A 124,222-nucleotide genomic window follows, 5' to 3' on the forward strand; every position below is an offset into this window, starting at 1 on the left:
ATATAGCAAAATTAAAATCGACTTGTTTCCTGCAAGTTCCCATCAAGTTAATAAAAAAAAAGGTCAATGAGGTCATAGAACTATATAAATGGCCCTGCTGATAGTTTTAAAATTAAAAACGCTTTCAAATCTTTAATCTTAAACAAAACACCTATGGCTCAGTTTGTACAACTTCTTCAAAATTAAACTAATGATCCTAAAAGCACAATCAAATTTATTAAAATTAATCACAGCATTCATAAGTAGTTTGATCAAAAGTTTCATAAAAATCATGTAAGTTAGATGTTACATATCATAAAATTAAACTCTCGAAAATAAATGAAAACCAACAAAAGATAGAAAATAACTAATTTAGCAAGAATTCTTTCAGCTAGATTCTATAAGTGGCTTGATAAGAAAAATGTAGGATCTAAAAGTGGCATTCGTAGTATCTAAGGGGCACACTTCGCTTCAAATTGTTGGCATCTTCAACAAACATGTTACTACTGAAAAGATAAGCATATAATGAGTATTTACCCATTAGACTCTGATAATCAATTTATAATACTCTGTATTTCAGATTAGCTTCCAGCGTTATCATTGAAGAAACAAAGTGCTTTATTAAGATTTTTTTTTTGAAGAATCTTTATTAAGCAAAATTTATGGACCTAAATTTTGCCCCAGCCCTAGAAGGCAAAGCACCTCCAATATTTCTTGAGTACATTGCAGAGACGTCTATTTGATATGCAACCAAATTATTAGTAGATTGACAACTTACTTAACTACTCAAATTCACATGTTAAAAAAGAAACATATACTTCATAGTCTATTGAAAATTCGCATGAAGAGATTATACAATGTCTTTAGTGGTCATTTTGTGTCTGAAGCTAACCATCATGTACAAATATTATCAAAGGACAATTCATTTGACTCAATGCTTGAGTTAGTTCAACTTCTATTCCATTAAGTTTTACAACACAACTCAAATCTCCTAGGTTCTTGAAATTCCTTTCCACTTATGTTGTACAATCAACAATAATAAAACAACAATACCACAAATCGAATCTAAGTGAAAAATCCAAAAAAAAAACATAACTTCAGATCGGAATACACAAAAACAAATCAAGGGTTTTTGTTTGTTATCATGAAACAATAGATAAACAAACAAAACAGAAAATTGAGAGAAACCCAATCGAAATTAAAGAAACTAACCTATGTGCTGAGAATAAAAATCGAAACTATGATATAAGAGCAATGAAAAAAATAGTATTTGGGAGAGAAAGAAGGGTTACGACATAACTTCAGACATATGGAGATGGGGATGATTTTGAGTGGCAGATTTGAATTGGAATTTTCTTATCGCTCTCAATCTCATCATTCTCGAAGTAGTTTCAGGTGAGGTTGCCGGAAGTGGAGACGATGAGGGTGAAGAAGAAGAAGAAGAAAAAATGAAATTTGTGTGGAGAGAAGGTGGAATTTTACGTGAACCGTTGAATGTTACCAAAGAGAAATGCAGAGCCATTATTTCCGTATTTTTTGTCTTGATCAACCGCATCACCTGGTTTTGGGGAATTGATTAGAGTAGGAGAATTGTTGTTCCCACATATAGATATTGCAACGGCTTCTTGTCACCCCTATTTGCCTTCCATATTTGTTGACGTTCATTGCACACTTGCTTCACATTTGTCATGCAATGTGGTCTTTGGTTCTTCAAATGTATCAAAATATTTCTTGGAAGCATCTTGCTCTTTGTCAAGTCACGTACAATCTTCTTGTCGTCCTCCTTTAATCTACCGGCAAGAATGTGTCCTTCTAAAGCCGGCTCCATGGGATGGTTGTGAACTCCATTAAGAATGTTCAATCCCCATTCCTTTGTTTGCTTACTTTGATATCCACTAATCATGAATAAGCAACCGCATTTTCTTGACCCCGTTCTCGCATGCTTCGGTTTTTTTTTCCGGAACTATGTGACTTCCACTCCTTTCACACACTAGCCGGAACATTGGATTGATCAAGCTTGATCTTTGTGTGACAATTGTAAATCCCGTCTTATTTGCTTGTCGACGCACCCACTCAAGCAATTCATCTCCATTTTTCGACTTAACGTCGTCTGAAAAAAACTTAGCCGTGTCGACCTCATGGGGTTGAAGTGGGAGTACACCAGAGCCACCAACATACTTTGAAGCTTCAACATTGACGGAAGCTCCATCTATGTTTGTTTTCGCTTCAACATTAGGCGGTTTAACATCTCCGGAATTTTCGACAAAATTTTGTTTTGTCTCTCCCGGAACATCTTTCGCATTATCTACCATTACTATAATTATACAACATATAAATATGAATTAACAACTACATAATGTATAAACATCAATGCCATGATGAATTAAAACAAAAAAAAGAAAAAAAAAAGAAAAGAAATTTTTTTTTAGAAAATTTGGCAGTAGCTACCATTTTTTCGTTGTGAAATTTTTCACTAAGAGTTCCTCGGCACCTAACTACCGAGGTTTTCCTCGGCACTACACTACCGAAGTTTCCCTCGGCACTTAACTGCCGAGGATTCCCATGACAGGGTTCTACGTAACTCACGTAGAAACCCATAAAATAATAAAAAATCAATCGAATAAAATGCACAATACCTGTTTTTTTACGTCAAATGTGTGTTGATACCTCCTATGCTTGATGATTGAATGATTTTGGATCAAGGATTGATGGAAAAAATAATGGATTTTTGGATTGGAATGGAGATGAAAAATGAAGTTGATGAAGAAAATAGAGTGTAGGGGGAGCAGGTGGCTGTTTCATCTGATGAAACATATCCTCGGCAGTTAACTGCCGAGGAAATCCTCGGTAGTAAGCTGCCGTCGGTTTACTCAAAACTTTGGCAGTTAACTGCCGAAGGGCATTTTCGTATTTTACTCGTGTGGCACAACCATACTATACGTGGGAACAACAATTCTCTTAGAGTAGATGCACATAATTTCCCATAAAACACTCATATTCCATACCCTGACTGAGCCCATTCTTAGGAAACTGAAGAAGTAGTTAAAGGGTTTGTTATTTACAATGCAAACCATCAGAAAGATTTGATCAATGGCCAGGAATGTTTTGAGCCAAAACCATTTAGGATTAGGGTTGACACATTTTCTTAACATTGTTATTAGTATTAGAAATAAGTAAGATAAGATAAGATTTCTCTAAAAAAAGTTAGATCATTTTTAATCAAACATGAATTAAATATGCATTTTTAAGAGTAAAAAACATAGAAATTCATATTTAATTTATGTTTTATTAAAAAGATATTTTTTGTTGAGAGAGATTCTTATAATATCATAAACATTCATGCAAAAACTCTTTTTTTTAACAATGTTAAATGAGCCCACTCAAATTGACACTGAGGAAAAATCGAACCTGAGACTTTGAGGATGAGCATGCTCCAAAGAACTCATTCAAAATTTTGAATGATACAGATGAGTTGATTGAAAAACAAAGACCAAAAATAGTGATGAAAAACTTTTACGAAACTAAAAATTGAAGTAAATATTTAAGACGACCAAAACAAAAATTAAAATATTTATAAGTGCCAAAAACATATTTAAACCTAAATATATTGCCTTTTTATTTTATGAAAACAAAAAATTAAGTTTTCATTTTTTTATTAGTTCTGATGCACTTGTAAAACATATTTACCTATATCAAATCACATAATATATTAACTGTTGAGTTTTTAAAATATATTCGCAAATACCTATCGAGTGACTTCTTGGAGCTCATCTGGATGTATTAAGGATTGAGACATTTTCATTCATCGTATTTTTTGAGAAGGAAACTTTGTGCGGACATACTTGTTAAAATAGGTACCGATCATTCAGAGTATTGTGATTGTGCATAAACCATTACCATATCTATCCCAAACCTTATTAGCCGATGGTATATGAGTGTTCTTTATTAGGACGTAGTTTTATCTTTTGTTTTTTTTTCTTCTCTTTGTGTGACAAAAAAACTTTATTGGATGATATATATATATATATTTACAAATACATGGCCGCGAGTGATTTTTAATTGGAGAAGTCATGTGTAATTTTTATTGAGTTATTAAACATTTAAAATTATTTGAAAAGCAATATAAAAAATAAACAATTCATAACTATTGATAGGACTAAGCAATATGAAAAGCAAACTAATCAATGTATACTATTTCAAAATAAAATAAAATAATATTAACATATACAAATTAAATATTTTTACATAAATATAAAAAGAAAGATAAACTTGTACCAAAAAATAAAAATTATTTTATGATTTGGTGAGTTGGATCCATCAAAGGTGCAAATTAAACTAGATTTTCAAGTTAGTGGTTGATGACATTGTTGATAAGATTAAGAACTAGATAGAATTCCACTATATCATGTCTAATTATAGATCAATTCTTAGTCATTCTTTGAGGGTGTCATACTTTAGCAAGCGTGTCTAAATTTCTAGTCGTCATGTTTTTTATTTGATTATGAATTTTTGATCAAGTAGTATAATTGTTAGAATTTACTTTTTAAGATGAATAGAGATAATACCTGAATTTCAAATCCCTAATCTTTACGTATAATAATGCATTGTCGTTGTCAACTTAATTAACCTGAACCATGTTCATGTGACTCATTTGATGTTGTATTACATCTTGACTCTTGTGATGAATGAATTTTATTTTAGGTAACACAATTTTTTTTGGTAGATAGACGAAATGACAAAGCCATTATAAACTCACATACATAAGTGGAAGTACCGAAGTTCGAACCCCGATCATGACATCCGGCTTAACAATTTTGATATTTTGGCAGTCGAGCTAAGATTTCTGGATGGTAACACAAATTTATTTAGGTAACAAAATGAAATAATATAGTTGTTGTGGGTAAAAAATAAAAAAATAATATAATAAAGAAAGATAAACTATTAGGAAAGAAAAAAGATAAATAAATAAACTAAAAACAAAAACACAAGTGATGTACAATTACAAACCCTAGAGGCAAAGCAAAGCAACTTGGTTTGCGTTATTATTCTTTCTTCTTCGCCATTCGCTACTGTGTTTTTATATTCATTTTCACTTTCATCACACAGATTCTCTTCCTTTTCACCGCCGCACAAAGCAATTTTCGTTTTCTCTTTCCTCTTTCGCTGTTACATCGAAAACACGAATCTCGCTTTTTCATTTTCCCGTTTTATACAAATTTCGTGCGAATCGATTCAATTATTCGTGAAAACCCTAATCTGATAAATGGGGAAGAAGAAGCCAGCAATCCGCGACGACGAGAATCCTCCGCCGCAACAAGGCGGTGGCAAATCGAAGAAGAAGGCTCCGGTTATCGATGACGATGAATATTCTATCGGAGTGGAAGTGTCTGAGGATGCGATTCCGGTTGCGGTGGAAGAGAAACCCGTGAAAAAGAAAGGTAAGAAAGGTAATGCTAAATCGAAAAAAGATAATGATGATGATTTTGATGATGCTGTTGTTGTTGATGATGATGATGTGAATGAAATTGTTTTTGCTGGGAAGAAAAAAGGGAAATCGAAAAAAAGTAGTGGTGGAAGTGTGTTTGCTTCTGGATTTGGTGTGCTTGGTGATGAGGAGGATGTTGATAATGATGATGATGAGAAATCGGAGGTAACCGGTGAGGGTGATGACGATGAGGATGAACCTGTTGTTAGTTTTACAGGGAAGAAGAAATCCTCGAAGGGTTCTAAGAAAGGTGGTGGTGGAAGTGTGTTTACGGCTGCGGCTGGTTTTGGTTTGCTTGGGGATGATGAAGATGTTGATAATGATGATGGTGAGGAGAAATCGGATGAGGATGAACCAGTTGTTTTTTCGGGGAAGAAGAAGCCCTCAAAGGGTTGGAAGAAAGGGGCAAGTAGTTTGTTCAGTGCATTAGATGAGAATGATGATGGAGAGGAGGAGAGTAAGAATGAAAAGGTAGAAGATGATGATGATGAACCAATCACTTTCTCAGGTAAGAAAAAGAAGTCATCAAAGGGTTCGAAGAAGGCGGGTGTTTCATTGAGTAAAGCTATTCCGGAGGAGGATAGTGTTTCTGTATCTGAGTCTGCTAAAGGTGGTGATTATGAGAAAGATGAGGATGATGTTTCTTTTGCATTTACCGGTAAAAAGAAGTCTTCTAAAAAGAAAAGTGGTAGTGCTGCTGCCAAAGTGAGTGATGAAATTGAGTTCGGGAGTGAAAGTGTGAATGTTGTTGAGGCTGAGAAGCCTAGTGTTGACAATGGTAATATAAGTAAGAGTGAAGAGGTCGTTGGAACTTCCAAGAATAAGAAAAAGAATAAGAAGAAGAGTGGGAGGACTAAAGAAGAGGAGGATGATTTAGATAAGCTTCTCGCAGAGCTTGGCGAAGCCCCTGCTACAGCACAACCTGCTGCAGCTCCTCCTCAGCAAGATGATAAAGTTCAGCCGGTTCCTGTAGTAGGTTCTGCCCCTGGTGCTTCAGGAGAAAAGGAGGGAGAAGATGAGACTGTAGAGTCAGCTGCCACAAAAAAGAAGAAAAAGAAGAAGGAAAAAGAAAAGGAGAAGAAGGCAGCGGCAGCAGCAGCTGGAAGTGCACCGGTAGTTGAAGCTGTAGAAGAGAAAGCTGAGGCAATTGAACCGAAGAAAAATGATTCGAAGACCAAAGCGGCTGACAAGAAAGTGCCAAAGCATGTTAGGGAGATGCAAGAACTACTGGCTAGAAGAAAAGAGGCTGAAGAAAAAAAGAAAAAGGAAGAGGAAGAGAAGCAAAGGAAAGAAGAAGAGGAGCGACGAAGGATAGAGGAACTTGAGAGACAGGCAGAAGAGGCTAAACGTAGAAAGAAGGAAAAAGAAAAGGAGAAACTCCTGAAAAAGAAGCAGGAAGGTAAATTGTTAACTGGTAAGCAGAAAGAAGAAGCCCGGCGTTTGGAGGCAATGAGGAGGCAGATTCTCAATAGCACAGGGGGTGTGACTCTTCCTGGCGCGGACACCGGTGGACCATCTAAAAAACCTATTTATCAGACAAAGAAAGGGAAATCAACGAATCGAAATCATAACGGTGCCGCTGCTGTCAAGACAGAGGAAAATGTTGAAGCAACGGAAACTACTGCTGATCTAGATACAGAGGAACTGGAAAAGGTTGAAGAAGTGGAGTCGGTGCAGATGGAGGACAAAGTTGAACTTCCTGAAGTTGTTGAAGAAGTAGTGGATGAAGATGATGATGTTGAGGATGAATGGGACGCAAAAAGCTGGGATGATGTCAATCTGAATGATAGGGGTGCATTTGCTGATGAAGAAGTTGACTCCGAGCCTGAACCAATTGTCAAAAAAGAGATTAAAAATGGCATACCTTCTAAAAATGCTGGTGAGTTTTGCATTTTATTGGCAGTTTTTACTTTTTCCTGACATTTATGCTTGAAACTTTTGTAATTGTTGAAAACATGTTTGATACCATATCACTCTTGGGTCCTATTGCTTCTTGCTTTTTCCGTACCTCACCAGCATAGGAAATATATGAGCCTACTCTAGTGTTAGAATCTTAGAAATATAAATTGATGCTACTTTGGAATATTTTATGGTCAAGACCTTAGTTTTAGAATTTTTTTTCTGCTGGCAGGTGATCAAACTTTTGGGCATATTAATGTTGTAACCTAATAACGTCACCTGCTGAAGTAAACTAGTATATTATTGTGAGATACTATTTCTTCCTTTGACTGCAGCAATTGGTTTCAAACCTGGAACTATGACAGTATAATAAAATTTTCCTGGTCTATATTTGCCAACACTCTGTATTTCTATTTCTTCCTTTGCTTCAGATAAGCATAGGATGTTTTTGTACTTTCATTTACGGTAGACCACCTTGTATTAGATCTCCCTGTATCTTGTGGGCGTGGCCAAACTTTTGTCTGTGTCAAGTGGCTTAATAATGTTTGATTGACCTGCGGAGCCAACCCCCTTCTCCAGTTGGATGGGGCATGATATTTGGCATATACTTCTGTTTACCCTGTAAAATTTAATACTTCAATTTAACTACTTTTCTGCTCATTTATATTTTGCTTTGCTTTTTCTTCTACAGCAGGTGCTACAAATAAACCTGTTACAAAGCCTGCAGCTGAAGAAACTGAAGATAGAAAACAGGCTAAAGTTGTGGTTGAGGATAAAAAGAAAAAGCACGATCCACAACTGTCAGCCGTGCCTTCTAAGCCGAGTGAAGGGAACCTTCGGTCGCCAATTTGCTGCATCATGGGTCATGTGGACACTGGCAAAACCAAGCTTCTGGATTGCATTCGAGGTACCAATGTTCAAGAAGGTGAGGCTGGTGGTATCACCCAACAGATTGGTGCAACGTACTTTCCTGCTGAGAACATACGTGAAAGAACCAAGGAACTGAAAGCTGATGCAACACTGAAAGTTCCCGGTCTACTGGTTATTGATACCCCAGGACACGAGTCATTCAATAACTTGAGGTCTCGGGGTTCAGGTCTATGTGATATTGCAATTTTGGTTGTGGACATTATGCATGGCTTAGAGCCACAAACTATAGAGTCACTCAATCTATTAAAAATGAGGAACACTGAATTCATCGTTGCATTGAATAAGGTGAGCATACTCTCATGAGCTACTACTTCCAATATATGTTTTTTACAGGTTGTTCAACTCTGTCACTGTTCTTGCAACATTGCAGGTTGACAGGCTTTATGGCTGGAAAACATGTCGCAATGCTCCAATTCGTAAAGCAATGACGCAGCAGTCTAAGGATGTTCAAAATGAGTTCAATATGAGGGTCACTCAGGTAGTAAAGTTTTTTGTTTTGTTTTTGAAGTTGTGGTAGATTGTTTGTTAATGTTCACCATGCTAATTTTTCTTGTTTCACTTCTAGATCGTTACCCAGTTCAAGGAACAAGGGCTAAATACTGAATTGTATTACAAAAACAAAGAAATGGGCGAAACATTCAGCATTGTGCCTACAAGTGCAATAAGGTAACTGTGTAGCCTTGTAGCCATAATACCTCTTTTGTGTAGCATTGTATTACAAAAGGGATTTTGTTCCCCTCCATTTTACCCCTACCAACCACCATGTTGATGTTCCAGATGGGAGATTTTGTTTTCCTGCATCCAAGACTCAAACCCACAGCCTTTTAGTCACATGACAACAGCCCGGACAGCTGTTGAGGCGATGCCATATGTAATCTTTTGTAGTGCCAATGCTAGGATGTTGAATTGTATTTACTGTAGTAGCTTTAAATAGTGTTGATGATAATATAGGAAATAACTTACAATATTCCCTACATTTTTTAAGATGCCTACATTTTACATCAATTATTTTGTTGGTTACAGGCAAGTATTTTATTTTCTTGCATCTGCTTTAGCATTTTCACTATCATTAGAAAGAGGTGTTTTTGATTGTTTAACATCTCAGCTTTTTTTGGGATCCCCCAAATTTTGTCCAACCTGTCTGTGCTCTACGTGAAATCATCCAAAGTATGATAATTTGGTAGGAGCAGAGAGGGTGAATACTAAATCTTCGTTTTCGGGCAAAAACCATAACTATAGTATTACATATAATCTGCTGAATACTTTGTCGGTGTTTTTGTATTGATGTTTTAGTATTTAATATTTCAGTGGTGAAGGAATCCCGGATATGTTATTACTATTAGTTCAGTGGACCCAAAAGACCATGACCGAGAAGCTTACATACAGCGAAGAAGTGCAGGTTAGCCATCACTTGATGTTAGTGGTTGAATGCTTGTTGATCGTTTAACAATAGAGACCTAACTGTCTAACTGTTATTTGACTGTGGCTACCAGTGTACCGTTTTGGAAGTCAAGGTTATTGAAGGCCATGGAACTACTATTGATGTTGTTTTAGTTAATGGTGTTCTTCATGAAGGGGATCAAATAGTTGTATCTGGAATGCAGGCAAGCATCTCAGACTATAACCACATGTATTAATACTTGCTTTCTGCTTCTGACCAATAAAGTTTATAATATAGGGTCCAATTGTTACCACAATTCGAGCTTTATTGACACCTCATCCAATGAAGGAACTTCGTGTTAAGGTACCATTATATCTTTTGCATTTGCTTGATTTATTTTAAAGCTGGTTCTGGTAGGAAAAAGACATTTAAAAATTTGAATGGGTCAAATGATAAATAATGTGTTAGAAGCTTGGGAAATGATTATGAGATTCTTAACATGAAGGAACCGAGTTATAGCAAGTATAGTTGTTCATAGCTCATATTGTTATTTAGTCTGAGGGGCCTTTGACGGAGGAGCTGTATTTTGCTATTTAGTATGTCTTCCAGCTAAGTAATGGTTGTCTAATTTCAGGGATCGTATATCCATCACAAAGAAATCAAAGCTGCTATGGGCATCAAGATCACTGCCCAGGTACTTAATGATATTGATCTGACTTTTATGCCAGTTTATATCCAGTTATGTTTTTCTTCCTTTACTGTTTATAAATGTGTAGAGAATCAGATTTTTTATATGATTTCCTTCTATTTCAGGGGCTTGAACATGCTATTGCTGGAGCTAGTTTATATGTGGTAAAGCCTGATGATGATTTGGAATATATTAAAAAAGCAGCTTTGGAAGACGTGGAGTCGGTCTTGAGCAGGATTGACAGGAGTGGTGAGGGCGTTTGTGTCCAGGCATCTACCCTTGGCTCATTGGAAGCATTATTGGAGTTTTTGAAAACTCCAGAAGTGAATATTCCTGTTAGTGCTATAAACATAGGCCCGGTACATAAGAAGGATGTGATGAAGGCCAGTGTGATGCTTGAAAAGAAACGAGAATATGCTACTATATTGGCATTTGATGTCAAAGTCACCCCTGAAGCTAGGGATCTTGCAGAGGAATTGGGTGTGAAGATTTTTATAGCCGATATCATTTATCATCTATTTGATCAATTTAAGGCTTACATGGACAACATTAAGGAGGAGAAAAAGAAAGAATCTGCGGATGAGGCAGTCTTCCCATGTGTTCTGAAGATCTTACCAAATTGTGTCTTCAACAAGAAGGATCCAATTGTTTTGGGAGTTGATATCCTTGAAGGCATTTTAAAGGTAATTCTTTTTAATTCAGACGAACTTTTTTCAATGTGGATGCAATGTTTGTATTGATAGCAGTTTTCTCTGCATAAGATTGTATTGCTTGCCTTGGGATAAATTCATTAGTTGTATTTTAGTATTGCACTTGCATCTGTATTTGAAAATGGAATTAGCAATTTTATATTTATGGCCTCTGAATAAGTTTAGGCTGCTGCGGTTAAAATGAGGAGATAGGAATTTTGGAACGAAAATGATTTACACCTTTTGATACAGTAAAAATGTTGAAAGATTGAACTTGTGCAACAAAATTTGTTTTGTTTTCTTCACACTTGCTATGTAAATTTGTAACTTGTTGTGTTCAATGCACAATTTGTTTGGTTTCTTTTAGCTTGCTCCTGATATTGTCTACTTCACAGATTGGAACTCCAATTTGTATCCCTTCCCAAGAGTTCATTGATATTGGTCGCATTGCCTCCATTGAGAATAACCATAAACCGGTTGATTATGCGAAGAAAGGGCAGAAAGTAGCCATTAAGGTATGTGCTTGAATTAAAGTTGAATTTTACATAATGAACTTGTCTGAACTCACAGTTATTTTCCCCATTAAACGAAGTTTGAGATATGGATTTAAAACGACCTTTTATTTGTACTATGATTGAGCGATGTTGAAAAGGTAAAGATGATTAATGTCTGATTTAAGTTATGTGTAGCAATAGTTTATTATATAAACATATTGTTTACACCGGTGGAAAAGTGACATCCATTTTTACTGATTTACATGTGGTCTATCTTTAGACTTGGTTATTGAGAAAGAAATAAAAATGTATAGAGGTGAATAAGTTAAGTATTAATGTTCTGTTCAACTTTGTTTGCAGATTGTTGGCAGCAATTCTGAAGAACAGCAGAAAATGTTCGGGAGGCATTTTGAGATTGATGATGAACTTGTAAGCCATATTTCACGGAGATCTATTGATATTCTCAAAACTAATTATCGGGTAAGTCATCAATAATAATAATAATAAATAAATTTGTCAGTAATGATGTGTTTTTAACTAGAATAATGATAACTCAACACACTTTTTTTGACACAAATGCAACACTGTTCACCATGCTTATACGGTAACAGTATGATGTTTTGGCAATTTTTTTTATTAGAAAAGAACATATTTTTTTTAATATGGATGAGGATTTTCTAAACACAATTTGAGTTGTTGTGTTAACCAATTTCACTACTGCATTAACGAAAAAAATGTACGCTGTTGACCACTTTTGGAATATACATTAACCAGAAAAATGCAAAGCACAACCACTTATTTTACATAGTTTCATTTTTTTTTACAAAAGTACATGGATTCCGAAAGTGGTTAATAATATACATTTTTGTGGTTAATGAAGTCGTGAAATTGGTTGATGACAACTAATTTTTTGTGTTACAAAAATACTCCTCCTTTTCTTAGAAAAAAAATTAAGTAAAAAATTGACTCAAAAGGGTACTGTTCACCATATAAAGTTGTGGTATATGTCAAAAAAAGTATGTCCACTTATCATTACTCATTTAACTATTATTGGGTTTTGTTGGACTGTCTCTTAAAGTTATACCGTTGAATTATTGACATAGGATGATCTGACTATGGAGGAATGGAAGCTGGTGGTTAAATTGAAGACTTTGTTCAAGATACAATAAGACTTGATCTGTATTTTTTTCAAGATACAACGAGAGTATTCATTTCTGATAAACAAGGTTTTCAGTGAAATGTTTGGTAATGCCGGACTTCAAGGGATTTTTGTGAGCATGCGGTTGGGTTCACCTTGTAGATGCAATGATGCGGATAGAAGGCGTTTTGTAGTGGCAGAGTGGCTTGTACAAGAAACTTCTATGCTCCTGCAGCTTGGATCCTCTGGCCAAAAGGGTAACTGTCAAGGACAAAAGGTCCAAATTTTGTGATTTACTATACACATCTGTGGTATACATGGAAGCAAATAAGAATTTAATTTTCCATTGTTGGATGAGAGAAAGCAAATATTCACGGGAGTATTTATCATGTTAACAGACAAAATTGTTGACTTTGTCGTGTACAAATTTTCCATTTGTATACGACAGTGTTCCATGCCATGCATTTTGGTTTTGGAAACGGGCATGGATATGTATACTTGTTTGGATATGCATGTGTATTTTAAATATTGCAGCATATATTTTTCACATGGAGATCTACAACGCTCGTCTGTAGTGAGAGCTGGATCTTTACGCCTTTGAACAGAAATCTTCCAATGATGACATTTCTGTCCTGATAGTTTGAATTCACTAAAAATAATTTAGGGAAAGCTTGACTTTGGTCTTCGATCAATCATTTTGGTTTACATGGATTGACAATAAGAATGATCGAATAATTTAGGGAAATCTAGTGAGCAATAAGATATAAACATCGCAAATATGTTCCAGAATTATAAACAAAAATAAGCCGAAAATATAGTGCAGTAAAACATTCATTAACATAAAAATCGTTTAAAGGAAATGTTGTATATGCAAGTAAACGAGAGAGGCACCTTGGAACCTAATTAGGTAGATAAAGAATGTTTAGAAAGATGCGTTGAAGGATTATTGTCATAAAAAATGTTAATGAATAATTAATTATACGACAATTGATAACTTCTGATTTTTTTTACCATTGAATATTAGCTTTTGGAAATTTATCTCGTCAAACAAGAACCTTGGTAATTAGATAAGATACATGGTATGTTGAGGCATGACAACAAAATCCATACCCGTGATTACCTGTTTGAATCAAATTCAATTTGACTGGTTTTCTCCGATTTCAAAACACGGGTATGGGACGGGTAACAGGTGTATGGGTATCCACCGTGAATCCATATCCAAACTCGTCCTAAATGTCGAAAATTACGTTGATATGCCATATTATTTTGTTTGACAATTGTCGTGTTATAAAAACTATCATTGATATTTAAAGGAGCAACTAAATCAATAGGTCTAACAAATGTTAAAGTGATCATATTGTTCGATAATACATTACAATATTTTTCTAGGGGTTGCAAATAAACTTACATTTTTTGTAGGGTGGGAGTGAAGAGGCTTGTAAAATTGATCGGGTCTATTGAGACAAAGTGTGTTTACCTAAAGAGATGGGAGGTTTAGTTGTGATGAATTTTAAAAGCATTTTAATTTTAATTTTAAGAGAAATGATATTTGAACATCCATTTGGTGACAACTTTCTCTCTCATACTCACATTATTTTTTACTTTATCTCTCTATTGCTATAGATTCCGTGTCAATGCTACTTTTTCTTTGTAAATTATGGTTATCAAATAAGTTGTCATCAAATTGGTTGTTCAAATAACACAACTCTAATTTTAATTTAACACTTTTAAGGAAGTGGTGTTGTATCTTAAGGAGGGGGAAGGATGGACTTTGTCACATATATATGGTGACAAAAATGGTGCAATGGTTGGAGTGGGTGTTGTATCTTAAGAAGTGTGTTTACCTAAAGAGGGTAGTGTAAGCATTACAATAAGCAACTAGTTGGTTGTTTAAATTAGCGTAGTGTTGGATATAAATGTGACCATGAAGGATATGGTGTTAGGAAGTAGGGTTAAAAAAAGGTGTTCGAGTTGGAGAAGAAATTTGAGTGAGAGAAGTTGGTGGATGAGTGTAAGATTATAATATTAACTAATATGTCTACGTAGGATAATGTGGAAGATTTTTGAATTTGAGATATTGATTCCGATTGTATGTTTTCGCTTAAAGAAACTTATAACTTGATATCAGGTTTTCATTTTTTTTATTTCCATATGTATAAAGTCATTTAAAATAAGTTGGTTTCTTTGAAGATATCATTGTTTGCTTGGAGATTATTGCATAACCGTCTTCCAACTAAAGATAATTTAATTTAAAAAAGAAAGCAAATTATATCATCGAGTTCACATGTGGATGAATATATTTTTCAAGTTTATTTATATTTAGGAAAAATTACACCCACCCCCTTTAGTTTTAAAACTTACACTAACCTCCCTTAAGTAATTTTCAAATAGACAAATACCTCCCTTTTCTATTAACACCGTTAACCTTTTTTGGTTTAGAAATTTTTGATCAATTTAATGGTGATTCTTGAATTACTAGGGAGATGAAAAAAAATGGCAAAAGCACCGTAAACGAAGTTGATAACCATTTCATTGTGGTAATCAACCAAATTCATCATTGATAAAAAACTAAAAGCACTGGTAATGCAATCAAACACAACCCGGTATCAACATTATTTGTAGCAATTAGAAAGAAAGCGTACAGTAGCAAATGTTGAAACATCAGTAAATATCTATGTTGTAGTCTAAGCTTCAAAGTCTTTATAAATTTACTCAAAAGGAAGCCAAACATCGACACAATTTTCATTGCAAATCAAAGTTATGCACAAAAGTAACTCAACACAATTCAACAATTCCCATACTAAAAGTAACTAAACACAATTCAAGTAACTAATGACACAAAAACAGATTTTTACTCGTATTTGGTTCAACAACTTTCACTAGGGAGTTTTTTTTTTTTATCCAATTACTTGTATTTGGATTTAGTTGATGATATTAGTTGATTCATCATCAATGGTAAATATGGAGATTTTTTTTTTTTTTTTTTACTGGAAAATTACCTCAAAAAATAAAGTTAATGGCGTTAATGGAAAAGGGAGGTGATTGTATATTTGATGAGAACTTAAGGGAGGTTGGTATTTGTTTTAAAACTAGAGGGGGTGTCAATGTCATTTTAGTAAACTTTAGGGGAGGTGAGTGCAATTTGCCCTTGTATTTATTCATTAAAAAAAGTTTATTTATATTTATTGCTAGCATATTTTATTTTATAAAACTAATTAAAATGCAAAATAACTAGATATACTTTAATAAAGAAACGATTAATTCAATTGATGTTTTGAAAGATGTGTTATAAGACGGGGCACAAAAACTTATCCTATATTTAGAGGCAAAAGTTGCATTGAAGAACACATATATTTTAGTTTAACAAAAGAGACAAATGAACTCCATCAAATGATAAATTGTTCATAAGAATGTAAGTTTGATTTTTGGGTGGAACAATTTTTTGTAAGACTTTACTTACCATTCGACCGCACCCTGGATTAACAAATCCATCAATTTTTTTTTTTTTTTTTATCTTTATGAAATTTTCAAAACTAGATTTTAATTTCCCAAAAAAAATCATTTTTTTTTCAATAGGAAATATTTTTTTTTTGAAGAAGAAAATAGGAAATATAAATTTGTGTTTTGATCAAAATATATTTAACAAACTCTTACCATTATTTTACTATTATTTTTAATACACCAGAGTGGTTCAGTTCACAATCGATACTATTTTCATTTCTAAATGTACAAAATCGTTGAATAAATTATAAGAATTAAGAAAGTTGATATAATATTAAATTTGTTGAAATATATAATTTTTTAATTTATTTTCCCTATCATTATACTTATTGTTAGTTATATAAAAGATGTAAAATAATCAAAATTATTATCGTAAAATATAACTAATAATTAGAAATATAATGTGTGTCCTATAAAAAAAATAACAAGTAAATATGTCATGAAGATTTATATTTGGAGATGAAGTCGTACAAAAGTTACACCTTTTTCTTAATAATAAAAAAGGTATACACAAACTTTTGACCATATATATTTGCATGAATGTAAAAGGTTTTGACAACATCACTTCCATTTATATATATGTATTATTATACAAAGCCAACTTTCTTCTATATAACTCTTACCTCAATTCTTCCAAAAAGATGAGGAGAGCTTAGTAAGAGAAGTGAGATAATTAAATCTCATTAATTAGTTCACTTAATTAACATAATATAATTAAAAATCTAAAGCCCACTTGACCCAATCAACTTGGTTAGTCCAAAAGTTATGGCCATAGCAATCCAACCTCCAAGCAAGACCCTCAAACAAGACCTTAAAACTGGAGCCTTACCCAACACTGCACCCAACCAACCAAACACAACCAAAGCAAAACTAACTGCTCCCAAAACAACACCTACCCTTACCTTATAATCTTTAATGAAAGATGCTGCAAGTAGTGGCACCATTGCACCAATTGAAAATGCTAAAGCTGAAGCTGCTGCTGCTTGTAAAGGATTTGGCAAACTTTCTTTCTCTTCAATATTATTACCTCTTTCAATATTGTCTCTTTTTAATTGAGCAATTTCAATGTCAAGTTGTGAATAAACAGATACAAACTCACCTATTGCCATGCTACATGCACCAGCTACAAGTCCAGCAAAACCTGACAAGATCATGGCTTTTATGTCTTGTTTCACTGCTCCTACACCCATCATTAGTGATGCTGTTGAAACTAATCCATCATTAGCTCCTAAAACTGCGGCACGTAGCCATTGTGATCTTTTTGAGTAATCAAATTCATCGCTTTCGATCTCTAGTGTTGCATTTTGTTGGTCATGGTGGTCATTGTTTTGATGTACAAATTTTGTTTGGTTAAGGGATGAATTATTTGATGCCATGAAAAATAATAATATGATAAAGATAATTGAAGAGGAAGGTTATAAGAAAATAAGAGAAAGATGGAATGGAAAGGAGAGAGTAGTGTGGAAGACACACGCTAATGAAGAAGGTATTTATGGATGAAAAATTGTGTATTTGTTGAGGGAATGGTGGGACAAGGCCACTAATTAAAAGACAAATTCTATATTCACCAAATTCATACGGAATGTGTATATGTTTGTTTTAATAAAGTAAATTAACTTTGCCCTCATTTATTAAAGAGCTCATGAAAAGTTAGGAATGATTGAGGAAGTGTGTGCTCCAATATGGTGACATTACAAGTTAAAGGATAAATGGTCAAATAATGTAAACCTCTTTTTGTGTATAAAATAATATATATATATATTAGCCACAATATAGCAAACAAGACTAATAATGTGGCAGAAAATAATGTTCATGGAAATGTAAAATCGATGCTTTTGTTCACGAAAAGATCGTGCATGATCTCTTTCACAAAGTAATTCCAAGAAGCAATATTAAAACTATGGGAAATGATAATGAGAGGAATCGAAAACAAAGGTAAAGTAATGAAAATGTGGAAAAATATACTGAAAACCAAAACCATGATATACTTTTATTTTTTGAAGGAACCAAAACCATGATATATGATAAACAGTTTTATCCATAAAAGAAGCAAATTGTCAAAAAGAAAAAGAAAAAAAGATGTACCGACGTTTGAAGGAAGTTAGCACGACTCAGACAAAGGACAAATTAGCGTAAAGATAACGAATAAAAGCACATATTACAATTTTGACCAAACATTATTATTATTATTATTATTATTATTTGTATTTACAAATGTTAGAAATATTAAAAAATCTACACATCTTAAAAAAAAAAATATAACAAATTTTGTTGAGACCAAGGTTTGAACCTAAGAGAAGTCGCATTCGAAGCCATTAACTTAACCAACTACATAAAGTCACAAACATCTACGATTTATTTACCATATTATATATTTATAACTAAATTAAATATTTTGAGGTGCCATGTTATATATTTATAACTAAATTAAATATTTCGAGGCTTTGTTGTTTTAAAATTTTGAGACGTAAAACCCTAACTTGTGCAATTAGATTTTGGGGCCAGCGCCTACTTATAATAATTTGTTTTTAATAAATAGGAAAGAAATCAAGGAAAGTTAATATACCATATGAAGAAAATATATCCCTCTACAATCAAGAGCCAATACGAGCTTTAAAGGAGGGGGCATCAAACATTTTGAAAATTTAAGAAATCTATTTTGGCCAAAAGTTGGTAGATAATTAGCGTATCGATTAAATAATAAACACTTCTCTCTTTCCTATTTCTCTCCTCCAACAAATCGGCCCTAATTTTTTTCTCTTTAGATTTTCTCTTCTAGTTTCTTCATTAAGGGGGTGGTTTTGGGTCAATTTTGACATAAAATCACCTCTCTTCATCTTTTTTATCTTTATTTCAATCTAAATAAGTGATTTTCACGTAGATCTAAGTTTCTTCTTTGTGATTTCGTCATCTAAATGTGGTGATGTGTTGTTCGTAGTCTTGTGCGACGTTGTTTGGTTTCCCGTCTTGTTACGGTGTTCATTTGATTCATATTGAAAGATCAAATATTACATCAAAGATTTAGGCGTCAACATTGAAGATCTGGAGGCATTATGCCGTTATAATTTTATCTCATATTTTTGTAGGCATTAATTATGCCGTTATATGTTATTAACTTGGATGCTGTGAGTTTATTCGCAGATCCATCCTTTACGATTTTAGCTGTGTTGAATAATGTACTCTATCGATTGGAATGAATGAATATCATTTTATTTTTGTAAAAAAAATAAAATTAGTGTATCGAATAATCTCCCGACAAATATTCCGATCTTGAAGTGATAAAGCTTCCCGTAGATCACGAGACTTCATGTATAACCACCTTATAGTCAACTTTTACATGGAGAGAGTTAATAGCTAGGGTGCAAGAAAGACTCAAACAATGAACAAGGCCAAATAACTTAGTCATAATCGAAGTAGAACGACCAAAATTACATGTATAATTCCCACAAATAAAACAATCAATATTTGATGTTCCCTCCAGAAGAGAAAATGCTATAGTTATACCCATTGTCCATATCAAGATTGAGCTTGCAAAAGATTGAATGAGGAGGAGGGAATCAATTCACATTTATCTCCTTTCTAATGTAAGGTCGGTGGTAAAAATAATCATAAATTGTACTGACATACGTCGTGTATCCACAATATATTAACCATGATACCAAACAGAATAGACCATTTTCAAATATTATGCGAAACTCATCTAGATTCTTTTTTCTTTCCATAGATAGATTCTCTCCGGCGAATGTAGTTTTATTCGAAGTGTGTCGGACACTATAGTATTTGATTTACGTGGGTTATATTGACAAGTAGAAGTAAATTAATGCAGCTAGCTAGATTTAAAGAAAAATGGATTGATGAAGAGGAAAGCACTATAGTACTTTTATGATAAAAAAGGAAGAGTAGGGAAATGGAATAGAGTGTACATCCCACGTACGAAGACCACCTTTTAATTTGTGCATTATATATTTCTTCCAATCAAAGACAGAAACCAAGTCTTCAATGGTTTACTCACCAATTGATGACCAACAAGGTCCACAACTCTTTGTCTCGTTAAAGCTTAATATACTAAAGTAAGTCACAAATAACAGTGACATCCATTAACAAATGGCGTGTTGTGCTTGAGTTGAATTCATGTCAAAGACAAAGAGAGATATACATACACAATCACACAAAAACTTAGTAGAGCAAAGATTAATTGTTTTTTGACAATTCACATTAATCCCAGTTGTTAAAATGAGAGTCTTAGGGTTTCGTCTTCGAATAAAATAAGTCTAGGATGTTAACTTACACTTCTAGATTTTAATGGATAAATTAACGGTCTTATAATATACTAGTGCGAAAGACAAAATAAAGATCTTAAAAAGAGAGTAATTTTTTCAAATGCTACTGTACTGTGCATAGAGATAGGGGATGAAGCTAGTTTCCCACCCAAGCAACACTGACAAATATTTGTTGGTAGCATCTTTGGATATGTTTCCAATTACTTAACTTTGTCTGGTGGACCCAAGAGTTGCTATAACGGGTGTGCATTCCACTATGAACAAAATATCCTTCTTCCGACTCATTATTATTATTTTATTTTTAATTATCACATTTGAGTTGTATTTGATTTTGACTGAGGGAGTATGAGTTTTTGCATACACAATAAAATTCTACTTCAAAGTTTGAACAAGAGAGGACGAAGATTGATACCAAAGAACTCAACACCAAAACACATCTATTATCTTTGGTAAGACTATCAATTTAAAGTGTTTTGTTTCCACCATCCACATGATCGGCTTCAGATTATACAATCTGATATGATGTAGGATGTTGGAGGGTGTTTTAATGTGTTTTTACAACTTTCAAATTATATTGTAGGGCGATTGTAAAACTAGTATAGTTGGACAAGAAACTCTCATCAGTTTACGTAAGTTCACAAAATTTGGCTCCGACCCAAATATTTATGGGGTCAAAAATCTTTCAAGACTAAAGATCCCTCACTCATATAAGCTCCGATGTCCAAAAAGGCAACAAAGACGTAAGATCAATCATACCGTCGATCTACCAACAATGGTGTTTGCTCTTCAGAGATCTACTGAATTCAAAATTGTTTTATAACACTTTTAGGGTTGTAACGCTAATATTGATGGGATTATGCGACACTTTTGCATTCAAATTTTCACTTAAATAAATTAAACTCTTATATTAAATACTTTATTTATAATAATGTATAATAACATTTATCAATGTACAAAGTAAAAATCTATGGATCACAATTCACAACAATAATAGACATTAACAATAGTTAACAGTCTATAACATTATTCATAAATTTCAAATAAGATAATAGTACAAATTGATGAGAACATGATTGAGTAAATTATTATTTGATAAAATAATATGTATTACTCAATATGTTCCATTCGATGTAAATCAATTGTGCAATGAACAAATACAATTTTCAGCACCAATTTCATCTGCAAGACATATAGGCTTTCTCAACCCATACTGAAACCAAATTGCTCGTTTTTTAGTAAACTCATCAACAAATGAGTCCAACATTTCAATAGTAACATGTTGCATCACCACCACATGTGCAATATTTCCTTGATATGCTAAACTCCACTTTCGAATAAACTCAATATCCAAAGGCTTCTCAAAAACAACTGTGTTGCTAAATTCATTTAACATTGTACCAATTCCAGCATCACGAAGTTTACGTTGCAAGTAACGTGCATTCATCATGCATTTATGCACTTCATTTTGGAGTCCTATGATACCTCTTTTTTGCAAAGCATACCAAAGAAAGATTGGAGCATGACCACTTCGACTACCACTAATTGTGGTATCCCTAGAACCAATCACTTCAACATCTTTACATAAAGTGTTGATATGTTCTAAACGAGTTAATAAAACACCACAAGGAATTGGACATCCCAGAAACTTATGGCCAGAGATAGTTATACTTCCAATGGGCTTCTTGAAGGTAATGCTTGGAGCCTGTGTTACCACCCAAATAAAATTATAAGAATGAGTTATAATTGAGAAAAAATTGATGGAGTGAATATTTTAAAGGGAGGCAATTGAAATCTTTAATTTACGGCCGTACTTTAACATTATAAGATTAAGTTTCTAATGATGACCAAAATCTCATTGACATAATTTATTTTATTATTTTGAATCGATCATGAGATCTTGAGGAGAAACATACTCTCAAATTTTAAGTTAGTACCACCAAACCAATTCAAATGGATTTTCATTAACATAAAATTATTAATTGGTTTTTCAAAAAAAAAAAATGAATCAATTTAAATTTGTCTTGTTTGAGATTTTTCAAAAGTTTTTTCGTCCAACTCAAACTACATTAATTTAAAAATAACAAGGTAAAGGAACATGCCTGGATCATCCATTTGAAATGATTTTCATACATTTTATTTATGTCTAACTAACGTTCAAGGAAGTAAAAAAGAAATTTTGGACGTTTATAAAGACCATTTACTTAATCAACTTTATTTCTTTTTCATTTGTAATATTCTCACAATTGTCAAACTTTATTTTTTTCAAATAACTGAAAACCCGATAGATAAATAAAGCTAAAATATGGTTTTAGTCCCTGCAAATATGCCTCGTTTTGGTTTTAGTCCCTATAAAAAAAAAATTGTTTTTGGTCCTTGCAAAATGTTTTGTTTTTGAAAATAGTCCCTCAAGGACTATTTTCAAAAACAAAAAATTTTGCTTTTGGTCCCTGCAAAATATTTTATTTTTAAAAAAGGTCCCTGCAAAATTGGTTCAGTTATAATGTGCCACGTATGCAAATCATCACAAAAGTGGGTCAGGGACTATTTTCAAAAACAAAAAATTTTACAGGGACCAAAAACAATTTTTTTTTACAGGGACTAAAACCAAAACGAGGCATATTTGCAGGGACTAAAATCATATTTTAGCCATAAATAAATAAGCGAAATTATGTTATTTTGTCTAGTTTTTTTTTTAAATAAAAAACACTTTTACAAGTGATAAATATTAGAGATGGAGTCCTCGTGAGTTTAGCTCAGTTGATATGGACAATGCATAATATATGCAAGGCCCGGGGTTCAAATCCTGGCCACCACAAAAAAAAAAAAAAATATTCAATTCAATTTAATATAAAGACAAACTTTTTATAGAGATCGTGTCATATGACTGGGTCATTCTTTTCAACATAATTCATTATTATTGTTGAAAAATGATCAAGTGGTTCAATCAGCGACCTAATATCGAGTTGAAAACCAAGTTGGGTTTTAAAATACTAGAACTTTGAGTAAAGAGTAGTGATATATTGACAACCATTTGTGATAACTTTGTTGACAACTTTTATTTTCTCTCTTCTCATTGGTCCAAAATAATAGAGAGAGAAAAAGGAAGAGAGAGAATAAAAATATAATGTGAGTATGAGAGAGAAAGTTGTCAAAAAATTGTAATAAAGTGGTTGTACAAATATCATTTCTCTAGAACTTTTACCATGTAGGTTTTAAACGACTTCATTCTTATAGGAAAAAACCATATTTTTATCTGTATATAAACATCCAAACGACACAAAAAGTGTATTTTTCTGCTGTGTACTTTCAACCTGATTGAAAACATCCCCTCTTTATTTACTTATTTATTTATTTTCAACTTGCTAATTGGCTTAAAATATATTAGAGCAAAATTGTTAGATAACACCAAATATAAAATAAATAAAAAAGTTAGGATAAAATTAGATAAATATTATGTAATGAAAAAACAATGATTTTAGTGAAAAGAAAGTTGATGCAATAATAATATTGACTCACTTGTTTAAGAAGTGGCAGCATCATTCCAAATAAAGCTCCGTCACAATGAATATAGAATCGATCACGAGAAAAACCACTTTCCTCAAGTGTCTGTATTACTATATCAATGTTATCAATAGCTCCTTTCACAGTTGTTCCTAATTAATCATTTGTCCCAAAATAAGAAGAATATTTTTTAGCTTAGCCAATTAAATTAATTGTGTACATGTTCTATTATAATTAACTATTGTGGGTGCATGTGAACGTGTTTTAATTAGTTGTGAAATATTAAAGGATTTGAATACCTATATTTAAATTGATAATAGCTGGCTTGTCCTTGTGGGCAAGAAGTAGAGTCTTCAGATTAGCACAATCAATCTCACCAGTAACCAATGTGCTAACTTTCATGCATTTCATTCTATACATTCTTGCTATCTTGAATATTGAATAATGTGAGTCTTGTGAAGTATATATAATCCCATCTGAAAACTTTTCCCTTCTGTATATGATAAACACAAATTAATACTACATCATATATATTTGTAAGTAATAAATATCAAAATGGTTCTATAAAGTGAAGTGCAACAAAACTTAATTACCCTAATAAAATTCCATGAAAATTGCCTTCAGTTCCACCACTTGTGATGTATCCCCAGTACTCTTCCTTCTTTATTTCCCAAAGTTTAGCAAACCAATCAAGCACACTTACTTCAAAATTAGCTGAATTTACACCATAACTGCTTCCCATAAATGGATCACCAACATTGTTTATGTGAAAATGAAGTAAAGGTGCCAATGCACTATAGTCAAAGCTCTGATTAGTAGGGTAACCTGCTTTGGAAAATATATCAATACGTATACATATACTTTTTACCAAATATAGAAACAGCCGATAAATGTCTGCTTGTTTTCTATTCATGTGTAATTAATCTTTGATATATGAAAATTGAAAAAGATTGAAATTATAAAATAAAAAGCATACCTAAAAGATGAGATATTTCTTGATTTAGGGTCCCTGCATAGTGATTAATAACTTCAGCCAATTTGCCTTGGGACTCCCCAGTGCAATTGGTGATGGCAAGGTTCATATTATGTCCATTATTATTTTCTTCTTGAATTTTACAATCCTTATCTTTTTCTCTTGAGGGCTCCAAGCCATGAACTTGTGGAATATTGAAAGATATCTTCATGTCTTCTTGTACTTGATTCTCCATTGATTCTTCTTTATTCGTGTACTATAATTTCAGAGGGACATCGAAACGGTGGCAAAACAACAAACAGATGAATGAATAGCAACAATTTATTATTTTTAAAAACATAAAGCACTAGTGAAAACGAAGGTGGTTAGTTTTGTAATGTATTCAAAGACAATTGTTTGCCAAATTAAAACTTTGTTGGCTTGTCCCTTCGAGGACATCAGATAAATTTAGAACGATACAAAGAAAACTTTGTTAGCTTATTATGGGATATATGCTCATAAGAGCGAAGTAGATCTTGTAGGGATCGATCTTCTTACATTATTTCATTTTTATCCTCCATCTGTTTCATAATAACAATCACATTTGTAAAAGAAAATTGTCCTAGAAGAGTGACACTTTTCAGATCTTGCTAATGAAGGGAAGTGAATATTATGTGATAAACCGATCAAGTGTTATTTAGGGTTGATGAAAACAAAGAATAATATTAAAGGGAAAAAAAATGCTTACTATTTGTGAATAGGCGCAGTTGGTCGGTCTTTTGCTCTCGGCTTCTTGCTGTGTGTTTTTAAGTTTGCCATCAAAGAACTCCTTTATACTAAATATATGTGAAGTACCGAATAAAATACTCTTTTCATTCATTTTTATAAGCCAAATAATCATTACATTGACATGCTTTTATGTTTATCTAGGATCTTTTCTTGTATTGGATTAGAATATATATTAAAAGGGGCATAAGATATGCCAACAAGGTTACAAGCCTAAGATAGAATGAATATGCCGACTGCCAATACAAGAAAACTGAGACTCCGAACCATACAAAATATTATTGTTACCACCTGAGCCTGAGCCTGCTAAAGTTACCGGTTCAAAATATTATATATACTTTCTCCGTTTCAAAATACACATCGCAGTCAACCATTTCATACATGTTAATGCACAACTTTGATCGTTAATATCTTTAACTATTTAAAGTAAAAAATTATAAAAATTTAATATTTTGTAAATAGTTATCGAAACAAATTGAACAACATCATGCTAACATTTGTATTTATATATTTGTTAAAAAATATGATCAAAGTAAGTCATGTGAATAATACACATTGAAAAAATGCGACATGTATTTTAAAATGGAGGGAGTATCATTTAATTAATTAAAAAATACAATATTTGATTTTTGAATTATATTAAAAAATACAGTATTTGATTTTTATTTTTCAACTTTTTTCTTTTATACGTGTGTCTAAAATAACTATACTTATACTATGTATATAAAGAAATTAAATAACCCCTTTCACCACCTTTGGGTTGACTTTTTCTCTTTTCAAAAACGCTCTTATTTTTCAATACAAAATAACACATGTTAAACAATTTTTTGTATAATAAGACGTTTGTTGGTGTCATTATAAAAAAAGAGTTTAGATTATATATATATATTTTTTTTTTTGACAAAAGATTATATTTTTTTTGTTATATTGTTGATGTCAATGAAATAGATAACCATAGTTAGTTTGGTTTGTTATAACTTATAAGCAACATACATTTATATTTTTAATTTTAAACAAAATCAAAATTTCATAAAAAAGAAAAAACAACATCATTCGTAATTTTCAAACGTTAGCACAATAAAAAGAGGGGAAAGACGGACATGTGAGGGCCCATCTTTTCGCTAGTTGTGCATAAAATAAACCTTATGACAATGCCTTATCAGTCGTAAATATTCATATTTTGTTTTTCTCTCTTTATATTTTTCTGATTTTTTCTCTCTCTTTATATTTTGAGTAAATTACACTCCACTTCCCTCAAAGATGTTTGAATTACACTCTCATCCTCTCTTATGTTAAAATATACACTTTCCTCCCTTGTAAAGTAAAATCTACACTCCCCTTCCCTATAAGATGTTTGTTATAACTTACAACCCTCTCGCTTAATAATTAAATATGCACTACATTTTAATCTATTTTAACATGAATAAATATTTTTATAATATATATTAATTTTGAACCACCATTTAAGAAAAATAAATTCATTTCTTTATAATAAATGTCATTGATAATTAAATTTTAATATTTTGCTATTAAGTTTATAATTTATAGTATAAAATTAACTTTTAAATAATCATACTTTATTGTCTTTAGCAATTTTTCACATATTTTATTTTTATTTTTGGTTGTTTCATATTTTATAATAGGGTTTAAAACTATATGTTAATGAAATTGTGAATAAAAAATAGCGAAAAATATTTATTCAAATTTTTTGTATATTAAAATAGACCCACAATACCGTTTTTTCGAAGTGTGTTAGATTTTTTTTTTTTTTGCTAGATTATTAGAAATTAAAAAAAATATATTGAGGGAGTAAAGTATAGATTTTAACATAAGAAATGAGGGGAATGTAATTCAAGCTTCTCTTACGAGAGATGAGTGAAATATTTTCTAATATATTTTGAATAAGAGGGGATGAGAGTGTATATTTTAACATAAAATAGGAGGGGTGTAATTTAACTTATATTTTTCAGAAAGGTTCTTTTTATATATTATTATTATTATTATTGAGCAAATAATTAAAAAATTAAATTAATACAATTCAATGTTGCAAGAAAAACGTGGTCTTCTTTTGTTGGCTGTCTCAAGTCTTTTATTTAAAAAAAATAAATGTCAATAGGGAGTTTACGTAATACCCGGGTCATTTTAAATCAAAACGTCGTTAACACTTATTTCTTTTACAATACTTTCTTTCTTAAGTATTGAGAGACAATACCTTGTTCACACCTCTTAAAAATTCATTAAGAATATTACTCCTTCCGTCCCTAATTATAAGACCCTTTTGAAATTTTTTTTTGTCCCTTTTTATAAGACCCCTTTGTTATTTCCAACTACATTAATTATTTCTTTACATACATGCCCCTATTTATTATACATCTTTTTCTTCAATCAGCAATAAGTAGCATATGGAAAACATAAACTAACTCTCTATCTTAAGGATAAAATTGTAAAAACAATAGTGATTACAAACAACTTTAATACAAATATCCGCTTTCTTAATTCCCGTGATTTTAGCAAAAGGGTCTTATAATTAGGGACGGAGGGAGTAATTTATATTCCATGAATAATAACCAATTGATGTTGCACTTCCTCCAAGTTGTAAATTCGTACTCAAAAATCATTCCAATAAACTTAGATGTGTGTAGCAAAGGAAAGTAGTAACCAATATTAATGAAACCTCAAGCAACACCAAAAATAACAAACCTAAATCTAACATAGAAATAAAGTGAAAAGCACAAAATCACAAGCAAAAGATAAAGAAAGAGAAACAAACGCACCAAAAAATATTTACCTAGTTCGGTCCAAATTGACCTACTTTTGGGAAGAGATTGATCTCTTCAATCCACTATTAATGAATTATTTACAATAAATTAGCGTTAACAAACTCACAAAGAACAAACCATAATTTTTACATTTTTCTCAATCTCTCCAATGAACAAGACACTCAATAATTTTCACTCATCCAAAGTATTTACAAATATTTTCCAACTTAAGAGAACCCTCACCAAAGACTCTCATCCCTAAAATACTCTTTTCATTCATTTTTATAAGCCAAATAATCATTACATTGACATGCTTTTATGTTTATTTAGGATCTTTTCTTGTATTGGATTAGAATATATTAAAAGGGGCATAAGATATGCCAACAAGGTTACAAGCCTAAGATAGAATGAATATGCCGACTGCCAATACAAGAAAACTGAGACTCCCAACCATACAAAATAGAGAACTTCTATGGTAGACTCACAATTTTGAGTGTACCGGTACTCTTGTTTCACAAAATATATAAATTAAAGATCATTTTAATGAAATAAAAAGGTATTTGTTAATATTTATATTTTAGAAAACATCATTTCATAAAAAAAACCATCATTTCATTGTTTATAAGGATCATATTACAAAATTTACATTTTGTCATAAAAAATAATCAATATTCATTGTTATGAGTAATAAAAATTCTTAAAAATTAAATTTTATTTCGTCGAAACTTTTGGTATATAAAATTTAATTATCTTAGTTGTCAATGATAGAAAATAATTATTTTTCTTCAAAAAAACAACTCATTTATTATTAATTTTACGACTTGGTGTACCGATACATCCAAATTTATCAGGTGTACCATAGAATTTTCCTACAAAATATTATTGTTACCACCTGATCCTGCTAAAGTTACCGGTTCAAAATATTATATATACTTTCTCCGTTTCAAAATACACATCGCAGTCAACCATTTCATACATGTCAATGCACAACTTTGACCGTTAATATCTTTAACTATTTAAAGTAAAAAATTATAAAAATTTAATATTTTGTAAATAGTTATCGAAACAAATTGAACAACATCTTACATGCTAACATTTGTATTTATATATTTGTTAAAAAATATGATCAAAATAAGTCATGTGAATAATACACATTGAAAAAATGCGACATGTATTTTAAAATGGAGGGAGTATCATTTAATTAATTAAAAAATACAATATTTGATTTTTGAATTATATTAAAAAATACAGTATTTGATTTTTATTTTTCAACTTTTTTCTTTTATACGTGTGTCTAAAATAACTATACTTATACTATGTATATAAAGAAATTAAATAACCCCTTTCACCACCTTTGGGTTGACTTTTTCTCTTTTCAAAAACGCTCTCATTTTTCAATACAAAATAACACATGTTAAACAATTTTTTGTATAATAAAGATGTTTGTTGGTGTCATTATAAAAAAAGAGTTTAGATTATATTTTTTTTGTTTTTTTTGACAAAAGATTATATTTTTTTTTGTTATATTGTTGGTGTCAATGAAATAGATAACCATAGTTAGTTTGGTTTGTTATAACTTATAAGCAACAGACATTTATATTTTTAATTTTAAACAAAATCAAAATTTTATAAAAAAGAAAAAACAACATCATTCGTAATTTTCAAACGTTAGCACAATAAAAAGAGCGGAAAGACGGACATGTGAGTGCCTATCTTTTCGCTAGTTGTGCATAAAATAAACCTTATGACAATGCCTTATCAGTCCTAAATATTCATATTTTGTTTTTCTCTCTTTATATTTTTCTGATTTTTTTCTCTCTCTTTATATTTTGAGTAAATTACACTCCACTCCCCACAAAGATGCTTGATTTACACTCTCATCTCCTCTTATGTTAAAATATACACTTTCCTCCCTTGTAAAGTAAAATCTACACTCCCCTTCCCTATAAGATGCTTGAATTACAACCCTCTCCCTTAATAATTAAATATATACTACACTTTAATCTATTTTAACATGAATAAATATTTTTATAATATATACTAATTTTGAACCACCATTTAAGAAAAATAAATTCATTTCTTTATAATTTAAATGTCATTGATAATTAAATTTAAATATTTTGCTATTAAGTTTATAACTTATAGTATAAAATTAACTTTTAAATAATCATACTTTATTGTCTTTAGCAATTTTTCACATATTTTATTTTTATTTTTGGTTGTTTCATATTTTATAATAGGGTTTATAACTATATGTTAATGAAATTGTGAATAAAAAATAGCGAAAAATATGTATTCAAATTTTTTGTATATTAAAATAGACCCACAATACCGTTTTTTCGAAGTGTGTTAGATTTTTTTTTTTTTTGCTAGATTATTAGAAATTAAAAAAAATATATTGAGGGAGTAAAGTGTAGATTTTAACATAAGAAATGAGGGGAATGTAATTCAAGCTTCTCTTAGGGGAGATGAGTGATATGTTTTCTAATATATTTTGAATAAGAGGGGATGAAAGTGTATATTTTAATATAAAATAGAAGGGGGTGTAATTTACTCTTATATTTTTCAGAAAGGTTCTTTTTATATATTATTATTACTATTATTGAGCAAATAATTAAAAAATTAAATTAATACAATTCAATGTTGCAAGAAAAACGTGGTCTTCTTTTGTTGGCTGTCTCAAGTCTTTTATTTAAAAAAAATAAATGTCAATAGGGTGTTTACGTAATACCCGGGTCATTTTAAATCAAAACGTCGTTAAGACTTATTTCTTTTACAATACTTTCGTTCTTAAGTATTGAGAGACAATACCTTGTTCACACCTCTTAAAAATTCATTAAGAATATTACTCCCTCCGTCCCTAATTATAAGACCCTTTTGAGAATTTTTTTTGTCCCTTTTTATAAGATCCCTTTGTTATTTCCAACTACATTAATTATTTCTTTACATACATGCCCCTATTTATTATACATTTTTTTCTTCAATCAGCAATAAGTAGCATATGGAAAACATAAACTAACTCTCTATCTTAAGGATAAAATTGTAAAAACAATAGTGATTACAAACAACTTTAATACAAATATCTGCTTTCTTAATTCCCGTGATTTTAGCAAAAGGGTCTTATAATTAGGGACGGAGGGAGTAATTTATATTCCATGAATAATAACCAATTGATGTTGGACTTCCTCCACGTTGTAAATTCGTACTCAAAAATCATTCCAATAAACTTAGATGTGTGTAGCAAAGAAAAGTAGTAACCAATATTAATGAAACCTCAAGCAACACCAAAAATAACAAACCTAAATCTAACATAGAAATAAAGTGAAAAGCACAAAATCACAAGCAAAAGATAAAGAAAGAGAAACAAACGCACCAAAAAATATTTACCTAGTTCGGTCCAAATTGACCTACTTTTGGGAAGAGATTGATCTCTTCAATCCACTATTAATGAATTATTTACAAAGAGATATAAAAGATTTACAATAAATTAGCGTTAACAAACTCACAAAGAACAAACCATAATTTTTACATTTTTCTCAATCTCTCCAATGAACAAGACACTCAATAATTTTCACTCACCCAAAGTGTTTACAAATGTTTTCCAACTTAAGAGAACCCTCACCAAAGACTCTCATCCCTAAAATTTTCTCCTTTGATTTCCCAAGTCTCTCTTGAAGTCTCACTCAAAACACGAAGAATGAAGCCTTTTATAGTGCTCATATCCCGAGAAATCATTCCTCAATTTCCTAAAATTGTGCCACGATTTTCTCATTCGTACATAACCATATGAGGACTATATGAACCCTATCTGCAAAATCGGGCCACGATTTTACCAAATCGTGTATATTTGAGTTTAACTGAAAATAAAAATAAAAATAAATTGTTTTGGACAAATCAGAGATTAAAGTGAACAGACATTCGAATCAATTAATTTATGTTATTCGATAAATTGCACTTAGTCTCTACGATTATTCTCCTATTTTTACGACAAACTAACAAAATGATTTTGATAAATCTCTTGAGTCAGAATCCTCTTCTAATTAAAGCTACAACACCTTAATTCCTTAGGTGATCTATAACCGTTAAAGATTTTATAAGAACGTTAATTTCTATGTCATAACCAAATAATCATCTATCCCTAGATTGACATGTTAGATTAACCATAATTAATAGATCTAATTCAATAGCCAGTGTCAATATATCATAAATTCTAATTATTCAAATTCACATTAAATAGAGGATTCGTCTAAGACCATCCCCAATGGTTTTTTTCTTTCAACACCATTCAACACCACTTTTTCAATTCCCAACACTCCACATCATTTTCTCTCTCTTATTCAACACTCATTCAACTTTTACCCTCTCCAATGGTTTTTCATTCAACACTCTACCCCACCACTTTTTATTTCTTATTCTTATTTAATTTTTGTTTTTATAATTACATAAAATTATCGATTATAATTAAATTAAAATCATACAATTAACTATTTATTTTTTAGTATTTTTGGAAGATTTTTTTTTTGTAAAATAATACAATTAACTAGAATAATTTTGAGGATTGAAATGGTTGTTATTGGGATCCATTTCACTAAAAATAAGCTTAAAACTTCACTTAGTTTGCTAATAGAAAGATAATAATAAGAAGAAGATAGTGAAAAATTTGGTTTTTTTTTCTATGTCCAAATCAAATGAACCAAGTCTCTATTTATAGAGAAAAAAATATTATGAATTTTGGTAAAAAAAAAAAAAAAAAAATTAATTTCGAGTGAAATAATTGAGTTGAAATTATTTAGATGATAAAAATCCAGACAGCCAATCAGAATCAGCCACGTGTCATCCATTATCCACACACAATCTTCTCTCTCCGCCTCTCCTGACCGTCACTCGCGCCTGTCGGCGCGTGTAGCGCACGCGCCATGCTTGGCCATTTGCATGCAGCCGCGTGTCCCTGTGGCAGGCAATTAAACAATGTTGAACCGGTTCAACACTTCCCTCCTCCATGTCATCTCTCAACACCATTCAACATGTCATTAGAGCTTTCTCAAGTGTTGAATCTCTCATTCAACACAACCATTGGACATGGTCTAAGTATTCTATTCAAAACAACTTTATAAGCACCTAGATTAGATATTAAAACATGAGTAATTTTCGCTGTTATCATTGACCCACATGATCATTCCACACATTTTAAGAAAAATATTTATACAAAAAAGATAATATCAATTTTATTAAAGTACTCTAAAAAAATATTGATGTATTTACGGTTATAAAAAATGCACGATGTAAAATATATTAACTTAGTAATGCAAATATTGTTAATTTTTCTGATTTTTTTTTTTACAGGTGTTAATTTTTTTGATAAATAAGTAATGTTAATTAAAAGGAAGAATTGATAAAATTATTTATTATTATTATTTGAAATTTTGAAAAGACTATTTATTTTGGGACAATTTTTTTTTTAATAAATTGGTCACTTACCATAAGAATAAGGAAATATAACTTTTCCCTTCAAAGAAAGTGTAACTTTTTCCTTTATTAAAATTTTAATCTTATTAACATCCTTTTTTTTTTTGAGAGAATCTTATTAACATCCTAGTAGTAGTTAATTGGGTTATAAGCTAAAAAGTAAACTCTGAGCTCCGATCTCATATATAAGAAGAAGAAAAACCATTTCACATCCTGTAGGAAAAGCTATTAGTCTCATTTCATATTTTGAACATAATAAAGAATCGTAGATAAATTCTCTAATTGTTCTCATGAGTCATGTGAAGTTCTAAGAAAATAAACGAGTTTTTTGAAAAATAAAATTTACATTAATTAAAGGATATTTTATGTACAATAATATTAATGCCAAGGTTGTGAAACTGGGAAACAATGTCAGTATCAATTATATCCAGAGTTCCTTAAAAAAAAAAAAAAATTATATCCAGAGTCAATTTAAACATACTCCATCCGTCCCTATATCTAAGCCCCCATTTAACTTTATTTTTGTTAACCCTCTTTTAAATTATTAGATGCATTTATTATTTTTTTCCTAAACATACCCCTAATTAATACTACTAACTTGTTTTGAAATATGAAAAGTCAAATTTAATACACATACAAACAAAGAACAATGTGGTAATATTAAAACACAAAACAGACACATTAATTACACTAACATTTCTTAAGAAATGTGAAAATGGCAATGAATGGCTACATTAAAGGACGGAGGGAGTATATTGCAAGCAACGACCCAATTTGTAAGGGAAAAAAGACTCAATTTTTGATAAAACTCTAACCTAAGATGTACGTGGATCGGTTTGAATAGTGTTTAGTCAAACTTAAAATTCGGTTTGATGAGATAAATTAAACACTCGTTATATTATTTTGTTGGTTTGAACAAACCCACTGATTTCTAGTTTGAGCATCAATCGTTTTCGTACTAACAATAACCAATCCAAGACCACAAAGCAACCACATATAGCACCTAAAGAATAACACAACCAAAGGGACTAAAATAAAGATCCTTGCAACAAATGGCAAGAGTTTAATAGTAGAGAAAATTAGCAGAAAAACCACTAAGCGTGATTATGTGGAAAATTATGTCGTTAGGATTCTGAATGAAAATGACCTATGTTTAAATACAAACATCCTTAATATATATATATAACATACAATTAAACATAATTTATATAATCACATGGCAAGAAATTTAATTAAAAAAACTGGAAGTCTATTTAAACATAATATATATATCCGAACTCCTTCAATTTATAAGGTATACCGTAGAAGTTCCCTTATTTTATATATATATATATATATATATATATATATATATATATATATATATATATATATATCTCACGTTCTATAATTAATGTTTAAATAGTTCATTACAATTTATCAAATTAAGCTTCATATGTCATGTGTTTAAACTTTTTTTATTAAAAAAAAATGTCATGTGTTTAAATTTTTAAACAAAATAATATAAACATTTATTTGAAAAAAGAAATCCGTGAACACTCTATTAATCTAAAGTTTTATCGAGAATGAAATCCAACATCTATTTATTGAATGACGTGTTTTTTTTAAGAGGCTAAAATAAATTATATTACCATATCAAAAGGTCTCCGTAGCATAAGGTATGCTAGGGAAAAACACCAGAGTCGATATACAAATATTTACAAGGGAAACAAAAAAACAGCGACTAAATATTTACTTTTTTTATATTTAATTATTTTCCAAAACTCAAGGTACTTCCCCAAAAAAAAAAACTAAGGTAATTTTTCAAATAAATGTGTAGTGTAGACTATTTTTTTTTTCTTCTGTAGAGCGTAGACTATTTGCTTTGTTACAAAATTTTAAAGTTAACATTTTTTTTCTTCTATAAACTTCTTCTGGTATAAGTAATCATATTCGAGACGTGTTAGCCATTAAATATAGATATTTATGTCTCGATCAAATTTTAAACATTAATGACTATGTTGTAGGAATCTAACCTATACAAAAGTAAGTTTACCAACCATGTTAAACCATGAATTTCTCTTTGATTAGAAAATGACCAAAATTATTATCCTTTTTAATTTAACACCTACCAGGCTACCACTTCTGTAAGATAGTTTTTTGCTAAGGTAGGTAAAATAGGATATAATAATAATAATAATAAAAAAATAGGCTCACTAGCACAACACATGATTTTTATTTTATTTTATAGCAAAAGACGTAGTATATTTTCCAATCAAACACATGGTTACTATATAATTATTGATTTTGTTATTTTTCTATTTTCTCACATTGAACGAACAAAATTATTACCCATGAGCAAGCCACATTGAACTGACGTATATGTATTAATGATTCTTCAGAAGGGTTGTGGGAACCTTCGTGTATAACACTGATTTAACAGCATTTTTTTTTTATTTTTTTATAATAACGTAAACAAATGCTACTAATTTGTAAGACATACGTATGGGTTCTTGTCAAAAAAAAAAAAAAAAAGACATATGTATGGCCGTATGGGGTTTTTTGTTTTAGGAACATATCAATTTTTGTTTCCGTTAGAACTTTTTTTAGGACCGAAAAAAGATTTATATTAAACCCAAAAAATGTGATGAAGTCTAAGAAATAGTCACCAGTCACCATACCCAAGATATGGTTTGCCTACAACAAAAAATGTCAACCACTTTATCTAAGAATACAATCTTATGTAAACCATTCATGGAGAATTCAATTTTGTACCCAAAAACCAACTCCAATGTATCTTTTAATTGCATCAATCCAGCGAAGTCAATTTTGAGTTAAATATTCTATCATTTCTTGGTTTTCAAATTAGCCACACAACTTATGCCATAAAAAAAATGTAACCCTTTCCCTTTTCTTCCCAAACCTGCAAAAATTTGAAGCATAGTGTCATGAATGTTTGTCCCATATACTAGACCTAAATTTGGTCTTTGGCATTGCCTATTCATGCAGGATTGGCTTCTGTTTGATGCACATGTTCTTATTGATATGATATCTTTGTGATGTCGAACATGACTTGTTTATTATCATATAATTATTATGTTTATAGATCTGTCTATGTTAGAGTAGATTTGTCTATGTTTGTACGTTCAGATATCTCTTCTGACATGTCATCTAATTGAATGATTATGAATGTATATGTTCACCAATGATTATACGTTGATTGTATTTTGTTTGATATGATTGTGTTAGATTATGGGTTCATGCATGTATTTTGCGTGAATTGTGTATTGTTGGATGTTAGTTTAGTCAGGGGCGTCCCTGAGGGGGTGCAAACAGCTCAAACGAGCTGGGCCTCCCTCAAGGATGGGCCTCATTTTTTTTTATATCCAGTATAATGGTGATTTCTTTTTAGGCCCCCTTAATATCTCTTAGGCCCCCTAAGATTATTTCATTCCCTCACAAGGATGTGCCTCTTTTAGGATTATTAGAATTAGTTCCTCTTGATTTTGGTGTTAGGTGGGGGTTCCTCATGTATACGGTAGTCATTTTTACCTCTGGGTGTACCGCATATATACGACACCTTGTATTTATCTTTTAAAAAATATAAATAGAACATTGCTCTTTTAAAAAAATTATGTTTTGATTTTATCACTGGTCTCTTTTCATTTCCAGAGCCGAGCCTCCGAATTCTCAGGGACGGCCCTGAGTTTAGTAATGTTGATAAGTTGTCATGATTTTTGTTGAGTTTAAAATTGTTTCTTGGTACATAAATCAGTTTTGAACTACATAAATCTATTTTCAGGATGTAGAAATCGATTATTAGGATGAACTTTGAGATATTTCTGAAAAAATTGATTACTAGTCTTAGATTATAAGTTATTCCCTATTGTTTGTAGTCTTCTTCGTTTGCCTACCCATAGAGTTATAATTAAACTGTTCCCTTTTAAACATCTCATTCGGCTTCGCTTTATGCATAATGCTTGTTCTTTGACGTCATAAACTGCATGGATGGTTAAAAAAAATTAAAAATTCCCAATTTAATTTTTTTGGGCTATTCAAATCTTTAAGTGAGTCCTTAACACGCTTTGCTCTGATCAAAGTGATTCCATGTTTTTATTCCCTTGAATTTCAGTCTCTAATTTTTATTTCAAAGAAATTAATGAATTAATTAAAGTAAAATTGAACTACATTGAATATTTAATGCAACAATGGTTAAAGTGGTGTTGTTAGTATAGGTTGGATGAAGTGGGAGCTCTTTGAAGGAACTTCTCGACAGAATATAATGGAATTTGGCATCTTTTCACGTTTCAATTTTGCACGCTTGTTAGTGTTTATGTTTTTTTTGGTTCATATGCTTTTTTTTTTCTTTTTGAGTGCTTGTGTTTCCTGGATTTTATTACTACATTAAAGTAAGAGGAACTTAGAAGCTATTGAAGCACGACAATGAAAGAAAAATGGTTCGTAGATATTAAGTGGAGAAGTTATTGGAAAATAAACGGTGTTAAGATACAACGGAGGCGATTGTCAACTTTAATTTTTTTTAGATATGTTAGTGTTTTATTAAAAAACTAGAAGTTGATATATTTATATAGATAAAAAACATATCTATTTAAAAAAAAAAAAACTATTTGTTTTAAATAAATAAGTGCTTTTTAGTTTCCAATGTGATTTTATTTTTCAATTGTATAATAATTTTTTGTGGTGGTCGGTTTATGCATCTCATTTAATAATTATTATCTCACTTTTTATTTATGATGATTAAAATACACCAATAATTAAAAAAATATTGATTAAATCATTATTTTCTCTGGCTTGAGGCCCTCTTTTGTACCCAAAAAAAAAAATCGTTATTTTCTCTTCCATTTGTCTTTTTGTTTTTTTAAGGAAAGATTATTAATAATAATAATAATTGTCTTCGTAACACGACTTGTTCGTAAGACAAAAGTTAACGTTGATGTACCTAGTCTTAATTTGTAACCATGTACATAAACTTTAGTTGAACCAAATACTTTCTCCCTCCTATAACAAGTGAGTCTTTTGTAAAAAAAAATATTGTTTTAAGATAACAAATTTATTTCTCTTTTCAATATAATATTAATAACTTTTTTTCAATTATAACTCTAATTAATATTATTTTCATCACTTGCAATTCAATAGATTCTACTTTGCACACCGTGAAATGAGAAAATGACGCACTTAATCTGGGACGGAGTGATGAGTATCTTTTATAAATACTATGAGAGAGTAATATTTATCCTTGGTATTTGTTACGTTAATTTGTCTTTATTCACGTACGTCCCAACGTGTTATTGAACTCCAAACTTAGATGCTTAGTTCGAATTGCGTAATTTCACTAACCATCAGTCCGAAGTTCCGTTCTTATAAGCATTGCAATGAATCTCATCGGAGTTCCGCCGGATACCTCTGATAGCAATAACACCATCTATTTCGATGAAACATTGGATCACTTGCTTCACCAGGAGTTTAATGATCTCGATTTCGTTGAATTCTCATTACAGCTTCCCTCACCGCCGCCAAACACGGTTGAGATGCCGCCCATTGATTTGATTCCTGCACCGGCAGAGCCACCACAACTTCCGAGCTTGATTGTGGCAGGCGCCGGAGCTAACACCGACGGAAACAGTGGTGGAGGGAATGTGATGACTGTTCGCAGTGATAGAAACGTTGGTGGGCCCTCAACATCATTGTCTTTAAAGAAGAAGGCCATATCACCTGAAATGCTTGCGGAGATTGCAGCCGTCTATCCTAAGAAAGCAAAGAGGTCGATCTACAAAACAATTATTTAATTTAATCTCTCGCAATTTTCTTATGATAGACAAATAAATAAAAATGAAACAAAATAGAAATGTATTTGGATTGTGGGAAACTTTTATTGTGAGATAGAATATTGATGACTAATAGTGATTATATTATTGAGTATTGTAGGATTCTTGCTAATAGGGATGCTGCTAAAAGATCTAAGGAGAAGAGGAGACATTATGAAGAAGAGTTGGTAAAGATGGTGGAGTCCCTTCAGATTCAAGCAGATTACGCAACTGCAGAGCGTGTGATGGCAATGGTATATATGCATTTATTTGTTTAATTAACTAGACAATCATTAATATACGTACCTGATTAAGTATTAGATCTAGAGATAGAAAAAAAATATATACATGCATCACAATATGTAGGGATAAAATGTTTATTTTATTAAGAGAGAGATGTGTATAATATATGATATTGAGATTGCCATCAAGTAATATTTGATAGAGTTAATATAGTGTCTACATGTATGTTTTACAAATCTAGCTAGGTCTCATTAAAAGTGTTGTTATTAATTAATATCTCATGTGTTGTAGAATGAAGCTACTGATTTAGCAGACGGGAACAATAAGATCAAAGAACAGATACTGTCTGCCATTGAAAATCAAGAAAAGAAGAGAGGTATGCTTTCCTTAATCACTAATTCACATTCAATTTAATAAATAAATAGATAAAATGTTCATTCATTATGCCACTTCAAAATCAAGCACCAAATTAAATAGGTGAAATTAAGTAATTCATGGTAAAACTTTAAATTCAATGTATTAATTCCAGATTCTTATCTTTCTGGTTATATAGTAGGTATATATGAATTAATTCCAAGGATATATACCCTTGTGTTTTTACAGCTTTCTTAGAAAAGTTAAAAGAAGAAAGGGATATCCTCAAGATGCAAAATCAAGAACAAACAACTATCATTGATTCTTCTTCTGGTGAACCACCCTCTCAATCCCAGAGTCATCAGGTTCCTCACCAGTCACAACTCTACATACCGCAGTTGCCGCCTCTAAGTCCTGATCCACCATCTCCCATCGTTGGTCCGCCTTTTGATGATCATTTTATCGGCACCGACTTTTCAAACTACAATCCGTTTGACTAGTTTCATAATAGCAATAGTAGTGAATGGTTTTGGGGGAAATCAATTATAACAACTTCACAAATAACATCTATTGTGCATTGACATATACATGTAAGTGTAATGGGGGAAGCTTGTGAAGGAAGTCATTGTGCATTTCATTATGTTATTTTTGAACAATTTGATGCTGCGGGAACGGTATATATTCCAATGTTTCATATTCACTTCATGCATTTCTAGGTTGCAATTGTTAAACTTTATATATAGTTTCTTCTTGAGTACAGCAAAAGAATAGCACAATGAATACTCAAAACCCAAATCTAAGGAGAAAATAAAACACATATACATAGTAACATGTGGAAAATAAGAGCAACAGCTCTAAGAATACAATGAGAAGGATTCGTAAATCATTCACAGAAGAGTTAAATATGCATGCCTTGGACTATAGTCACAAACCATCTTCACATCCTACCCTCGATAAGGTCCGAAGCCAAAGTCTGGAACAAGTTTGAGAGAGTACATTCATTGTGCCTCTCCCACAAATCCACATAAATAGACATACACTTTTTTCTAATTGAGCCAGTTATTGAATGAATGTCATCACTTAAATTTTAGCTAACAATTTCTCGATAAGTTGTGTATGGAACAAGCACAATTTCTAGAACCAACGTCGTTCGCAATGCATGGAGGCTGAAATTGTTCATCTTTATACCAAATGGATTGTTTTTCAGTAAATTCACGGACAAATGAGTCGAGCATTTCAACAGTAACGTGCTTCAACACTACCACATGTGCAGTATTTTTGTTGCTTGCCAAATTCCATCTACGAGTAAAGTGATCATCCAGGGGTCTCTCAAACACAACTATGTTGCTAAATTTGTTTAACATAGCACCAATTCCAGCATCACGTAGTAGATTTAGTAAATAATGTGCTTTCATTATACATTCATGCACCTCATTTTCAAGTCCTATTAAACCCCTTTTTTTGAGAGCATACCAAAGGAAGATGGGAGCATGCCCACAACGGCTACCTGTGATTGTGGCATCCCTTGAAGCAATGATGTCAACATCTCTAGATAGTGCATTCATGTATTTCAAACGAGTTATCAAAACACCACAAGGTGATGGGCATCCCAAAAACTTATGGCCTGAAATTGTTACACTGTCGATGGGTTTCTTGAAGCTAATCCTTGGAGCCTATTCAATCAGCAAAGCAAAATTTTAGATAAAATCTTAATTAGGTAATCATTGAAATATTGAAATTTACAAATATGAAGCCTTGTCGGAGAAAATATTCCATGTATAATTATTATTTTATATGTTAGGGTTAAATAAATTTGTTCGTCAGCAAAATTATCGACTTTTATTTTTTCGTCCTGATAAAAAAAAAAAAAAGTGGCACGTCTGTGTGTGTGTGTGTATATATATATATATATATATATCTTTTTTTTTTCCGTAAACCATTTTTTAAGTCAAACTAGCACACCGGAATTGGCACCAAAGAGATCAAACCTGAGACTTTGAGATGAGCAAACTTCAACATCTCAAGTTAACACCATCAGGCCAACCCAAACAAGTTAAAAATAAAAAAAGTAATGAAAATCTAGATCTAGAAATGATGTTTTGAGCTTAAACTATAAAAAAAAATGTTCATCTTAAAACTTGTTTTAGGCCTCGATATATGTTGGATCGGATCGGACTTTATAGTAATTCTTTAAAAGTAATATTTATGTAAAGAACAGTAACTTACTTGTTTTATAAAAGGCAACATAATTCCAAATAGAGCTCCATCACAGTGAATGTAGAATCGATCACGAGTAAAACCACATTTATTTAGTGTTTGTATTACAAGATCAAGATCATCAATACCTCCTTTCAAAGTTGTCCCTACAACAAAAGTAACCATTTTAACTTGTTTTGTACTTTTTTTTTTTTCTAAAGGAAACTTGTTTTGTACATGTGAATATATAGTTTCCAAATGCAAATTAATTAGCTAATAGGAAATACCTATGTTAAGATTGATGATGGCTGGTTTATCCTTGTGGGCAAGTAGAGAAGCCTCTAGTTGAACACAATCAATTTCACCTGATAACAAAGAGTCAACCTTCACACACTTCATTCGATACATTTTTGCTATTTTCGCTATTGAATAATGTGAATCTTGCGAGGTATATAGAATTCCATCTGGTAATTGTTCTCTTCTGCATAAAAAAAAGTATAAATCAATGCTTATCACTTGACCAATTTTCTTTTTCTTTTCTAAATGTGAAAAAAAAAAATTGTAGGTAGAAAAACTAACCCTGCTAAAATTCCATGAAGATTCCCTTCCGTTCCACCAGTTGTGACGTATCCCCAGTACTCATTCTTCTCTATTTCCCATAACTTAGCAAACCAATCAAGCACGCTAACTTCAAATGCCATTGAATTAAGAGAGAAGCTGCTTCCAAGAAATGGATCTCCAGCATTATTCAAGTGAAATTGAAGCAATGGTGCTAATGCTTCATAGTTGAAGTCTTGATTTGTGGGATAGCCTTCAATATCATTAGATCAAAGTTAGTTTATATATAATTAAAGATGGATGATTTGATCGATAGATGTATAAAAGTGATGGTGAAAGCAACAAATACCGCAATTCCTACTCCCTCCGGTGACAGTTATAAAAAACAATTTTTTAAGTTCATTGAATAACTAATGTATCTTACCTATATATAGATTGGGGTACATTATGTATCTAATGAATCTAAAAATATATTTTCTACTTATAAATGTGATTGGAGCGAGTACTTTTCAAAACTTTCTTTTATTAGTTAAAAGGTGGTCTATTATGGATTTGATACAAGGTTTTTTCTAGATTACCTTTGAAGAATGGTGGGTAATTTACCCACCAACCAATGAAAATGAGCAATTTGTTGGTGGGGTCAAGATAGTTCATAGATACCACTTAAAAATGTGCTTATGTGGCTAATGTGTATTGGTTGGGGTAAATTACCCACCATTCTTCCATGGGTACCCTAGTTGTCACCTTCCTATTTTTAGTAAATTTTAATAAAAAAAAATATTTTACTACAAATTAGTCGTAAAATGTTGTTCATATTGATTTTACTAAGTTATATGCGGATCAAATAAATTAATTTAGTCGGTCTTTTTTTTTTTGAATGGTAAAATATATTATATATAAATAGGGGAATAAATCTCAAGTATTATACCAAAAAGAAAATAAAAATACACCAAAACACCCATTGAAAAATCAACAACAATCGATTTTTCAACACCATCAACAGAGATCAAAAAAGTAGCCGACGAAGGTACGATGCTTCAAACGATCAGATTCGACCACCACTCAAAATCCGATAAGTCGGTCTATAAATGTCAATCAATAAGAGATTGAATTAATTGTCTACAAGGTATTTTTTGGTATAAAATAGTATCTAAAGATAGAAAAATATGAAGCACCAAAAGCCTACCTAAGTTACGCATGTTGTACTTGGTTATAGTCTGAGCATAGTGAGCAATTATTGCATCCAAATTGGCATCTGTTTCACCTATGGACTTCGTGACATCAAGGTTTGTAAGTCCAATAATGTTCTCTTCATCATGTTTCTCTTCTCTTGAGAGTTTGGCATTGACTACAACCGTTGGCAACAATTCTGCATCAGGAATGAAAGTCATTGCCATGTTGTTTCCTTCTTGACTCTCCATTATATCCCTGTAATATGCATGACTAATGAATATTAATATATATGGCCAGAAAAACCGAATTAGCTTACTGCTTTGTTGCTCATATTGAAAATTGAATGATCTGATTAGGGTTCGACTGAAGTCGGACCGATAGCAATTATAAATAGTGTATTTTTATACATTTCTAGCTAGTCATCTATATATGTGGGCATATATGCAGCATCGATCTAGATGTATTTTAAAAGGTTGGTGATTAATAAGGGGAAGTGAATGTGGGAGTAAAATGTTGATGATTGATGAAAACAAATGAAGAATGCTAAAGGGGAAAAATTCTTACTTGTGAATATGTGCAGCAGGTTTGTTTCTAAAAGTTTGTGTCATCCTTTCTTTCTCTCTAGTTAGTTTGTAGTTTGTACGAATGTATATGCTTCTCGTGACTCTCGTGGTGTGTTTAGTTGCTCCTCAAGTCTTCCTTTATATAACAGATAAATATAAAATTTAAATAATGCACTCGAATATATATGGCCACAGAAAAACGTATATTTTCTTTCAAGATACTATAGTAACACTATTAAGGTACACAATCTCAATTCGGAATTTTCAATTGCATGTCTCAAATTGCAGTTTATATTCAAATTGAGTTGGCAGTTTCCATTCAAAGAGTGTAAAACAAATTTTCAGTCGCAGAAAACTCAACCACCTTAGCAACATGTAAGTGGCTGCTATTATGTACACGTGCGAGAAGCTGCTTACGAGTAACATAGTTCTATTTGGAGTTTGGACCCACAAATGTGAGACCTGCATTACTCGTCATGGTATTTATAGTGTGAACAGTATCTTTTTTTTTTTTTTTTTTTTTTTATAAAAAAATAAAAATGAAAAAAACGTTTTTTTAGTAAAGAGGATGATTTTTGTAACACAAAAACTAAATTTTGTTGTTAACCAATTTCACAACTGCATTAACCATATAAAAGTTTTTTTTTGGACGAAGAATGTTGTTAACTCTTTTTTTTTTTTTTTTTACAAAAGAGGGCCTAAGTTCGAAGAAAAACAAAACTAAGAAGCTAGCCGGACACTCCTAGGCATGCATGTTCCGAAAATATCAACAAAAAGTAAACTATGGAGGTCTTTAGGGATGAGACTCCACCACAGAATAACTACAAGAATCCAAAGACAAATTGTAATTAGCAAGTCAGTCAACACTCAACACTTCAATTTCCCTTGCGCAAAGTATGAAGAACTTGGACTTGTCAATCCAAACTCAAAATATTGCGAATACGTCTCACCAAAATGGGAACAATCCCCCAAGATTGCATTTATATGTTACCATATCAATCAAGAGCTTGAATCACTCTCCACAATAAGTTGTGGAATGTAGTCTCTCCAAGCCATCGTCAACCCTAGTTACATGTCCTACATCTCCACATGCAGTGCATCACATGAACCAATCTTTACAAACCCCATCACTGTTGAGCTTAATCCAACTCTCTGGAGATTTTTTCCAACCAATGTAAATAATCTTCTTATGTTGTTAACTCTTTTTATAACATATATTTCATTAACTTTGACTTCTTCATTAAGCAAATATTTTCCTTAAAATGAAGCAAATCTTGCACACAGTGTAAAAATCATCGTATTTGCCATTTATTTAAATTTGTCACTTTTAGAGTTATGTCTGGTCTATTTTATCTTAATTTTAATCTTATCTCAATCTTAATTATATACAAATTTTAATAGTAATCTTATTTTATCTAAATTATATATTATATACAAATTATATGGAGCTCACAAAAATAAATATCAAACAAGTGCCACACCGATTACATGAAATCACATCAAAACAAAAAACAACTATAAAATATTAAAATTTCTTATTTCTAACTATTTGGTAAAATTGCTTTCCCTAAAACAAAACTAATTTGGATAATTAAGCAATACATCTCACACACAATATAATATAAACAATGTATGAGACAGAGGGCCTAAAAGATTTTAATTTATAGTATATTTTTGCAGATGTAAATGAAAAATTGACAAAATAGAATAAAAATGTCTAACATTATAACTTTAAGGATCAAAACTGAATGGTGTTCGATTATCAAAGTGACAAAAATTCTTCGCATTTCAACTAAAAAAGGTTAATTACCTGCATTTAGTTTCAATTTTCTCCAAGGGGAAATTTATAGGAAAAAAAAAAATATGAACTAAAAAAGTTCAACGCAACAACATTTAATTCACTTATTTGGGAGGGAGGGGGTGGATCACACCTTTGCTCTTCCCTGATCCGTCCCTGAATTTGTAACTTATTTACACTTTTGTCACTCTAAAAAAAAATTAATAAATAGATTCTAGCACTAACTCTACATTAGGAGAGTGAGAATATGCAAGATCGGTGTTTAGACGTCTACAGCATAGCCTTAGGCCAGGCCACACTTTTTTATAAATATTTTGGAAGGTCGACGTCCATTTTTTGGTATTTAAATGGGTCTCATGTGTACATATCATTTATTTAATAGTAATATCTAATAAGTACTCAATCGCTCCAATCCAGTATCTCATACAAATCTCTTAAATGAAATACACTAATCAACTATCAATAATTTTATATCATTATATTTCAATTTTTTAATATTAAAAGAGTATGAGTCTCGCTTAAGATTGTGGGTCTTAAGTGATACCCTACGTCATATAAGACCTCAAAAACGTTTCTCCCCAATAGAAATATTTAACAGGTATTGGGTGTTAAATGTTGAAGATCCTTCATTAAAGATGGTCTTACTAGCGTATTTTTCTAATAAGATAATGTGCCAAATAAATAGCATATAATAGGCCTACCAGAAAGCTAATTGAAGATGGTCTTAGTAACGTATTTATCTAATTGATCATGTACCATAAAAATAGTATATTAGGCATACCAGAACGACTTATTTAAATATTACTAAAAAAAAAAAGAACGACTTATTTAAATAAATAAAAATAATATTTTTTTTTATGGAACATTTTTTTATTACTAGTATTACCGTATTAAATTTTGTACTTAAGATTAAATTATAAATTTGTTAACTTTTTCTAATTTAAAATTAGTAGTCTACATTAATGTATTGTATATTTAAATGTATTATTATATATTCGCATGAAATAGACTGGATTTTTAAACAGACTTAAAAGTCATATCAAACTTTCAAAAGGTCTAACTCCTGACACCCACTAGATTTAGACCTTAAAATTTTTTACAAAATAAATTTAAGCCTTGTGAAGTCTAACTCGACTAGGGATGAAAATGAGTCGAGTTGCGTTGAACCTAGTTCAACCCGACTCGACTCGAGTTCATCACAAACTATTTACTTAACCCGAATTCGACTCGATTTAAGTATGCATGCAGTTTGATTCGGCTCAATAGCTCAAATCAAATGGATCAATAGACATGAATTACTTAAACTTTAAATTTAACTATCAATAAAAAAATTAACGTAGTTTTTTTTTTGTCATGAACTAAGGTTTTAAATGAGAACAACTATAGCTCAAAAACCTCTTAATTACTCTAAAAACCACTTAAATTGGGATCAAAACAATTAATTAATTATGAAAGTAATGAATTAATAATACTATAATTCAATTCTGGTATTGGTTCATGCTTCAACTTTTATAGATATTTTTTCGCTATCCTTCTTAACACTTCCTATGTGGGACTTTCTTGTTTGCAAGCTGGAAAAACATAGTAACAGGTAAGTAAAAATGAAAGTATGTAACGTGTGGGAAACTTTTGTTTTCTTATGAATTTTTGCAATAACTTTGTGGGAGGGGGGTTAGTTGGAAGTTGGGACTGCCGGACACAATCAATAAAACAATTTATGGACATTGTCGGCTTTTCAATCATAAAACCAATATTTTCAGTTCAAGGTAATTCGCCAAGTGACATGGCAGCAAGTGAATAGATATAGATTCATAGGACTTGCGAGCATCAACAATTTTTTCCAAGTGTTTAGCTAGAAGAGTTTGAATATTTGAGAATTTGATGATTTGATGATTTGATTGTTTTGAAAAATATGAAATTTATAAAAGAGTCTTGGAGTTATTGGAGTCTTGGTTCACAAAGTTAAAGCTTATGTTCATAAATTATTGTACATAAGCTTTAACTCAATCAACTTACCAAGTGAACCAAGTTAAAGCTTTTGAAAAATACGAAAGCCTTGCATTGAAAAGCCGACAATGTCCATAAATTGTTTTATTGATTGTGTCCGGCAGTCCCAACTTCCAACTAACCCCCCTCCCACAAAGTTATTGCAAAAATTCATAAGAAAACAAAAGTTTCCCACATGTTACATACTTTCATTTTTACTTACCTGTTACTATGTTTTTCCAGCTTGCAAACAAGAAAGTCCCACATAGGAAGTGTTAAGAAGGATAGCGAAAATAAGTAAATTTGTCATTTAGGTCCGATAAACTTGATCAGTTATAATGAGTTTTTACAATGGCGAAACCTTGTTAGTGCATAAGTGGGCCACTACCCATCCTACAAAAAAAAATTAATAAATATTTATTCAAAAATTAATAAAATACTTTCAAAGCCACTTAGAACACAGAGAATTATTTAAATTTTCAAGGTATGCAGTTCTATCTACCTCTCTCTAAGTTTTTGATAGATGATCAATAGAAATTAAGATCAAGAGAAACTGGAGGGAGGGAGGATCCAAATACCTCAATTTTTGGAGAGAGAAACGTAATAAAGGGAGAAGTAATAAAACAACACATGTCACACAGTAAATAGAAGTTTTGTTATGCTCTTGTGAAATTAAGTTTCGCTACATTCAACATTAAAAAAAAAACAAGTCAATAAGTGCCGATAAAATATATGTAAAAAATAGCATGTTTTGGCCCTTTTCAATTGATTTTTTCTCTTTTCAAAATTACCTTCAACTTTCAATACAAATAACAAATAGAGAAGACTAAATTAAAGATTGTTGTTGGTGTCATTAAAAAAATTAAAATTCAGATTATTTTTTTGTTATATTGTTGGTGTCATCGAAATAGATAATCATGGTTAGTTTGATTTGTTATAATTTGAAAACAACAAACATTTATATTTTTAGTTTTAATCAAAATCAAAATTTCATAAAAAAAAAAAAAACACCGTTCTTCTTCAACAAAAAAAACATCGTTCATAATTTTTAAACGTTAGTGCAATAAAAAGAACGGAAAGACGGACACATTATTTATAAATTTCACCAAAATATTGGTACAAATTGATGACAACAGCATTGAGTAAAATATTTAATACAAATATGTACTCCCTCCGGTCCTATTTATAAGAGAATTTTGGGTCAACAAAAGTTGATGTATCTAGTTAAAAATTCAGTCCAAATACATTCACTTTTGTTGACCTAAATTTCTCTTATAAATAGGACCGGAGGTAGTATTATGCAATACATTTTGTCCTATATGTGAATCAAATATGCAGTATACAGGTACAATTTTCAGCACCAATTTTGTCTGCAAGGCACAAAGGCTTTCTCAATCTTGTTTTGATAAACTCATCAACAAAGGAGTCCAACATTTCAACAGTAACGTGCTGCATCACCACCACATGTGCAATATCTCCTTCATAAGCTAGATTCCATTTTCGAATAAACTCACAATCTAAAGGCTTCTCAAAAACAACTGTATTGCTATATTCATTCAACATTGTGCAAATGCCAGCATCGCGAAGTTTCCTTTTTAGGTAACATGCATTCATTATGCACTTATGCACTTCATTCTCAAGCCCTAATAAACCCTTTTTTTGCAAAGCATACCAAATAAAGATTGAAGCATGTCCACTTCGACTACCACTAATTGTGGTATCCCTAGAACCAATCACTTCAACATCTTTACATAAAGTGTTGATATGTTCTAAACGAGTTAATAAAACACCACAAGGAATTGGACATCCCAAAAACTTATGGCCTGAAATGGTTATACTTCCAATGGACTTCTTGAAGGTAATGCTTGGAGCCTATTAGATCACCCAAATAGCTTTATAAGATTAACTTATATCTGAAGAAAAAATGTGTGAGTGTTTAAAAGAGAATTTGAAAATTTTTACTGAATTGCTTTTCAGTAACTCTATTCATCACTCCATGAAAAGAAAGTTGATGCATATGCTATAATAAAAGTTCACTCACCTGTTCAAGAAATGGCAGCATCATTCCGAACAAAGCTCCATCACAATGAATATAGAAACGATCGCGAGGAAAACCTCTTTCCTCCAGTGTTTCAATTACCATATCAATGTTATCAATAGCTCCTTTCATGGTTGATCCTAATTAATCATGTTTATCAGAAGAAGAATTTTTTTTTTTTTTTTTTTTGCTCAAAAAAAAAAAAAAGGATTCCAGTAAATGTGTGTTAAATAGAGTGTGTTAATAATAATAATATGTTAAGGAATGTGTTGTTAATTGAATACCTATATTTAAATTGATGATAGCTGGCTTGTCCTTATGAGCAAGAAGTAGAGTCTTTAGATCAGCACAATCAATCTCACCATTGATCAATGTGCCAACTTTTATGCATTGCATTCTATATATTCTTGCTATCTTGAATATTGAATAATGTGAATCTTGTGAGGTATACAAAATCCCATCTGGAAATTTCTCCCTTCTGTACATATAATTACAAATAACTGAATAAAAAAAAATGAATAATATATGAAATATATACATAAAAATGTTTTGGAAATGAAGTTCAACAAAACTAATGAGATTATAGTCTCGGAAGGTTTAGCTTCACAATTGCACCAAAGAATACTTTAGTTCATGATGATCTTCTCTCTTCAATTATAAGCATCCTTTGATAGATAAAATTTATTTATAAATATTAGCCTTTTTTTAAGTTTCAAAATATCAAAAGTCAATTATAAATACATCTATAAATATATAAAAAGTAATTTAGTACTCCTTACAGTCTTTATTATAAAAAAAAATTTCAAAAATAATTGGATCATATTCATAAGAAAATGTCACAATTTATAAGACTTTTCTACCCCTCATTTCATGATTGTCTTTTCAATATCGGTTGATTTATTGAATGTTTCACACCTTTATATAAATGCATCTTTGTAAAATATTTTAAAAAATTACAACAATTATTGATTGCATTTGTTTTGATTTTTTTTTTATCTTCGGATAATAAGTTTTGATTTTAACTTACCCAATTAAAATCCCATGAAGATTTCCTTCAGTCCCACCAGTTGTGACGTATCCCCAATACTCACCTTTCTTTATCTCCCATAATTTAGCAAACCAATCAAGCACAGAGATTTCAAAATCTGTTGAATTTACACCATAACTACTACCCATAAATGGATCTCCAGCATTGTTTATGTGAAAATGTAGCAAAGGTGCCAATGCGTCGTAATCAAAGTTTTGATTAGTGGGGTACCCTGCTTTAACAAATACCATTAATGTAGATCTTGCAATTACATACATGAGAATAAAGGTCCAACCTTTTTTTCCTTGTAAAAAAAAAAAAAAACAATATTTATGGGTCATACTAACCTATTTTCGATGTTTATAATTAAGTATTAACAATATACATTTTCTTTTGGTAATTAACTTTGAACTAATATAACACTCAAAGGATATCCAACCTTGATAAAAGATGGAATTACATTCTCATTTCCAATGTTTTTTTAAACTACTCTCCTCTCTTATATCAAAATTATATACACCCATCTTTCCACTTATATATTAGAGAAAAATTATAATCTCCTCCATCGAGAGAAGGACACGGAGAAAAAAATATTACGGATCTATTTTAATATAATCAAAATTTAAATATTTTTTTTCTTCATATTTTCAATTTACAATATCATTGACATGTAGTTTTAAACTATATTATAAAATATATAAAAAAAAAAAATACAAAATAAAACTTCTTTTTTTAGGGGAAAATAAACCTAGTTTTTTTGAAATATTGTTAAAGCCGGAAAATATGGCTATTTGAAAACTGAATTTTATACTATAAATCATTAAGTTAATAATAAAATATGCAGATTTAATTATCATTCAAATGGAAATTTCTTCTTAAATGTTAGCTCGAAGTTTGTAAATATTATAAAAATATTTTTCATGTTAAAATGAATTAAAGTGTAATGTATATTTAATTTTTAAGTGAAAGAATTGAAATCCAATCATCTCTTAAAGAAGAGGAGTATGTTTTTACTTTTCAAGAAAAGAGCGTGTATATTATAAAAAACGAGTAGAAATTGAAAAGTGTATATTTAAAAATAAAAAAAAATAAAAAAGATAAAAGAGAGTTATTTTAAGGTACTGAGGAAGAGAGTGTAATTTACACCTAATAAAACAACATAAAAAGTTCTCCAATAAAAAAAAAAAAATCATAAAAAGTATACCCAAAAAATGTGATATTTTTTGATTTAGTGTCCCCTCGTAGTGAGTAATAATTTCATCTAATTTGGCATGTGTCTCCCCATTGCAATTGGTGATGGCAAGGCACATATGTCCATTGTTATTCTCTTGGATGTCTCTCTCCTTATCTTCTTCTCCAGAGTGCTCATTGCTTTTCTTCACTGAATTTTCCATGCTCTCTGTATTTATGTGTAAATTGTACTGGTTAGTGATACCAAAAGAGTGCAAAACTCCAGATGAGTGTATTTTATATGTTTATATTTTTATTAAATTGTTTAGCCTTCTTAACAAGTCATATGCAACATTTTTTCGTTTTGGTTTGATTTGGTGGTGTTGGTCTGAGTCTTTGAAAAATAATCTCATGTTCGATTTCCTTTGATATCAATTTCAATGAACTAGTTTAATTTCTTCAAAAAAGAAATAGCATTCTTTAAATAAATAAATAAAAACAAGTCCCACATAACCATTAAAATACAAAAATGTTAGATTGATTCGAATATTGGAGCTGAATCTCTCCAAGGTATGGGCTTAAAAAAAATTATAATCAAGTAGTACTACTAAGTACTATCCTACTCCAAAGACTGGCCCTGGTTGTCGGGAAAGAAAATGATTGATAATGAATTTAGGATAAAGACCTTTTTTAATTAGGTGATAAAAAGAGAAATTCATGTAGAAGAATTATTTTGGAGATAACTTTTAACATTTGAATTAAGAGTGATGATATTTGTACAACTCTTCGGTACAACTTTTATGATAACTTTAGTTTTCTCTTCTTTGATTGGTCAAAAATAATAGAGAGAGGAAGAGAAAGAATAAGAAGATAATGTGAGTATGAGAGAGAAAATTGTCAAAAAGTTGTTAAAAAATGATTGTACAAATATCATTTCTCTTGAATTAAATGTAATGAATAGATGATATTTGGTGTCAAACTAATTTTACCACCATGATGTCATTTGATCTTATCCCTATATAATGGATGTCCTATAAATAATGTGAAGTGAAATGTAAATGATTTAGACTTTTCAACAATACATCTTTAATTTTTTTGGGAGTCCTTTTTTCCACGTTCAAAATCAATTTAGAAGTAAACCTAAAAAAAAAAAGTTTAATAAAAGTTTTAGCCTCCTAACTTTCTCAAAGTTGTGATTTTGACCCCCTAACAAAAATTACAAAACCGCCCCCTAAGTTTTGCATATGTGGCAGTTTTGGCGCCCAAGATCAATTTTGATTCGGTCTACGCTGACGTGGCACCCTAAGTGAAGTGCCACGTGTTATTTTTTTTACCAAAAATTGACCTTGGGGGGCCAAAACTGCTACAGTTGAAAAATTTGTGGGGCGATTTTATAGTTTTTTTCTTAGGCTGCAAAAACTGCTATTAAACCAAAAAATATTTTTACCCTTCGAAAGTTTACTTTCAAACAAAGATATAGTTTTCTTGCTCTCTTGAACTATACTTTCGGATGCATGCATGTGTTTTTCTTAGGAATATGAAGTGGAAAAAGAAGCTAAGCTCTTTAATTTTATTTTATTTTACTCTTTAAAAAAAAAAAAAAAAAAAAAAATCTCTAAAGTAAGTCCAATCCATTAACACTATTAGATGAGCCAATTCTGAAAAATCCAAGAGTTTATCGGGTGGAACAACTTAACACACCTACACTTCTAAAAACACCACATAATTTCAGAAGTATATTTCTAGACAGAACCTAAACTGTGTTTTGTCTGGAAGTAAGAACAGCACAAAAGTTATAATTTTTTGTAGGTGTGCATCTAAAGGCATTTGGAGGTGAGAAAAGTTCTTCTCACTATGAACATGGTAGGGCCGGGGTGGAGTAAACAGAATGCTGTACAATTAGTGATTGTTTTGTTGTGTGTATATTGTTTTAAAGATTATAAAGAGGAGTGTATATGATAATTGTTGGAACACTTAATCATATTAATATCTAGTGTAGATAGAGGGGAAGAAATGTGCTCCATTAATTAATTACCACTGTTAATGGTGATATATTGTCAAAAAGAAAAATGTTAGTGGTGATATGATAATAAAGGTAGTGAAGATGAAGAATGCTAACCTGCTTGTTAATATGTGCCGGAAGGGTCTTTTCTTTATGATGCAGAATCTTCTTTATTTCTCTCTTGCTAGCTCGGCTATCAACTTCTCGTGGTGTATATAGTTTGTCATCAAATCCTCCTTTATATCTACAGATAGATATTTTTTTCCTCACTCTCATAATATATAGATAATATATTTTAGTGTATTATTTGGAATACGTATTATAATGATTACTTATATCAATTTTCAATACAAATTTATAATTAGATTCATTGGTTCGATTCTCTTCGGTGTCAATTTCAGTGGATTACGTGTATTTTAAAAGATTAATCAAACTTTCAACACCTTATTTGATGGAAATTACAAGAGAATAGAGGTAAAGTTGAGGAAATGTGAAGAATCATGAGATGACAGAGGGCCAAATAAAGGACGTCATACACTTACACAATGATTGTCATTTTTTGGTTGCACTTGTATATATATCAATCCTCTATTATTATTTTTTTGAACGAAATATCAATCCTCTATTAATCATGCAATGATTGATTTTTTTTTAGAAGGAACACCCGAACTAACGTTGATTTACTCTTTTTTCTAGATGAGGTCAAAATAAATGCACCCTCGGATCACTATATATTATAAACAAAAATTTATTTTTTAGGTTTATTTAATAAATGATATATGTGGTCTATATAATAAACTACATATATCATTATTGAATGAATCTAAAAATTAAATTTTTGCTTATAATAATGACCAGATGACAAATATATAATAACGATTTAGCGCGTACTTACTTGGCAAACTTTATTTTGAATTAGGTCATGTCTGGTCCAGATTAGTTTTTGAATTCTACAAAATACCAAGATATGAACTTTTAAAGTATATTGTTAAAAATCCTTAAAGAAAAACGTATATTGTCAAAAAATAAAGTATGCGATAGTTATTTTTAGAATTTTTGACGTATATATAATGAACTTTTAATTCGATGAATGAACTTTGATTTTTGACTACGTATGGTATGTACGTATCATGAAACCATACGATAATTGCATGTTGAAATTTGTAATGTTACAACCGACAGCTTGTTAGTTGTTTTTTTAATATATTTTGACTAATTTCGTTTTATTTAATATTTATACCTTACATTACATGGCATTCAGTGGTTGTCTTAATTTTAATTGTATATATAACACAATTCTTTACGTATGGACCAAAACAATCAAATTGTGAAGACATACATATGTTTTCACAATTTGCATAGGAAGATGAGTTTGTGGGAGAACTTTAGTTATTTCTTCAAAATGTGACTTTGCAGGTTGACAAAGATGATCGATGGTTATGAAATTTGGAATCATTACATACATTTTCTATTCGTAGTGCTTATAATTTCATGACTCTACAACCTCATATTGCTTCTACGGTGGTTGTGTCATCTCTTTGGCATAAAGATGACCCTCTGAAGGTTGTGATGTGCATTTGGCATCTGTTTCGAGATAGGTTGCCTACAAAGGATAATCTTCTTCGTCGTGGAGTTATTGGTAACGATTCCCGAATGTGCGTTGGAGGGTGCGGTTATGTGGAAACTTCTGCTCATTTATTCTTACATTGTAATAATTTTGGGTCCGTTTGGCACCTTATTTATCATTGGTTGGGCACTTCCTCGGTTATCCCTTTTTATGTAGCGGACCATTTCAATCAATTCAGCTATGGCGGGAGTGGTTCTAAGGTGCGGCGTTCCATATTACAGGTTATTTGGTTTGCAACTGTGTGAGAAATTTATAAAGAAATAAATAACAGGTTATTCAATGGCTAAGAATGCTCGATCGTGCAAGTGGTTGATAAGATTAAGCCACTTGCATTCATGTGGTTGAAGGCGAAATTTGCTTCCCTTCCCTTCAATTATCATGGTTGGTGGCTTAGTCCGTTTATCATGTTGGGCATAGACTAATAGTTATTTCTTTTCTTGTTTTTGCTCATTTTCAGTTTTTATCTTGTAAATACTGTCTTGACTCTGTTGTTTCTTCCTTGGTTCACCTTGTGAAATGACATTTTAATTTGATAATATATTTCATTTTAGCCTCTAAAAAAAATACAATTTTTTTTAAGAAACATAGACATTTTTTTATCATGTATAATGATTCGCCACGTCTGCCTGTCGATGTGTGATCATGAATTAGATGCAATAATAGCGAGACTTGATATTCCTTCAACAAAAAAAAAAATTAGTGAGACTTGATATCTTTAAATAATTGTGTCATTGCAGGAGGTGGGGTTGTTTGTGGTAGACTGGTAGTTTTATTGCTCATGGGGACTCTTAGTAACTTGTCTTCTTCCCTAAAAAAAAGTATCTTGTCTTCAATGTGTATAATATTTCTTTTAAGGGAAACAAATTATTCTCGGAGCGTTCCAGATAAACTTTATTTTCTAATACATAAAAGATATAAACTTTCCATAAATATTTATTTATTTCAAACATCTTTAAAGAGTGTCCATGCACTCGATAACAAACCATTTTTTAAAGATTAAAGGCTAAATTGCATATTTGAACCATTAATTTATTTGTTGTTTTTATATTGGTCCTTTAGTTAGTTGTTAATACGTTTTAGTCCTTCATTGTTATTTTCGTCAGTCTAATTGATCATTTACTTTTAACTTTTAACACTAGTGTCTAAGATGGATCAACATTGTAGATGATCCATCAAAGATTTCATTAAGTTTATTAACATTAACCGTTTGATGTTTTTCTTTTAAACACAATTGATATTTTTCTTTTAAACACAATTATTAGATCACACATGCCTACTATATCTAATGGTGCACCCCCACACCTAATCTTTTTAACTTTTCTTCATCTTCTTCTCTTCTCCTCATCTTCATCTTCATCATATTCATCAAACCAAATCCAAAATAAACTCAAAATCATCAAGAGAAACAAGAAATTTAACTTCAACATCATTATCTCATTTTTGCTTCGTCACTTTCAAAAGTAACATCTATACCCGATCTCTCCATACCAATTATTTCAATGGATTTTTCCAAAATCTCCACCATCCATTCAGTTCTAAAATATATACCCGAATAAGAGAGATATTTAGAGAGAGTTTTCATTATTCATCCAACGCAACACATCACAGTCACAAATCCTTATCCAATGGATTTTCCCTCAAATCTTCCATCGGAGAATTTTAAGGTTTCTCATTTTTTCTCAAACCTTCTTCGAATTTCTTCATAATTTTCCATACTTTAATCCAACTTAGAAACTACATTGCCATTTTCTTCATGTTCCTTATTCTTTTTTAGATTTTCTTTTTTGGGAATATTTACTTTTTACATATTGGGATTTTTTTATTCACATTTTATTTTTTCTTTGCATAACCGAATTTTGAACTTTAAGAATGTTTGTAAACCTAATTTATGATAATCATGAGGAAGAAAATAAAAGGAATTGAGATTGATTCATTTACGGATTTCGGTTTCGCTAATTTGGTTTTGGATCAAGGTAGATGTGGATAATTTTGAGTTTGTTTATGGGTTTTATCTGGATTTGATTTGATGAATATGACAAAGGTCCGGAGGAGAAGGGAAGAAGATGAAGAAATGTTAAAAAGATTAGGTGTGTGGGGTGCACCATAAAGTAGTCATGTATGATCTAATGGTTGTATTTAAAAAAAAAAAAAATTAAACAATTAATGTTAATCAAATTAATGAGGTCTTTGGTGGATCCCCTACAATGTTATCCACCTCAAACATTGGTGTAAAAGATAACAGAAAAGGACCAATTGGACTGACATAAGTAATGTTGGACCAAAACGTAACAACAATTAAATAAGTAACCAATATGAAAATAACAAATAAGTTAGGGTAACAAATATGCAATTTAGCCAAAATTAAACTATCAAAATTAGTTTATGACTCTTTAGATAGATCTTAAATAGATTCCCAACTTTATGAATATTTCAAAAAGGTCATTGACTCTTTTAAATTTTATTGATATTAATCCTTTAAAAATATGTCAGTGAATAAATTAATTGTAAGTGAATAAATTTAAGTACCAAATTGAAAATAAGTTGTTAAAATATGGGGTTGAATTGATAGGAAGTGGTTTTTTTTTTTTTTAAGAAGCTATTGATAGGAAGTGGTTAAATATACAAAATCAACTTTCTTCAACCAGAGATGTATGGTCCATCAATACTTCATTGCTTTTGACATTATCATCAAAATTCATCACTTAATTCTAATGTCTAGAACAGCAGATGCGACAAAATTCTACTGTCGCAAAGTTGTTACAACGTGAAAATATAGAAGCTGTTGAAGCTTCATTGGCATACGTTTGGTCACTCTTCAACGCGAAAACGAACACACCATTAGTAGAATCTTCCATGCTAGGCGAGTGGCAAATGAAAGAAAAAGGTATGTAGGGTTTAGAAATGGAAGAAGAAAATTTTTTTAGAAGGTTTGATAGAAGAAAAAGTGATTCAATTAAAATCTGCGATAAAAAATCTCAAAATCTCAAGAATCCAATAAATAAATAGAATAGATCAATGAAGCTTCAAAGAAAATCTTCTTAAAAAAATTTCAGAAAAAAAATAGCGGAATAACTATCTCCAATATCATTTTATTGTTATTGAAGCTATTGACAAGAAAAAAGTAGAGAAAAAGTTGTATTTTTTTTAGCCGGAATTTGAACCCCGAACCTTGTATATATTATGCAAAAAAGTAGAGAAAATTTGTATTTTTTTTTGTGGTGACCAGGATTTGAACCCCGAACCTTGCATATATTATGCATTGTCTATACAAACTGAGCTAAGCTTATGAGGACAAAATTGGATGCAACACTTATATAGTCTATGAAAAAACAAAGGGTTCTGCTAACCAGTGCCCCGGGGGCACTGGATAAGGAACATTAAATAGATATAAATGAATAGATCTTACATGATTTACCTCAATTAAAATAGGAAATAAATCAACTAATTAAAATAAGAAACAGTTATATTTAATGGGTCAAATTTCTTGTCCCACTCCCATTGTATTAATGCCTTCATATTTATTAAAAAAAATTCCAGCAATTTTACTCAAGGAAATTTGTTTTACGTGATTTTCTTTTTAATCATTTTCTGAAAGCCTATGCATATAATTAGTAACATATCCAAATAAATTGAAAATAAATTAACAATTCCAAAGATAAAACATATTAAATTAAAATATTCAAAGATAAAACATATCCAATTAAAATATCAAATACAAAATTTTCAAATGTGTAATTAAATCCTCTTCAAAACAAAATAGGATTCCATGCTTTGTATAGTCAACCTCCTTTTCAAAACTTGTAGAAATTCCACTCCAGATGGTATGCATATTTCTATTAAAAGAACATACAATATAACCAAATAAATTAATTTTAATTAGTAACAAATAAACATAATTATACAAAAATTAGAAATATAGAGAATTTAATAAATAAAATGAATAATAAATGTGTACCTAAACTTTTGGAAGGAGAATTGGATTTAAATTTGGATCGTCACAAATTTTCTTTTTCTTGTTTGCCTTTTTCTTTTCCTTAAGTGGGCATGTGGCAATGTTATGTCCTAAACCTCTGCATAATCCACAAGTGTTCATATTATGTGATAGCTCTTTTCCACCTTTAAGTCGTCGTCGTTTGGGACGACCTTTAGGTTTGGATTTTGGAGGACAATGAACAACATGTTGTGGTTGAGGTTCATTGTTACAATCTAGTACTTGCTCCTCACCAACAACATTAACTTGAGACTCCACATCATTATCATCGTATGATACTTGAAGCAACCACCGTGAAGGCAAGTAGTTAGAAGGGATTTCATGACAATCTTTATGAAGAAAAATACTAAGAATATGACGACATAATATCCCCCAAAATTCAAAGAGCTTGCAACTACATGTAGCTACCTTACCATCCCAAAACACTACATGTTTCCTACTATTAATATCTTTATAAAACCGCACGACAAACACATTACCATTTTCATGATCAATTGAATATTGTGAGGACCTCGCAAACTCCTCTTGAAACTTTTGAAAAGAAAAACGAGTGAGAACACTATGAGCTTGCTCTTGTAAAGGTGACATCAACTTCATATTTGATCCTTTGCACTTCTCTAACATTATATCGTGGTCTTCTTTTTGCTTAATATCATCAATTGCTACATCAACCTAAAATTAATATAAATGAATTAATATGGAGTTTTGTGAATAAACATCAATGAATCATACCTTCCAAACTAACGAGTTCTAATATAATGATCAATACAACATACCTGCTTTGCAAAGTCAGTTAAACTTGTGTGAGAATTGATGAATCTTTTAATGAAAGCATTAATACTCTCCGATCTTCCTGTGGTTGTCATTCCACCAAAGAAATGATCACGAAGATAAGCGAGTGCCCAATCATTTCTGATTTCATACAATCCTTTCACATGTTTATTTGACTGCAAGTTATACTTAGCAACAACTTCTGGCCATTGATGCTCAAATTCTTCACATGTCTCTAACTTATACAACTCATAAAATTCAGAACACCATTTTGCATATTTGTCTCGAAGTAGAGCATTAAACCAAGAACTAAACTTGAAAGTTATGTGCCATATGCAGAAACTATGTTTTGTCGATGGAAACTCTTTTGAGATTGCTTCTTTCATCCATGGATCTTGATCGGTTAGTATAGTCGTTGGTGGCTTCTTCATCAAAGATATAAAAGTCTATAGAGAATTTAAAAGCATTTAGATTATCTATGTTAATTAAAGACGAGAAGCATATGCATACCAGAAAGGGACATATAATCAAATATTTGTTTAATAAAAAAGATATTTGAGAAATAGTTACCTTCATTAGCCAACGAAATGCATACACTGTTTCGTTCCGTAAGAGTGCACATCCAAAAAGTATAGTCTTTCCATGATTATTCATACCCACAAAAATCCCAAATGGCATTTCATAAGAATTGACCTTGTATGTAGTATCAAATACAACAACATCACCGTATTTTTGGTACCAATCAAAACAAGAAGCCGAGGACCAAAAAATATGCTCTAACCTTCTTTCTTCATCAAGTGTATAAGCATATTGAAATTTAGAGGAAGTTTTTTTTGCACCCTCACAATACTTCAAAAGATCCATGACATCACTTCCTTCAGTTTTTTTATTAGCTTTCACATAAAGATTGCGAATGTCCTTTTCAGTATATGGAAGATAACCATGCTTCACATTTTTCTCTAGTTCTATAACCCGCATTATTTGTCTAACCGAAAGCCCACCTTCTTTTAATAAGAAAATGCGTTCACGGTCATCTTCTAAGATAATTCGATAAGCCGGTAAAAAACGCACCTCTGTTTGGGTTAGCAAACCATGGTTGTGTTTGACAATAAACGATGTGACTCGCCACTCAGTTGGAAATATATCATGAGATTTTTGTAATTTGATTCGTAAATGAGCTTTGCATTCACACTTTGAGGATTGTCTATTTCTCTGCTCTTTTGATGGTTCCATTATTTTCAAGGATGCTTTACCTTCACGATGACAAAAAATATCACGTCTGCAAATAACCCCATTCTTTTTTACGAATCTACCTTTTTTAATTGAGAACCCTTGTTGATAAGCATATCTCTTATAAAAGACATAGGCTTCTTCTTCACTAAGAAAAATTTGACCAACAAATGGAACACAATTTGTCTCAGTTCCGTCTTTATCGACTTCTTCATTTGTTGCATTATTCAGACTTAAAACAGAGTTTTCTTTCTCAACATTCTCCACTAAATTATGATCAAGTTGCTCACTAATTATTTCTGAAGAACCATTATCTATAAAAATATCTTCTATTGGATATTCATTCAAATCAAAACTTATTTTATTGTTTGTCTTTGTAGCACTAATACTATCCATTATGTTATTTATCATCTACAAATAAAAACAAAAACATATAAACCAATAACATAAAGACAAGATATAAACACTATAACATATAACATATTAAAACAAGAAGGTAAAAAAAAAAAAAAAAAAACCTTGAATAGTACCTAAAATTTGAAACGTAAAAGACAAGAAGTTTTTTATATTATATATACAAATGCATACCGTAGGATTTCATATATATAAATGAGCATAAAAAATAATAATAATAAAGAGAGTTGGTACCTGCAGAAAGCGGTGTCGTAGGATTTCATAGAAAAAGTGTAAAATGGAAATTTGTTGAAAAGTGGTGACAAAGAATTTACTTACGAAATTCAGAAGAAAAAAGGAGAAGGAAAGTTAAAAGGGCAACGGTAATGAGGCGCCTGTATATTAATGTTGTCATTTAATTAGTATTCAATTCATTCATTCCTACTTTAATTAAGTTGACCAATTTTTAATTTTAATTGAAGTAAATTAAGTGGGGCCCATTGATTTTATTGTTCCTTAACCAGTGCCCCCGGGGCACTGGATAGCATTACCCAAAAACAAATGACTAGTGGGTAACTATTATTTAAAAAAAGAGAAAAGATACACAGACATCCCATAATTCCATCCACCTTCTACCATTGTTCATGTGGCATTAATTTCTTGTCTCATCCACCAAAAAAATTAAAAACAAAAAATAGGACAATCACTTTCTCTCACATATATCTCTCTGTTACACCCTTTTTCTCTGGTTTACCTTCCTCTCTCTCACTCTTCAACCCCTTGTCTCTTTTTCTCTCTTCTCCTTCAATAATTTCTTTTGGTTGCCTATGTTGCCGTCGTTCCCACCTCTGTATGCATTTTGAAAATGTTTTTGTTGGATTTATTTAAAAAGGTTGTTGTCATTGTGTTTTAGAGGAGTGTGAGGCAGAGATAATAGATCCCGAGAAGAGAGAGGGTGAGGATGGCAGCGACGACGGCGACGGTGGCGACGACAGTGGTGGATCTAAGGGTCGGCATGAGGACGACAGTTGTGAGATCTGAGTCTTTGGACGGTGACGACGGTGGTGGTGGTAGGATTTGAGGTTGAAGACGGCGGAGGACGGTGATGGATGTGGCCGCTGGTGGTGGTGAAGATGAATGGGTGGTTGGATAAGTGACAAAGGTTGAAAGAAAACTGAATGCTGAATGAGAGTCACAATTTTTTTGAGAGAGTAAATTTTTTTTTTTGGTTGAGCTGGCTTTTTTTATATTTTATTGTGACAAGTGGGAGGGTGTAAGAGAGGGGTACACCACGTAAGGGTGTTTACCTATCAGCTCTCTAAAAAAACTATTAGAGTGTAAACTCACCGTGAAACATCTTCAACATCCCAATAATATTATTAAAATAAAATTGAAAAAGAGAGTACAATTTAGGGAAACTAGACCAAAATTATATAAAAAAAATAAAAATAACAGTGGGATATATAGTTACCTCGTTAAAAACCTTATCTAAAAATCTCAATGAGATAAAATCAAATGAAGGAAAAAAGAGTGTAACAACAAACAAATAGTAACAAATAAAATCATTATCAAGAAAGATAATAAAGGTGACCTAATCTATTTCTAACCAAACGGTCCTCACTCCCGAATACAAGAACCGGTTATTTTTATGCAATATTACAAGACCAATGACCCTATTAACTGAGTCAATTATTAATGAACATCACATAAATTTTAGCTAATGTGATAAGTTGTGTGCATCAAACAAGCACAATTTTTGGAACCAACATCATTTGCAATGCATAGAGGCTTAAATTGTTCATCTTTTGACCAAATGGATCGTTTTTCAATAAATTCATGAACAAAGGTGTCCAACATTTCAACAGAAACATGTTGTAACACTACCACATGTGCAATATTCCCACTGCATGCCAAATTCCAGCTACGATTGAAGTCATCATCGAGGGGCCTCTCAAATACAACTATGTTGCTGAACTCGTTTAACATAGCACCAATTCCAGCATCACGTAGTAGATTTAGTAAATAATGTGCTTTCATTATACATTCATGCACCTCATTTTCAAGTCCTATTAAACCCCTTTTTTTGAGAGCATACCAAAGGAAGATGGGAGCATGCCCACAACGGCTACCTGTGATTGTGGCATCCCTTGAAGCAATGATGCCAACATCTCTAGATATCGCACTCATGTATTTCAAACGAGTTATCACAACACCGCAAGGAGATGGGCATCCCAAAAACTTGTGACCTGAAATAGTTACACTGCCAATAGGTTTCTTGAAGCTAACCTTTAGAGCCTGTAACATCATCACCAAAACAATATTTTAGATGAAATCAAGTAATCATTCATTTACGGTATATTCTTAAATTAAACACGAAGCCTTGCTTGAGTTAAGAATTCTACATAATCATAGTTTTCAATTAAATTTGAATAAGTTTCATTCAATTAGTTGTGTTAATACTTTTTCCTATATGAAAATGTTTTTCGTGAGTAATGTAAAGGAGGACATTTTTCACCTTAAAAATCGATTTTGTAAGGTTGAATTAAACTGAACCTAATGTTCTAAAAACAACAAATATTTTGTTAAAATAGAAGAATACATTGGTATCATAGAATTTTGTTGGATATAATACCTAACATTCAATACTTTAATGTCATATAATTTTTTATTTATATTTAATTATTTCGAATAAAATTTGCTTATAGGATACCAAAGAATTTTCAAAAATAAAAATAAAAGTTTATGAAAATAATTTAAACTCACTTGTTTTATAAAAGGCAACATAATTCCAAATAGAGCTCCATCACAGTGAATGTAGAATCGATCACGAGTAAAACCACATTTCTTTAGTGTTTGTATTACAAGATCAAGATCATCAATACCTCCTTTCATAGTTGTCCCTGCAATAAAATAAATATGTAAGCCCAAGTTTAGTTTTTGGTGGGATCTAAGCTTAAGTTTATTAAGTTTATTAATTCAAAACTTTATTGAAATGTGCATGCATAAATGGTGCAGTGCGAATATATATAGTTTTCAAAAACATGGATAATACACAAGAGACCTATGTTTAGATTGATGATGGCTGGTTTGTCCTTGTGGGAAAGTAGACTGGCCTCTAGTTGAACACAATCAATTTCACCTGAGAATAAAGAACCAACCTTCACACAATGCATTCTATACATTCTTGCTATTTTGAATATTGAATAATGTGACTCTTGTGAAGTATATAGAATCCCATCTGGAAATTGTTCTCTCCTGTATAGAAATGTATGAATTAATTATGCTTGTGTACTATACATGTTGCATATAATAATTATTTTAGATATATGAACAAGTTGTACGTAGAAAAACTGACCCTACTAAAATTCCATGAAGATTGCCTTCACTTCCACCAGTTGTGACATATCCCCAATACTCACTATTGTCTATGTTCCAAAGATTTGCAAACCAATCAAGCACACTAACTTCAAATGGAGATGAATTCAGAGAGAAACTACTTCCAACAAATGGATCACCCGCATTGTTCAAGTGAAAATGAAATAATGGTGCTAATTTGTCGTAGTTGAAGTCTTGATTAGTGGGGTAGCCTTCAATATCATTTTTTTGACGTTAGTAAGTGAAGAATAGTTTATGCTCATAAAAAAAAAAAAAAAAGTAGGTGAATTGTTTTAGATAGGTATCAAAGAATTTAAACATCCAAGGAAAACAATATACCATACGGATCTAGTGAATAGAATGAAAAATTTAATGAAGAAGAAAATGATTTTTTTTTTTTTTTGTTTAGATAACTTAATAACTAAATATAGAAAAATGAAGCACCAAAACCCTACCTAAGTTACGTAAGTTGTACTTGTTTATAGTCTCCGCATAGCGAGCAATTATTGCATCCAAATTGGCATCTTTTTCGCCCATGCACTCGTTGATAGGAAGGTCCTTACGTCTATTCTCTTCATCAACATTTTCACGTCTCTCTTCTTCTATTGACAGCTTGGCATTGTTAACATTAACCATCGGAAACAACTCTGAATCAGAATTGAAAGCCATTGCCATGGTGCTTTCTCCTAGGTTTTCCATAATTATTATATACTTGTAATTTTGTAGTTAATTAATATATATGAATATGACCAATGTATATACTGTTTATATATAGCAAAAGAAGGTGAGTTAGTTAAATATTTTGTGGATTGGGTGTATTCTTCTATACTTGAATCAATGATGTCCACAATTCATTTTGGTGTACATACGTAGTATTTTCCTATCACACACAAACGTGTTGTGTGCAAGTGTGAGTTATATGTCCCATATCGGATAGAAAAGTAAAGGTTTGAAAACCTTATAAGTAAGAGGACCAATAAACTCATTGCCTTAATGTTTGGGTAACAGTGTGACGTCTTTCTCTCTTGTGGGGGTAGTTCTAACCTCGATGTGACCCTCCTGGCTCCCCTCTGTGCGTCCGGATCCTCTCCATTTCCAATGAAAATGGGGATCCACATTTCCTTACCTTGCGGAACTACATGTGCCGTAAGTGGAAACCAACGGATGAGATCTATTCTTTCTTTAAAACCAATTAAAATTATTAAATAATAAAAGAATTCAATTTATATTAAACAAAATATGTTGCCAAATTTGAGGGGAAAATTGTAGACAAGAACAGATCTGACGGTAACACCAAGGAAAAACCAAGCCATCTCCACAAAGCATTCCACACCTCTGTTTCAATCTGAAATTGAACAATTGAATTTCATTATGCTTAATTACAATACAGGAACAAATTCTTTTATTATAAATGAAATTCTTTTATTATTTAATAATTTTAATTGATTTTAAAGAAAGAATAGATCTCATCCGTTGGTTTCCACTAATGCCACATGTAGTTCCGCAAGGCAAGGAAATGTTGATCCCCATTCTCAGAGGAAATGGAGAGGATCCGAACTCCCCCTCTGTGAGCTAACAAAACGGATATTGGTCATAATGTCTTGCAATATCTTATAGTTTGTTTTGTTGGATGGTGATTGGGCTGAAAAAGAAAACTACCTAAGACCTACCAAATAGAATAATGATGTTCCCACATCTAAGGATGTTAGGAAACACCGCTAAAATACCAAAATAATTTCATCGACAGTTAACTGCCGATGAATTTTAACCGGATGTAATTAACTGCCGAAGAAAATTGGAGTTAAATTTGTTATTTTATGGTGTTTTTTTAGCCTTCACAAGAGTGTAAACAACAATTTTCTACCAAATATTAGAAATCAATGGCAAATATAGAAGTGGCAAAACATGAAGAAAACTTCAATTTAGTTTCTTCAAAACAAAACTTTAACGTTTTAAAGATTGGTCCGAATCAGCAGATTCAATTGTGAATTAGGCAGTTCGTTGATTGAGTTGATCTAAACTTTACTTTAATCTTGTGGAATAAGGTTGAACCGATTGAATTGTGGTTGATTCAATTTTCAACCAGAGTGGATCATGATCCGTATCACTATTTGATTTTTAATGCATCTTTTAAAGATTATTTTAAATTATTAAGAAAATACTAGTACTAGGGAAAATATATTTTATCGTGTTTTTCTTACATCGTCGTTTCAATCTTGCCGGTTAGCTTAATGGACAGTTACGGATTATGGTGGGGAGCCGAATATGGTATCGGTCAAATAGTGAGCCTGCATTTGGGCATCACTCCTCATCTCATGTCAGTGTCTTGAATTTGTAAGGTGAGAAAATATCTAAATTCCGCAACATGCGAACATATCGTAAAATTCTTTTAAAAAAATAAATCTATACAAAATCTTTTTTTTAGTAGTAAAATAACATTGGTTTTACACGTTTACCTATATAAATTTCAGGAAAGATATAGTTTTCTATTAAAAAGTAGCGATATTTTTAAAAATATACTAACTTCAGACTTCAAAGTATATATAAGTTTGAGTTTTTCCCTTAAAAAAAGTTTGAGTTTATACGTAAAGGATTATTGAGAATAATAAAATATAGAAGAAGATTTGATATAAAATATAGAGAGAAATTGGCATGTAGTGCAAGTGCAACACTGTGAAAAAAATAATTTTTTTTATTATTTTAATGGTTAAATTATAACTTTTTTTTAACCAAGTTGTAATTTGACCATTAAAGTAATATATATGTCCAAAAAGAAAGATAAGGGGAATTAGATCAACAACCTTTTCAAAAGTTAATAAATCTGAAATTGGGCATACCTACATGTTCCTAGTATACTCATTTATGATAAGTTAGAAAAATATGTCCATAAAGTTAAATTAAAAAAGGAAAGGGTAAGGTCAAAAGGTCAAAGTTGGCTAATCTATTTGCAGAAACATTCCCTTCTCAAGTAGTAAAAAATGTCTTGTTACTTGTTAGAAGTAAGCAATTAAGTCATTTGTTCCACAAACATGCACTACTTTTATAGACTTGAAAGCAAGAAGGACTAGCTGAGAGTCTGATTTTAGCCGGAGCCTATGGTCAAATTACAACTATCTCAAGTGAGATTCAAATTATGTACAATAAAAAATACAAAGTCAAACTATAATCATTGAATCGACGGGTGCAGTTATCATGCATAAGAAATTGCATAAATTTCAGTCCATTATGCCAAAACCATTTTGCAGTGGAAATGGTTTTTGTGAGTTGGACTCCAAAACTATTTTGCAATGGAAATGGTTTCTGTGAGTTGGACTCCAAAACCATTTTGTTGTGGAAATGGTTTATGTGAGTTGTACTTCAAAATCATTAGATGTACTTAATGGTTTTGAATTTTCTTTTTCATTAAAATTTCAAGAATTGTTGATGAATCAACACCGTTGATTTATCTTGTTCCGATCAATTCGCAACAATTGAATAATTCAAGAAATGAATTGAAGATGTATGAATCTCTCGCCGTCGTGTGAACCTCTAAGAATCCTTCCGGTTGGAGAGTTCTACATATCTCACCGGCGAATTCCGCCGGTTTAACGAATTCTTCGAAGAAACCGCCTTTACCGGAGAATTCAAAATCGAAGGAATCACCAGGAAATGGATGTTTCCGTCCTTCTCCTTGAATAATCAACGGCGGTGACGGTTTCTTGAATATTCCGACGGAGTCCACAACGCCAATTTCCTTCAACGCTAAAACATCTTCTCCGGTGGGAGTATCAATGCACAGAGCTTTAGAATTCGGCAAAAGTGAGCCTTCTCCGATGAGATCCTAGAAAATAGAGGCGTAGTGTTCAACGGAGCGGCGCCAATTCTTGCCGGAGAATGGATCGCCGGAGGTGGAGAGATGAGAGGGGGCGGTGAGGTTTAGATTTTCGGAGAAGAAACAGAAATCGGAGGAGTTGCATGATCTGCCACGGACGGTGACGATGATGGCGAATCAAACAGCGAAGATGAGATCCAACATGATGTTGTTGTCTGATTCTTTGGAGAAGAGATATGCGATCAAATCTGATGGTTGTGAAGTGTTTATGCAGCGTGCATAAGGAAATGACTTATGCATGATAACTTTGCCCTGAGCCAACATCTCTTAGACATTATATTATATTATACTATATTGTTATTTTGACACGGCACGGCAACCTTGTAGTAATACAATGGCCTTGAAGACATATTAAATTAAATATGTTTTTTTAAGAAATTAAATTAAATATTTATTGAATATATGAGTATATATTATATTATATATTGAATACTCATCATTCGGTCTCAAATATATATAAAAAAAAAAATCAAAAAAGTTGATTAGATAGAGTTTGAATTTTGAAAAAGGTGCATCAACTTTTTATAACCAAATATTATTTATATACTAGCGTTTAGACGGAGTCGGTGTCAGTCTGTCCCGTCTTCTTATTACGTTAATGCCTGTGAATTACAAACATTAGTTTTTATGAAATTTTGATTAAACTTATCTTGATTTTGATTTTTTTTTATTTTGATTAAAATTATAGGTATAAATAATATATATATATATATATATATATATATATATATATATATATATATATATATTGCACTTTCATATTTTAAGTGTAAATCAGACTCGGTTTGCATAAAATATGAGAGATAAATGACAAAATAAATCTTATTTAAAACAATTAAAAAAGAGCTATGAAAATTATAGGAGTTTTGTTATATGGCACGAGAGGTTCCGCACACGAATTGCACAACATGTTCATTTACATGTGAACTTCTCTCTTAATGGATGAAAGTTTATAACTTTTTTTCAAAAATAAAAGCCAAACCAACATAAAATAAAATAAATTATTGGTATTAATTAAGAATTTGTTTGAAAAAACACCCAGTAATTTGAAAGATGACTTATATTCAGGTGTAAAAAAAACTTCTTTCCAAAACATGCTTAGCATTAAAAACAAATGGAATACTTTATCATTTAATTCAACGTAACTAATCAATTTCATAAAAAAATGTGTATTTCCTTAATAAAAAAAATCACATAATATGAGACAAAAAGAATGACGTCGTAGTCCCTATTTTCTTTAAAGAGATGGAAATTAAGTTGTTTAAGTGCAGCTTAAACCTTTGAGCAAGCCTTAAAGAACACTTTGTAATACACATTGCTTCAAGGGTGATGCAGTTGCCATTAAAATTCTGGAATATGAGTATGTTGTTAGGATTGACATTTGCAAGAATTTTCTTCTTAGAAGATTGATGTTGAAGAAAGGGGGCACCCTTCCCACTTTGGATGACTTGCACAACAAATGAAACAATCTTAAAAAGGTGCTTGAAAAACGGTCTCTCGCACCTATTGGTAAGAAATTTATATTTTCACTTTTTCGTCTATTGAGGATATACGTAGGGTTCTTGTTGTAGGGCCTTGAAACCTTGCACCAAGAATACTTCATTTGTTTTCGTACACGCCAGATACATGGTTAGAAACACTAATGTTCAATTTTAAATTAGGATTCATGGCATTCCACTTGAATATTGGAGGGGCTTAAAAGAAAATTCCTATTGGAAGGAGTATCAGAATTCTTCTGGTATTAGATGAAGCGAGAAGCGATTAGTAGCGAAGATGATGTTTCGATTTATCTTTCTTAATTGAATTTCAGAATTTTTTTCAAAAATTTAGACGAACATTCACTTTAAAGAAGACCTTTAAATTTAAAGAACATTTTCAAAATATTTATATTTATATCTCTTCAAAAATCAAGCATAGTTTTGACCAAGACTTTTGAGTCTAAGAACTATTTTTTACCATAAGGACAAAATCATGTCATTTGTTTTTTGATTGTGATGTTTCTTATAAGTTATGTTTGGATATTTTATCTTTGCTATGTGTTAGCCGTGCTTTGTCTCAATTTGTATGTTTGATTTCCGATAAGAAATTTGTGAATGACTATCTTCAATTAATATGAATGACTTGCTCTAGTCATCTTGTTTTTGGTAATCATGACAATTTTAAAGATTCTCTTGTTGGTTTGCTGAATCTTTTAGTTTGGTCTTGTATTTTTTTGACACATACTTTGGTTATGTATTAAAACCATTTTTTTTTTTAAAAGGCAAAAATGTATTATATTATCACAAATCAATAAGTCCTCCTCCACAAGGTGTAAGATATGGAACTCACGGAGAAAACGTCAGTTACATTAAAGTATCAACAAAGAGAGAGAGATAATAGAAAATTAAAAAGAAAAATGTTAGATATCAATAATGATTTTATCAAGAAAGATTCAAGAATGACATGGCAGAATAATCACCCTTAGATTTCAGTCTTATTTATTAATCTTTTATAAAAAATAAAAAATAAATACATAACACCCAACACCCCATGATTTCCGGCCAGACTGAGATTTTATTGGCTAACATTAATTTTGGGATAATTTCTTGATAAAATCTAAGAGTTATTATTCTGCCATGTAATTCTTGAATCTTTTTTTATAAAATCTTTCTTGATATACAACATTGCTCAATTAAAAAACAACTAACAAACATAAAAAGGGGTTAAGCCTCTAAAGTTGATATTCAAAGTCAAGCTGAACGTATTTCGACTTCAACCACCAGAAAGAATGAAGTTTTACTAACCAAATAATACAAAAACCCTCGTGTAGTTGTTTGGAAGATCAACCTAACCCTCTAAATTCAACAATATGCTCCCGATCCTTTATTAACCAATGACGAACCTGAAACCAAATACCACAGCTGGCCATAAAACTTACAACGGAAAAATAAATGGTCCCTATCCGCTTGCATGCCATAGAGCCCCGTACAAATTTGATCATTCGTTGTCAGAACCCTTCGGCAAACCATATTGTCTTTTGTGGGCACCCAGTTGAGTAATAAACGTCACACAAAAAGATTGATTTTTAATGGAACCGTCTTTAACCACATAACTGGACTGTTGTCAGGAAACATACCACCATCCACCGCCAAGATGTTGTTATAGGCGTAGCACACCGTATAGTGATGGGAAGGATGTAAATTCCAAACCCATATGTCCTCCCTATCAGCCTGCAAAACAACATAATTTAATAGTTTGACACATTCCCCGACCAACTCCTCCTCCCATACAAACAACATCTTACACCACTGTCACGCTACACCATCCAACCCCCAGCCTAATGAGTGCATGTCAGCCACCGTTACCACTTTGATAAGCGATAAATCATAAAGTCAACTAAATCTATCACTCAAGGGAACTCTGCCTAACTATGGATCCCGTCAAAAGAGAGTATCTGATCCATTATCCTCTACACGGTTAATATTATCATGAAACCAACCACTATCCATCAGACCCCGACCCTCTCTAATCTAGTTAAAATTCCTCCACCACACAGAACCTCCTCCTCCCCCTATAACTCAATCGCCCCCTTTCCTCCCCGTATCTAACACCCAACACCTGATACCATAAACTCTTCCTCTCCTCCAACGCCCTCCAACACCACTTACCAAACAAAGCTATATTAAACTCCCTCAACCTCTGCACCCCTCGACCACCAGTTTCTTTACTCATACAAACAATATCTCAATTAATCCAAGACATTTTCTTATTAAAATCAAAGTTAAGGCGTTCTCCAATATTTTTTGTCAGTGATGCACTCATCAACTGTTTAAATAATTATGCGTGACTACTCTTGAATTTTTTTTTTTGTTGGATTGATAGTGTCATTATGTTTTGGCGTTTTTAGTTTATTTACTATCGTATCATTTGAATCTATTCTTTTGAAATTTATTTTGGTCTACTATTTAAAATTTGTTTTGTGCTTTTGTGGAACATACAAAACATTCACGATATGCCAATAAAATGCCCCATCTAGTCTCAATAACTAATATATTCGATCTTTATATATTAATCATCGAATGAATGTAAATAATTATTTTTTTAGAAAAGATATGTATTATTATATGCAGGAACCGAAATTTAAATGTCAGACACTTCGCTCATTCACCTTAAAAAATGTGAGTTGTAGCAACTAAATTACCTAACAAAACCTCCTATTAAGGAGGAACATTTACCCTCAAAGCAACATTATAATATCCTGCCCCTTAATCTTACAACATACCCATCAAATTGACGAAATTACCCTTGCTTATTTTCCACTCTCAACTTTAAAACCAGAGTCAAAGATCCTCTTTCTCTTTTCCCTTTCTCTCTTTTCTCTGCAATTTTCAACCTTCTTTCTATTTCTTCTTCACCATGCAGCAATCTTGATCTATACCAAAATATCGATATCAATGGATTTACTTGAAGGCGTTGGAGAGAGTTCATCGCCACCTCGTTCCTTCGGCGGCGGTTACACGAACTACGATATCAGAACCGACGTTTATAACCGTTTGGTTGAAACCGGTCACGAACAAGCCGTATCGAATCCGGAGTTTCGTGAACAGCTTGATTCTCACTTCAATCGTTTGCCTCCAAGGTTCTCTTCATCAATTCTATCGTCACTGTTCAATTTCATTTTCTCACTGTTTTTGTTGTTTTGAATTTGAATTGTTTTTGGATTTTACTATTTGAAAATTTGAATGTCGTTCGCGCAATTTTATGTGTTCGATTTATTTAGCTAAGATTTGAGTTGAGTTGAGGAGTAAGAAATTGAAGTGATGAAAATATGGATATTGTTATTATTTTCAGTTATGGACTTGATGTGAATGTTGATAGAGCTGAAGATGTTTTACTTCATAGGAGTCTTCTTGATTTGGCAAGAGATCCTGATAAGCGTCCCGTTTACCATATTCGTTTATTGGAGGTATTGTTGTTACTTTTGTTCCAAATTTTGAATCACTTCTAGAATTAGAAACTTTATGTTTAGTAGTTCATCATGATAATTTAAAAAACGATACACTTTGCGTCACACAATAATTGTCGCATTTGATAATTTCACATAGATTACGGAAAGGAAATGATAAATAAAAGAAAGAGAACGATGATTTTACTGATTTATCCTTATTAACTATTAGTGTTTTCTCATCGGTGTAGAATATAAATGCAAAGATAGTTGTTTGATTCTTACCAAACAAATGAGGTTCTTCTGCTTGCATATATTCACCAAAGGAAATACCTGTGCTAGCCAACTTGCATCCTATGTTGTATCCAATTCTCGTTTCAATGGTGGAATGTAATTCTATCTCTCATTTCCGAGGAATTTTTTAGAAATAGGAACCATCTTCCTAACTTCCGTTTTAAATGATTTCTTAATCATGAGTTTTGTATTTGATTTGTAGTTTTTTACACCGCACTCTTTTTTTTATACCTTTGGGTTTTCCTTGTAAGGTTTTTAATGAGGCGATTGTAGTTTGTTTCTCATGATTGTACCCTTGGCTTTTGGCATAGTCCCCCAAGTTCTATTATTTTCTTTTATTTTAATAAATTTATTAGGGGTGTTACAAATGATAGATGGTGATCTTGGGTGCCAACATAGTTGGATGTCATTTCTGCCATGCAATGCTTTGGCACTATAACTTTTGCTTAAAAAAACTTGAGGGTGTAAATTGTATTAATTAGAGGGTACAATTGGAAAAAAAATTAATACATTGGAAACCTAAGTGACAATCTTTTTGGGACAATTTTTTCCGCAAATATAACAAGTATTATGGGACAAAGGGAGTAATTTTTTTCTCATATTAATGCCTGTACCTATGAAGCGCTGGCACAAATATGGACACTGGAACAACAGTGATACATGGACACTGATAATACTTTGAGAAAGCAAAAGTGATTGAACATAACTTATAACTATATGTATGTGTGATGGACACACATAGATATGTACTGACTTTTCTTCTCCTATATACCATTTTGCTGGGCAGAATATTGCTACTAGGACAGATGGTGAGGATCAAGAAATTGTTAATACTCATACTCGCCCCGAGTCTTCTTCTCATGCAACAAATGGGGGAGTCATAGCATCTAATAAGAGGTATTCAGTGAAATTTGAAGTATAATAATGCATATATACATGCGCACATATTCACAGTAAGGTTTCACAAAACTGTTGACGTAAATATCAGTTTTATCTTTTCATAATCTATAGTTTATGTAATTTCTATCTTTAGGACAAGAGATCTGGCAACCGAGTTTGAGACTTACTCGAAGCTTGAGGATCTAAATTTGGATGTTATGAAGAACTCCAAGGATAAAATTGACAGCTTTTCCCAGAGGTACCAATTGAATAAAATTGTGTCGTGAATTCTTACTTTATCTTTAAACTTTTGAAATGATTATCTTGTTACATTCATCAGAACCCAATATGGCTGCAATTGTTGTTTGTAGAACAGGAATTTAGCTCTATATACTTGTTACAAGTGGAATTAGAAAGTCCAAACTACTAAGAGTTCATGCTAGGTGAGAAAATGAGAGGAAGACCAAAAAAACTGAGAGAAGTGTATTCTTAGAATATGAAAGAGAACTTTCTAAAAAATTTATTTGTTAAATCTTGAAATGATACAGAAGCTGGTCCTCTGTATTTATAAATTTAAGGGTAACAGAAAATAACCAGTTAACTAACCATAATTGTTAGTTAGTTACTTACTGACTCTATTTGAAAGGAAGCTTCTATCACAGAAGCCGAACATCAGCTACTAGAAACAGAAGCTGCGAGAAGCTAATAGTAGCAGCACCTAATTATGTGCTATGCTTATGCAATAGAAGCAACAACGCAATATGGAATAATATGCACCTGAACATTCCCTTTAACTCATGGTCCTTGTGCCGATGAAAAGTAATCAAACACTAAGGCTATCTCTGAGAATTATGAATCTCCGAGTAGATAGAGGTTTGGTTTGTATGTGGACCTGTTGATGGAATGCAATGGACCACTAGACTCTTTTAGAACTCTCTCTCTAAAAAAAATATAGCCAGCTCCATGTATTTAGCTCTAGAATGTAAAATAGGATTGTAAAATAGGGCCTAAAAAAACTCAATAACCAGAGGTTGATCTTCTATCATCTGGGTTAGCAGCCAGTTTGCATCACATATTCATAATAGGCTTTTAGAGGAAGTGGCGGTCTTGGCAAAGCTTTGAGCAGAAGACTGTTGTCATTTGTTGTACCCTTAAGATAGATGAGTATTCTTTTAACTATTTCTACTGTTCCGTTAAGGGTTATAGAGAAATTGACACACTTTTTTTACTGTATAGGAAATTTATGACCTGGTAAATATGGAAATGCCTTTTGCTTGTGGTATGTGAGCTCTAGGCAATAAGTCCTGAATGTACCTTCCTTTTAAAAGGAATAGAGACATCCTTTAAGCGATTCACTTCAATGCCCAGAAAATAGTCTTAAGCACCTAAATGCTTGAGAAAAGTAGATTTAATTATGGAATAAGCTTGTTTAGACCCATGAACAGTGAATGAAGACGAACCACATTTATTGGGCTTGGAACCAATGTTGAATAAAGCAGGACCCAGACTCTCAATGCATGCTCAAGTCCAAGGTAATCAAAATTGGGATTTTACGTATAATTTGCAATGCTGTGAAGGCTGAACCTGATTCGGTGAGTACTGAAATGATTAAAGCTGTTGTGGAATGTAATTGGTGTTAAACCTATGATAGCACATGGATGCATCATGGCCAAATTAATAGCATACTTTGCACTGAATGCTATCACAGCCACCACAACCACCTCTTTCAAATCTACCTCGCCTGCCTCAAAATTACTACTTATGCCATTGATCTGAGTGCTCTGAACATGTTGTGTAGGACTTTATTTGAAACTTGAGAAGAAGAAATTATATTAACCCTTAATTCTAGTGGATGCGTTGATGTTGATAGAAGTTCCATCATTCCATGTATGTCTAACTTTTAAAGGAAGAAAATAACTTTATTTTGGAGGGAGGGGCCAAATGAGAGAAGGAAGCTGTTCTTGTATCAACCCATATACAGATTGATATGAAGTAGACAAGAGGCCCAACAGAAACATCATGTGCATTATAGAAAAATCTATTCGGTTTGGAAAGTTTGTTTTGCTCTGATGTGCTTGTGTATTTTTCAAATAATCTTTTCATTTTGGAGGATATACCAGTATCCCTGTGTTTGTGTTATTTTTATATAACTTAGAGGTTTCATGGATTTATTCATTACAACTGGTAGATATAACCTTATTTCCGTGTTGGAGAAATTGGACCGTTTGACCTTGAGTCTTTAACTCTATGTGATCTATCTATGCTACAAATTGAAGTATTACTTGTGTGTGAAATGTTACCTGCATGATTCAATATCTTTGCTTGTGGAAAATAAAAATGCAGGCATGAACATTCAAGTGTCCCGGTTCATGAAATAATATTTTCCGCTGTTGACAAACCAAAGCTTTTAAGTCAGGTATGATGAAAAAGTTAAACTTGCTTTTTATAATTAAAATTTGCATATTTGTAAGTTAATTTCAAACTCCAAATGTAAATGAGCTAGATTTTTCATCTACACTGCATTCAATCCATGGGTTTATTTTCCGTTGTTTTATTGATTTGTCATGTATGTCGAATTTGTGTAATGGAATAGAAGTTTCCCTCAATATTTGAAGCTATTTGATAACTAGAGATTTTTTTTAGAAGTTTGGAGTATCCTGTCATATAAAGCAAAGATAAAATGAAGCTTATAGACACTTTTTGAAAGCTTATGTGGGATATTATACCAAAGTTTTAATAAATAGACTTTCTGCATCATTGTTTTCTTTATGCATCATTATTTTCTTGATAGTGCACGTGATTTGTTTTCTTGATAGTGACAAGTGATTTGTATTATTGAATATTATTGTTAATTTAACACATCATTATTCCTACATAATGCATAAACATTAGATAGAAAAGATCTTGGGGGTGGATGTTGGGGTTTCCTTTGTGCAAACTTAGCTCTATTTTGTTACTTTAATGAAGTATGAGGTTCTAGTTTGTTAATGCCCTAAAATATAATTGATGAATAGCATGATTTCTTTTGACGGATATTATTTCCTATTGATGGATAATATGATTTCTTTGATGAATATTATTTTCTTTAGCTGTCCGCATTGCTGTCTGATATTGGGCTTAACATCCGTGAAGCACATGTATTTTCCACAACTGATGGATACTCCCTTGATGTTTTTGTGGTGGATGGATGGCCACTAGAGGTATGCTGCTACATGAATTTGATGATACTTGTTTCCCCTTGAAGACCCTCTGCAAAGTTGTATCTTTAAAACCAGTCATTGTTCGTTAATTTAAATTTTACATTGACATTTGTGTTGTTGCATGCATTTGATAACTCTTCAAGTCATTATACAATTTTGAACTTGGTGGTTAAACCGTTCGACTTTGATACTGGCATCTAAGCTTTGTAGATGGATTAGGTGCGAACACGAGTTACTCACTAACGTTCATCTGGATCATAATTACTTAAGGGAAATACTAACAAGTGCCCTTAGGGCACTTGATAATAAGTTTAAAGTGGAAGTTTTATCTTGGAAGTTGTGTATTCAACATATTGAAACATTAAAAAGTAACTTTTTCAACATAAAATTTATCAATTGTTAGCAAGACCCTTACTTAAAAATAATTATTTTATCAGACTTTTTAATCTGGGTTAAAAAGTTAATTGGTTCAAACCAGGGCATAAGCTTGTAGGCTATGAGGGAGCACTGTTATTATATTTCTCCTGTGTCGGTGATCTGTGCTGAGTCCCATTGTTGCTTACTTTGCAATCTTGTGCTCAGGAAACTGATGGTTTGTATGCTGCTATGGAAAAAGCTGTAGCAAGGAGTGAGGTGCATTTTGTCTCCTTGATCTTGATTCTGCAAAATCTTATATCTGTTTTGTTTGAAATGTTGAATTTTACCTCCGTCAAGAATGAATAGATTAATGATTCTTGATGCTCATAGGCTTGTATTTCCTGCAATAAACTTTCAAAAAAGTAACAACTCTACAATTTCCTTGGAAATGGCTTATGAGTATAGGATCCTAGGGGAGGAAAAGTATTTGGGATTTTAAAACTGGATATATAGAAATAGACCACTTACAACAAACTTAACAAATTCTGGAAAGCTTATAGCTTGTTTTTGAAAAATTTAAAAGTAGTATTGCTGTTTCCCACAGCTCATGCTCAATAGGAACCTGTAAAAGCATTGAAAAAGATCTTACACTCTTTCCTGCCACCGAAGCTTATAGGGTGGACACGATTATCAAAAGAAGATGGAGAAACCCTCAAACCAATGCTCATACAAGATGCCAAAATATCTAATACAAAGCGGCCATGTAACCCCACTGTGTAAATAATGGTGTCCGCGGTCAATCTCCAAAAGTAAAACACAAACATAGGGAATAACAGACCTTGTCAAGTGACCTATGATTTTGATACAGATAACTAATATTACTATTGATATCTATGTCCCAAAAAGACTTATGTGGATAATATCTCACCGAGTGGCCTCTTCCTCCGGTCGAGTCATCTTTCGCTTCAATACCAGGAACTGAGACGGATTCGGATGGAGAAGGATTAAATAGTTCATCATGAGCTGTCCGAAACCCGCGAAAACTCAGTCTTTAGGAATGTCACACTGTATTTTACTTAAAAATCATTGTACACAAATCCTCTTCATAAACTTTAGTTGATATATATCTTACCCTTTTCTTAAAATGTATGCCCGTGAGCTTTAGTAAATATTCAGAAAACCCACTCCGTTCATCAGAAATCCACTTCAATTACGGAAAGTGTAATGCTTATATCTGATGTTATACTTCATTTAAATAACAATTAATGCACAGCTTAACTAAAGAATACGATTTTCACCAATGAGTTTACGCAAGCTTGTGGTTTCATTGCTGCTCTGGTTTATGCTGGTTTTAATGAATATAGAGATACATTTTAATTTTCTAATATCTATTGATTATAGTCTATGTTTAATGGTTGAGGAGAATTTTGTATTGTTTAGTAAGTATTTTGCTTTCGCCACATCTAGGGTGTTAAAAATTATGTAAATAAATAGTCATGGTTGATAGTATTAGTATCATGTAAATACAGTTATAGGGTAACATCAATATTTCTATTTTTGTCATAATTTTATAATTCAGTATGCATATGATATAGCTCTGATGTGTAAGACACAATTTCTCTCATTCTCAACATGGTATGAGTCTATCCTAGATTTTGTTATTGAGCCATGACTTCTGTTATCCCAGCCGCATTTTTGTCTACACTTTAGGGCTTTGTTTGCGAGTTTTGAGGGGAAGGGAAGGGAAGGAAGGGAAGGGAGAAAGGAGGGAAAGCCTTCCCCTTGTTTGGGAGTTAAAGAAACCAACAAGGAAAGGAGATGGAGGGCTTATGTGATAATTTTACTATTTTACCATTTTTTCTCTTAAAATCAATACATTGTGTTATATTTTGTAATTTATCTTGTAAATTGTAATTGGATTTTTGAATTATTATGAGTACAAAATTGTCAATTTGTATGTTTAACCCCCCAATACCCCCAATTTGGGGGAACTTTAAAATTGGACAAATGAAGCCCTTCAAAACCCCCCAAAACCTTTCCCTATTTTTTTAAAACTCCCAAACAAGAGTTTACCTCTCCATAAGCCTTTCCTTCCCTTCCCCTCCCCTCCAAAACCCAACTGTAAACAAAGCCTAGATGTCCAACCTTCTGCGTAAGAAGGTATGTTCAGATCCATGTTATGACGTCCACATTAGTCCATACTTCATACCAAGCACGAAGGATTCATTCCTCTTTCCCTGCAAGAGGATGCGTGAACCTTCAAGTCAAGCGCACTATACCACGGCTTTCTTTGATAGGGGGTCAAATGGCATTTCTTGTTTGGGTCGAGCGATTCAAAGTCCTAAGCGTGAGGGGCTGTCTGAGAGTCCTACATCGGCCAGAGATATCGTCCAAGGAGTGTTCATAAGGCTTAGCAGTCGTCACTCAAGAAGGATTTTTTTGTAGTTACGAGTTTTCTGAGAAACAAATGTCGTTGCAAAACCAAGTGCAGTCGCAGAATATTGAGCCATGGCATCAACTAATTGTCAATTCATCTGGCATAAATAGTTACTTTAGGATCTTAGGTTTGGAGATGCTACACAGATGACACTCATCTGTGAATAATTAAGTTGTTTTCTTGTTGCCTCAAATCCAATATTTCATGGCAGGACTAAACATACTGTGATAGATTGTCAATTTGTCATTTTATTAGGGAGAAGAATTAATCTGGAGATATCACTAGCTTTGTTGGTTCAAATGATCAATTGGCAGATGTAATGGATTCTCTTCATCATTTTCTCTTTTCTCAACACTGGAAAATCACTCTATTGAAAAATTAGGACAATCACACATTAGCCGAATTTTAAAGTGATATTTTAAATTTTATCTAATATTTGGGATTCAGTAATACTCTTGCTAAGCATGTAATATTGTAATCAATACTCTTCCTTTCTTTAGGGGTCATGGTCTCATTCTTCAAATTCTCATTCAGCTGTGGAGAAAGCCTTAGCAGCAGAAGGAAAATCTGGAGACTGGGAAATAGACAGGAGGTCATTAAAGATAGGAGAAAAAATAGCATCTGGATCCTGTGGAGATTTGTATGTTGGATTGTTTTGCCATTATTTTTTCTATATTTTAATTTTTTTTTCTTTCTATTCTGCTCTATATCATCATACTTATATTCTTGTGCATCTAATTCGCTTTGTATTTCGGACAGGCATCATGGAGTTTATCTTGGTGAAGATGTTGCTGTTAAGGTTCTGAAATCTGATCAACTGAATGATGCCTTAGAGGATGAGTTTACTCAAGAAATAGCAATTTTGAGGTCAGTATTTTGCTGCTCTTGTTTAAGAATTAAGACAATCCTGCATATTGCATATTTTGTTTTTCTTATAAATTCTTTCTTCCGAAAAATTATTAAATATTTTTATTCTTGTTTGTTGTACCTATAATTTTTTATACTTTTCCTTACCAAAAAAAATATATATATTTTTTTATACTTTTAAGTATGTTCTCTTTTTCTTCAAGGGTAATCCTAAATTCTAAATATTCTAGCATAATATCAAGATATTATAAGATATTTTCTTATATTCTAACAACTACATATTTAAAAAAGGAAAGAGAGAAATGAAATATCAACTCAAGTACCAAGTCTTTAGAAGTGGTTTGGCATGCTACATAACTATCGGTCTTAATTTTTTCAAGGAAGGAAAAACAGGCCTTGCTCTTTTTCTGGTTCACTAGTGACCTGTACATTTTGTCAAGAAAGTACCAAGTCTTGAGAAGTGGTTTGGCATGCTACAAAACTATCAGTCTTAATTTTTTCAAGGAAAAAATAGGCCTTGCTCTTTTTCTGGTTCACAAGTGACTTTTACATTTTGTTAAGTGTGTAGATCATGCCAATAAACTCTGCTTAGTTAGCTGCTTCCTTACAACTGTTCACTTGGTTAATCCTTCAAGGATTGGATGTCAGTCTATATGCTACTAACTCCATCTCACTATAAATGTCTTATTTGCAATATTTCTCTATCTCATTAATTGTCACTTTAGAATAACGATACAACATTTATTAACATTTTCCTAAGAAGTGCGCACTACCTTAAAAAGGTGCATAATATGAAACAGAGGAAGTACTTAGTTTAAATGCTTTTGTTTACATTAATTATAGCCTTGCAAGGATTCTCACTTTTTCCTTTACCTTTCTCTAACCTGGAAATATGTTGACAATTTGACTTTTGTATTTCTGAACGCAGACAGGTAGAACATAAAAATGTTGTCCGTTTCATTGGTGCATGCACAAAGTGTCCACATTTGTGCATAGTAACAGGTATTAGATTTATCCATTTGGTTATGCTAATATATAGATGTACATTATCCAATTTAATGTGTAATTAGTAAGTTTTACCCTTTATTGAGAGATGTCTTGCATAACTAAACACTATTATGACACCCTCCAAGAGGTTCGAAGTTTGAAATTGAACCCTCTTATACACGAAATAGATTTTAAAAAAAAGAACTTATGTCCATACCATTCTTTGTCTTTTTCAATAGTATAATAATAATTGCCAGTAATTGATGAAAAACTTTTGTTGGTAGGGCCGCTTAGGTTACTCTACAACAATAGTTGTAAGGATACTCTAGTTGGAAACCTGAAAAAATGGTATCATTGGGAGACAATAAATTGATATGGTTGAGTCAGAAACTTTGAAATTAAAATGAACACGGGAATTGCCATGGGAGAAGTTCTATGAAACTTATTTGAATTTAAACACCAATGTAAAAATTTGATGAAATATCGTATAAGATGAGTAATCAATCTATCTATTCCTCATTTTATTCACAAATGAGAGTCCCTTGATTAATTGAAATATGAAATAAAAATAAAAGCGTAAAAGCATTATTTGTATTCAAACTATATTTCAAAACTTTGTATATTTTTGCAGAGTATATGACTGGGGGAAGTCTGTATGATTACTTGCACAAAAATCATAATGTCTTGGAGCTATCTCAATTACTCAAGTTTGCAATTGATGTCTGCAAAGGAATGGAGTATTTGCATGGAAACAACATAATTCACAGGGATCTGAAGACAGCCAATTTGCTGATGGATGCTCACAACGTATGAATTTACTGAAAGTTTGAACTGCTGCTGCTGATAAAAAAAATTTTATTTTTTATTTTTTTAAGTTTTCTTATCATGACTGACGTTTATTTTTTTTTTTGAGTAGGTTGTTAAAGTGGCAGATTTTGGAGTTGCCCGGTTCCTAATTCAGGGGGGAGTGATGACTGCAGAAACTGGAACCTATAGATGGATGGCTCCAGAGGTTTGCTAAAAAATTGTTATGCTTTTTCATGTTTTAATATCATGTGGAAGTATTGTGTAATGTAAAGCCAATGGTTCTGGTCCATTACTAGCAACAACTAAACGTTTCTTCTGACGACTAATTGAGTTTGGGATCTAGAATTTTATTTTACATTTTCTTGTTGCACACTTCAACATAAACTGTTAAAGTATATGTAGTATCTTGTGATATCATAGATAATTATGTCAGAGTATTTGTTTTAATTAAGGTTTTACATTGATTTTACATGTGATATATTTGGTTTATTATGGTTTTACATTGGGTATATTACTGTCATTGCCTTTTCTCTCAAGGTCATAAACCACCAGCCTTATGATCAAAAGGCAGATGTCTTCAGTTTTGCAATAGTCCTATGGGAACTAGTGACAGCAAAGGTATAGCCGAAATTAGACTTGTAGTTCTTTATTCTCTTATTTATCTTCCTTTCCAATTCTTTGAACCGATATTCTTTATATATGTATATATTGTGCAAGATTCTTGTAATGATTTTATTTTATTTTTTCCTTTTGGTACTTCAGATACCATACGATACCATGACTCCACTACAAGCTGCTTTGGGTGTGAGACAGGTTTGTTCTTTATTTATTAGTGAGTTTTATGTTTGATGTGTAAAATTGAGAGCTGGCACAAATTGTTGAGGGGATACATTTAATTATAGTTAATGCACAGTATAAACTCCAATTAAAGATGAATTAATTTTTTTTCAAGTTTCACATAATTGTACCCACTATAGATAAATTCACTTGTATACAAAATAATAACAAACATGTGTAACAGATTATGAAAAATTAATGTCAAATATAAGAGCATAAAAATTAACATAAAATATACATGTGATGACTTATTATGCCTAAGGAATTAAAATTAGTCTGTAACCCTATAATTCGGCTTTCTGAAGTGAGCAATTCAATTTAAAGAGTATAAAGTAGGAAGCTCGATTGTTTGTGAAAAAATCAACAATGGTTGATGTTACGTGCACATCCATAATAAATCATGAATTTGTTAAAATACTAGCTATTAATTTTTTTCTCTTTAATGGTTGAGATGTTTTACGTTTTAAAGTGAGAGCTCAATATTTTAGGAGCCATAGTGATGAAACCTTGATAGAGAGAGCCTGATATCTTAATTGGTGAGATGTATTACTTTAATCTCTAATGGTTGAGATGTCTTACTACTTTACCTCTAAACCTGAGGGTATATTGTTTTTTATTAGTATTTTTTTTTCATGAAAAAAATTTAGGGTGAGGGGATGGGTGCCCCCCAGTCCAAGGGAAGACCTTAAGGCTAAAAAAACACTCACAAAGAGATTTACGTTATCTCCCTGCAAGGGGGCTAGTGGGGCTCGAACATGGAACCCTTGGATACAAGATTTGTTTTTATTATATAATATATCAGTGTCCCAAAAAAAAGCAATTGGTGAAGAATTTTGCTACAAACTTAGATCAAGAATCATGTAGGTAGCCGATTAATGATTATCCATCAGATGAGATGAGAGACATCGGATGAGAATAGGAACCACTAAACTTGCATGACAGTGAGTAATCTAGCCCATCAAATGCCATTCACAACAAATTTCACTCAGTGTCCATCAATTGGTCAAGTTCAATAGTTGATAAACTTTTTCACAAGTGGTATATTTAATAATTTATGAATTCAAGAGTATATTATGAATAATTGATTAATGTTATTCCTATGTTATAAATAATTGATGATTAATGTTAATCCACAGAAATATATATTATATAATGATACAACATTGTATCGATGTTACCGTGACTGTGTATAAGTTGCAGTGTTCAACCAGTAGTTTGCACTTTTGTGTCTCTGACCCGGTTGTGATTTTGTACACCCATTCAGGGGCTGCGACCAGAACTTCCAAAGAACGGGCACCCTAAACTATTAGATTTGATGCAAAGATGTTGGGAAGCAATTCCTAGCAGTCGTCCATCCTTCAATGAGATAAGAGTTGAACTTGAAAATCTTTTGCTAGAAGTGGAGGTAAACTATAGTAAATGTTATATTTTAGAAAGAAAAAAAAAAGAGGTTCCATTTCTTGTTATTTAATTTAATTTCGCTGGTTTCTATCAAAAAACAAACTTCCCTAGTCTGATCTTTGTTTTTAACGTGCAAATTGCAGAATTATTCAGAAGTTAATGGGGCTTAACCTTTCAAGGTCAAACTATTACATTCCAGTTATTTTCAGACGGTTGGGGAGGTCTTTCGCTATTCAAATAGCTGTAGAGTTTCTCATGCTCCCTTTTGCACCGAGGGAAAAAGGACTTCACAAAACTGACCAATACAGAGTGAGAAAATGTAAAGAGGCATACTAATGTTATAGTTGACATATAACTTAAATATATATCCCATGAAAAATCACGTCCAACTTAACTGTGTAAAGATATTTTGAAAAGTGGAATTTATTCCATGCTGTTATTGATATGTTCTTTCAAATGACGTGAAGTCAATGAAGTGTATTTTGTGAGTAATTTTTCTGTTGATCAACTAATGTTTCGTATTGTATATATTGCACGAGGCGATGAGCCCGGCTATCCAAGCTAGTTTAGTGCAAAGTGTTGCTGGTACCAATGTTTTCCCTATTATCAACTCAGTGTTATTTATTGTTTGGTTTTACATTCAGTCTTAATATGAATTTTAATCGATAGTGTAAATAAACAATAAATAACCATTGCATAGGTAGTAAAATTCTTTTGAACAAAAGATGCAACGATGAAAAGGCTCTCTTGATGTGCCAATAATAGCATTCTTTCTTCGGCTATCATCAAGTGATATGCCTCATATTGATGAATTTATATTTAATATTTTAATGGTCTTTGTTTTCAAACGCATAACTGATTCATTGTATGCAGACCTGGATTCAATTAGATTCCCTAATCTAGAACTAGGACCTTTACCAGACTTGATGTCCATTTACATTTCAGTAAATAAGAGAAGCCATTGATATTTTTTTGGCTTGGTAAATTATGCATACAATGTATAACAAATGTACAAGTATCACTCAAAATTAAAATCGATATTGTGTTATTTATCTTGTTTTTTTTTTATTGTGGTTAGCATATAATAAAAAATGTTCAAAACTAGTGTTGTTTTATTTTTTCAATAACTATTTTTTCTCTTCCATTAAATTATTACTATACATACTCATTATATTTCATTTTACATTTAAGAAAATGTTGTTTATCCAGACAAGCACCCTCGTGAAACATAGTGAATGAATGCTATTGGTTATTACAATCACCTCCATCCCCCGATTTTCGCTACAACCTGCTTTCAATTTTGACCAACCTTTAAAAACGGGACACGTGTATGTCGGGACACTTCGGGATGAAAGTGCTTGCTACATATAGCAGCGCTCAGGGTAACACTTGGGTGACATTGGCCAATCACAAATGCCACAATGCTTGTGAAAGAGAGAGAAACACAAGCATTGCGGCATTGTGATTGGCCAATGTCACCAATGTCACCCAACTCTATGTCACCCAAATATTTTCCTAATAGGTAATTGGTCTTGATAGAGTACTTTGAATGCATGTAGAGGTACATTTATAAAAATAAAAATGACTAACATCCAATAGTTAATGAGGTAAATGGAATGATCTAGGTGTACACGTAATTAGTCTAGATAGACTATTTTGATAATCCATATAGGATATAGTGTTTGCTATATCAAATGTTTGTGCATAAGACCAACTTAATACTACGCAGAGATAGCTGATTGCATGCATATATACAATAGGGATTGAATAGAATTAGGATGTTGGACCGATCGAGTGAATATATGATCTTATTTTGTTAAAATTAAGCGTACCTTATTGTTATAAAACTGGTTTATAATGTAATGTCTCCTCTTTAAAAACTCTTATCAAGAGTTATAACTATCAAAAGTTGGAGTTGAATTTTTTCTAGTATTTTACTATATGGTTCAAATCCAGAGATATAAGTATGTGGAGCCTATATAAAGAGCATAGGTTATCATAATTCATGCATCTCCCATCTTCCTACTCTTTTACTTCCTCGGTTATAAAATGAGGGTCAATTTAGCAATACAAATTTATTTTAAAATAGATGTCACTTACACTTTTTATGTTGAATTATTATTTTACTTTTATTGCAGCTTTTTTTTTTTGTCAAACTTCTAATTAAAATGTACAGTACTTCTAAAGTATTATACAAATAGTAAATAGAGTTAATTTAGTAAAATTGTGATGTCTATTGACAGCATAATTACATTTTTTTATTTGTGTGTAGAAATCTTAAATGACATTTATTAGAGTTCTACTCCCTTCGTCTCATAATATTAGTCGTTTAAAGTTTTTGCACGATTATTATAGAAATGATTAATTATATTGATTTCAATGATAAAATTAGTAGTATTTACTAAAACACATTTATTAATTGTAGTTAGTGAAGCAGTTAAGTTGGATGAAATTCAATAAATAAAGGTATAATAGTGGAAACAAATAATAAATATTGCATTGTAAAGTGACAATTACTTTGAAGAGAAAAAACAAAATGTTAAAGAGACAATAATTGTGAGACGAATAATTGTCTTCTGCAAGTACCTTTCCTCCAAATAGGTCTACCACCATGACGGTGGTCATGCGTCATTACAGAAAATCAACCACCATAGAGGCATCAACCTCCCGGAGGTTGAATTTGCTTTAAACAAGAACATATATAGATACCGAATTCACGACCAAATTTGTTTTTACTTGACGAGATGAATACTTGCTTGCTTTCGGTCCAGATACATATTGTCCAGAATCATTTCAATCATTTGATTTTATTTGTTATGTGATTTCATTTTTTTCAAAAAAATATTGTTGACTCCTACAAATATGTATTGTGCTTAAAGATCAATAGTTCAACAAAAATAAAAAAAAGTAAACTTTCTTCAAAACAAAAAATAAAGTTAACTTTAAAAGTAAAACAACAAGTCTTGAACCGAAAGTTTGAATGTTGCTAATGCCTTTAACAAGAGATGGATATATATATTTGTAAACACTTTTTGAACTCGAAATCTGTCATAAATTAGGGCATCGTTCCCCCGCTATGAATGTACTAAAAAACGAAGTTAACTTTGTTTAACATTTAACTGATATTGAAGGCATTTATAATCATTTATAATCACGTAAAGCTATTAAAAATATACTGAAAATTTCAGCAGATATCTAGCTTGAATAATTAAACAAAGAAAAACTATAGTACCCTACAAAGATTAGCTTATATTTGATTGAAGAGGGCATAAATAAATTTTCTTATGCAGATTATTATGTTACAGGTAAAACGTTTTTACTACTGATTAACATTGATCAATCCTCGTTAGAGAACTTATTGACATGGGTGGGTTCTTCCATCATTAAATTATTTTTATACGCAAAAGTTAAAGATCAAATCACAAACCACTTGCTTAAAGGTGTGTTTGTGAGTTAGATTTTAGACATAAACGTTTGGAGGGCTATAAATAAGTCTATATTTTAAAAAATATATTGATTTTTAAAAAAAATAAATTCAAGAACAACTTGATACATAAGCATATAATAAGTTTAGCCCCCTAAAAACCAACCGGCAAACACATACAAAACTCAAATCTTTTATCGGTTGGACCAATCCATTTTTAGTTTCTTATACAATTCTTTTTTTTTACTCATTGATGAAATACTAATGGTTACACTTGCATCGAATTTTATTAATTGAAATATTATCCAACCCTTATATTTGTACTTCTTTAATTCTCCTGCATCCATTCAACATTTCATTGTTTTTTCTATCTATCTTATCTTATCATATTATTTATCTATCATATTTATCGCATCACTTTCTCTATTTCTATCTCTCTCTTGATGTATAACGGATAATAGATGTAGAAAATATTTTTCTAATATTTTTCTAAATTGTTTAGAAGTCGTTAATCGAAACAAGTATCTTTCATGATCTTGGTTCATCTATAGGAATAAAAATTTTCTATTATCATATTTTGGTGGTTAAGTCCATTCACCTGTATGTGTTTGATTTTTGCCCTCTTGTATTGGTGGCAGAGTCTAGTTCTTTCATGTTAGAGTGTTACTTTTCCCACCCTATGACTTTCCTCGCGCGCCCTATTTTTTTTCTAAAAATAACCTCGGAGCATTCCGGAATCAACAGAACACAGAACTGAAACAGATTAGCATGTCATTGTGGGTTTTATCATTGTTTTTCAATAAATCATTATACATATGTATAAAAGGCAATTAACTTAAATATTATATCAAAAAATGATTATATATATATATATAGACATACATACATGTATAAAAGGCAATTAACTTAAATATTATATCAAAAAATGATTATATATATATATATATATATATATATATATATATATATATATATATATATATATATATATATCATTATACCAAAAAAGAGTTGAATTTATATCATTACACGTTTAACCTAATGATATACATTTCAACTAAACCAATGATATATATCTCATCTATGGCGCCGAAAGATCAATGGAGCTATCATCAATCTCAGCCTTCACTCCAGGACCAGGACCAACCCTCTCATCGGGATCAAGATTTTCAATAATGTACAATTCTTCATCATCTTCTACAACCGCTTGACCCGCCGCCCGACTTAGCTCATTATAATCTACCATTCGGGTGGCATATCTATTAGGCCAGCTGTCTGCATCCTCTCGATGGTGTCGTCTCCATAGATTGCAAGTGGGAGGAATCGGACAACCATCCTTCAAATCCAATGCCATAAAATGGTTGTCATTCACATATGCCAAACACATCAACGGAGAGATACTTGGCGGCGGCGGTGGACCACATAGAGGGAAATAGGTTGCCGATGGCCCTAACCCAGTGGACAAGACAACAATCGGTTGGTTGAATTTTTGTGCGATGAGGAAACCCATATCCGGCATGGTCATCCATTTATCACGTGGTGCATTCCCAATACCGGCGTAGGATAGAGCGCCTAAGACCTCTTTATACCGCCTATCATTATCAATCATCGTCCGATAGCGTGCATTTTCTACACCGATAAGCTCTTTGTAAAGGTTGTACCAGACTAATGTGTGATCCTCAACAGTCAAGTTATGTAGGACCGCAACTGCTCGAAACCCACAATGGCCATCACCGGGTACATCTGTAACCTTTTCAATAAATTTATGCATCCAAATTAGGATTTGGTCTTTGTGTGGTATATTAACTTTAACCGGTGTTGGCTTGTTCGGGTTTTTTGGAGTTGGCTTAGGAGGAGTAGGTGACATGTTGCTTTTCCATGCACTCTTCCTATTCGTCCCTGTTGATCTTGTCTGTGAACCTTGTGTCCCTTGCTCCATGGCAAAGGGGACCACCTTGTCGATCGAATGCTTTGCTTATCTTTCTTAGGAGCTCCTTTGGTGGTGACCTTATTTGGCGATGGACGCATAGAGGTGGTCTCTAGTAAAACAAATTGCCGGAATCGTTCCTTCAAATGCAACTTCATGTTGTAATCGGCGTCCTTGAACCGAGCCTGCAATATTGTAAGAAAACTGTCATTCTGGTATGTGCATTGATACATTTTGGATTTTAAAATCCGGAACTCACTTACCTAATTCAGAATATTAAATCCAGAACTTCCCGATACACCCTTTGCATGGGCCTTAAATGCGCTTGCATGGGGCGTAAATGCTACATTTCGGATTTTATAATCCGTAAGTCAATAACATTGTCTGGAGTATAAAATCCGGATTGCACCAGTACAGGAAATTAAAACAGAAAATCCTGGGCAGAACCTAAAGTAACACAGTTTTTTTAAAAAATTACCTGAAGAATATCCCATTCTGGCAATAGAGAGATGTCTTCTTTTTTTGGAAGCTTCGGGTCAACCTCGTGCTCGAACCTCAACCTCTTCTAGTGGGTGTGAATTTCATCCAAACGGAGGGCGGTTCCGTTTTTTATCTTCAAACCAATCATACATGCACACAGTAATCCGTAAGTGATCAAACTCAAACAACCACATTTTGATTTATCCGTACCAATTTCAAGTGCTTTATTGTACTCCACTACGAGATGATGTAAAGCTTCCCTTGAAATTCTCCGGATCAAATGAGACCACAACAATTTTCCTTTGAACCTATGTTCAAGCATTATTATGCTCGTCTGAAATGAAGCATGTATTGTGGTATGTTGCAACTCTAGCATGTTATTAACGGATTGCCAGTTTGTACTCAAATTACCCATACTACTACTCAGGTACTTTTTCAACCGAGCGAGTGCAGATTCAACTTTGTTTGTTGTAGTATTCCCCATATGAAGGTTTTTGTCAACCCAAAACCTCACAAACTTCTCCTTAACCAGATCCAAAATTGTCTTTTCAACATATTCCAAAAATTAGGTAAATTTTGCGTATAGAACTTTGAATCGGGTCCAATTATCAATATATGCTTCCTCCGTGTCGGAGTCCACAATATCCGTCCATGCAGCCATCACAGTCTTCACCACCGAAGCAGGCTTAATCGCTTGCCCATTCTTGCCTTTGAGATCCGTCACTTTGCAATCCAATTTACACTTTGCTCTCACATTTTGTTCAATGTGATATAGAGCACAACATATTTGTAGCTTTAGGGAAAACATTTTCCACATCATTGATTAAAGCATTGTCCCGGTCAGTGACAACTACTTTGGGATAGAGATCTTTGGAGTGCAACATCTCACGCCACCTCTCAAGCGCCTAATAAACATTGTCTTGCCTCTCAGACATCATATAGGCAAAATCAATAGAGAATGTTTTCATGGTAGAGTTGTTACCAACAAAATCAAGCAATGGAAGACGATACTTGTTTGTCTTTTATGTTGAATCCAAGACAAGCACCATGGAGAACTTGTTAAACAACTTGATAGAATCTGGATGTGCCCAAAAAACATCACTGACAACCTCAGAATCAAGATACTTCCTACAATGATAAACGTAACCATTATCAACCAAAGACTTCAAGAGATGTTGCATGCCATTCCTTGTATCCCTAATGGACCGCCTATACCTATAAGAAGCATTATAAACGTGTTTGATAGTAGTTGAAGTGGTACGGTTCATCTTCTTTAAGTTGGTAAACATTTGCCTCGGAGGAACGTTTGAATCCACCATCTCTTCAAGGTGAACACGTTCATTTGGGTTTAGATGACCGACGGTTTTATGACCTTTCAGCACATCTGTCATGTCATGGTTGTGTTTGCCATCACCAACTTTGAGGCTCCATTCACCACCAGCCAACAAGTAACCTCTCAGCCGAAACGGACACTCGCGTTTAACCGAACCAACTATCTGGCGCCGACTCTTTCTCTTGTACTCGGTGTATGAACCTCCCCTTTCACATATCAAAGTAACAAATGCGCTTCTTCCATTGCCACTGTTATCGGATTTACCAATAACAATGGAAAAACCAAGCTTCCTAGCTTTCTCTCCAACCCACTTCAACAAATCATTCCGTGTTGCAAACTTGTGTTTAGTGGTAAAATGTTCTCGTTGGTTGATACAAACAGCAACAATTGGAGGTGGTACAACAGGAGGAATAGGAGGAGGAGCATCCTCTGCTTTCGAACCACCTAGAGAAATTTCAAGTTTTTGTGGTGGTGGTGGGGGATTCTCAGATATGGCATTACCGTAATCATGCACATCTTCAAGTAAAATAAGTGGCAACACATTAGGAGGTTGAATCTCATGTGGATCAACATTTGGGGCATCAACCGGAACAACCATATCTGAAAACAATGCAGGCATAGTCAGAAAATGAACACAGTTTTTGTACTGGTGCAGTCCTAATTTCTAACTCCGGAATGCATGAATCTAGTCCAGATTGCATAGTCCGGAAAGGTACAGTACAGATCATATGACGTGATCAAAAGGAAATCGCCTAAAAAACGAATGGGGAAAGGTTTATATACACATTACCTTTGCATTCAACCGAAAATGATGATGTTAACCCCCCTTGATGGCCAGATTGCTGCTCCAAACCATATTTTCGCCCTAAATGGTGTGTTTTTGGAGGTGTTGGGAGTGTTTGTGATAAAGGTGGTCTGCTTCAGCTAGGTTCTAGAGAACTATATATAACCTAGCTGTCCGGATTTTATTTTCCGGAAAAAAAAAAACGACTACTTTTCCCGCTCAATTTAAATGTGCGGAATTTCTATTCCGGAAAGTAACCATTGTGTCCGGATTATGTTTTCCGAATAGCCTTTCACCCTCACCAAGCCCAAGTATCACATGAATCAGGGTAATTTGCTAGCCATTTTGGATTATAGGATCCGATTTTTGTCCGGATTATACAATCCGGACAAAGGGTATTTTGGTCAAAATTACAGGACGCGCGAGAAGGCTGTAGGGTGGGAAAAGAAACACTCTTCATGTTATTTTACATATGAGGCTGGTTGTTGCACCAAGTGGACTTGTAGTTAAAATAGGTGCCCGTTTGATATCAAAGATGAATCATGATGCTGCAACTGTAAGAGTAAAATTTTGGTCGTTTTGTGTTGTAGGGATTGGACATGTTACTATCTAGTTTGTAATGTGGAGACAATGTGTATAATACTTACTCTCTCCTTCTTTTACTTTTTTACGTTTCTCTCTTTCTAGTGGTCTAATAGCAAGGACTATCACAATATTGAACACGTGCATAGAGAGTGCCTCTCACATTTATTGATCAACTAGGACAATGTCAAATGGTTTGATGATTTGTATTCAATGTCGTGTTAGGTTTCCTTATTCATGGCCACCAAAAAAGGGTTTAGGACTTGAGAGGGTGTCGTAGCAATTTTTGGTGGAGAAATTATATTTGTACATCTATTTTGGTACAATTTTTGTACAACTTTCTCACATATGCTCACATTATATTTTTATTCTCTCTCTTTCTTTATCTCTCTCTATTGTTTTTGACCAATAAAAAGAGAGAACAAAACAAAGTTGTCTCAAAGGTTGTACCAAAATGATTGTTAAAATATTACTACTCATATATAAGTGGACGAGAAAGTAGTTTATCATATCCCTCCCAAAATTTACATTCGGTTTTTGTGAGGCACTTTTTTATATAAAAAAAATAAAATAAAAAATAAAAAAATAAAAAATAAAGTATAGGTTAAGTACCATGATGGAGCTTAATATAAATTGTGTATATTTTTCAAACTTTTGTATTTACCATGTCTTGTATTAAGTAACGGCTTAAAAGAGCATCGCATGATTTACGACCCGTAAACATATGTATCTTTTAGTAATACACATTTTACATCCATTAACTCGTGTTAAATAGCAAATCTAATGGTTGCAACTCATTGACAGCTTTGTAATTTTTATCCTCGTGGTAAATAGTATTGCCCTAAGTAAAGAAACAATGGAAAATGTTATTTTTCTAGAAAAATAGTATCAAGAATTTTTCAAGATATAGTTGGCAAGTTTTAATTGTATGATTTATTTTTTTATTTTTTATTTTTCAGCCACATCTCGTTGAATTGTGGCAAATAATGCATTGTGATTGACTGCTCTTTATATTCTTGATGTTATTTTTCTAGAGAGACAAAATTTCTATACTATTTATCATAAATTTAACTTTCAACCGTGTAGTAGAAATATTTTGATTATAATTTGCTTTGTCTATATTTATTTATTTATTGTTTTATGTTGTAAGCACCAATAATTATTGTTGTATTCCATTTTCAAATAAGTCCTTGTAATTTAAAAATATTTATTTCTTTCAAAGTATTTATTTCAATTTTTATGAATAATTTGTTAACTATTTATCAAGTTATACACTATAAAAACTCATGAATTTTGAATTTATAATAATAGTTTGAAAGGCAACATAATCAAATTAATTTTTTGTTACTATTAATCTACTAGTTGCCAACATATATTCAAATAAACACACGTGGAAAATAAGGTGGTTCGAGTACACATAAATTATCCTCAAGAACAAGTCACTAGACTGTAAAAACGATAATAGATATATAAATCTAACACAAGTGAACGGTAATTTGATCAAATAAATATTTAAAAATTATTATAGCGATTCTACTCAACACTTTTACATTTAAAAATACCGATTGAAAAGTCAATTTAAATCTTTTTATTGAAACTTCAATAAAAATATAAGGATTTACAGTAAATAAAAAACGGTCCCTTGTAATTTAAGAGATTTGAAGTTAATCTTTTAAGTTCAAATCTATTATTTTGAAAATAAAAAATGAAAAATTAATTTATTTTTGTCTTATTAAAATGGGTCCTTCTAAATTAAAAATCTATATTGATCCTGGCTGCTGGACACTTGGAAGACCAAACAAATAATGTAAGGGTAGGTGATACACAATAAAAAAAAAAAATTAAAATGAGTTCTTAACACGTATCATGATTGTTTGGTGAAAAGGGTCCCATACATGTTGTAGACTTTGTAGCAGGTTCATTTTCTTAAATCATATCATGTCTTGTTTCCCTTTTCCTTTCAGTTTTCATTGTTTAATTTTTTCAAACAACAAAATTTGACATTAACATTTCATTGAATCAAGAATATTGCATTTAAATCTTTTACGAGTATATTAAGAAATATAATTCAATTATCTATGACGAGTTATAATCTGTAGTATATTATATAAAAGTGAGAGAAACATATATTTTGATGAAGTAGTGTGTCACTTTTATAAGATTGTTCTTAAATCATCTCTAAAAAGATTTAGTTTGCAAGATCTGATTGAATTCGTGTGAAAAAGAAAATTTCACATGTAGACAAATTAAATTTTTTCTTTTTTTGCTTTCGCATTAATTTTCGACCCACCAAAAATGGACGACTAATCTGACTCATGCATAAAGGCATGCGCACTAGTCAAACGTTGTTCTTTCTAAAAATCGGACCGATGTTTTCCAATACGTCTTTGGAATGAGCTCCTTACCATTAAAACTCAAACAACTTATTTAACAAAAGAAGAAAATGATAGTCTAATTAAAGCATAATGTAATTAAAGCATCTAAAGATAATGGAAAAATGTGCATATAAAAATGTGTTAGTAGCAGTAACTTCTTTTTACGTACCTAGGGAATCAAACACAAAAATCCCGTGTCGGCAACAATTTTTTTTTTTTTTAATGTCAGTAAAGTTGTTTGAATATTCAAACTATAAGACAAATTCTCTATAGAATTTTAAATGAATTTAAAAGTAAGTCGGCAAATTGGTCACCAGCATCCAAATTGAAGAATTAAGGAATATATATATATACTATTAATAGTATTACTATATGGGTATAAGCTAAATGCAAGAATTAAGGAATGTATGTATGCATGTATATTCGAGCTAGACAGCTTATCTCAATGTGTAAGTGAGGTCAATTAGAGTAGACAACCAAATCTTGTTTTTTATTTAGTATCATATAGTACTAATTGATTAGTAACATTATTTTAAAAGAAATTGTTTGGTCTACATATAAATCAATATATACTTATTCTATGATGTAGCCACTTTTTTAACTCAATATAATGTAACAACTTGAGCTATATATATCTTACTTTTGCCCCATCTTTCATTAGTATGCCTCACCAGCATCTGAAATCATATGATATAAATTACTCTTGCGTACATGCACCAAAAAGATGCTTCCATGAATTCCTCCATGATTTCTGCAGGTTGATTTGAGCATAAAAAGTGTGAAAGAAACCTAATCTACCTACCCCGGTTTCATATTAAGTGATTTAATATACAGAATTTACGTGTTTGTCTTTCCGCTTTTTTTTTATTGCACTAACGTGTAGATTATCAACGATGTTTTATAAAATTTTGTTTGTAAATTACAAATGATATTATATATATATATATATATATATTAAAGTATAGATAAAGATATCTGTAAACTACAAATTTAACAAACTCAAACCATACTTATCTTTTTTAATGACAACAATAATATAACAAATAAAATAAAAATTCTTATCTTTTTTAATAACACCAACAATATAACAACTAATATATTTTGATCATATTTTCTTTTTTGATAGATAAGCGGTATTAATGTAAAGAAAAATAGTAACATATAATATGTTGGATTTGTAACTAAATATTGTTAAAATGTCAATTTTCTATAACTTTTACTAATAAAAAAACTAAAAAAAATATTAAATATCAAAATTGTGTATTAGCATGTATAAAACAACCAACACTACAAGAAAAACTGCATTTTGCGACTTTTAAAATGGCTGATTGCGACTGTTAGAAGGATCGCAAATGTACAATTGCGACTGTTTTCCAACAGTCGCAGATGTTGGGGTCGCAAGTGTCTTTTGCGACCCTTCATAGAACAGCCGCACCAACCGCCGCAAAAGCCACTGCGACAGTTGCCAACAGTCGCAAATGACGAGATTCACATGGATTTCAAGGGACTTGCAACGGATGCTAACTGTCGCAAATGTCTAATTTAAAATTTATAATTTAATATGCTGCGACTGTTTGAACAGTCGCATATGTATAATTTTTTTTTAAAAAAAGTCACAATCTCAAAATATAATTTAATATGCCCTGATTTAAAAAAATTTCGACACTATTTAATATGAGATGGTGGAAGTAGTTTGGTTTATTTGAGTTCGACACTATTTTTTGTGGTGGTCGGGGTTTGAAATCCGAACCTTGCATATTTTATCTATTGTCCATACCAACTGAGCTAAGCTCTCTTCATACTATGATTTACCTCTTTTCAACATTATTGGTTATCTTTAAAAAAGAAAAAACATTATTGGATAAAGTGTTGTTTGCTTGGAAGAACAAATTTTGGTCTGGGATATCTTAAAATTCTAAAAGAATATCCACACCCAAAAGCTTGATTTGAAAGGCAACTATTTGGCCAATGTTAGGCTCTGTTTGATAAAAATAGCGAATAATTGATAAGCTAGCTTTTAGCTGATAGCTTATAACTGATGACTGATAGCTGATAAGCTAACTGAAGTGTTTGGTAAAAATAGTGGTTCAACTATCTGATAAATGTAAAATGATATAAAGGGTATTCTTAATTCATAATAAAAATTATATCAATTAATATTTAAGTATTAGTAATTTTGTAAACTAATTTTTCTTTAAAAAAAAATACTTTAAATTTATTAATTTAATATATCCTATGTATTATAAATTAAATTAAATTTTATTCCCTAAAATTTTATCCTATATTTATTATCATTTAAGTGTTTCCACTTTATAAAGAACATAACACTTACCTCAAAAAAAAAAAAAAAAAAAGTTAACACTAATAGAGTAATACTAATGAAGTAACACTAACAGAGAATAAAGAAAATAACACTTACCTCAAAAAAATAAAAATAAAAAGTAACACTAATAGAGTAATAGTATTTTGTTCCGTAAAAAAAACGAAGGTATATATTTTTTCAAAACAAAAAAAAAGGTCATATAAAAAAGTTGCAATAAATGGATAGTAGTATTTATTACGTAGCTTATTATAATAAATTGTAATCGAATTTAAATGAAATAATAAGGGTAAAATTGAAAGAAAAAGTGAGAAGTTATAAGCTTAAACGCTACTTGAAATAGCGTCTGAAAAATAGTTTATAAGCTCGTAAAATAAGCTATAAGCTCGTGGTGAAAAGACATTACCAAACAGAGCTTTTTTTGCCAAACAAGCTTATAAGCTATAAGCTATGAGCTCATTTTTGGGTCTTACCAAATAGACCCTAAACCTAATTAATTTTTTTGGTCTTGTTAACGAGTGTCCCCGGGACACTTTTTAAGGATTCCAAAAAAATATATTATTTTATAAAAAAGTTAAATATTCCGATTTCTGATGCAATGATTACACACATTTTCATGATAAATTACCATTTAAAGCTCTTAACTAGTGCCTCGGGGCAGTGGTTAACATTTCCTTTTTTTTTAGTGTATCATACATGTTAGAGTAAATGGTCACTTTGATCCTTGACTTTGCATCTCGTTGTCACAAAGATCTCTAACTCAGGATTAAATATAAAGTAGTTTATGAATATGCACTTCCGTTATCATTTTAGTCTCTGTCTTTAAATAATTTTGTTCATTGATGTTGTGGCAAAGGTTTTATGCTAACAAGGGGTACAATGTGTCACATGAACTAAAATGAAAGTAGAAAATTGTCACTTTGCTCCCTGAACTGAAAATCAATATCCCTGAAAATTAATATCCCTGAACCGGAAATTAATATCCCCAAACTCGTACCAACTAAGTGTTGCTCTTTGTCAAGAACCAAATCATCTTCCTCGATGAAGTTGTTCCGTGGTTGCAGAAGACTCGTTGTTAGGTCCCTATGAATACTTACTATAAGTTAGGTTCTTGACAGCAAACACTTACTGTCACTAAGATCCCTGATAGTAAAACTTATAGACACAAAGTAAGCCTACTATGATCCTAATTTATATCAATTTATCAATTTTATCAATATGAAAAATTGTTTCAAGCTTTTAGATCTGGTTATGAATCACATTTTCCCAAATTTTGTATTTGTATATCTTGAATTCCTTCATAGTTTCTTCTTTTTAATCTCGATGTTAACTTCAAATTATACTATTTCATTTTATAAGAAAGATTATTAGCTTCAAGAATACCAATTCAACCAAACTTCAATTGATTATTTATAAATGGGTTTTGTTAGAAGACACCTTTTATGAAGGTGTCTTTTAGCAAGTTATTCTATTAGCAATTGGTAAAAGACATCAACTAATTTTTATGAGGTGTCTTTTAACAAAGTTATAACTAAAAAGTGAAAATCACACCTTAAGGTGTGAGTTGCTAAAAGACACCTTCATAGATTGCTTCTAGCATAACCCTTTACAAATATTGTCCTAACATATTTATTTGAGCATGTGCATTTTTGCGGTATGATTCCTTAACAGAAACTTAAGCCACTTGATTCGGTATTTGTTTTTATATTAGCTATTATAATAATCACCGATATAACTTCAAACTTGTTGTCACATTTCAGCTCATATTTTGCCTTTGTTGTCACATTTTTAGGTATGGTGTGTGTTCATGGAATAAGGTATAGTCATTGCATAGAAGCATGATAAATTGTTATATGCGTGGAATAACAACCATTGTGTGGAAGCATGAAAAATATTGTGTATCTGTAAGTGTTTACTATTAGGGACTTTAGTGACGGTAAGTGTTTATTGTCAAGGACCTAACTGATAGTAAGTATACACAGTTAGAGATCTAACAACAAGTCTCCCGCAACCATAGAACAACTTCATCGAAGAAGATGACCAAGTTCCTCAAGAACAACACTTTGTTGGAACGAGTTTGGAGATATTGATTTTCGGTTCAAGAACCAAAGTGACAATTTTCTACTTTCACTTTAGTCAGTGTGACACCTCATATACCCTTTGTCAGCATAAGACTTTTGTCACGTCATCTTTTAATAAAATTATTTAACGTCAGAGACTAAAGTGATAATGGAAGTGCACATTCAGGGATTACATCGACCTTTGTGAATGTGAGGTGTAGAGTTAGGGACCAAAGTGACCATTTACTCTACATTTTATTCTAGACTAATTTTAATGTAAAACTTTAAAAAAAAGTTTATGGATTTAATAAAATAGCATTTTTGTGGAGAAAAAAAATTAGGATGAACTTTAATAGAAATGCCGGTAATTTAATTCACCTTTGGACGCTTTCAAGGCCGTATCTGAGACAATGCGAGAAGGGCGACCGTTCTCGACCCTAAAAAGTAAATTTAAAATTTGGGCCCTAAAACATAAAATGAAGGATTCATTAAGTAGAAAAATATTAGAGAATGCTTAAATCATATACATTTTAATCGAAAAATGACATATTAGAAAATTGAATATCATATTTTCTAACGTAATAAAATATAATTTTCAAAAAAATTATTTTCACACTTCAAAAATTCAATTTTTTTATACTAATTAGGTAGGGCCCATATTATAAGTTCGCCCGTAGACCACCAGAAATGGCATTGGACGCTTTATTCTTTGATAGAAAACAAGTTAGCATGTAACATCAAGTAATTCAACTGAAGCTATATTAATAAAATTTGTTAAAATTCGAATCAACCGAGAATGCTTGATCGGCTCGACCATTAACTTGAATAATGTTTATAAGCCTTTATTTACTTTTTAGCGAAGCTTTAGATTATAAGTGTTCATTTACTCTCTGAGTTGAAGATTAATGTATAATAATTGAAAAAGAAGCAAGTAAAAAACAGTTCTTATGACCATATGATATGATAATTTCATACAAATATTGATTATATTAATTTAATAAAAAGTAAATCTTAACTAACTTTACAATTTTAATTTTATTATATGAAGTAAAAGTAACAAAAAAAAAAGATCGTAATCAATGAGTCTCTAACTTGTCTATTTATTTATTCTGCAAACTACTATTTTATTAATAGAAAAGGAAATTAGCCCTACAAAAAACTTGTGAGTTTTTCTACTTGCACCCTAGTTAATCATGGTTGCACCCCAAAATGATAAGATTACCCTTTCATAAAATTTGATTTTCAAAAAGCCTATTCCTTCTTTTTTGGTTACACCCCAAAACCCTTCTTCCAAAACCATAATTCTCTAATCGATCGATTGTGTTCTGCGAAGATTTTCAAAACCATACTTTCTCACGTCCATTCATGATTTCAAAGAAAATTCGAAGCAAATCAGGTTAGCAAGTGTTGTTCTTCAATCGATTGTGTTTTTCTTGTTATGGGTTCTCAGTTCTGATTTTGTGTTTTCCTTGTTTTGCGATTCACAGTTCTGCGATTTTGTAAAAAATCAGTTTGAGTAGGTTCATGTAAACTCAGTTTAAGTAGGTTCATATAAACTCAGTTTAAGTAGGTTCATGTAAACTCAGTTTAAGTAGGTTCATGTTAACTCAGTTTAAGTAGGTTCATGTAAACTCAGTTTAAGTTTACATGAACCTACTTAAACTGAATTTAAGTTAACCTTGCCAATGTAAATTAAAACCGTAATCGTACAGTGCATCATTGCAGTTGAAGGAAAAAAATTGAAACTAGCAAATAGAAGAAGAAATTCACTTACTTATATCCAATTGAGTATGGATGAAAAATATTTTAATTCACTCTTTAATTTTTATGGAGATTGATATTGAACATCAAATTGTTTGATCGATCGCTTTGTGGGGTGAAAGAGGGTGAAACTCACTGACAATGAATAAAATTAGGGTTTTAAAAAAATTTATATAAAAGGGCAATTTTGATATTATAAAAAAAATTTAAGAAAATTTGGGTGTAACCAGAAAAACATGGGATGTAAATAGAAAAACTCAAAACTTATTCGTTTATTTTTTATTTTTTTTATTTAGCTACATTTTAATAATATCCATCATAATTTTGCCAAAAAAGGGACTCATGAAAAGGAAATTTGAGAACAAAAGACAAATCCAAATCTCAACATCCCAAAGTCCACCAACCCCATATGGGTCAAGTGGCAACTTAACAGAAGGATGCGTTAGGTTGTAGGGTCTTTGCCATGTTTCAATAATGTTTGTGATAATATGTGTCCAAAGATGTTAGGAAAATCAGAGAAGCGACAAGATTGCCACAATTTTAATTTCAATAAATGTTTTGCTATCGAGTGTTGGTGTATTTTTTAAATATTTAAAATTAAGAAAAATATATATATTTTTTAAATTAAATACTTTAATTTATAATGTATTGAATATACGATTTAAAAAGAACTTCCTTTTTAAACTTCTTTAAAAAATATTATAGAAATACTCGTTAATATTTACCTTTCAATTTCAATAATAGAAAAAGACATACTAATAATGAGGCCACGAATTCTCACTTGAATTTAAGCTTTTGAGATATGAATTAATTTTACATATGTAGTAATGTATTATAATCATTAAGTTCGATGGCTATCTAGGAGGAAACAACATATTCACTTTATATTTAAAAAAATGATATTTGTACATTTATTTTATAATAATTTTTGTGACAACTTTCTCTCTCATATTCACGTTATATTTTTACTTTATTTCTTTATTGTTTTGGTTTTCGTACCAATACATACATTTCTTTGTAAAAATATGATTGTCACATAGGTTGTAAAAAAAAAATAGATGTTCAAATAACACAACTCTTATATTTAAGCTTTTGAGATAGAGTGAAAATAATATGGAAAATTATCTTTATACATCTATGTTCAATCTACACTATGAAAGAGATCGATAGAAAAAGAATGGTGTAATATGATAAGAGATATAGAGAGAAAATGAGATTAAAATGAGTGTTTGAGAATTATAAGTGTACAAATTTAAGGGATTTCAAGGACTTCAACATACTGTATGTATATACTTGATATTATTGCAATTATTATGGTTGATCAATGTCATCAATATTACCAACCAAAATGTTATCTTAAGTGCTAGCTCTAGTATCATGTTAATAAACTTCCACTACTAGTTCACATACTGTATTTTCCAACATATGGTGACTTGTGGAATTAAATGGACTCGGATGCTATTTTAAATTTATGTCAAATCTAACTCATTTCTTACGAAATTAATTTGAAAGATTAAAGTGATCTTACATGTAAACTCATTTTCAATGAGACTCTACAAAACTAAACATGGAGGTGTCAAACTCAAGTAAGACTTGTAGGTGTGATTATCATTTTGTAGAAATTAATTCCCATGCCAGCTAAAAGTCATTTGAACATCATCTCAGGATATAAATTAATTATGAATGGCCTGCCGATAATGACTTTGATTAATTATAACACTCATAGCGACTTATGTATCAAATCATTCATTCAATTCAATTTAAAAACATGGAGAAAATTATATTCTTTTATGGAACAAAAATAATGTTTATGGAGCTAAGATAGCATTTCACGAGTTTCCCACATTCCCTGTCGGGTTTCTAGCAACCACCCTTTTGATTTGTGACCGCCAAATTTTGAACAACAAGAAGATGAAAATAATTTGGTCAACAAAAAAAAAAGAAATTAATAAAAAGTTTATTTGTAAAAATTAAATTATATAAGCCCGTACACAAATTAAAAAAAAAAAAAATAAAAAAAAAAACAATTCAATGGCTGAGAGAAGGAGAGAATGTTTGACAGATATTTATTTAATTTTTTATGATTATTTTAGTCTCTCAAGATCATCCTATATTGTAAACAAAATCATATAGTCCTATCTTCTCATTTTTATCAAAAAATAAAAAAGTTTAAAACTTTCGATTTGATAAAATCATTTTTGAAGTTCAAAAGTTTTTTATGTAGTAAAATTATATTTTAATTAATAAAACTTTTTTTTTTGAAAGAAATTAATAAAACTTAATTGCTTTATAAAATGTGATATTAAGATTTGAAGAGTTCAATTTTTATTACTTGTTGTGAATTATTTTATATAAAAGTTCCACAATTTTTTTTTTATGAAGAAACCACAATTTTTTTTTTTTTTATAATGAAGATTTCCAACTTTTAATTAAATGAGAAGTTCCAATCCCCATAAGCTTAACTCAGATAGTATAGATAATGTATGTTATATGCAAGGTTCAAGGTTCAAACCACGACCACCAAAAAAAAAAAAAAACAGAGAAGTTCCACGTATCTATTTTACATTATCAGTCCTTAAATAATACTTTGTTTTATTATATAATCTTGGATGGGATTTAGTTTAGTTGAAGTTCAGTATTAATCATAAGCATGCAAGGCGGTTCCCGATAATTTAGAGGTCCAATTGTAATTTTGATAATTTTTGTTTAAAAAGAATTGATAAAAAAAAAATCCATCATCATTTATAATGATAAATAATTAAGTTGTAGTTAAATACATGAGTATATGTTCAAACATGACTTTTACTTACAGACAATCAAACACTTACATATGAGCAATGAATACTTGATGGCAAAATTGTTGTCTTTCAGACTTTCATCTCCGAAAAATGAGATTTATTGACTAATTTTGTCCGTAAGTAAAAGTGTTGTTTTTTATTTTACTCACCCTGAAAATTGTACCCCATCCCTACAAATATTTGAGACCTCTGTAAATTAGAGGTTCGACTTCATAGAGCTCCTTGCTCTTGTCCAAGAACGAGCATGTAAGCATGAAGAGGCATATATGTTTATTTTATCATATATAATTATATATTTATAAAAATAAGTTTGTAAATAGTTGGAGGGTATCGAGTCAATAAAGGTTGAAGTCAATGCTCATTTTATAGACAAAACTATCTCTATAGGTCAAAACAAAATGACCTACAACTTATTTGCATGAGTTATGTTATGTGTTATTTTCCCTCGTTGAGGTCCCTACATTTGATTGACAACTTCCCACTTTATGTCATGATCCGTTGACAAGAACTATAATATGCATCTTTTCTTAAAAACATGCTAACTTACTCACGCTATTTACGATTAGCGACGCTATAAAAAGAAAGTATGAGTTTAACGTCGCATTGTCAAATTCTACCGAGCATTTATACAATACGATGTCTTCCAGACTCACATGTTAGTTAGTTGACTCGAGAAAAATTTGAATAACCTCATTCGACTGCAATAACACTCTCGCTTAATCTTTCACTAATTGAGGAAACTCATCAAACTTTTAATCTCATATAAGCAATTTCGATTAGCAAAGTAATAACTTTGGGATCTTTAATTTGTGCTCTTAAAAAACTATTACATTTTTTATGAAAGATATTAACATTCTTCATAAAAGATATGTTGTTTATTATTCATGAATATTTCGGGTTGGTTCCACATTCTCACTCTAAAAATGTACTCCAAAATTCTACAAATGTACTCCAAAGTTCTACTCTAGTTGGTAAATAACAGAATATAATTTATCACCGACACCGATACCGCTTGCTTCTCTTTCATTCAACATATTCAACATCTTGAGAATTTGACATATATGCATTGATTGAGAAACACAATAATTTATTCAAATGCTCACAGTTAACTGCTGAATTATGGAACCGGTTACAATTAACTACCGAGGAAAACTTCGGCAGTAAACTACCGAGAAAAACTAAAAACTTCGGCAGTTAACTGCCGATGACACCTCAAACATGTTTTTCTTTTGTTGACAAAAACCATAAATTGTCATTAATAATATTTATTGATTTCGAATGTTTCAATCATTATTTTAGTACGTTTCAAACAATTGCAATATTATATTTATGCGTATATATTTTAATAAGAATAACATTAAATCAGTGTAAAAATTAAGCATTTGAATATTGTTTTGCACATTACTTAAATAAAAATAATAATAAAAAAATCGTTAAAATAATTGTGCACAACGATTTTTTTAAAGTATAATATGTTGTTATATTTTCTACATTAAAATAATTCTGCACAAATATTTTTTTTTTATTTAAGTAATTTGCAAAACAATATTCAAATGCTTAATTTTTACGTTTATTAAAATATATTTTGAGTAATGCTCTTTATATTTTTCAAGACAAATATAACAACACCTTTACATTGGCTTGGTAAGAAAACAGAGGTAAGTTATGTCACATCAAAAAATATCCTATACTTGGTGTGTTACTAACCAGACTCACATGTATTTATGTTGGTGGATTAAACTCAATTAAAATAATTCAAATTATTATATGTTTTTAGTAAAATGCCTATGACCCTATATTTAACTTATTAAATCGCAAAACAGCTGTTGTAAAAAGTCTAGAAATACAATAATATAACTTCTCATAATTTATATTACTATATAATTTGTCGTACAACCCCTGCAAACGCAACAGGCTAAAGACTACACATCATCAACATTTGCATGTACTATTGATTGTACATGTCATGGACCATAGCAGAACAGTGCTGCTTTACAACTGTCAAAATATAAAAGCTAAACTCATAATTCATCATTCATAATTCATAATATAATACATAAACAAAAGCAATCCTATCATAGAAACAGAATATAATAAATTAACACTTTTTTGTGAAGACAAAATGCGGAAACTTTGCTTCCATTTTTCTCTTTCGTGTATTATTATTTTATCAAGTGCGCTCTTCTTCCTTTTCCATCGCTTTCTTTATTTTTCAAATATTCTTCATTCATATATAGCCTACAAAAATATAAAACATGCAGTTATTATTATTAGTCAGTCAATGTCACTAATTATATGGTCCCTCACCTAAATCTAAACGAGAAAAATATTTATTATTTATCCGTAAAAAGTTGATGTAGACCATACACCACTTTGCTCATATTACTAGAATAGTCAAATTTTGCCAAAAGCATGTAAACACATTTTGAAGGGTTGAATCATGAATATTGAATACTCACCGGTTCTCTTAAGTCATTTATCTGATTATGGATATTTTTGTTTAAGTTTCCAAATGAAATGATAAATTATTAATAATTAGTTTACTCAATGGCAATATGTGTCAAAAATCATTTGTTATTTTCCAAAATCGTTCACTCATAATTAAATTATTTTATTCTTTACACCATTCCCATTAATCCTTACATGAGACAGAAAAATTAAAGTATATAAGAGTATTTTTGTCAGTAGATAGTTAATGTATAATGTGTCTCATAAATAATTGACAGACAAATATTAAAAAGAAATATTATATTATATTATATTTAATGATGGAGGAATTACACTGCAATACGAAGGTGACGAAATAAATTATGCGATAATAATATTGTAGAGGAGATTAAATAAAAAAGCTTACATGCATAGAGATATGGTAAATCGACCACTATCTAAGAGTGGTAAGGAGGGGGTGGAGATGCATAGATGTAACTGTGAACTGGTGGTGGAGGAGAGTGATAAACTGGGTGTGGAGTGTAGGGAGGATGAACTGGTGGAGAGTGGTAAACTGGTTTTGGAGTGTAAGGAGGGTGAACTGGTGGTGGAGGGGATGAGTATTTGTATGGCTTCTTTGGTGGTGGTGGAGAGTGGTAGTAGGGCTTAGGGCTGACGTGATGCACTGGTGGTGGTGGTGAGGAATACTTGTATTTTGGTGGTGGTGGTGAGTGGTAAACTGGGTGGGGGTGAGGGTAATGGTGGTGGGTTGGTGGTGGTGGAGATGGATACTTGTATGGTTTTTTAGGTGATGGGGGAGGTGAGTGGTGAACTGGGTAGGGGTGGGGGTGTGGGTGTGGATGGGGGTGGGGGTGTGGATAAGGGTGATATGGAGGTGGAGGAGATGAATACTTGTATGGCTTCTTTGGGGGAGGAGGTGAATGGTATACTGGATGGGGGTGTGGGTAAGGTTTTGGGTGGGGGTGGGGATGGGGGTGTGGGTAGTATGGAGGTGGTGGAGAGTGGTAGTAAGGTTTAGGGCTGTAATGATGCACTGGTGGTGGAGGAGAAGAATATTTGTATGGTTTCTTTGGGGGAGGAGGTGAATGGTAAACTGGATGGGGGTGTGGGTAAGGTTTTGGGTGGGGGTGGGGATGGGGGTGTGGATAGTATGGAGGTGGTGGAGAGTGGTAGTAAGGTTTAGGGCTGTAATGATGCACTGGTGGAGGAGGAGAGGAATATTTGTATGGCTTCTTTGGTGGTGGTGGGGAATGGTAGTAAGGTTTAGGGCTTACATGCACTGGTGGTGGAGGAGAAGAATATTTGTATGGTTTCTTTGGGGGTGGTGGAGAATGGTAGTAAGGTTTAGGGTGGACATATGGTGGAGGAGGAGAAGAATACTTGTAAGGTTTCTTTGGTGGTGGTGGTGGTGAACTGTAATGGTAGGGAGGAGGAGGTGAGTAAACCGGTGGGGGTGGAGAGTGGTAGTAGTATGGTTTCTTAGGTGGTGAGTACACTGGTGGTGGTGGTGAAGAGTAATGGTAAGGTGGTTTAACTGGAGGGTACACCTTGGGTGGTGGGGAATGTGGAGGGTACACCTTAGGTGGTGGTGGAGAACTGTAGTGGTAAGGTGGTGAGACTGGTGGATACACCTTAGGTGGTGGTGAATGTGGAGGGTATTTCTTGGGTGGTGGTGGGGAAGAGTAATGGTAAGGTGGTTTAACTGGTGGGTACACCTTGGGTGGTGGTGAATGTGGAGGGTACACCTTAGGAGGTGGTGGTGAAGAGTAGTGGTATGGTGGTGAAACTGGAGGATACACCTTAGGTGGTGGTGAATGAGGAGGATACTTCTTAGGTGGTGGTGGTGAAGAGTAATGGTAAGGTGGTGAAACTGGAGGGTACACCTTAGGTGGTGGTGAATGTGGAGGGTACACCTTAGGTGGTGGTGGTGAAGGGTAGTGGTAAGGTGGGGAAACTGGAGGGTAGACCTTAGAAGGTGGAGGAGGTGAAGAATACAAGTAGCTGTTTGCTGAAATTTGAGATGGTATGGAGAGAGACACTATTATGGCTAATAGAAGAGTCAAAGTGGCAGAGGCCATTGGAGACCTCATTTTTTTTTTTTGTTCTCTTGTTGCCTTAACCTCACTAGATAGTGGGATTTTGATATGCTATAATGTAACCAAGTGATGCCCTTTATATAGATCTTTTATTTACCTACTAGTACTAATCATGTTGGTTGGTAACTTTGTTTTCAACTTGTCAAAATTTTGTTGCCAATAAGGCGTTGCCGTATCTTTTTTTAATTAAAAGTCAATAATATTCAAACACAAGTTTTCATTAAACAAAAACTAACTTACTTTTCTGAATAGGTTGATTTAATTGGAAAAAAGGGAGGATAATTTATACAAAAAGAGAAGTTGTATTCCCTATATTCGGTATCATAAAAAGAAGAGAAACAATTATTAAAGCAAATTTTGGTTATTTTATTTTAATCAATTTTTTAAAATTATTAAAATGGACAGTGTTTAATTAAACCATTTTTTACCTCAATATCCCAAGTGAGCTTTGGAGTGCGTATTTGGATTTGATGTAGGCTGCAAGCTTTTAGCAGGAAATAAAATATCTTGAAATATCTCAAAATAAAACAAAATGGACAGAAATCCGTAAGTGTAGTTCAGTTGATAGCTACCAGAGATAATGTTTATAAGGGTTGGGGTTCAAATCCCAAATTCCCCACACTAGACTATTGAAAAAAAAAAAAAAAAAAAAGACAGAAAATATAAAATGTGTTAAATTGATGTAGATTATTGGAGGTGTTAAAAAATCATCATTGTATTCTAATGCCTAATTTATCTTCTCCACATATCTTTTACTGTTCTTGAAAAATGCATGCATAGAGACCTAACTTCGTGCTATATTCGTCTGTCCCTTGAAGACTTTTCAAAAAGACTCGTACACCAGGGCCCATATGCATGGCATAGCAGCCTCAATTATAGGACGATAATTTTACGTGAAATTTTTATTATTACTTTATACAAATATTTATTTATTTATTAAAATTTTACATATTTACTTTTTTAAAGTATAGACAGAAATTTTTTCATTTAAGTAAAATTAATTTCGATGTTATTAATTCATTTCCTTTCATCCTATCAAATTAATGAATACTATCCTTGTTGGTAGGCAGAGTCTAGAATATTCTAGATTAGTATATACACTTCTAGCTACCTATCACAAATTTTGCATGCATTTAAATGATTTATCATGGCATCGTCTCAGGCTTGGTCCTTTTCAGATAAAGACAAAAGTTATGTCTCTGTTTACTTTTAAGCCAAAGTTTTTTTTTACTCTTGTGTAAAGTAAAGTATATGACTTTTGATATACGGATAGGATTCTGGGTTCAATTGGATATAATTTACCCCGAGGTATATAACTATTTTCTTATATTGTTGTTGCTTTTCTAAAACTATCAATAATGAAAGAGAAATGATATTTGTACAACCATTTTTTATAATTTTTAGATAAAAATTTCTCTTTCATATTCACATTATATTCTTACCCTCTCTCTTCCTTTTTCTCTCTCCTTTGTTTTTAACCAATGAAAAAAGAGAAAAAGAAGGTTGTCAAAAAGGTTGTACCAAATGGTTGTTCAAATATCATTGCTCTAATGGAAAGGTCTTAATATCATCTTTATTTAGTCTCGTTTTGGAAAAGTGATTTAAAATCTGATCCGATCATAACGATTTTTACATAATAACATAGAAACGCATAAAAAAAATATTCGATTTTTTATGATTTTTTTGTTTTTTGATCGATTTGCAGTTTTATTTTGAATCGGCTTGTATTTGAACACCCCTACTTCTTACTCATCCACACAAGGTAACTCGAATCAAGGTTGAGAAGAATAATTATTTGTTGAATCTACCATTTGTGGTGGACTAATCTTTTAAATTTCTCGTAATAGTTCTTTTTACTTTCATTCAGGTATTCCTTATCTGTTTCTGATGTAACTTGATTTTTCTCTTTGCTTCTCTCTAGTATACTTTGTGTAGGGCAAGAAGTAAAGAGGTTTAGTTATGGAAATTCCATATTAGCTTTTTTAAAATAAAAAAAAATAGAACAATTTGTTTCACCATTTAATTTTTATAATTATATTATAAATAGAGAGATTAAAGTAAAGTTGACTAAAAAATTCGAGTAGCTAATAAGCTCGTACTTCCTCTAATTCTTATTATACGAGAAAATTTGTTTTTCAGATTCATTCACTAAATAATGTACCATGTTTCTAATATAAAATAAATACATCATTTATTGAATCTAAAAAATCAACTTTCTTTGATAATTGAGACCCAGGGTAGAACATGGCAAGGGTTGATTATAGAAAAATGCTAAAGAGTGTCTACACTTAAAATGGTAAGAAATTTTGAAAATCTATATAACTATTGCATTAGAAATAAAACTCTTTGACTTTTTAATGAATTTCTAAATTATAAATTATTAAAAAATGTCATAGAGACACTTGTTAGCGATATGATCTGTTATACTCTATAGGTCGCGTCCTTTTTTTTTTTTTTGACAAGTGGGTCGCGTACCTATTCTTAATCAATCAAAAATATGTTGGATAACATATTTAATTCACCGTTGAACAAGAATAATGTTTTTTTATTTATTGTATCAAAGAATAATGTATTTTATTCACCGTACTAATATTATAAAAAAAAATAAAAAAAATCGACCGTCGTTCTTTTAATTTTTCTGTCCTAAAAAAATACTCAGTTTAAACGAGCAAGCATATATTTTCAATATCTAATTTTTTTCTCAATTTATATTCCACTCATATCATATCATATAATATACTTATTTTTGGTCAAAAAAAATATAATATACTTATTTATAACATTAATCACATCGTTGACTTATTTCTTTCTCTTTCAAGATACTGAGGAGATTTTCTTTATAAAAAAAAAAAAAAAAAAATCCATATTGAGGAGATGTATGCATATGTACACAAATCATTAAAAGTGTAATTGAGTTGTGTAAAACACAAAAAACTGCAGAGATGGGAACAAATAAATTAATAGAAACGGCAGCTTAGTTCATGCTCTTACATCAGTAAAAAATTAGGTGGGAGTTATTATTTTTCCACAGATTAGCATATATATACCCCACAGGTCCATATCATTTTTCCCCTTAAAAAAAGTCCATGTTACTTTTGTTTCAATGTATCCAAACTAGGAAAAGTCCGGAAAATTAGATTTTACCTAGGCAACAACACATCACCATTAATTATTTTTTCCATTTTTTTAGTTTTCCATGTTTTAAGATTTTTTATCTTTACTAAAAGAATCAATAAATTCTAATATCTATCTCATTACACCTATTTTTTTGTTACATGAGATAAAAAAGAACAAAGACACAAAAAAATGAAAAGAAAAAAATTATGCCCTAATAAAGTACACATCAACCTTATCCCCGTGAGCTTAACTCAGTTGGTAGGGATATTGCATATTATATGCAAGGGCCGGGGTTCGAACCCCGGACACCCCACTTCTCCACAATTAAATTGTGTGAACTCTAGCCACTAGACTACTTGACCAAAAAAAAGTACACATCAACCGTGTCAAGTAATAAATTAAGCCCTAATAAGAAGAAAAAAAAAACAAAAAATTAAGCCCTAATAAATTCCAATATCTCATCACAACTATTTTTTACGAGGGAAACATGTCTAATGTAGATAAAATATAATTGGTGCAAGTTTGTGAATTTAGATTATGTTTTTTAAGAAGGTAAACTAAATTATCAAAATTGACATAAAAGATAATCAAACATGAGACTCGAAATATACTTTCACAGTTTTTAAAATTTCAATTCAAATTTAGATTATATTCGATTACATCTAGATCACAAAAGTATAAATTGAAAAAATATAAAAAAAAAAAAAAAAAAACTTTCTAAGAGCATTACAACTTTAATGTTAGAGGTGGCCTTTAATTTGTTTAACCGTGTGTAGTTTTTGTTTTGTTTCGTTTTTGTTTGTTTTTCATCCTTTTATTTTGGGTTAGATTTTTCTTCTCCTTGTATTTTTTTTTTCTCATTTATTTTGATATATTTTAAAATTATAAAGAACAACAGCAATAATAATAAATTAATTGCCCTTAAAACATTTTAAAACCGTCACTAGCAAGTTAAGGGAAGTCACCAACCACACAATAATGACCCTTAGGATAGTTTATTGATTTAAGTCATCAGAAGTAAGAAGAAAGAAGAAAGGGAAGGCACCAACCCAAACAATGATATTCGATGATCATGACTAAAAAAGGTTTAACTTTCATATCCAACCCCTGCATATGCATATGCTTGACTTTAATATTGGGATATGATCCAATATTTTGCATCATGCATAAGTTATTTTTTTCATCGTTAGATAAAAAAAATGTCACACCATTGCACCAAAAAAAATCACATTAAATTTAAGGGTTAAATATGTTATTGGTCCCTATAAATATACCAATTTTTCGTTTTAGTCTCTCTAAAATTTTCCTTCAACTTTTAGTCCCTAAAAAATTTTCCATCTTCACTTTTGGTCCTTCTTTTAAAGTAAACTCATATGTAGAATTCATATTTTTGAATCAAATTTTTCAGAAAAATTCATAATATTATAAGAATCTCTCCCAAAAAAATTAGAACTTTTTAACAAAACATGAATTTAATATGAATTTTTATATTATTTATGGTTAAAAATTCATATATAATTTATGTTTACTTAAAAAATTCTAATTTTTTTTTTGAAATGTTTTTACAATATTCTACACATTTGTGTACAATTTCATTAAAAAAAAAATACTAAAATTTACTTTGAAATAGGGACCAAAAGTAGTGACTCAAAATTTTACAGGGACTAAAAGTTGAAGGAAAATTTAAGAGGGACTAAAACGAAAAGTTGCTATATTTATAGGGACCAAAAACATATTTAACCCTAAATTTAATAGTAAAATATATTGATCCGATAATAAAAACTAATTTATGTATGTTGTAAAATTTGTTTCATTTATATACAGTAGGATTGACATATCATTTGCTAGAGTAATGTTTCTTGGACACCTTATATATGTATGGCACACTTATTTTACACTAAAAAATAAAATATTTAATATATAAAAACTGTTTTTTTTTCCTTCGAAATGATAAAAATTGTTTATTTTTTATAATAATATCACTTATGGTGGAAGACGGCCGAAAACATGCCATAACATAGAGCTCCATCGACCATCGAAACTTCACCATCGATCATCGTTGAGTCACTAAAGCTCTTCCACCGACCACCTTGGATCGTTAGAACTCCACACCATCGGCCAGCCACCATCAATATTGAGGTGTCAAACAAGTGTCCCTATATATGAACCGTTTACAAAGGAAGAAACATAACAATGTAAAGGGTTAGAAAATGCTTTGGAAGAGAAGATAACAAAAACAAAACATAGAGGAAGAAAGCAGAGTATCTGAAAGAGATGAGCACATGATCTGCGACGACAACAGAGGAAGAGATGAAGAGCTCGTGTGAGAAGATAAAGAGTTTGAAAAATTTAGGGTGTATATTAAAACAAAAAGTTGAAATATTTATAGAGACTAAAAACATATTTAATCAACAAAAGTTTATAAAGAGTTGCATTGCACCCTTCATCTTACAAACCGATTTTATGTGGTTGAGTTGCACTCAATATAAAAACCTAATATGGTAATCGTTTGGGACCATCTATCATTTATATCCACGCATCAAACTCAATAATGTCAGGTGTGATTTTATATTTTATAAAGAGCGACTTCCATCACCATACATATCAGTTTTGTAAGAATGCCGACTGAACATAAAAACCTAATATCTAGTTACATATTTCATTAAAATAACACATTTTGCACATATCACACATCCATTATTTATCCAAAAAAAAAATCACACATCCATTATACTTTTGCGCTTAAACCATTATATTTTACAACTAAATTATATATTTTATCTGTCTCATTATAAATGTATTATTCGTTTTTTATGTCTCAAAACTTTAAAATATCAATAAACAATTGATTTACTTTTTATTAGCCTAAAAAAAGTAAAATTAATAAGCTTTTGTAATAATGAAATTCTCTTTTATCATTAAAATTAACCCAACTAATTATTTACTTAAAAGTCGCGCCCAAATCAAAACTCTTATACTGGGATATCTTCATCTTTGTTTTGGCCTAAAATTTGGAGCAGCAAATACTTCATTTTATGTTTTATTTAAATGGACATATTGGATAAATTACAGGCCGTGAAATATCATGTCACATACTTTTATTTTCTTACATACACCATATTAGTCATTCAAAGTTCGTATGAATCTGCAAAATCTAGTTTAATTGTCAATGTTGATATTGTTGGACTAGACATAATCATTCGGATTCTAATATGATATCTCATAGTTGTGTTGTATATGAATTTATTTATGTTGATGTTTTTCAATTTGTGTACAAAAAAGAAAATGGAGGAGTTCTTTAGAATAGTAAGATAGGTTTATATATATGAAAGTAGCATGTGATTTTTTTTACTATATAGTACTTTTTTTAACTATACAATACTTGTAAGTTAAGGAATCAATCATGCAAATTAAAATTATAATATGAATATGTAATTTATAATGATTGTGTATAAATCAATTAACAGAGAAAGCAGAAGACTTGTCAAAAAAAAAAAAAAGAGAGAGAAAGCAGAAGATATAATATGAATATGTAAGTTATAATGATCGTATATAAATCAATTAACAGAGTGAAAGCACAAGATATGGACCTAAGATCCTATGGAAAAATAAAATAAAAAAAGAAAAAGAAGAAGAGACGATTTAATTTGATAGCTATACCAGCCCCAAAAGCATAACAAAATATTATATTTTAAAACATAAATTGAGTATCCATTATTACCATTATGCAACACTTTTAGTTTTCCTCATGTCGCCTAGCGGGTAGAAAACTTGGAACATAATTGATTTTTTGTTTTTGAAGGATTGGAACATAATTGATGAGGAGCTACAAGATAACCTTTTCACTAAAAAAATTCAAAAAGAAAAGAGAGAGAGCTCCATTACACGTGAAAAAGAAAAAGTGGATCCGGATATTCGTAAGACAAATAGATTAAAAAATAATTCCTGGCAAAAAATAAAATTTACTCAAAGATAACTATATTTTAAAAAATAATGCTGTGTCAAATAATTGGATTTTGGAATATTATCATATCTTAAATAAAGTTTATAGAACGATTCATCATTGATCATGTTTAAACTCGATTACTTGGTTGAAGATACATTCCTTTAACAGTAGGGTAACAAAAGTATTAAATATGACCCCTAAAAAAACATATATTAAATATCAACCTAGTTACCGACAGAGAAAGAAAGGATTACATGCAACGACGTGCTCATAAAGGATCCAACGGCCACAATTTGATTAGATATTGTTGTCAAAAATGTGACCAAGTAACTACGTGGTACATGCACGTCACAAATGGTAACAAATGCAAAAGTCAAAGTAGATTCACATCAATCAATTCCACAATACGTGTCCTTTGTGTTTGGTTTGTAGTTTTCTGTGAAGGTTCCCAGTTTGAATGAATACTTGCAAACAAAGTCCAAAAATATTGATAGGGAAACCATAGAAAGGTTATCGAAATTGAATTTTAATATGTAATAATACGTACAAATTTGTGTTTTAAGATGTTACAAATGAACGAAGAAACAGAATATGATGCTACCATTCACATGCATCATGTGTTTTTCGTGCTTTTTTCCTTCGCACTATATAACAACATTCCTCAAAATGAATCAACTCGTTTGTTCAAATTTTGAAAAATTCGTGAATGAGACTACGTTGATTCGGATAGCTTGGATTATTGAGGACTGTTATATAAAACGAAAAATGCCTCATGAATTAATCTTTAGAGCCAATCAAATTTGCTTCCGGGCGGAAAACACGGGGGGTGGGATGTTAAGTTGTGTTGATATATTTTTCAACGTCATGTGATATACATCTTTGGGATGATTTCGCTTTCCCTTTCTAGCTATACATATCATTTCCCTTGCTGATAAATTTGAGTAGATTTGTTTCGTTTGGCATTTAGTAATTTTGAGATTATGACAAACATTTTTGAAAGTACAAGTAAAAAAATGCTATTTTTTTTTTCAATACTATCGTAGAAAGATTAAACTTTAGAAGAAATTACACTTGTATTTTTGGATAGTTTTAAATCTTTAAGAAGTTAGAATTTTGTTAAAAAATTTAGCTTGATAACCTTAGAAGTATGGATTCGTGATGACTTTTGTAATATTACTTTTTTTTGTTTTGTTGCAACGTTAGATTTTTGAAGTTTTAACAAAAATAACAATCAAAGTAACATTGTCATTGTGATATCGTCAATTATACACTAATTTGATATTGATCCATCATCTGATATGAAGACGTACATGCATGATGTGTCAAAATAATTTTTATGTCAAAATAGCTTTGGTAGTTTCAAAATCAAGATCATTAGTTAAACTTGAATAATCTCTCCCATCCAAATGTTTTTGGATCTGATTTTGTTGGAACACTCAACCTCAAAGATCATTTAATTTTCGAGGTATTTGTTTGCATGCTAATTTTTAGTGAAAAAGATTGATGGACACCCAATGCATCTCTCTCTCTGGTTGAAAATGTATGACACGTCTATGGAATTGGTGGATGAAATGTTTAAATATCACCATCCTAATTTTTTAGAAGGATTCGAGATTTAATGTTTACAACTGTGTTTGAAAATTTTGGGGTCTTAGGGTGCGTTTGTTTTGCTAAAAAATGAAAGACAAGACAGAACAACTCTAATTGTCCAGTGTTTAATTTGTAAAACTGTTTCAGGTACATGACAACTTGGAGGCAAGGGACAGGACCAAAACTCATATTTTTGTCCCTCACCAAACCACATCACAACTTTTTGTCCCACGTACAAGTTGTCTAAAATAGCAAAATAGTTTTTATTCCTCAAAAATCGTATAAAACAAAAAATTACTCAATGCCATAAAAAATTTGTCATGTGTTGTTCTACCTTGTGTTGTATTGTTCTATCTTCTACTGTTCTGTCTAGTACTTGCTGTTTTGCAAACCAAACACATCCTTAGAGTTTTGACAAGATAAATTAATTACTCAATAAATCTAAAAAAATCAAATATTTTTTATAAATAGGACCGGAAGGAATACTTAATTGTATGCAATGCCTCCCATGTTTTTCGGTAATGACCAAATTCAATTAGCTAAGCACTTTTCGGGATGATTTCTCCCGCGAGCAATAGCATTGCTAAAAAAAATATACATACATAAACTATCAGTTTCATACTATTAATCTTCTGATTTGTTTTAGCCACAATTTTATAATCAAGCATTCTTAACATTTCATTCTTAGTAAATAAAATCTTTAATTTACTAAATCTGTTGATGATCTTAGATAGATTTGGAGAAAATATTAAAAAGTTAAACTATATTTGTATGTAAAGGAGTAAATAATAGTTTTATCAATGTAAAAAAATTAGTAAATACGATTTATTGGGTCAATTAGCTTAATTGCAAGAATCACATCCTTTTTTAGTGTTCCTTTCTTTTGAGATATATCAGGAATTACTTATATATGAATAGAAGGCAAACGAACAATAAGATGCGTCGATAGATCTTTTTGAATGACACATACCTTAAACGCAAAGAAGTGAGAAATCACATACATCGAATAATTCTACAACTATCAATTAAGTTGTGCGCACCATTAATTGATGATTACACTTCAATCAACCTTTGGAAAGTTGTTACAATGTTAATTGATGATTACACTACAATGACACACTTTTAAAAAAATTGTGGTACACGGTTAATTGATGATTCCATTACGAGGAGACTTTTACAAAAGAGGAATGTTAGCAACACTCTCTTTTGAACACTCTCTCTAGCACTCACTCTTTTCTTGAGTGAAATTAATGTATGTCCCACCACTTTATGTGAGTTGTATTTCCAAAGTGTAGGTCCTACATTAATTTTAATAAAAAAATGTTTTACGGAAAATGCTAATCCTTCGAGGGGATGGGATTGAATGAGAATTTTAAAGGGGTAACTTTTGCATATATTTGTTAATTTTTTTAAGTGTCTTATACTTATATTTTGAGTACTGCTATATTGTATGAGATTTATCAACGAAATTCATGGAATGCACACTTGTCCAATTTTTAAGGAATAAAAAGAGGGTTATGAAGTTGTTTAACATAAATCATGGAGTAGTGACCAATTATTCCGATCCATAAGCATTTTCATTATCATTTTACGGATTACATAGGATTGTTAGCTTTGTGAATTTGGAATAAACTGCATTCGTCATTTTTCATTGTGTGTCTCTCTCGTACCATCAAGCATTATCATTTTTTAGATGAGTGTTTTTTTTTTGAAGAAATCCTTACACGATTTTTTAGGGTTAAGGCCTACTGCCTTATGGTTTATAAGGCCATGCTTTGGAAGACCTGGATTCTATAGCTACAGAATTGTTCTGCAGTTGTAGGAATTGTTATGTTATATTTCGAGAAAATCCCATTCTCCAATGATTTAAACACACCCTACTTTGGACCACTTCATTTGTTTTAACAAAAATTGGACCACTTCATTGTATCATCTATCATGATCTCGGTGGAAGGTCTCGTTCTCTCTCTCATATTTATTGTACCACTTTATAAAGAATCCCAGGATTTTCTTAAAAGAATCCATGACATGCTTTATTGGTGTTGACATCTCAAATTTCATTTCATACTATTTTTAAGTAATTTCACCACCGTAATGACTCAATTTTATATATAGACAACCATGTTATGAAAGTTATCAATAATTTTGAAAATTAATATGAAAAATTCCTAGCTTCTACAAACCTCAAAAGTGAAAGATTGAGTTTCAATGGTGTTTGGTTTGCCTTTTAAGAATTGTTTCTATCTTCCATAAGAAACTCTCCTTATAGCTACAATTCATAGCTTTTGGTTTTCATAGAATCAATTCTACGTTAAATTTTATATTTTCATTATTACAACCTATTATTTTCCTATTTTGCCCTTTATCAATTCTCCTTCTGTTTGCTTTGTAATTAACTTGATGAACCAAATTTAATCAGAAAACTTAACGAACCAAATTAGCCTCCGAAAAATATTTATTGTCATGAGTTACCAAATTTTGGATTTTCTTTTACGGTGTCCCCATTCAGATTTAGTGTATTTTTTCCTTTACCTTTCTTTTACGCTATATTTTATCATTTTTAGCAACTAACTTTAATATTATTTAACTTAAATATATTTTATCAAAAAAATGAAATATATGAACAAATATTTTGTAAAAAAATTAGTTTAATGATCGTATTTATTATGTTTTAAATTAATATATAGAAAATTTATTTATATTAAATAATATATCTACATTTAATTGAATTTAGTTATGTCGTAATTATACATTTAAAAATAATTTTGATAAAAATTATCCAAACAACATTCAGTTTGTTTAATCAATTCTACATTATTGTATCCAAATATAAACTAATTCTCTCAAAATTAATTCTGTCATAATCAATTTTATCCAAAGTTTAATCAAACGCAAAGTAACTTTTCCCAGAGCCAGTTTGTTCATGTGTATTTTTCAATAAAGTGATTGATATGGGATTAATAAATAAATAGTAACCATGCACGACGTCATCATAGTCACAATATATATTCAATCAGCATTGTAATGTAAAGGTATAAATCCTATTTTTACGCCATACTATAAATAGCAAAGATGTGACCATACAATGTAAATTTGATTTTAACCAAAATATATTGCATGCACGCAACACTCGATTATTATCATTAATTATGAAAGACAATCATATCCGGTATACTTTGAAGGTGCCATGCACTCCAAATGAAGGAAAAGAAATGAGTATAGGCAATGCTTTAGCACATGGGGACGAGTAAGGGATTTATCTAGATAGATGCTGTCCTTTTTCCTTTCCCTCTCTCATGCATGGCTCTTGAAGTTATGAGTGCAATCATGTGCATGTCATGTACAAACAAAATCACGAATATCATATCAAAAGAGTAACGAAATTTGTATAATATATGATGACAATTTTGTTACTCCTCTGTTCCGCAATAAATGACATATTTGAATATGTGCAATTTTGATCTAACTTATTTTGACCATATTTTTCTACTAATATACAAAGATAAATAATATCATATAAGATGTCGTTAGATTCGTCTCGATGAGTATTTTCAAAATATCAAATTTTCATAATTTTTTCCAATATATTATTCAAGATATTTAAACTCAAAATTACGCATTGATATGCGTAATTGGATCAACTGTGTCACTTATTAAGGGACGGAGGGAGTACAATTTTTTTTATTGATAAAAAACAATAGAAAAAAAAAAAGAGATGATAAGAACATGAGTATGAGAGAAAGAGAGCTGTTCAAAAGTTATTACAAAATGATTGTACAAATATAAGTGTAAAATACTTGGTAATATCGTTTCACCTACGGTGTTAAGTTGGTTATTCAATTCTTACAATGTTCTTGCTAGAGAAAATGCGAGAACACTCTCATTTTAAGACATTTTCTATCACTTATTATTATCTTATATGATAAAACTTATATAAGTTTCATCACTTTACATATGATTTATTTTTAATGTGTGAAACTCATATAAGTTTTACACCAATTATAAAAGAATGAGTGTTAAAGAGAATATTAAAAAAATATTCATAGCATTTATGGTTCTAATAAAGAGTACTCCTAGTATCTTCGCTGGACAC

The 124,222-nt window shown here is 31.4% G+C and overlaps 11 protein-coding genes across 14 annotated transcripts; 3 read left to right on the forward strand and 8 right to left on the reverse strand.

The window, feature by feature from the left end:
* The first annotated feature begins 4,971 nt into the window (after nt 1–4,971).
* Nucleotides 4,972–13,307, forward strand: LOC11422436 (eukaryotic translation initiation factor 5B). 2 transcript variants are annotated; one of them, XM_024786328.2, is made up of 12 exons: nt 4,972–7,343; nt 8,055–8,578; nt 8,664–8,771; nt 8,859–8,959; nt 9,602–9,692; nt 9,787–9,897; nt 9,972–10,037; nt 10,309–10,368; nt 10,488–11,045; nt 11,447–11,566; nt 11,906–12,025; nt 12,649–13,307. In XM_024786328.2, the coding sequence occupies exons 1-12, from the start codon at nt 5,243–5,245 to the stop codon at nt 12,712–12,714; spliced, it is 4,026 nt and encodes a 1,341-aa protein (XP_024642096.1). In that variant the 5' UTR covers nt 4,972–5,242; the 3' UTR covers nt 12,715–13,307. The 2 variants fall into 2 exon arrangements, with proteins under 2 accessions (XP_024642096.1, XP_003592124.2); XM_003592076.4 differs by having other exon boundaries at nt 8,058–8,578.
* Nucleotides 13,308–16,649: 3,342 nt separating this feature from the next.
* LOC11415258 (vacuolar iron transporter homolog 2) lies at nt 16,650–17,636 on the reverse strand. The gene has a single exon (XM_003592077.4). It carries the CDS (start codon nt 17,558–17,560, stop codon nt 16,907–16,909), a length of 654 nt encoding a protein of 217 aa, XP_003592125.1. The 5' UTR covers nt 17,561–17,636; the 3' UTR covers nt 16,650–16,906.
* A 3,806-nt stretch (nt 17,637–21,442) lies between these two features.
* Nucleotides 21,443–25,979, reverse strand: LOC11423014 (serine decarboxylase 1). Of its 2 annotated transcripts, XM_003592078.4 has the most exons (6): nt 25,666–25,979; nt 24,942–25,194; nt 24,559–24,790; nt 24,265–24,458; nt 23,981–24,117; nt 21,443–22,166 (listed from the first exon to the last, which is right to left on the reverse strand). In XM_003592078.4, exons 1-6 carry the CDS (start codon nt 25,816–25,818, stop codon nt 21,600–21,602), a joined length of 1,536 nt encoding a protein of 511 aa, XP_003592126.2. In that variant the 5' UTR covers nt 25,819–25,979; the 3' UTR covers nt 21,443–21,599. The 2 variants fall into 2 exon arrangements, with proteins under 2 accessions (XP_003592126.2, XP_024642103.1); XM_024786335.1 differs by lacking the exon at nt 25,666–25,979 and having other exon boundaries at nt 24,942–25,659.
* Nucleotides 25,980–39,184: 13,205 nt separating this feature from the next.
* LOC11414831 (transcription factor RF2b) lies at nt 39,185–41,029 on the forward strand. Its single transcript, XM_003592079.3, has 4 exons — nt 39,185–39,689; nt 39,854–39,986; nt 40,267–40,351; nt 40,579–41,029. The coding sequence occupies exons 1-4, from the start codon at nt 39,301–39,303 to the stop codon at nt 40,827–40,829; spliced, it is 858 nt and encodes a 285-aa protein (XP_003592127.1). The 5' UTR covers nt 39,185–39,300; the 3' UTR covers nt 40,830–41,029.
* A 97-nt stretch (nt 41,030–41,126) lies between these two features.
* On the reverse strand, nt 41,127–45,180 carry LOC11421022 (serine decarboxylase 1). The gene is made up of 6 exons (XM_003592080.3): nt 44,821–45,180; nt 44,270–44,511; nt 43,105–43,336; nt 42,813–43,006; nt 42,556–42,692; nt 41,127–42,002 (listed from the first exon to the last, which is right to left on the reverse strand). The coding sequence occupies exons 1-6, from the start codon at nt 44,862–44,864 to the stop codon at nt 41,421–41,423; spliced, it is 1,431 nt and encodes a 476-aa protein (XP_003592128.2). The 5' UTR covers nt 44,865–45,180; the 3' UTR covers nt 41,127–41,420.
* Nucleotides 45,181–49,687: 4,507 nt separating this feature from the next.
* On the reverse strand, nt 49,688–55,110 carry LOC11414832 (serine decarboxylase). Its single transcript, XM_003592081.4, has 6 exons — nt 54,958–55,110; nt 52,873–53,067; nt 51,669–51,900; nt 50,926–51,119; nt 50,645–50,781; nt 49,688–50,475 (listed from the first exon to the last, which is right to left on the reverse strand). The coding sequence occupies exons 2-6, from the start codon at nt 53,060–53,062 to the stop codon at nt 49,930–49,932; spliced, it is 1,299 nt and encodes a 432-aa protein (XP_003592129.2). The 5' UTR covers nt 53,063–53,067; nt 54,958–55,110; the 3' UTR covers nt 49,688–49,929.
* Nucleotides 55,111–60,422: 5,312 nt separating this feature from the next.
* Nucleotides 60,423–62,855, reverse strand: LOC112418656 (protein FAR1-RELATED SEQUENCE 11-like). The gene is made up of 3 exons (XM_024775110.1): nt 61,800–62,855; nt 61,235–61,675; nt 60,423–61,130 (listed from the first exon to the last, which is right to left on the reverse strand). The coding sequence occupies exons 1-3, from the start codon at nt 62,853–62,855 to the stop codon at nt 60,423–60,425; spliced, it is 2,205 nt and encodes a 734-aa protein (XP_024630878.1).
* A 1,710-nt stretch (nt 62,856–64,565) lies between these two features.
* LOC25485051 (serine decarboxylase) lies at nt 64,566–66,781 on the reverse strand. Its single transcript, XM_024775111.2, has 5 exons — nt 66,683–66,781; nt 66,208–66,439; nt 65,914–66,107; nt 65,616–65,752; nt 64,566–65,147 (listed from the first exon to the last, which is right to left on the reverse strand). Exons 1-5 carry the CDS (start codon nt 66,762–66,764, stop codon nt 64,566–64,568), a joined length of 1,227 nt encoding a protein of 408 aa, XP_024630879.2. The 5' UTR covers nt 66,765–66,781.
* Nucleotides 66,782–69,669: 2,888 nt separating this feature from the next.
* LOC120579326 (uncharacterized) lies at nt 69,670–70,362 on the reverse strand. Its single transcript, XM_039831282.1, has 2 exons — nt 70,222–70,362; nt 69,670–70,047 (listed from the first exon to the last, which is right to left on the reverse strand). The coding sequence occupies exons 1-2, from the start codon at nt 70,360–70,362 to the stop codon at nt 69,670–69,672; spliced, it is 519 nt and encodes a 172-aa protein (XP_039687216.1).
* A 4,058-nt stretch (nt 70,363–74,420) lies between these two features.
* Nucleotides 74,421–87,680, forward strand: LOC11419727 (serine/threonine-protein kinase STY8). 2 transcript variants are annotated; one of them, XM_024786342.2, is made up of 16 exons: nt 74,422–74,716; nt 74,929–75,043; nt 76,104–76,213; nt 76,350–76,454; nt 78,539–78,611; nt 79,285–79,395; nt 79,978–80,028; nt 82,690–82,829; nt 82,949–83,056; nt 83,985–84,058; nt 84,675–84,850; nt 84,960–85,055; nt 85,388–85,468; nt 85,613–85,663; nt 86,952–87,092; nt 87,232–87,680. In XM_024786342.2, exons 1-16 carry the CDS (start codon nt 74,532–74,534, stop codon nt 87,256–87,258), a joined length of 1,644 nt encoding a protein of 547 aa, XP_024642110.1. In that variant the 5' UTR covers nt 74,422–74,531; the 3' UTR covers nt 87,259–87,680. The 2 variants fall into 2 exon arrangements, with proteins under 2 accessions (XP_013469623.1, XP_024642110.1); XM_013614169.3 differs by lacking the exon at nt 79,978–80,028 and having other exon boundaries at nt 74,421–74,716.
* Nucleotides 87,681–108,776: 21,096 nt separating this feature from the next.
* Nucleotides 108,777–111,538, reverse strand: LOC11428130 (extensin-3). The gene is made up of 2 exons (XM_024775112.2): nt 109,787–111,538; nt 108,777–109,170 (listed from the first exon to the last, which is right to left on the reverse strand). Exon 1 carries the CDS (start codon nt 111,468–111,470, stop codon nt 109,818–109,820), a length of 1,653 nt encoding a protein of 550 aa, XP_024630880.2. The 5' UTR covers nt 111,471–111,538; the 3' UTR covers nt 108,777–109,170; nt 109,787–109,817.
* Between the last annotated feature and the right edge of the window lie 12,684 nt (nt 111,539–124,222).

Source organism: Medicago truncatula, chromosome 1, assembly GCF_003473485.1.
Source record: "Medicago truncatula cultivar Jemalong A17 chromosome 1, MtrunA17r5.0-ANR, whole genome shotgun sequence".
In the NCBI taxonomy this organism is placed as follows: domain Eukaryota; kingdom Viridiplantae; phylum Streptophyta; class Magnoliopsida; order Fabales; family Fabaceae; genus Medicago; species Medicago truncatula.

What these genes read in the sequence shown, in the direction of transcription:
- LOC112418656 (XM_024775110.1), bottom strand. Translation starts at nt 62,855, where the DNA reads ATGGATAGTATTAGTGCTACAAAGACAAACAATAAAATAAGTTTTGAT. An exon ending in CATTTCGTTGGCTAATGAAG is followed by an intron (nt 61,676 to 61,799) that starts GTAACTATTTCT and finishes AATTCTCTATAG; the next exon opens with ACTTTTATATCTTTGATGAA. An exon ending in TAACTGACTTTGCAAAGCAG is followed by an intron (nt 61,131 to 61,234) that starts GTATGTTGTATT and finishes TATTAATTTTAG; the next exon opens with GTTGATGTAGCAATTGATGA.
- LOC11423014 (XM_003592078.4), bottom strand. Translation starts at nt 25,818, where the DNA reads ATGATTATTTGGCTTATAAAAATGAATGAAAAGAGTATTTTATTCGGT. An exon ending in AGAAATATCTCATCTTTTAG is followed by an intron (nt 24,791 to 24,941) that starts GTATGCTTTTTA and finishes TTTCCAAAGCAG; the next exon opens with GTTACCCTACTAATCAGAGC. An exon ending in TTTCATGGAATTTTATTAGG is followed by an intron (nt 24,459 to 24,558) that starts GTAATTAAGTTT and finishes TATCATATACAG; the next exon opens with AAGGGAAAAGTTTTCAGATG.
- LOC25485051 (XM_024775111.2), bottom strand. Translation starts at nt 66,764, where the DNA reads ATGGGCGAAAAAGATGCCAATTTGGATGCAATAATTGCTCGCTATGCG. An exon ending in CTTCATGGAATTTTAGTAGG is followed by an intron (nt 66,108 to 66,207) that starts GTCAGTTTTTCT and finishes ATTTCTATACAG; the next exon opens with GAGAGAACAATTTCCAGATG. An exon ending in CATCATCAATCTAAACATAG is followed by an intron (nt 65,753 to 65,913) that starts GTCTCTTGTGTA and finishes ATTTTATTGCAG; the next exon opens with GGACAACTATGAAAGGAGGT.
- LOC11414832 (XM_003592081.4), bottom strand. Translation starts at nt 53,062, where the DNA reads ATGGAAAATTCAGTGAAGAAAAGCAATGAGCACTCTGGAGAAGAAGAT. An exon ending in AAAAATATCACATTTTTTGG is followed by an intron (nt 51,901 to 52,872) that starts GTATACTTTTTA and finishes TTGTTAAAGCAG; the next exon opens with GGTACCCCACTAATCAAAAC. An exon ending in CTTCATGGGATTTTAATTGG is followed by an intron (nt 51,120 to 51,668) that starts GTAAGTTAAAAT and finishes TTATATGTACAG; the next exon opens with AAGGGAGAAATTTCCAGATG.
- LOC11415258 (XM_003592077.4), bottom strand. Translation starts at nt 17,560, where the DNA reads ATGGCATCAAATAATTCATCCCTTAACCAAACAAAATTTGTACATCAA.
- LOC11414831 (XM_003592079.3), top strand. Translation starts at nt 39,301, where the DNA reads ATGAATCTCATCGGAGTTCCGCCGGATACCTCTGATAGCAATAACACC. An exon ending in TATCCTAAGAAAGCAAAGAG is followed by an intron (nt 39,690 to 39,853) that starts GTCGATCTACAA and finishes TGAGTATTGTAG; the next exon opens with GATTCTTGCTAATAGGGATG. An exon ending in CAGAGCGTGTGATGGCAATG is followed by an intron (nt 39,987 to 40,266) that starts GTATATATGCAT and finishes CATGTGTTGTAG; the next exon opens with AATGAAGCTACTGATTTAGC.
- LOC11419727 (XM_024786342.2), top strand. Translation starts at nt 74,532, where the DNA reads ATGGATTTACTTGAAGGCGTTGGAGAGAGTTCATCGCCACCTCGTTCC. An exon ending in AACCAAAGCTTTTAAGTCAG is followed by an intron (nt 78,612 to 79,284) that starts GTATGATGAAAA and finishes TATTTTCTTTAG; the next exon opens with CTGTCCGCATTGCTGTCTGA. An exon ending in ACATTTGTGCATAGTAACAG is followed by an intron (nt 84,059 to 84,674) that starts GTATTAGATTTA and finishes ATATTTTTGCAG; the next exon opens with AGTATATGACTGGGGGAAGT.
- LOC11428130 (XM_024775112.2), bottom strand. Translation starts at nt 111,470, where the DNA reads ATGAGGTCTCCAATGGCCTCTGCCACTTTGACTCTTCTATTAGCCATA.
- LOC120579326 (XM_039831282.1), bottom strand. Translation starts at nt 70,362, where the DNA reads ATGTTGGCTCAGGGCAAAGTTATCATGCATAAGTCATTTCCTTATGCA. An exon ending in TGTTGGATCTCATCTTCGCT is followed by an intron (nt 70,048 to 70,221) that starts GTTTGATTCGCC and finishes TCTATTTTCTAG; the next exon opens with GATCTCATCGGAGAAGGCTC.
- LOC11421022 (XM_003592080.3), bottom strand. Translation starts at nt 44,864, where the DNA reads ATGACACAAACTTTTAGAAACAAACCTGCTGCACATATTCACAA. An exon ending in GTACAACATGCGTAACTTAG is followed by an intron (nt 43,337 to 44,269) that starts GTAGGCTTTTGG and finishes ATGATATTGAAG; the next exon opens with GCTATCCCACAAATCAAGAC. An exon ending in TGTTGCCTTTTATAAAACAA is followed by an intron (nt 42,003 to 42,555) that starts GTAAGTTACTGT and finishes CTGATTGAATAG; the next exon opens with GCTCCAAGGATTAGCTTCAA.
- LOC11422436 (XM_024786328.2), top strand. Translation starts at nt 5,243, where the DNA reads ATGGGGAAGAAGAAGCCAGCAATCCGCGACGACGAGAATCCTCCGCCG. An exon ending in TCAATATGAGGGTCACTCAG is followed by an intron (nt 8,772 to 8,858) that starts GTAGTAAAGTTT and finishes TTTCACTTCTAG; the next exon opens with ATCGTTACCCAGTTCAAGGA. An exon ending in TAGTTGTATCTGGAATGCAG is followed by an intron (nt 9,898 to 9,971) that starts GCAAGCATCTCA and finishes TTTATAATATAG; the next exon opens with GGTCCAATTGTTACCACAAT.